General features: G+C 39.6%; 5 protein-coding genes and 1 long non-coding RNA gene across 14 annotated transcripts; 4 read left to right on the top strand and 2 right to left on the bottom strand.

Moving 5' to 3' along the window:
* Positions 1–12,368: 12,368 nt before the first annotated feature.
* Positions 12,369–20,498, bottom strand: DYDC1 (DPY30 domain containing 1). Its single transcript, XM_021526655.3, has 6 exons — positions 20,424–20,498; positions 17,592–17,744; positions 17,349–17,459; positions 15,939–16,019; positions 14,986–15,072; positions 12,369–14,005 (listed from the first exon to the last, which is right to left on the bottom strand). Exons 2-6 carry the CDS (start codon positions 17,736–17,738, stop codon positions 13,934–13,936), a joined length of 498 nt encoding a protein of 165 aa, XP_021382330.1. The 5' UTR covers positions 17,739–17,744; positions 20,424–20,498; the 3' UTR covers positions 12,369–13,933.
* EXOSC3 (exosome component 3) lies at positions 19,951–22,875 on the top strand. The gene is made up of 4 exons (XM_021526653.2): positions 19,951–20,231; positions 20,319–20,468; positions 21,012–21,163; positions 22,578–22,875. Exons 1-4 carry the CDS (start codon positions 19,965–19,967, stop codon positions 22,777–22,779), a joined length of 771 nt encoding a protein of 256 aa, XP_021382328.1. The 5' UTR covers positions 19,951–19,964; the 3' UTR covers positions 22,780–22,875.
* Positions 22,876–30,510: 7,635 nt separating this feature from the next.
* Positions 30,511–40,794, top strand: PRXL2A (peroxiredoxin like 2A). 8 transcript variants are annotated; one of them, XM_021526649.3, is made up of 7 exons: positions 30,527–30,575; positions 31,906–31,955; positions 36,700–36,879; positions 37,249–37,340; positions 39,195–39,335; positions 40,023–40,187; positions 40,320–40,794. In XM_021526649.3, the coding sequence occupies exons 3-7, from the start codon at positions 36,702–36,704 to the stop codon at positions 40,416–40,418; spliced, it is 675 nt and encodes a 224-aa protein (XP_021382324.1). In that variant the 5' UTR covers positions 30,527–30,575; positions 31,906–31,955; positions 36,700–36,701; the 3' UTR covers positions 40,419–40,794. The 8 variants fall into 8 exon arrangements, with proteins under 8 accessions (XP_021382321.1, XP_021382324.1, XP_021382326.1 ...); XM_021526648.2 differs by having other exon boundaries at positions 30,549–30,575; positions 31,906–31,985; XM_021526650.3 differs by having other exon boundaries at positions 30,575–30,626.
* Positions 40,795–45,926: 5,132 nt separating this feature from the next.
* Positions 45,927–80,727, top strand: TSPAN14 (tetraspanin 14). 2 transcript variants are annotated; one of them, XM_077784556.1, is made up of 9 exons: positions 45,927–45,949; positions 59,852–59,949; positions 66,734–66,784; positions 71,189–71,335; positions 72,081–72,251; positions 72,788–72,913; positions 74,114–74,158; positions 74,662–74,781; positions 76,523–80,727. In XM_077784556.1, the coding sequence occupies exons 2-9, from the start codon at positions 59,869–59,871 to the stop codon at positions 76,592–76,594; spliced, it is 813 nt and encodes a 270-aa protein (XP_077640682.1). In that variant the 5' UTR covers positions 45,927–45,949; positions 59,852–59,868; the 3' UTR covers positions 76,595–80,727. The 2 variants fall into 2 exon arrangements, with proteins under 2 accessions (XP_077640682.1, XP_021382320.1); XM_021526645.3 differs by lacking the exon at positions 45,927–45,949 and adding an exon at positions 46,212–46,374.
* Positions 80,728–81,806: 1,079 nt separating this feature from the next.
* Positions 81,807–98,158, bottom strand: LOC110474086 (rap1 GTPase-GDP dissociation stimulator 1). The gene is made up of 10 exons (XM_077784557.1): positions 98,034–98,158; positions 96,375–96,499; positions 95,100–95,225; positions 94,222–94,365; positions 89,925–90,059; positions 88,301–88,426; positions 85,267–85,406; positions 84,305–84,431; positions 83,188–83,316; positions 81,807–81,981 (listed from the first exon to the last, which is right to left on the bottom strand). Exons 1-10 carry the CDS (start codon positions 98,156–98,158, stop codon positions 81,848–81,850), a joined length of 1,311 nt encoding a protein of 436 aa, XP_077640683.1. The 3' UTR covers positions 81,807–81,847.
* A 14,426-nt stretch (positions 98,159–112,584) lies between these two features.
* LOC144246567 (uncharacterized) lies at positions 112,585–117,523 on the top strand. The gene is made up of 3 exons (XR_013340225.1): positions 112,585–112,723; positions 117,251–117,301; positions 117,383–117,523. It is a non-coding gene; the product is annotated as an uncharacterized LOC144246567 (long non-coding RNA).
* Positions 117,524–124,312: the final 6,789 nt, after the last annotated feature.

Genomic DNA, 124,312 nt, shown 5'->3' with positions numbered 1-124,312 from the left:
GGTTGCTCTGCATCATATAACTGTATTTTCCTTTTACTTTTTCACCTCTAGAAAACTAGAGTTCCCTCAGGAGTTGGGTTTTTTATTTTCATTCATTTTTTGTGCATGTTTGAGTGACAAAACATCTGATAAGATCTAGCACCACAGCTGCTTCAGTCTGCTACACGGAGCTTGCCCTTCAGCCTTTGCTTTTCTTTCTCCCTGTCCTTTCTTCTGTTAATCCAGGTCCATTTTAATTATATTTTTGTATCATATTCCCATACTATTTTCCATAAGCCTCATAAATACAATAACTGCCACATCTCAGACCTCAGTGATCAGTTCTGCTGCAGAGAATTTCTTCTAGTCAAATGGCTCATGTCTGGAAAATGCTGATGGTATGTCAGGTATGAAGGCAGAGGGCATTTAGTGGATATTTGTGTCTTTAAGTGAGTATATAAAAAACAAGTAAACATACCCATGGGACAGATCCAGAAAATGCCTAGCACTACTGCAACATTGTAAGTAGGTGTAATTTTCCTTATTTCCTTTACAGAAACCATTATAGTCTCAATCTCTGATCAAAGCACTGGTCTATGAAAAAAATAATTTCCATATCACTCTTCAGTTTAAAAACTTACTTTACTTCAAATCCTTAGCGATTATTATTACTATTGTTTTTAATAATATAATTACTAAAAAATCCCCAAGATGGTCCCTTGAATCCAAATTTCTCACTGCTACATATTTATGTAAGAACTCATTAGAATTTTAACTTTCTGCCTACATTCCTGAAAACAATAACCAATGCCTGTGAATGTTCACCAGTAATCTTCTGCAGCATTGGCCCCTCTCTAATAATCATCAACATGAAATCGTTCATTTCAAATACTCTTCCTCGGTTTTCTATTGTACAGAATTCATCTCATGGAATGACGAGCACTAGTTGCCTTTGAAAAATTCCACAAATTCACACATCAGATACACATTATGAGGCACAGATTTCTCTGGAGTAAACTGTGGTCACCCCACTGACATGAAGATACTATCCCACCCTGAATAAATTACACATTAACACCACCCAGAAAAACAGAATTTGTAAAAAAAACAAAAAACAACAACAAAACAACCCCACCAAATAGTAACCAAATAGCAACTAACCATATTAAACCTAGTTAATCTGTAACATTCAAAAATTATATTAACTTTTAAAGTAAAATAACATAATTGTCAAGCACTCATTCTTAAATACAAATGTCTTCTTCCTTATGGAGATACCAAAAGACACAATGGGAATGGATGAAGCAAAAAATGATTGTGTGTGTATTTGTATATTAAGAGGTTTTTTTCTGATTCTACAAACAATTATCCAACAAAAGCAGACAAGACTGATTATCATTAGCCTGTGAATTCCACTCTCTCTTGCTTCTGGTTTTTCTTTCCCTTGGTTTTCAATGCCTCTTACAGAGAGAAAGTGTAGTTTGGGAATCAGCATTCATGGTTTTAAGGTAACACTTCAGGACAATGCAAGGCATTCACACAATTCTCTAATCATGTGTAAAAATAAAAAAAACACAAGCCCTCAAAATGCTGAAGATCACAAGTATTGGCATACATGAGAAATGAGTTTGCAGGACCATTGCTTATTTTGCTTTCACAGTTCTTTTTGTACTTGCTTCTGTCTAGTTAAATGCATTGGTCCCTTGTGACCTTTGGAGGCTCACCCTTCATTAAAAAGCCTCTCTGCTACCAGAAATGTTGCCCAGCTGCATTTCACATTAATTTGTATAAAACCTCCAATCTGAGCTTCTTCCAGCTGTGCTTTTACTATCAAAAGCAATACATTTGCTTTATGGCCATGAAGCACCTCAGCATGTTCTCTTCTAGGACATCTATGGCAAATGCTAAAGCATTGTAGGATTATGTAATGTTTAATTTGGCTTCTCTTTCCAGACAATTTGATTTTTTAAATGTTTGTAAAAAGGTAAGATAGTGCTTTACCATCATGTCTTTTTGGCCTAGGACTCCTGTCTATGAAAAAAAACCAGCAAAACATGACACTAAGAGAATGATATCAGCATTTTTCCTTATTCCATTTTATTAATAATGACTCATCACTCAATGTAACAGGATTCCAAATTTTCTATTAACTTCATTGCCATACTCACCTTGACTGAGCCCGAATAAAGTTTCTCTGTAAATCTCTTTATAATTCATGTATTGCCCATCATTGTATTTTCTTTTGACCATGTTCTATGATCTTTACTCAGAAGATACCTACTGATAAAATCTTCCAAATCAGTATGACTACTGTGCTTTGAAATGAGACTAAAGAGAGGAAAAAAACTGATGTAAAAACAACACAGCTCCTCTGTATTTCTCTATGTCTCTATTTCTCATTATAGACATTGTCTATAATGTCAATTAAAACCACTGTTTCAACTGGACTAACAATGTAAGTCATTTTACTGACTTTAAGAGTCTTCATATTTGGCACCATCCTATAGTTTTGCTGCTTTTACTCACAGCAGTTCTGCAAGACCACGCCTCTTCTAGCTCATATAACAAAGTCTGACAAGAAGGCAGAGATTTATCACAGCCTTGGGAAAGCCCTGGAAATCAGTGAACAAGATTTAACAGACAGAAACTTTTATGGTGCTGATTCTCTAGAAAGATGACTGATAAATTGTCTTCACCCTAGACCTCTCATGCTCATCAGATTATTTTACTTGCTCATTTTCTCCTCTTCTACATTTATTTGCCTTTCTCCTGTTCCCTCATTTTGTCTTGCTTATATCCATTTAGTTAAAACACATTTTCCCTTTCTTCTTTTTTTCTCCTTTAACTTGTGCATTTCCATCGCCCTTCTTGTCACTACTGATATCCCATTCAAGTTATAAACCACTGAAAATGGAGCCTACATGGGTGAATGATATCTGTAGAAGTGAGAAACAAGTTTGAGCTAATAAATTACAGATAAACACTAGGACAGCAGAGGCAAAGAAGAAAGCTTAGGCATCCTTACTTCAGCTGCAGAAGAATCAAATTTTCCTGGCAAGCAGTGCAGGCTCCTTCACTCCTGTGGTTTCACCACCATAGTAACTTTTTGGTGACTTCTTTTGAGTGAGGACTGTATCAAGAACTTGGAAGAACTCTGCATTACTAGAATCATTTATGGGAAGACCATTTCTTAGGCTGTGCAATTTCTCTTATCACAGCTTTCAAATGTTAAGGATACTTGATATGTAGACATCACATACTTTTTACTACAGTAACTTAAAATTACAATTCCACTACATTAAAGAACCAAAACATGTTTAGGTGTAGCAATATACAGGAATACTTCATGGATACAAATAACATGTAGGAAAGTGTTTTCCTAAATGCTTCTGTTTTGTTGTCTTACCTTTATCTTTAAATATGACTTTACCAAGTTAACTGTTTAACATGCTAATACTTTAGACTTCTTACTTGGCTATTTTATTCTCACTTCATGCAAGGAATTTACTCCTAATTAATGCCCGTGGAAACAGTTTTTCAGGTGCTTATAAAAACAATTTTAATACTAGTTTCATTTTTGTTGTTTACTATTAGTAGTTTATATTATACAAGTAATGTGTTTTCAAGGAGTTACTGCGGTCCATCTTTTTTTTTTTTTTTTTTTTTTTTTTTTTTTTTTTTTTCCTATTAGAAATGAGCAATAAATTTTTCAAGCCTGATGAGAATATCCTCTAGGGCTCTGGCTGGTTGGTGAAAAGCCTTGACTTAGCCTATACATTTTGGTAAGGGGGAGGTAGTGTTTTGGTTTACTTTTAGAGTTAACGTAAGGAAAGTTTTTTAAGATGTATTTATTTCCTTTGCATGAGGAATGACAAACCTGCTCAAAGCAATAGAGTTTGAACATGGGGAATTCAAAACTCACTTCCCACCTGCTTCAAAACTCTTGCCTCTATCTAGTATTATCTGAAAATGAGAGTGGCTCAAGGCCTCTCAAATGTGCAGGTGTACATTTCACTGGCCTGTAAACATTCAGGGTAAAAGAAATACAGCAGAGCAGAAAAAAAAAGGTTGCGATTGTAGAAGAAAAGAAGCTATTGTGTGCCCTGAGATGGGTGTCTGTCACCCAGCATTTATTCTTTCATCTCACCTTTCACCTTCTCCAGACTGGCCTATGGGACCTCCTGCACATGACCATGAGCAATTCAGCTCTTCATTCTGGAGGGCTTTTATGACTTTTTGAATAAATACCAATTCCAGTCAGAGCAATTTCTTGGTGTGCATTCTGTGTAACTCACTCCACAGTAACTTCAGGTTCAGAGAGGCCCTCCATTGCATCTCCCAACTGCCATGCCTGCCATTTCCTAAGAAGTGTTTCCAGGTTCTTCCATTACCAATATGAGAGAAAATAATTAATTTTGCTTCCCTCCCCTATGCTTCTCCTTTTTGCATCTGTTTAACCTCAAATTCTCTATTCTAATGCCTCACTGAATCACAATGTTTAAAGCTGGACAGTCTTCTCCAGCCTTCTGCTCAAAGCAGGACCAATTTGAACAGGTTGTTCATAGCCATGTTAAAAAGTAGTATGTGCCAAGCCTTTATACATTAAGTGGCAACTTTTAGTCTCTTAGGAAATAATTAAAGTTACACTGGGGCTAAATTGGACTTTCATTAAAATATATCTTGGTGTTAATTTCACTGGGAGCATTATTTGCTTAATATTAGCAGAAATGAAAACAAATTATTTTCTATTTATTCACCTAATAAAAGTACTAGCAGTTTATGTCTCAATCCCAAGATGAAAATAAATTTAAAAGTTTTTCCTAATCATTTTTCATAAATAACCCTTGATGTACCAGAAATGGTACAAAAATAGCTAGATTAGTTAAAGTTTTCCATTTGCTGATTGGTTACTATTGCCAGCATTAAACCATACTGGTATATAATTAATTCTGCCTTTAGTCATTGGCAGTTTTCCTGTTTAAGTTATAAGCTCTGTAGAGCAATGCACAAGCTTTTGTTTGTGCTACATGCTTATGTGAAGGCCTATTACAACAGAATCACAAGTTCTTTGTATCCTTCACAAACAATGAGACGGTGGAAGGGAAAAAATAGAGCCCTGTTCCATACCTACCTCACACAATTAAAAGTTTCAGTTTGCAAATGTAGCAGTGTACAACATACATATTTAGCATTTTACTCATAATCCACCATAGTAAATTTAGTAAATTAACCCATTCATTGTTAAAATTATGCCTTAGGTATGGAAAAAGCCTTAGTTAGAAATAATCTCCCTTAAACCTGACAAAAAGCTATCTATATATTTTACTGGATATATTTTCCAGCTGCAAGGATCAGTTGGTTTGTCTAGGAATGACTGTCATGTGACATGTAACAAAGCACAACCCATAACTTCAATTGCACGGGGTGTGACCACACATGAGATCCACAGGCAGCCACAGTTTCTTTCTGTGGGAGTAGTTAGAGCTCTTTGCTGTGAATGACAGGTCTGATCACCTGTCCAGACTAAACCCCATTACAGCCATAGATCTGTATCTCAATTTGGCTTCCAGCAGCTTGGGCTCTGTACGATCTTCTGCTTTCCTGTGTCTTGTGACATTATCAGTGCAAACCATTAGGATTTCCTCAGCACCTTAGGAAAGAGACTGATGCATTTAAACAGCTATTACCCAAGAGTTTTTGCCGCAGTGTTTTCATAGATGTTTACAGTACAGGTGGTCTTTGGACTTTGAAACAAATATTGACTTTAGTACATGAAGTCAGGTTTCAGAAAGCTATCTGTAAGAACAGTTGTGGAATTTGTTAATTCTGGCTTCCTGACAAGGATCATTGGGTTAAATTCAGACACATTTAACTTTTTTGAGATACAATGCCGGAACATGCTTCTCCTTCATCTGGTAAAAAACTGTAGTTACTTCTCTGGACCAAAATCCTCTACAAGTCTTCCCTATGTGTACTCTATGTGAAACATACACTACACATAGGGAAGTAGTTTATGTTTCCTACAGTACTACTGTATGTTTTCCTATTCTTCAATGCTTACAACAAAAATATTTACATACTTGAACTGCTTGATACAGGCAAACATCTATTCAAACTCAGTACTAATCTAGTAAATTATGTATAGCATAATTTTAAATGCATTTTGCATAACTGAAAATAACTACACAATGCTGTGAGCTCAAGAATTAGGCTTGTATGGCTATCAGGAGAAAAAGATACTGCACCCATCCAACATGCATTTTAGCCATGATTCCTATCTGTGGTTATTCACAGCCTTTTAGAAATCCTCCCACTGTCACTGCCACAGAGCTCAAATGCTCTACTAGTGCTGTGAGGTCTGCAGGAAACTCTTAACTAAATCAACTGATTGGTGATATCTTTCAGAAATCCTCCAACCTAACCTTGTTACTACAGCTGATCCAGACTGGGAAGGTTGCCACTTAAGTAGCAATTTCACATATTTCACCTGGGCAAATATATTAGCAACCAGAAAAGATTATTATCTTTTTATCTGTGTCTGAAAGATTTCACTGCAGTTAGTCATTCAGCAGCTTCAGATAAGCAGGTCTGAACTAAAACACAGCCAAAAAATATTATTAGATATCTGTCTAAACTGGGGATATTAAGTAATGCATGAAGGGTATGTAGGATCACCTTACAAAAGTATATAAACAGTACTATACAAAAAATTCATACAGTAACATCAATATTTCTAGATTCCTGTTAACAGAATATGGAATGGAAAATGGATGTCACCAAGGGAACATAGTTGCCTTCTCAGAGATTCATTATGATACTCTTCTTTTTTTTTTCCTTCCAAGTCCTTTACCCTGAAACAAATTTTAAAAAGCTCAAGAATTATGTGTTACAATCTTGCTTTGATCCTTAGCAACAAGAACACTTGTAGCAATAAGAAATATCAGTACCTAGAATGTTATGTCTTACCTGTTGTACTAAAATATAAAAAATTATTCAAATGAACAACAAAAAAAAAGCCCCAAAAAACCTCCTGAATATTATCAGTGTTTGCAATGTGAATTAAGACTATAAACTTCAGAATTTTATTCTTCAAGTTTAAGATCAATAACCTTTTCATTTTTGCAGTGGAAAATATTCAAGTTATGCACAAATCTCAGTACTCTAGAAAATAAACCAGCAAAACTAGATCATCTCAAGGAAGAAGACAGTTTTAGTACTTTAAGTTGAAACTGAAGACTGCAGCTCTACTAGGCAGGGAAAGAGAAGGACAAACCTATTCTCATTACCATCTTAAACCCTACCCTGCATAGGTATACAAGCTACTCACATTGGTAACAGCTCATAGCTAAACATGTGGAAGAGTTGATCTTAGGGTGTATCTCTATCTTTTTCTCCTTCAATATTTTCTTACCCCTTGATTCTTCTTTTTTTCACTCTTCCAGGTTTTCCTACTAATAAATTTAAGAAGCACCTAAACTTCCTACATTCATACCAATCACTGATTCAATTTCTATGCAGAAGATTCTTTCCTGTTTCTTGACAGGAGGTTGACAGCTTATAGGTTTCCTGCTGCTGTTTCTTTTTCATGTCCACAATCTGTGTTACTTGTAATTAAACACCAGTGTTGCCTTTGGCCTCTCAACAGTTTGGTAAGTCAGCCAGAAAACAGAGATCAGAGCAGACCTGCCACAATCAAAACCTATCAACTACTCCTATTGACTCTGAGAAGAAAAACATTTGACTCACACAAATTAGAAGGTTTAGCCAGTAAAGTAAAGACTCTCATTTTCTGCTTTTGAAAACTGGTATTGGAAATCAGCACCTAGCATAAGCCAACTCCTGTTAGGCATCCTCTTTTCTGTGTTTTTAGAAATCTTGGCTAATGAGAAAACTAATGGCAATTTTTTAGGGCAGCTTATTGTTAAATTCTTCCCAATTGCTACCAATGGCTGAGAATCCCAAGAACAACAGTCAGAAGTTTTGGGTAATCAGTTCTAGTTTGTTCCTTCTCCCCCTCTGCAGTACCATAAAAAATGTCACTGGGATTTGTAAGTCTTTAGAGGCAAGGTCAGCAAGGTTATTCAATGTGTATTTATTTTTAAGACACATACAGATATTCCCACGCAGTTGGCATGGGTGTTTTACTAGGACTCGAGTTGGATTCCTGCCAGCAAATTCAGTAAGCACAGAACTGATCTCCTTAGAAACTAAAATCTGAAATTCATTTCCAGATTTTGAGCTCACAAATATGTGAACCTATTCAAAGCTGCAGATTTCATTTTTATGGTGCTTATAACAATGAACTACTGTAAGCAACATTTTTTTTTTAGTTAAAACTAGGAATTTACTTATCCTACTAAACAAAGCAAAATTTAGAGAAGTCAATGGCCCTTCCTCTAAAGGTTAGATGGTCCTTTGATTTAAAGAAGTATGGAAAAGAATATTCATGTATTGATGCCAGCTGCATGAGCTCACCACACACAAAAGTGGTAACTTTCTTGTAGTTATAGAGTAGTAAAAGAGTTGTAGCTGCTGGAGAGACTTTTGAAGAAACTGCACTAAAATAAAGAAGCCTGTCTTTACTCTGTCAAGACACAAGCCAATACAATACAAATATATAGGTCTGGCTGTATTTCCTGATTTTTTTGTGCCTACACAGCTTGGGCAAATTCATAGACAGATTCAAACACTAACCATGCTGAGTTTCCAAGTGATAGCTAAAAAAAAAAAAACCTAGAAAAGTCACATAAGAAGGTTAAGGGGAAAACATGCCACAGTTAACAGCAACCTACATGTGAGCAGTGGCAAAACCATTTATCCTAAAGATACTAAGAGGCAGATGCCTATAAACACAAACTTTTGAGATAAGAGAATAGTGTTTCAGTATACTGCTTTAGTATAACATCAGTGGTAGCTTTTATAGAGTTAATACTTCCTACCAATAAATCCTACTCAATAGTTTTAAAATACAAGCAAATACAATAACAACCCAAGTTCAAGTGAGAAACAAAATATTGGTGCATTTTTTTCTATAGGCTCCACTTCAATACATATGCCCACAGAAAAAATGTTGCAGAACAGCTGTCTCAGAACTCCACCACAGTCCCAGCCCCAGACATTTTCAGCTGTCAGAGCCTAAGGGTAACTTTTCAGTGCAGCCTGGCTTACAATGAAACAAACAGATCCTGTTTCCAGGGTTACAATTATCAGCTAAATAAATAGAATTTTTTAAACTTATCTACTAAACACATCAGTGGCAAAACCGCAATTGCTTACGATAATGAACCAAATACAGGCGTGTCTGTGTGCAGCCAGTCATTTCTGCAAGAAAGTACATCCAAGAGGTGGAGTAGAAATTAGGCAGAGTGATTGGAGAAGCCTAGCACACTCCCAGGAATGTGACTTGAAACAGAGCAAAAGAGAGCTGAAGTGCCCCTCTGCTCTCCAACCCTCCCCACAATTAGCTCTTTTTATTTCTGTGGTATATGCCTTGCATACAGTTTGAGGCAATAAAATCTCTCCTGTTTTAATATTAAGTACAGTAAAAGTTTAATAGCTAGGAGATGGCTTCTCAGGGGCACAACTCCGTATTAGTTGAGAGCTCAATCCTCTTATGATTTCAACCACAACTTTTTCAGCAATTTCAATGAGACCAAGACTGAGATCCTTGGAATGCATCTTCACTGCGCCAAAAAAGGGTTTGCCTTGATTTTTTTTGAAACAAAATAACAACAATCAGCTCTATAAAGGAGCTGAAAATATGACTCATCAGTTCATTAAGAAAAACAGACTAACCAAAATACTGATCAAGTTCAAACGTACATCTACCTCCTACACCAGGAGCAGCCAATTTCTTTATCTGGCATCTTCTAATCTTCTAGACAACATCTGAACTATGGAGGAACCGCTGAATAAAATAATTTGCTGAACTCAAACACCGGTTGGTTCTTGCATGAAACCAAATTCTGATCTAAGTTAATGCTGACTTTGGTTAATGATAATGATTCTGTGATATACAAATTATCAGGGAAGACCTGAAGTTGCATAATATATCTGAGAACTCTCAAATTCTGAGAATGAGTCTTCTATTTTAACTTCTTAAAAATCTGCTACACTGTGACAGCTCAAAAAAACAGGGCACCTTCCCCTACCTGGCCCTTCTTCCATTACTATTAGCCCAATACCTGTACAAATGCTTGTAATAGTGAAGCTTCTTCCATTGTATGAATTATAACAAATACACAAGTATAAAACACAATGACTGCATGAAGGTTTATAATGGCAGTGCCAGAAAAAATAAACAAAAGTAATAAAACCAAGCAAACAAACTCCTCCACAAGAAAACCCAAACAAAAACTCCAAAAATTCAACAACTCAAAAATAAAACTTTAAAAGCAAACAAGTATACTGGTAAGATATTTTTAAAAGCACATAAGTTCTTATCAGCAAGTAACAGGCTTAGACTCTCATTTCTAGCTGTAGTCAATAGACAACACTGCTCTTTTTCTAACCTAAGTACAGGAAATTCTTCAAAGAAGTTAAGCAATTAATAGCTGACTTCAAATATAAGTAAGCTGTATTAGCAAAGTTCACAGAAATTCAACATTTAATCCAGACTAAATCATATGGCTCCCATTACCATTAGCAAATTACTGTATAAAACTTTTGCTTACAAAAAGATAAGTTAGCTCCTTTAGATTATGAAGGAAAACCATTCAGCATGAAAGGGACTGCAAGCTTAATAAAACCTATTCTATTAAAAGGTAAAATGTGCTTGCTGCATAACATATTTCTCCATGCAAGAGAAGGTTCTCACACTGCAGAGCTGTTTTCACCTCTTTGAGCAGACTGATAGTTAATCTGAATAATTTTGTCCTATTCTGGGCTTCATATCTGTTTTCATCCTTGTGCTTCAGTATTGCTGGAATGAGAACAGCTGTGAATGGGCATGTTACTATCAGCATGTTTTCTGGAGGATCTGGACATGGTCTGGTCACAGCCTAAACAAGACTGGTCTTACTCTGAAGAAAGGAAAAATGACAATTTCATACATCTTCTGTCAGTATTTAGAACCTTATTTTCAGTAACATTTTTCATAATCTGTCTTATGAATTCTATCTTCTTTCCATAAAAATTTATTCAAAGGGCGTCTAAGCTGCAGATGAAGTTGCATTTTGCAATTGTTTTTTTCTCTTTCCAATGTACAATTTTACATTTTATGCAGAGGTTAAATTGTGTTAACACTTCTGAAATCACATCATGTGTAGCAGCTAAGAGTCATCTGTCCTCCTCCAGGCTCTAGCTTGCTATACTCCAAAGAAGGTGAAAATTCAGAAAGAGAAAGCAAAACTTATTTTAAGCTGCTTTAATTTCCCTCCAGGTTTAGACACCCAAGGAAAAGTCATCTTTGTTGTGAACTGCATTTTTAAGTAACTTACAGGCAGGTTTGCACCTCAAGAATGCACTGAGCCAATAACTGTTTACCTCTTGTCCTGTATCAAAGATAAGAATTCCTATAAAGCTTTAGAAGGGGAATAATGCACCAGGTCTGTGCACAGCAGATCCTGAAAAAAATGGGTATCCCTATAAAAAACATTTTAACAACAAACATTTTCTGTAGCTAACAAAGAAACAGGTAAATTGGAATCTATTTTATTTTGACCCTTGCTTAGTAATTTTCTGATAAAAGTTTCCATCCAAAACTTCCTGCCTTGAAATAAAGTGAGGAATATGGACTGCAGCATCACAAAGAAAAAGTCATAGTTAAAAATAAGCTGAAACAGAATGACCAACAGGAGTTTAGTTTTCATGGGCTGCAATTGACAGAGCTCCCAGTGTGCTTATTTAGGATGCACTCTAGTGGACACACATATAATGAAATCAAAGAAAGATACAAACAGTATGAAACAGTAAAAAAAATGAAAGCAACATGTCATTAGAATTAATTTTTAGCATGTTTTAAAATAGTGTCTTACATTCTGAAGGCTGTATGAAGGTTGAAATTTGCATGGTCAACGTGACTGGACATTAAAGGTAAATGGACATGAGTTACCAATTTTTGAAAGTGTTAATTTAAGTATTAAGAATCAGTTATACATATTGATTTAAAAGACAAACTCCATCTGTTTATCCATTTACTCTATCCCTTTGAGATTAGCACAAGAGGTTGCTGTGCATGAAGTGTGAACAGGTGTAATTAGAACTGTGATATCACAGTGTGTCCTTAAATTACTCTACTGTAACTGTTACTAACAAATATAATTGTAAACTGTGTCAAAATCTGTTCACTGGAACATTAACCACAAGGGTGTATTCATACCACAGGAAAGGTTTTGACTATCACAGAAACTGCAAACCAATCAGAATTGTAGACAGCAAAGCCTGACCACTTAGACACAAAAAATAGTTCCACTTTTCATTACTCCAACAGTTACATAAACATTTCTAAGTATTTATATCTGGTAAATGACATTTTCCTCTGTTGACTTTAAGGATGCTCATGTAAGACATCGCTATTAACAGTATTCAAAAAGCAGTGTAGCAATAAGATGGGCACAAGATTTTTTAATAGAGATATTTTATCTTTAAGGGAAAAATAATACATTAATATATAAAAATCAATAGTGCTCATGTTTTTAAAATTTTCTAAGATTATTCTTAGTCTGATCTACGTGATCAAAACAAGTTATTCAGAGCAGGCAAACAGTTATTATGTGATTGACCTTTGTCTGTTATAGGTGTATAGTTATTTTTAATAGTTTGCCAATGATAGCAAAACCCTTAGACTCAGCAATACTATTAAAAAACGAAATGAAATTATCAGAAAAATCTTTCATACCAACACTGAAGAATGCAGTGAATGCATTAACTATGCACAGATTTTGTAATGAAAGATATTTTCATTGCACAGCATTGGCCACAATCAGCTAACCTGTAGTAGAAGACAGGGATGCAAAGGCACATTTTATTGAAGAACAGCAGGATTTCTTAATGCTGATGTTTTTTCCATTTATAATGAAGGGACAGAACATTCTGGACAACCTACACCAAGATACCAGTAAGTACAAAAATCTGTTCTTGTAAAAATGCTATCTTTAAGGATTAGAAAACTTATTTTTATAGATAACCATGGATCAAGCTAAATATTTTTCTGAATTTTTAGAAGGGAAGTTTTGGAAATAATAATGGTATTTAGTAGAGAACACATTTAATTTATTGATTTATAAATTCAAGAAAAATGCAGAAAAGTCTTAAGAACTTGACTAATCAAGTTCTTTTTCAGCTTACCTAGCACTATGCAACACCAAGAAAAGGTTCTAATAATAAATATATTTATCCAATAATAAAGCCTAGAGCAAACATATCATGTTACAAAGATCATCTAATGACTTCTATGAGACAAGATCTTCTAGTATATACTGAGTCAGAGTTAAATTTACCTCTTTCAAATATATTTCGGAAATCTGATTGGATTTTTGCATCAAGTTTGATGTCCAGAATACTCTCTCCATCTTTTAATCTGCAGAGCATTCCCTTTTTCTGTCAGAAACCATTCAAATTATTGGAAAATAATTTTCAGTAATATTTTATTATTTGAATACTGATTCAGATTATCATATTGCAGTATCTATCTTCAAATTATATTGACATTTTAGTTATATATTTATTTATTATAGTTACTTCAGTATGCAATAAGCAGAAAATATATTTACTGCTTTCACTTCAGCTGCAGTTTTCTTCCTGCAAGTCAGCCATGCTAGCTACTTTATGCTTTAAGAATAAAAATTAAGAAGCAGTGTCAGAAATAACAGACTTTATACAAACACCTCAAAAACATACACCAGAGAAACAGTTACATATATCAGTTATATTTATAAAATACATAAATCAAGATACTACACTTCAGGATACCAAGTAAGGAGTAGAAAATATATTTACTGCTCTCAGGTCAGTTCTAACTTTCTTCTTCTTCTTCTTCTTCTTCTTCTTCTTCTTCTTCTACTACTGTTGGAAGATCTGTTTGACTCTGGAAAACAACAACAAAAATATTCTACCACTTACCAGCATTCACTGAACTTTGTAAAAAGGAAAATAGAAAAAAAACTGCCCATGACAGACAAGTTGGTACTTTTTAGTATAATCATGTATTCTTCCATTCAATACAGTGAATACAATGAATGCCATCACCAGACTTCTACTATAAAATCCAGCAAATTTGGATGATGCATTGTGATTTTGAGGGCAGAATCAATAGCACATACCTATATGTCTTATTTTATCAATCTGTTCTTAATTTGTAGCAAACATGTCACTGTAAAACCTGAAATAACATCCCCAAAAGCCACTGTAATCTAACACATTCAGACATGAAGACTTGGCACATGTAGGAAGCAGCAGGTACTTAAGACTCATTTTCACTTCGAGTTTTGCACTTTTCTTATTAAAGAGCCCATAAAATAATGCCCAAAGCCTCAAGAATTTTTTAAAATATGTAATTATTGAAAATTATAAAAACTGGGGCTATATGAGATCTTGCATACACACCTGATTTACCTCAGTGGAAAAAACAACTGAGAAAAGTTGACCCCGAGAACAGCCGTAAGTATTTTCATAAATCTATTGAGAGAACACTTGTAAACAGGCTGCTATTAAAACAACTCTAAGTATGAAGCATATTAATATAACAAAATAAATTCTGAGCAAGAATTACACTACTGATACCAGAAATTAAGTGATTTCATACATAACTGTTCACACAGCAAAGAAAGGCTGCTTCCTCTAAGTATATTCATGCTTTAGTCAGTAACATATCTGAATACAAAATGTTGTTTTAAATCTTGAGGATTTAGTCAGCTAACACCACAGATTCTTCTAGAATGGCCTAACTCCTACCAGAAAGCAGCTATGGGCTGTTTAGCAGCTTTGGACAAAATACTACCCCTTAAACAGTTTTAACCTTTTGATCTGTGAGAATCAATCATTTATAATCTCTTTCTACACACTTACGGGTTCACTCTCATCTGGCTCCTCAGCTTTGGGTGAAGTAGGTGTTCCAGATCTATCTGTTCCTTCAGCTATTGTGTCTTCATTTTCCTGTGGTAATGAAAACCAGTTTTCAATTAAAATGTCCCATGTCATGAAATCACATTTCAGGTGTGTTAAAATGACATTATGTATTAATGTAAAGAGAACACTTTAGATAAGTTCTATACAAATTTAGTAGTACAGGAACATGGTCTTGGTATGCTTAACCCTGTTTTTTGGTTTTTTTTAATTAAAAGCAATTTAAGATTTTCACATATTCATCTTTTCTGTCACTTTCATATACTCATCTTCCTACAGTTGTGTTTTGCCAGTATTTTAACAGCTTTCTAAAAACTTAGGTTCCTAAAATACTCTGTGCTCTGCAGAGTTTTTAAAGCTTTATGGAGATAAGCATGCCAATTATCCATGTATGTTTTTACTGAAGCAGCATTAAAAGACCATAAACACGGATAAGTGTATACACACTCTTCTGTTGGTACAAATTCCCATACACCACTAAGAAATCAGAATCCAGATGCATTGCAATTTCAAACCACAGCTCTTTTTCCAGGTATAGTAAATGGATTTTGTGCTAACCCCCTGTAAAATATTACTGTGTTGGTACTTAAATTAGACATTCTTATTTTAAAAAACTTTCAATACCATCAAGAAATGTGGAAGCATCAGGTAAGCTGACCTTATACTGGATTTTTGCAGTAAATTTATGTTCTGTTGTGACCAAAATTCAAGTATAAAACTCAGACTGCTGAAGCCACGTTAAGACATTTCCCCCATCTACCTACACTCCTGTTTCTTTATTTATGTGTTAGTTCAACACCCATGGGTTCTGCTTTGTGTTTTGTATTTGATGTCTGCTTCTGGAAAAATGACTGATAAATGGTATTTTCAAACCACCAAGTAAGCATTGGTCAAACCTCTTGATCTTCCTGCTGCAACTGCATTTCAGCTTCTTTTTTCTGTGCTTCCAACTCTGCAAGTTCTTTCTCCAATTGAGCCTGCAATCAGTTTAAGAAAGGACAAATTATAAAGGAAACAAGCCCCACATTTATCTTTTTCACCTCATTGTTTACAAAGTATTTAATATTGAAATAAAAAAGTAAACATAAAACATAACTGCTATGTTATGCAAATAATAAAGTCCTTTCAGTATCATCTGGTTTGACATTTTCAAAGGTTTGAGACTCTTATGGATAAAGAGGCTTTACTACCAAGAGGAAGATAAAGCAGTTAAGTGAAGTTAGTGTACACACTTCAGATCCTGTCTCATTACACAAGCTCTTTATCAATCTGTATTAGTTATCTCCTATCCTTTGGATTAAGCTCTTTGATACTTTGTGTAGCACCTAGCACAGATGGATGAATCAATATAGAATCAAATCTATAGAAAAATTTGGCAAGCAATGTCATTAGCATTAATCATGTCCATCAGCAACCTTTAGTACTTACAACTGGAAATATCTAACGGGAAGTGTTTATTAATTGTGAACATAAGTCCTATCACATCCAAACTTCAGAAACTGCATAATCTAAGTATTTACATTCAACAACCTTAGCAAATACTATTTGCTCTTGCATTCTGTGAGTAGTTACAATTATGGTCATAATTTTCTATTCCTTTATGGTACATAAAAGCAAAATTTACCTCAATATTTGACTACAGCCAAAACTGAGTTAGGTTAAAAAAAAAATGTATCTAATGTGAGTATAATTCTCAGTGAATTATCTCTGGACACAATCTCTTTATTTTCATTTACTATTTTATATCACTCATGAAACCCTTAAGCACATTACTCTTAGTTTGTAAATTACTAAAGGCCAAATTTTAAAACTGCAAACGAAATAAAATGAATGCATCTTACACTAGAGCTGGGCATAATGTGATCAGCATAAATTTAAAATTAAGCTTTTGATTTTAACTTTATGAAAGTCATCCATACAAGAAAACCAGTCAGGTCACACCAACATCACTATGTCAACACTGAGTTCATATGATTCCTTTACAAAGAATGGCTAAAAACACAGATATTGTATTTACTTCTGATACTGTAAGCCCAAACAGTATTTTCAGTTACTTCTCACGTAACTCCTAAATTGGCTGCCTTTTAACTTAACAGCCATCATTTTTTAATAACATTTTACTCCATAGTATGTAACTTTTCCTACCCATGTGCTGACTAATAATTTTAGTTACTCAGAAAAGTGAGATTGAAATACTTGCTTTATGCCACCTTTATCAAAATCATTATATAGCTATTAGAAGTATACAAAGAGCTCCAAGATGCCACAGCACCATATGCTGCTTGGAGTTATCTATTATTAATAACCTGACGTTGTTCTTCAAGTTTCCGCTGCTCTTCTTCCTGGATTTTTAACCTTTCAAGTTCTGCTAGGGCTGCCTCCCGTTCTTGCTCTATCTCAGCTCTCTCCAGCATTCTCTATTTCAGATGTAACACAGAATCAATTAAACATAAAAATGAAAGATATATTAAATAGCATCAACTATATTGTAGCAATCTTTTTTTTTTTCTTTTTTTTTTTTTTTTTTTTTTTGCCTAAGTTAGATCTACCTTTTTTTCTTCATCTAAGTTTCTTCTGTAATTGTAAATCCAGTGTGCAAGATACTCTATTGGATCTGCTGGCCGATGCTCTACAACCTCTGCCAGTCCCTTCTTCAAACAATTTCCCAGGCATTGCTTCAGATACTGAGACTCCATCCAAATCTACTGACAATAAACAGACAGACATTAGACATCAATGTTAGAATTAAGTTAGGGGCTCTAAGAACTCTTGCTTCAGGTGCCAAACACTGATTATGACAATACTTTTTACTAAGCCTTCAATTTATACAAGAAAGTTATTTAGCAGTAATTTAGCTCTTAAAGGCGCCAGTGACAGCTCAGTTATAACAATCACTGCAGAAAAAAAAAATGCTTAAACCCCACCTTATTGTTTGGACATGTATAATTCATAAAGTACTTGGAAACACACTGCTAATTCTAGGGCTGCATGATAACAAAAAACAAAAAAAAACAAAACAAAACAAAAAAACCAAACCAAACCAAAACAAAACAAAAAAAACAACATTGAAAAGCACAACAGGACATTAAAAACTTCTATGCAGAGAACAGGCAACTAACTCTGAGGACAATTAAGGGTAATTTTAGTTTGAACTGTCAAAGCTATCTTTAAGAGATGTGTGCAAGGCGAGGGTCTGAACGCTCTACAGTTACGAAAGGCACAGATCTCTGCACACACTCCACCAGCCCAGTCTAAGTACACAGGAGCCGTCCTTTGCTGCCAAGGGGGCTGAAAACGTGCCAGGGCAGAGAGCCCAGGCAATGAATTGACACAGTGACTACAGCCCATCCTCCGCGTTCACGGGGGCTCCAGGTGGCCTTAGTGTGCCCACCCTCGTAACCCGGAGCCGCCGCCCACGCCCCCCTGCCCGGGCTCCTCAGCCCTGCCCCGGGGCGCGGAGCCCGTTACCCGCCTCCCTCACACTCCGCCAGTCCCCGGCAGCCGGTGCTGCCTGCTCCGCTCTGCTGTAGCCGCCCGCCTTCCCTCGGACAGCAGCTCCCGGAGCGCCGGGGCTGCAGCCCCCGGCCCGGCCCGGCCCCGCTCCGCTCCTACCAGCGCGCGGGGTTGCTCCGCAACAGCGGCGGCAGCGCAGCGGCCCCAGCGCCGCCCGCAGGAGCGGACGGAGGGGTGAAGGGCCTGGCCGGAAAGGTCCCCGAGGGCACAAAACCGGGAGGAGAGGCCGAGACCTCAGAGGGTTTTGTGGCCCTTGAGAGAGACTTGAAAAAAATGGAGTTGAATGAGCAGAGAAGAAACTGAAATTCAGCTATGGCAAATGCAGGGTATTGCACGTGGGGAGGAATAATCCCAAGTGCTGGGGGTAATCTGCTGGGGAGCAGCTCTGTGGAGGAGGATCTGATGGACAACAAGGTCTTGCAGCAGTGCCCTTGTTGCCAAGAAGGCCAATGGTACCCCCGGGTGCATTAGGAAAAGCACTGCTAGCATGTCAAGGGAAGTGAATCTGCCCGTCTGCTGAGGTTCTGCCTGGAGTGCTGTGTCCAGTTCTGGGCTCCGCAGGGACAGAGAGACATGAAGATCTGGAGTGGGTCCAGCAGAGAGCTATGAAGATCATTAAGAGACTTGGGCATCTCTTATAAGGAAAGAGAGAGCTGAGCCTGCTCAGCCTTGAGAAGAGATGCTTGATAGAGGACCTTATTAATATGTATAAATATCTAAAGGGGAGGTGCCAAGCTCTGCTTCGTGGTGCCAACCACTAGGACACCAAGGAATGGGCAGAAACTGATGCATAGGAAGCTCCATTTAAACAGGAGGCAGAACTTTACTTTGTGCAGGTGACCACACACTGGAACGGATTGCCCAGAGAGGTTGTGGACTCTATCTAGAGATACTGAAAACTGTCTAGATGCAGTTCTGTGCAACGTGCTCTAGGATGACCCTGCTTAAAGCAGGGAGGATGGGCCAGATGACCCATTGTGATCCTTTCCAACTGTTTTAATACCATCTGTCTGTGAGCAGTTTCCCTTCACAACTGATGTGATCTTTTTTGCTCCCTGCCAAACTCATCGGCTGACGGTCACCTCATATTTACCAGCTGTTTGTTTTGCTGTCAACTTCTAATCGGGTATTCAAAACCCTTGTAACTGCAGCTGGAAGAATTAGCTCCGTGTGTTTATTAATTCCGACGCGTAAGTGCGAAATGAACATCACCTTGGCCGCCCCCCGGCAGAACTGGAAGGCGGGCTGCTTCCCGCAGGAAAGGCAGGCGGCTGGCGGAGGCGCCGTGAGCGGCGCGGGGCCGGCTGCAGCTCGGGGACCGGCCGGGCGGTGTCGCTGGCGCGCCGCGGCCGCTCCGCGCAGGGCGCGGGGCGCAGGGCGCAGCCGCCGCCCCGGCCCGAGGCGCGGCCATGGCGGCGGAGCGCGGCGCGCCGGCCGAGGCGCTGGTGGGGCAGGTGGTGCTGCCCGGGGACCTGCTGCTGCTGCCCGCGCACTACGACGAGGACGCGGAGGGCGAGCGGCTGCGGCTGAGCGCGGGCACGGCGCCGCAGGGGCGGCTGCTGTGCGGGCCGGGGCTGCGGCGCAGCGGGGCCGGGCTGCTGGTGACCAAGTGCGGGCTGCTGCGGCACCGGCCCGCGGGCGGCGGCGCCTTCTGGGTGGACTCGCAGCAGAAGCGGGTAGGGTCCGTGTGTCTGTGTGTGTGTCTGTGTGTCTGTGTGTTAGCCCGCGCTCCCCTGACCCTCTGTCCCCCTCGCCCGCTGCAGTACGTGCCGGTGAAGGGCGACCACGTCATCGGGATCGTGACGGCCAAAGCGGGGGACGTGTTCCGGCTGGACGTGGGCGGCAGCGAGCCCGCGTCCCTGTCCTACCTGGCCTTCGAAGGTGCCACGAAGAGGAACAGGCCGAACGTGCAGGTGGGTGCCCTGCTTCGCTGCCGGTGACGCTTCAGCTGCGTCCTTTGGTGGCGCCCGTGTCGCGTTCCAGTGGCTTTTCTTAGGGGAAGTTAGGGGAGGTCTGGTTCTAATGGTTTCGCCTTGGTCCTCCTCAGAGCGTTTTGCACCACTGGCCGCGGCCTCTCTGGGGTTTTTTAGGACCGTAACTAGCGTGGTTTGTTCTCTCTCAGCTGGCTGGGTGCTTCACTCTCATGTGTTGGTTTGCCAGGAGCAGATGCAGTTCATAAGGTGCCTCCGAAAGGGCGCTCCGATGTTAGGGTTTTAAAACGTGATGCTGGTAGAAAATATTAGTTGTGTGGGTTCTTTTAACAGCGCTGTTATGAATGGTTGTGTTGCACATGCATGCCATAGTTTCTGCACTCCCATGAAATGCCATTACCAGAATGTAAAAGGTAAAACTGTAAAGAAAAACAAAATCGGTGTGATATTTTTTATTGTTGTCCTGCTAAATGATTATAAGAGATAAAATCCTGTACTTTTGTTCTTTGACACTGTTTTGTTTAGGTGGGAGATCTTATTTATGGTCAGTTTGTTGTAGCAAATAAAGACATGGAACCAGAGATGGTGTGTATAGACAGCAGTGGAAAATCAAGTGGCATGGGAATAATTGGACAAGACGGCTTCCTCTTTAAAGTTTCCTTAGGTCTAATAAGAAAGTAAGTACTAAAAATGTAATTAGTCACTCTCACGTATAAATTACCACAGCTGTTTCTTCTGAGTAGTGTGGGCAGTTTGGTAAATCAGACTGTGTGATTCTTGTAGTGCGTTGAAACCAGATTTACTGAATAGAGTATGGATTGATCTAGAAGAAAAGTTTATTTTTTCTTTTAAGAGACTTAGAAGCTCTTTTGTATGGTGTTACATCACCTGTTTAAAAATAGTGATGTGGATGCCAAGGCAGTATGGAAAATAAAAGTAGTGTCTTGGGGTAGTCAAACATTCAGGATAGTGTTTCAGCTATGTACATATTACCTTGGAGTTTAAAACTTGGCAATGCTTATTGTCCTTGTTCTGTTTCGTGGGGGTAATAGAGGGTGTATGTTTGGCTGACAGCTGATTAAAGGGATCTTTGCACATCAGTACACATTATTTTCTGACTTCCAAATAAAAATAAATAACATTGAAATACAGATTTTAAAAATGTTGGATTTTAGTTTAAGGCTGACACATAAATCCAGGAACTGTTTCATAAGCTTTTAAATGTATTGTGAACTTTGGAGTTGCTTATGCTGATGTAAATACATGACTTTTTTTTTTGTGACTGTTAAAGTATACCAGATTACATGGATAAACAATAGTCAAAATTTGTTTTTGCTTTTTGGGTGGAGTTTTTTGTTTGTTTTGTCATTCTTTGGATAAGCAATCTGGCACTGCAGAGCAGCTTTTTCATACCTGGCATTGTCTGATTTATATGTCCTATTAGAAGTCAGCATGAACTGATACAAAAGCTTCTTGCAGCCATTCTGTTTTCCAAGTTTTGTCTGTATACAAGTAAAAAAAATAACAGCATATTACAAGTAAACTGCTAAATACTGGTATGCTTTTATTTTTTGTGAATACTTGTCTAATCTTGATTTAATTCTAGACGCATTACAGGATTTAGTATGTTGTCATCTAATAAAAATGAAGTAGGCTATTTATTGCTGTTAATACTGTTTCCTGAAATAGAAGGGAAGTCCTGTTTTGAAAGACACCTCTGGGGTGTCAAATAAATAGCACATCAAAAATGTCATTTGGTCAAATTGTGTACTTTTAGATTTATTTGCTCATAGAATTGTGTGTAAAAGTATCAATTAACTTTAAACTTATCAGGGATTGCTTCTGAATCTAATGACAAAAGTAAATTTATAATGGCTTTATTTTTTTAGGTGCATGCATTTTATATGCCAGGAGCCTTGAAAATCTGATACTGTATTGCTATGTTGGATGTATATAGAACTTTATAATCTTTCAGTGTTTCTTAAATGGCTCCCATAATAGCAGTACTGCTGGAGCTACTGGTCAATAATAATGTGGTCTCTGTAAGCATGATCACTCCTTCCTCTGACTTTTTTTTTGTCTTGTTCACAGGCTCTTGGCTCCCAAATGTGAAATAATTCAAGAGTTGTCACAATTGTACCCATTTGAGCTGGTGCTGGGAATGAATGGAAGAATATGGGTAAAAGCTAAAACAGTGCAACAGACTTTAATTATAGTAAATATTTTGGAAGCCTGTGAGTATATGACTGCACAACAGAGAAAACAAGCGCTTGCCAAACTGTCAGGGAACTGATAAGAGAAAACCTTGAGGATTGTTTGTGATGACTGTAGGGTGTTTTGGTTATTTTTGTATTCAGATTTATATATTAAAAGCCTTTTTTTAAATGAAGTACTCGATTTTGGTTGGTCTTCATTTCCCTTCTTTATCCACTCAGCTTGATTCTGTGTTGTTTAAGGAGTTTGTTTTGACTCGCTTTTGTGGTTATCAAGCCCTGTTTATGTTCATGAATTTTCTGACTAATGGGTCTTTGGAAGCTTTCATTAGCTTTCATTAGCTCTGAATTTTGAAGCTTAACTACCTAGATCTTCTGGTCATTTTGTGAGCAGCATGTAATTGTTTTTATGGTTATTAAAATTTCAAACCATCCATGTTTACTTTGGATAGCAAAAAGTATCCCATGGGTCATTAATTTTGGTTGGGTGCTATATTTATACAGTGACATTTAGTAATTATTTAATATATTATTACGTTTGGGATTAGAAATGCAGGTAGAGAATACTAGAAAATAATTGCAGGGTGTAGCATAAAGCAGTCACAGGGTGGTTAAGGCAAATGATCAGATAAGACCAAAAATATGTTCACAGGGACACTGTCACTTTCCCTAAGTGATGACCTGCCTGTTATTATTAAAGACATAGTGATAAGGATGTCACAATAGTAATCATGTGTTTTTTGATTTAAGACATTGTTTTCTTATACCATAAAGATGCCTTAGAGCTTTGGTAATATTTAACAAAACCAGCATTTCTGAAAAAAAACTATGTTTGGCTTCTTTGTGTAACAATCCCTTGATGCATATAGAGGAGATGCTGTCTTGGAAGGGTAAGCTCTCAGAATTTTAGTGTATGAGTAATTTGCTACTGTTTCGAGAGAGGAAGAGAACCCTGGATTAATGGAAGGGGGTGGAGTTGTGTTATTGCGTGTTTTATTATCATTTCACAATGTAATGGTTCGTTCCCGTGTACCCCCACATTCAGCTTGGTTTGTCCCTGTTTTCCTGCCTTGCCCTGGGTGTCAATCCTCCCCCGAGTGTCAGTCATTCCCTTGGCCCCTCCCAGGCTCCCTGTCTGTCACTCGGTGTCCCCGCCCATACATCCAGAACCTTCCATCCTGGCTGCCTGGTGATTGGACAGGGGCCTGGGGCCCCGCCCATATCCATCCCTCATTGGTTCCCATATGTGTCTGTCTATACAAGAGCCACTCCCCTTGTGCTCCCATTGGCTGAACAATTCCCTCCTCTCAGTATATAAGGTGTTGCAAGCGCCCTGCTGGGGCTCTTGTTAGCTGGCGTTGTTCAGGTGTTGTTGGGCCCTGCTGGGCTACAATAACCTTTGGATTCAGCCCCTAACAAGAGACTCTCTTCTTTGCCACGCCGTGGGATTCAGCTGCGCCTGTCAGACCCACAGAGCACTCTCCAAAGCCCTGCTGGGCTCAGCGGAGGGTGCTTCCATTTGCCCTTCTCGCCCCATCGGGAGCTAGCCGGGGCAGAAAGGGACTGAGAACTGAGACTGGGGTGAGAGCGCAGCAGAAGGGTGGTTACTGATGCCTTCTTCCTGTGGGAGAAAAGTTTGATTGTAGGTCCCGAATGAACTTCTTGCAGCTGTTAGGCAGTCATTTAGATCTGTGATATTCTGTGGTTCTTAATAAGCTGGATGGTTAATAGCAATAGTTAAAGGAAATTACTAAAAATGAATTAATTAGGGTGAGCCTAAATACCATCTTAATCAAAGTGGAAACATAATTTTTCCTGTTTATTCTGCATTTCATTAATCCAAAGCTCAACCTGGTTGATGATAGGGTTGTCTTTGGCATCTCTGTCATTTAGAAATTGCTTCAGTTCAGAGCCAGCTCCTCTGAGTCATCTGTAACGTGCTTACCTAGGGCTTCCCCTGGTTCAACAAGAGCACAACTCTAATGGTTTCCATGTGAGTCAAATGGCTACAATTCAGAATTCTTAGTGAATTTCACTGATCTCCTTATTTAGCATCTAGGGCATTGCTCATCTGGCTTGGTAGGTCTTTAGTCATCTTTTTTCACCTGTCATCTCCCAGGTGAAGTGGCTTTCATTCATATCCCATAAACTTTTTGGGTCTGTAGTCTTATCTCTTACTTCTCTTACACATGAGAAGCTGTAAATTAATCAGGTTTTCAATAACTGTTCTTCTCTAGAGCTTTTTTAATTTCAGCTAACCAGAGCCTCTGCAGGTTGTCTGTTGTTAGAACAATAGCTGGCATAGGCAGAAAAGCATTTGCCAAATTATCTCAGGGTGCTGACTTTTTTTTGTGATTTGTTCTTGGATCGTAATAGTAAAACCAAAGGAATAGGCAATGACAGGTAATTTCCTGAATAATTGTGGCTTGAAATGGAATTAGCTGCACCACTACACTTTACCTAAGCAAACTTCTTTCCCTTCCAAAAGCCTGTGCTCCAAGTTTAACCTGCAAGATGCAAATGAGCAATCCCAGTAAAAATGCTGGCTTGGTAGTGTAGCACAGCAAATGGCAACCTTGAAAGGTCTCAACACAACCAGCACACTATTTCATACCACACATCATGCTGTCCCATTGTCACTCACTTATCACCCAAATACAAATTTAGTTAAATCAAGAACTGAAAGCAAAATGCATTAAAATTTTGCAGATAAGTAATTTAGCAAAATTAACCAAAAAGTTCTTGGGTTTTACCCCCTACATAATCATTTTAAGTATATGCTACACTTAAGTTTGTTTGAAAGTTCATACAGTAGAAAAAATTTATAGTGGATGTGAACAAAATGGGTGTGGGAAAAAATGCTTGAAAGAAAGTACGCTTAAACACATTACTAACAGAAGCCTATATTCATGTTTTTGTTTTTTTTTAACTTGGGCAGAAAAACCTTATCAACATTCCTCAAACCAATTACAATTTGACAGGCTTTATCTAACAAAGCAACCATTCAGGCAAAATCTAAACAATAGCTTTGCAAACTTCTATGTTGGTGACTAAATCAGTCACGAGGAAGGGTTATGGAGTGTAATTTTGTTCTAGGATGAAAGGCTGATCATGATTTAGTTATGTATTCTGCTGGAAGTCTTCCACAGTCCCACTAAAGTCACATAAAACAAAATGTTTTCAGAAATAGGACTTGCAGAAGGGATGCTGTGGACTTGAAATGTACCTTGCTAAGTAAGTAAAACATCTTTTCTGTTGCATTTCTCCATAATGTTCACCCTTTAAGTCATTATTTAGAGTTGTTCATTTCAGATACCCTATGATTGTGCATTGGATACTTTATATTGCTTTTCTTGCAAGTTGTGATCAAGTTATGTAAAAGTGATAGATGTCAATGTGAGTTGTTCATATGCCCATGAGAGATGAGTATAATCTCTCAAAAAGAAAGTTCATCAAGAATTAAACAGAAACCATGCACTGAAAATATGAAATACATAGTCTGTGGCCCTTCCTAGCTAGATGTGTAAAGAACAAATACTATCACAAAATACAGAAATGCAGTGTTGAAATTCAGTTTGATAGTAACACGTTTGTGTTTTGCTCTAGCAGAAGAAAGTTACACAAATAGCTCAGTGTAGTACGAGGATTAAGAGCTCAGCTCTTAAGGCTGTGGTTAGAGTGTGGCTGTAGCTCTGCTAGATTAGAAGTTTACTGTGCCTAACTACTCATAACAACCTTGCCACCAGGAGTTGGAACTGAGACTTGCTGGCATATGTATTTGATTCCTAGCCAAGTTCTATTAAAATGACCCACATTGACATCAACACTTCTAATACCAGGGTTATTTTGATTTTATCACATGGATGTTCTTTAGCAAAAAAAAGTAATTAAATTTTTCTCCCAGATTTTAAATATTAAGAGCATCTCGTCATCTACTGTAGAAGGTCAAATTTGTTAGAGAGAGGCCAGTTTTCTGCCTTAGATCTTGGACTTTTGAGTAGCAGCTAAATCAGTCTGGTTGTTTTAAACCTTAAAAATTGATCACCTCCAATGCTTACATGAAAAGTATTTACATCAGATTTTCTAGCTACATACAACCACCTCGGTGATTCACGGTATTTATTACTTTAGTCACATTATTTGACTGAAAGCTGTCTTAAAGACAATGTAGGGCACTTCAGCTGTATTAATAACAGAAGCAATCTTGTCCTTACTCATTACTTCTATAGATTGTAAGATGCTTAGATACTCTTGAAGTCCATAGTAAGAAATATTTTCATCACAATAACTTGAAAGAGAAATAGCCTAGAAACATGTTGAGTGCCTGGATTTTAATAGAAACTACACAGTAGTTGCAGGTGATTAACCAGGGTCACTGCAAAATGACTGTTTTCCTCTGATGTCCTGATTTTGCAGAAGTGCAGTTTTTACTGCCTTTTCAGTGATATTTTTGTGGCTAATTTGAGATGTTCCAGAGCCTGGTTTTGCTTGTAGAGCCTGAGGCTTGATGACTATACTAGTGATCTATCTGGCTTGCATAGTCATTAAAAATTACTTCTTTTTACTGGTCTTTAGTGTCCTACCTAATATGAGTATACTAAAAAATCAGAGTAACTTTATTTGTAACATTGCAGTAAACAGGAGACAAACTATAGACCACAGATTCTATTTTGCTTACACTTAGTAATTACACTTACCTGACACAAGGATATTTAAAGACTAAAGGACAGTGGGAGGACTAATGACCTCATCTGCACTTTCCAAATGCCTTGGTTATCTTTTGTCTTGTAAATGGTAGGCTTTTCCATGATTCAGTGTTTATTAGGCTATTGCAAAAGAGATTTCTTGTGAGAATCTGTGTACCCACTGAAAAGACTTACTAATTCTCTCTTCCTGTTCTTGTCCAGATGGAGGATATTGCACCAATCACTTCTTCGTGTCCCACTGTGAACTGCTTATGTGAATGAACTAATTTCAAAAGACCTGTATTTCCTTTGATTTCTTCTGTGACTACTGCCCCCTGATCTTAGCTAAGAGAAATCGGAGATTCTGTGTCTAGGCTGACTGGTGTTTTTATTTCTTGAGAATCAGGATGTGGTTGAGAGCACCCCTACACAGGTACATGTCACTGGACAGCCTCCAAACAAGAGACAGCTTCTGCCTGGCCATGTGGACAGCATCAATCTGAATCTGTGTGGCTTTGCCTTTAGTAGCACATAGGTGAAAAGTTCACACTGTTTTTTTTTTTTGTGGTTTTTTTTTTTTTTTTTTTTTTTTTTTTTTTAATATCTACATCTAATTTTACTGGCTTGGTATTGAAAGTCTGGAAGTCCTTTTACAGACCTAGGGCCTAGATCCCACCACTGTCTTTTCCTTGTTGCTTCAGGGAGCTCCTGTTTCCTCATAGAAAAGACAGTTTCTCTAATATAAGCTATTTGTCTAACAATGCCCTTGGTCTAAGGCTGATCTATAGAAGCATGATCCAACAAGAAAAAGAAAAAACTTGTGAAATAACACACAGCTTTGTCATTCTGTACATTAATTGAAAGTTTCGTAATACTAGATCATGTTTTAGCATAGCTAGTGATACACTGCATTCTGACTTACAGGCATGCCAGGGAAATTTAATTAACTGATGTACAAGCCGTTTACAGACTGCTTCTTCTCACTCACTGCTATAAAACTGAATTATGAATGCAGGAAGTGAAAGGCTGAAGGTGTCTTTTAAGAACACTATTCAAAACCTGGGAACTTGAAGATTAAGTATTGGTGTCTCTTGCTTTGTGAAGTGTGTATGTGTTAGAAAGTCTCTTTTTTTAAGAGTAAAAATATATGAATAACATGTGAATAGGTGCATGGAAAAACTTAACTAGAATAGATCAATCTTAATATGATTTTATCAAGAGCGAAAACCAGAAAACAAAAGAAAAATTTCCATTTTCCTGCCAAAATTTCACTACTTTTCTGAAGCAATGAAGGCAAAGATATTCTAATAAAGACAAAGTCATTTTTTGCTGCAACTCCACTTAATGCAATACAGTAGCTTTTCAATGAAAGCAAGGTTTTCTGGAGGTGTGGGTAGGCAAGGTTCAATTCTGGTAGATTTTCATGACACCATATTCTTTGGATTCTGTGTCTATTAGATGTATGCATGCATTCAAAGGATTTTGCTGCTTTGTAAAGTAGGAGGCTATTCCTGGATGGAATCCAGTTTTGTGGGCTCAGATTTTGCTGCATTTTTTTGCAACATTTTTATAATAGGGACAAATGAAATCAGAGTGACTTCTGAGATTAACTGCTTGATACTCTCGCCTGGTGCTTTGTCACAAACTCCTGCCCAGAGCAAAGAATAGATAGATATTTTCATTTTCTGATAATTGGCTACTTTAGAATTGTGATAGACCAGCTGCCAGGCTGTTAAGAGGTGTAATGTGCAGAAATAGCATTAAGAAAAAACTTCATTTTGTGTACTTAGCATGGAAACAAAAATAATGGAGCTGCCATTCTGCCATTGCCAAATGTTGTCAGCTCGGTCCACAACCATAGTAAAATTCAGAAGAAAGGAATCTTGACAGCTTGCAGAAATGAGGGTTTTAATTATACAATGATGGCTGACAAAATTTGCCAATAATTTTTTTTTCTCACAGTGTTTTTCTAAAGATTGCTGTGTCAGCATGGCAGATACATATATTCTCAAGCTGATTTAATTAAAAAAAAAAACAAAAACAGTCACTTCAGCATATTATGTTTGGTGTTGACAGCGAACCAACCCACACTGATTAAGGAGAAAAAGAGATATTATTTCATGTATTCCCCAAGAAAAAAGCAGCCACAAATTCTTAATCCTTCCAAATTCCCCATCTCTCTCAGGCAGTCTGGTAATGCTGTTTCTGCCATGAGGTCTGCTTAGGTTATTTTTTTAATTGCTGTTAAGACTTTAGTGCTTTTTATAATCCATTTGATTTCTAAAGTAACGTGTGCAGATAAAACCATAACTACCACAATTTTGGGCAAAAGGACTCAATCTTTTCCTTGCAATTGCCTGAGCCCATGCCATTCTGCCACGTGCAGTGCAACATGGTGCAATAGGCTCTGTCTTGCAGAACTTGCTGTTCCATGTGGCTTTCTGGCAGCACATGGCTGCTGCTGTGCTCTGCTGGAGGAGCAGAGTGATAAGAAAAGGCCATTTTGTCTAGTTAAGTTTGGAACCGTGGTGAAAAACAGTGAAAGAGTGTTTGGTGGAATGTAGACATGCCAGTACCATCAAAAGGGTTATGTTCATTCTCCTGAGCCACTGTTGTGTTACAGACCAGACTGTTCTGTCATTGCTACTACCTTCTTTGTTATTTTTTTTTTAAACCGTTTTTTGGGATTTTAGCTGCGAAGCCAAGTCCTCTGAGTTTGTGGTTGGAGTGCTGCCCAATGACCACAAGCGTCTGAAGAGTGTGTTTGTTAAACGATGTTGTGACATGTTATTGGCTGGCTTATCTGAGCAAGTATATTCTTGAATGCAATATATATGCAAACATTTTAAGTGCCCCATTAATCAGATTAGTTGAATGATAAGCTCACTACATTCTTGGACTCGGGTCGTTATGGGTTGGGTACTTTTTTTGCCTTGCATATTTAAGCACTGTATCGCATAATGTATTTCGTTTCTTTCTTTGCTTAGCCAGAAGCTACAGTAGCCCCGAGAGGGGACAATGGGTTCCGAGAGGGAACAGAAGGCTTTCATCTGTTCCAGCCGCTAACGGCGGGGCTGATCCCGCTGGCGTAGAGCCGCCGGGCCGAAGGGCACCGAGCGCGGCTGGCGGCAGTGCGTGCGCGGAGCGCGCTGGGGGCGGCGCCGGCGGCCGCGGGCCGGAGCGGCGGCGCTGTGAGTGCGGGGCCGGTGCGGGGTGAGCGGGGGCACCGGAGCGAGTGTGGGGTGAGGGCGAACAGCGGAGCGAGTGCGGGTGCGGGCTGAGCGCGGGCACCGGAGCGGGTGCGGGTGCCGGGGCCAAGGGGCCGGTGCGGGTGCGCGGTGAGCGCGGGCACCGGAGCGGGTGCGGGTGCCGGAGCGGGTGCGGGTGCGCGGTGAGCGCGGGCACCGGAGCGGGTGCGCGGTGAGCGCGGGCACCGGAGCGGGTGCGGGTGCCGGGGCCGGTGCGGGTGCGCGGTGAGCGCGGGCACCGGAGCGGGTGCGGGTGCCGGGGCCGGTGCGGGTGCGCGGTGAGCGCGGGCACCGGAGCGGGTGCGGGTGCCGGGGCCGCGTGTGCGCGCGGCGCGTCGGGCTGGGCGGGACGGCGGCGCCGTGAGCGCGGGCCCGCAGAGCGGGCGTCCGGCGGGCTGGAGGGCACGGGTCCGCGTTGTGCCGCCCGGGCCGGGGTGTCCCCACCATGGCTGTCCCCCCACGGGGGTCTCTCTCCTCCCCGCCGGCCCCGGGTCGCAGCCGCAGCGCGCTGACATGGGGGAGGCGGCGACCGCCGGCTGCTGAGCACAGAGGGGCGGCCGGGGAGCCCCGCAGCTCTCGGCAGCCCGAGCTGTCGAGGTTTGAAATCCTACTTATGCCTGCCCTCGTGGTCTGGCGTTCTGAGAGATCCCTGCTTGCTAGGCCATCTTATCCCGTGCACGAGTAGGCACAGCAGGACCCGTGACTCCGTGCTCCGTTTCTCGTTCCGTTCCTGATGCGCTGGTTGGGTCCTGGGTGCAATCGCTCTGCTCGGGAAATCCACCTTTGAGCTGCTCGAAGGACCAGCCTGGAGGTCTCCCAGCCTTTTCTTTTATAACCATAAGGGCACTGTTCCCATCCGACCTGGTTCATAGCAGACGATGGGAGGGGAAGCAAGGCTGTGTGTAAACTATTCTGCACTGATTGGGTATATGGTGGTCTTACAGCCTCCTTCATGCATAGGGCCCCTCTGCCTTATGGCATGGAGTTGAAATGTGTTCATTTTCTTGCGTCTTTGCTTTTAGTAACAATTTTGCTGTTATGAATTGCATAGTGTGAGAAATGCTGAAATTAAAATATAAGCAAGCCCTAAGAAACCAAAAAGACGGGGAAATCTTTATTTAAGCTTGAATCTGCAGGGCTTATAATTCTTGAATCTGCTGTGTGGCAACAGGAAGAATCACTTGCTGCCTAGCACCTGCTGTTCTTTCAGTAAATGCTGCCTTGTATTTTTAATGGGTCTGTTGGTATTCCCTTTCCTCCACCACCTCTTCAGACTGACACAGAGTGCAGCTTTCCTGCTCTGGATCACCAGCAGACCAAGCTGTGAGTTCATCCTGTATTATCTTCAAATAGGTACTTTTTGCAGTTCTGTGCTCCATGAAATATCTCACATCTCCATGTTATCCATTCACTGACTCATCAGAAATCTGAAGTTTTCCATACATAGTGTCTAGCTCCCTGTTCCCTCTCAGCACACCAAGAGACCTGGAAGATTTCCGAAGTGGTTTGCTAGAGCTCTTTGCTCTCCCTTGCTCTAAAGAAAAGACTTGTTGAGCTGTTGAGATGTTTCTTTAAAACAGTCTTTAAAAGAAGCTTTAAATGGGGGTAACAACTAACTTCCTTTCAAAGGAAGGAGTATGGTTTGTTTGCTTGACACAGCAACGTTTTTTACAGTTACAGCCATGGAATTCAGTAGTGAACCATGCACGAACTGGGAAGAAACCCAAAAAGATGATGGTTATTCTTGACATAATGTGTGGTTTGTTAGGTCTTAACAATGCTAAAAAGAAAGGAAAATAATCCTTTGTGTTCTGAAGATTACATTTATGCCAAAAGAAATGCTAGGAGGCTTCTCTGTGCATTGATTTTGGGGTTTATAGGCCAATTTAAGTTGGAAGAGTACTCCTAGGTTTCTCCAGTCAGAACCCTGCTTCAAGCAGGGCTAAGTTTGAAGGTCTGTCAGGATGCTGTATTTTGCAATCCTTAATGGTATTTAAAAGCTCATGAAATTTTGATGAGCGTGTTACCAGGTTATTGTGAATTGTAAATTTTCTTTATAGGAGATAGCTTACAAAGGTATTTGTAATCATGACTCATTTTGAGGGAGGGGGGAGGTGGGAAATGTCTCATAAAATCCGCTCAACTTGTTTGGGATATGCAAGTTCTGACAAAGCTCTGAAACATTTTTAGACTTGATATGGAATGTCCTGGGGAAGCTGGAGTGGGAGAGGAAGGAAGAACAAGCAATGGTCAAAACCGCTTTAGGCTAGAGAGTATTTGCTGGTGCAGTCCAACTTGCAAGACAGTTTTCTTTTTAGGAAAAGTATGTGAGGAAATCTGTTTGCTAGTCTGAGTCTTACTGGCATCTTGAAAACAGAGGGACACAGCTGCAATGGGTCCTGTTTACACTGTTAAAATAAATGTTTAAGGATAGCTGTCCTCTGAATGACAATTTTTTCTTCGGTTGTGGGTGGGAGGGAAATGAGACATCTAGAAAACAACATTTTAACTGGTCTTGACGAAAGTGAAGACCATCCGCTGGCACTTAAAACAGGATTAAGGTTAAGCTTGTTTAAATTCTGGTTAACTGGTTAACAGGCCATAAAATAACTCACTGTTATTTTGTAGCTCTCTTGTGGTCAGCACAAAAACATACACACAAATAGATGTTTTTCGTTTTTTGTTTGGCCTGTACTGTTTAAGGAGGATTGTTCATTCTTTTCTGGAAGTTCTAACAGAGGTTAAGAGAGGTTGAAGATCTGATAGTCCCAGAGAAAATGATGCTTTTTAGCAAATGCTTTTTTGCCATTAAAGCGGGTAACTGACTATAGAAACACTGGGTTAATTCTCTATAGAGGTACAGCCTCTATACTAATAATTTTTTCCTAATATTGTGCGTTGTGATGACTTTTTAATTTTTTCCAGGGTTGTTTGTATTGTTTTGGCATACGGTGTGCATGTGTGAAGGGGTTAGATGTAGAATAGGCTGAAACACAGGGAAAACTGTACTTGTAAAAATGTCCAGCTTACAGAAGAGCATGGCTTTGCATGCAGATCTAAAAGTTTTGTGCTGTGTTCCCAGCTTCAGAAAGGCTTTCTGCAATTCCTGGTCCCTGTACCTACCCGCCCCATAGAAAGGGTTTAGTTAAAAAAGAAACCAGAAGGTTGAGCGATGAAGATACTTTTAAATGAGGCTTGCCCTGGGTTTGTCACTGCGGGGCGGCTGGGGCAGGGCTTGGCAGGGCAGGGTTTGGCAGGGGCAGGGCTTGCGGCTCCTCCCAGCCCAGCCCGGCCCGGCCCGGCCCGGCTCGGCCCCGCCGTGCCCCGCAGCCGGGCTCCGCTGCTGCCTCCGCTCGCTGCCCAGCTCCGCAGCCTGCCCGGCTCCTGGTGAGTGCCGCGGGCTTGCGGGATGCTCTCCTGTCTCCTCTCGCGATTATCGCTTTTAGGATGCTTTCTTCTGTCTTCTTATTGCTGCTCGGTGTTTAAAAACCTGATCGCAAGGCAGTTGTGTTTATGTTTTAATGCTGGGGAGGGGGAGAGTTGTGAAGTCCTTTTGAGCTTCAGATTTCCTTAACCACCAGCAGCTAACCAGAAATGGAGCTGCTAGTGGCAAACGCTCAGCTGTTTTCCAGTCAGTCTCGGCACTTGGGGTTCAATGACATGAAGCGTCAGGGCTCAGCCTATCTCGTTAGACGATGTTTTAATAATCCTGCCTGCTGCTTCTCATGCATATTTTTCAAAGTGGCTCATTATGGTGTTTGCTTAGCAGGGAAGGAATTTAGGTATCACACGGCAAAGCTGCATTTTCCTTTTTCCTATTTATATAAATAGCAAAAAATTCCCATATTTGAATAAGGTTGGGTTTTTTGTCACTGTGTGAAGAGTGACAAAGAGTCCAACTACACTTAATGATCTCCTGGATCAATAACTACTGATTGGAAGCCGATTTTTAGAGATGCTCTTTATGCTAATAAAAATTTCATTTTTATTAGCATAAAAAGTGAAATGTGAAAACTACTAGAACATAAATGTGAGAACTACTCATTAATAGCCACAAATTTGTAACATTTTTGTACACAAATGATGTGCACAAGGATTAAATAGTTGGGTCCCCCTCCACTGCCTGTAACTATAAATTAAGGAAAAAAAAAAAAAATCTCACCTTTTGACCTGATGAGATTGAAATCCAAATAACTGGGTAATCAAGCTCTGGGAGGGAGCAGGGCTTTAGCCAATTGGGTATGTTACAGAGATTTTAAGTATTAACACAAGGATATTGCTGCATTACATACATTTGGGGCTACATTTGCATCATTCCAAAGGCTGGGGTCAGGATGGTCTCTCACAGGTGTCAGAGGTAGATAGAAAAAAATGTCATTACAACATGACTTCATGTTTGAAAGAAGTATATAAAGAAAGCAGATACAGTCAAGGAAGTTTTGCCTTGGTTAGAAATAAGTGGTGAAATAGTGTAGGATCTGTTCTTTTATCTGCATGATGTTTGTGTAAACTGGCCTTGTTTCTTGCTCAGGATCATGGGTTACTTACGTTTTTAGATACCATGATACTGCCTCCCTTGAAACCAAGTATGCTGTTAAAAGAACAATGTGATCTTTTTTATTTTTTGTTTCCCAATGTTGCATTTGCTTATCAGTAGTATTCTGGACCTGGGTTTAAGGATAGAAAGGGGTTTTCTCACAGAAAATTCTGGGCACAAAATTGAGGAGCTACTCCTAATTGTTTCTGAATTCTGGCAACAGCTAGCTATGGAGATAAAGATGATGTGTATGTCTGGCTTATTAGCAGTCACAGTTCAAACGACTAATATTTTCTTATATTTATTGGGGTGGGAACTTCACCCATACAAAAGTATATACAGACAACAGTATTTACCAAAATATTCTATCAGGAAATAGGCGTTTTGTGAAAAAAATTGATTCTCCATAATGTGTAATGCTGCAGTTATGTGAGTGCAAATATACAGCCCTGTGATGTAAGTTTACAGTGACTTCTTGTGCTGCCAAAACTCCAGTGACTTCTGTACCAGTTATTACCCAGAGCTGGATCTTGAACTTTGTCTGGGAGGCAGGGCTGTTGTGATTTCCAGCATCCTCATTAAGTGATACTGCCTCACTGGAAGCCCTTTCCAGGCTTGTGAAACACTTGCAAGGGTCAGGATTGGGCTGTGGGGGCTTGTGGAAGATGGTTAAACAAAATTGCCTCCTAACCTGAGCCACCAGTAACCAGAAGCAGGGTTTGTACTTTGAGGCTGGAATGTTTGTATGTGATGGTTCCCATTGCAATGCACAGTTCCAAGTGGTGGTGTGAGTGCAGGCTCTTTGTTCCTGCTGTCCTTTCTGCTTTAGCAAGAGTGGCAGCGAGTTAGCATAGAGGAAAAAGGTGCTGACCCAGGAATATTTGCAATGTCAGATCACTGGGTAATAAAATGGTTGCAGGTCTACATTTTTCTGTCTGCAGGCATGAGCTCTAAGTTTGGCTTTGTGCCTGCTTTTCCTTTTCTCAGTGGGGAACTCAGTGGTTCTCAGTGGGGAACTGTAAGGAATGTGAAAGGTTATCAGTTATGATGAACCAGATACAGCAGGTTTCAATTTTTTTTGCCCCAAGTCTTCTATAGTATATTTGTAAAGTTCACTGTTTAATATAGATTAGTGTGTGTAAAACATTTAATTTACAAATACTTCTCTTTTTTTTGAAGAAACTGCTGTCTTACTGTAATAGTTTAAGTTACTGACTAATGTACAGGTCATATTGTTGGAGGCTCTTTATTACACACATTGCATTTGAGCACTTAATTATTGATGTTTTTGTCTGGTGGCAGGGAAGGATAAAAACATCTTGTCAATGTCTAGTTTTGATGTGGGTCAGGCACAGAACTGGAATGTAATTGCTATCTTTTAAAACCCCTTTCAGTACATTAATAAATATACAGATCATCTCCATTAAACCAAAAATACCTGCATGAGCTTTTAGTTGTTTTAATCCAATTCCTCGTCCTCTTACATCATTGATGTTCAGTGTCTGAGCTGTTCTTTCTTTCTGTTTCCAGGAATGTCCTTCCTGCCTGACTTGGGGGCCTTCACCATGGGCATGTGGTCTGTTGGCCTGGGAGCCATTGGTGCAGCTGTGACGGGGATCGTCCTTGCTAACACTGACTTATTTTTGTCCAAGCCAGAAAAGGCTACGTTGGAGTTTTTAGAGGAGATAGAGCTAAAAACTTTGGGATCAGGTAAGATTCTGGCTATTTCAGACCACATTCTTCAAGAGAATTGGACTTCTATAAGAACATTTCTAAGGCCAGGGTTGGAAGCACTTTTCTGTCTTTCCTAGTCATGACATGTAGTTGAGTGTCCTTGATATCCAATACTTGTGGTGAAGGAAAAACAACCAAAACTGTTATTTATTTCTGGATGAAACAAGACACACTTCCAAAAATCAATAATGCAGTAATCTCCTCTTATACATAGAGATTTTTTTTCTGTTAGAACTATATCTGAATGTGGAATTCTCTGCAGTGCTTTGTGTTGGTCCATAAAGTATGAATCATTATAAACAAGACTGGCTGATATTGTTGGTGTTTTTTCTCCTGTACAAACAGAAAAAAGGACATTCAAAGCAGGTGAACTGTGGAAGGAGAATGGGGCAGTGATCATGGCTGTACGAAGACCTGGATGATTTTTGTGCAGAGAGGTACTTGCTGGGCTTGGAGATTAATTAAATAGAGTTGAGATCTGCTTGCATAAATAGTCTGTAAATAAAGGGAGGGGATGAATAGCACAGTCATCAAATGCATCTAAAATGTCTGCAAGGTTTTGTTTCATCGTTCAAACTGGTCATCAGCTACCAGCCTACTTAGTTTCTTGTGCAGCTGATTTGTATGGTCTGGGTTCTGAGACTTTTACTTCTGAAAGTGATGGTTACATGATTTTTATATCTGCGAGGGACCTAGCCCATGGTAATTAGAAAGGGAGGTTGCACAAGATTCAGTTGGTAATGAGTCTTATGAGCTATTTTTATATATATAGTCCAAAATAAGTCTCTGTGAGCCAGGTAGTGTCTGGTCAAATACAGCCCAAGACTGGATTGGCTGAAAGCCATCTGATAAAGCTCATGTGCAAAAAGAGGTGTGCATGGAGGGAGTACCTCTTGGTTCTGGGTGTTAAATGTGAGGCACAAGGTACAGACTGAAGATAAGGAGATCCTGTTCCATAACAGGCTGGGTTGGAAAACAAATTTTGATCCTTAAGTTGACATTAGGCTCCTTGGGTGGAGCTCCTTGGAAGCAGACACCTAAAACACAATTTGAATGTACCAAGTGCCTGGGAACAGCCATAGCTTGTACCTTGGACATTATATTTCTCATAGCTATAAGGGGAAAATAGTTATTATGTTGTTACTCACTGCTCTATAACATGGAGTAATTAATATTGTAACCTCTTCCTTAAGGCATCTGTTCCCATCAGTAGCAACTGCTTAAGTAAGTGTAGAATTTGTGGAAGGTTCCAGTGCTCTGCTCTCTGAACATGTTTAGCATAGGTGGGAGGAGAATGCACTTAGGTGCCTGACTCTGTAACACACAGTCAGTCAGGAATCCCAGAGTGATTTTTATTATTAGCAGCAGTATTACTGAAAGTTTCAGATTTGCCTGTCTGTTCATCCCTATCTGTTTGCTCCTTGGTACTCAGTAAATTCTAGATGTCCTGCTAGCCTTTCAGTTAAGATATTTCAGTTAGGTGACTGAGAGTGATCATGTAAACTGTGTCCATGTTTTTAAAGTGTGGAGTTGATTTTTTATGTGGGAATTCTGTCCAGAAAAAATTACCTTTCTCCATGGGAGATAAGAAACATATTTTCAGTGCACACTCTGATCTGTTCAAAACCTTAGGGATCTTTGTATAAACTGTGCTAATTGGGATTCCTTTAGGAGAACAAAAACCCAGCAGATGAGGGTGACACCTTGCACTCTTACACACCAGAAAAAGCAGTTTTGCTTCTGGGATACTGAAAGTCTATGAAGAAATTCCCTGGTTTTTTTTTTTTTTTTTTTTTTTTTTTTTTTTTTTTTTTTTTTACTGGGGGAATTAGGAAGGAAAGTGTATCTTCATTACTTACTGTAAACTTGTATAGCCTGCTTCAGCACAGAACCCTCAAAATACTTTGCAGAAGGACTGATAATGATGGATGTCAACTTGGAAAAAAGGATTGAAAATTCTGAAAAAGTTAGGTGATGTGCAGGCATTATATTTCTAGAATTCTCAAATACTTCAGGAGATAATTGAAGTTCTATTACAGGCAAAGTATCTCTACAGCTTTAAATTAAATATATGTTTTATCCAGCTCAGAAGAATCTGTTTCCTCCATGTTTAACAAAGAAAATTATAGTAAATCTTATGAAAAGCTGCCTAAGAGTACAGCTAGCTTAAATGTTACAGCTTGTGCCTCAAGCTAGAAGTTGTGTGTTTCTTATGGTCTTGAAATTCAAGGTGAAGCTTTGCAACCTCCATTTATTGACTGAAATGTTTGGGGTTTTGTTCCTTTGCTTAGGAGGCTTCTGAGCTCTCCTCTCTGAAACCCCAGCTGTCCAAGCTGGGTGTCCCTCTCTATGCTGTTGTGAAAGAGAACATAGGAACTGAAGTGGAGGATTTTCAGCATTACTTCAAAGGAGAAATCTTTCTGGATGAAAAGGTATAGTGAAGTTGTTCTCCTTTTGTTTAAAAACAAATCTATGAATGCCCTCTTTGAGGAGCTTGTATAAACAAGTAGAATGTAGTCTGATTGAAAAAGGATTTAGTAGCACCGTAGTTTAAGAAGTTAATTGGCTTTGTTTTTCTATATTTACACATCCTGTTGAGTTTACAAACTGCGTTGTAGCAGTGCATTGATATCCTGCTGTTGCAGGATTATTTCTCCCCTTTAGCAGGTAAACAATATGGCCTGTTAATAGTTATTCATTTCTTCACTGGCTGTGTGAATTGTGGATGTTTGTGGTGTGTGAATCAAGGTTTGAAGGTGACACATATAATTAATTTGTGATGTACAAGCCAGATTGCAGTGATATGGCTTGTTCCAGGACACTGGCACGTGCTGGATTGCCAATCTCATGTCCTGCAGAACCACTGCCCTGTAATACTGAACAATCTAATAGATGATCCTTTTATTTTCTCTTTCCCCCCTGCCTGTGTGTGTCAGACTGAATTTAAAAAAATACCACCAACCAACTAAAAAAATACATTTATCACAAAGCACTCCTGTTGTCAGCAGTAGGGATGTAGGTGTACATGGGGCTCAAATACTTGTGGCTGAACTTAAAATCCACATGAATGAAAAGTCCTTTTCCCTTTGTTTGTTGACATATTTTCTGTTCCCCTGCAGAAAGGCTTTTATGGTCCACGCAGACGAAAAATGATGTTGTCAGGCTTCTTCCGCTTGGGAGTTTGGCAAAATTTCGTCCGTGCTTGGAGAAGTGGATATAGTGGAAATCTGGAAGGAGAAGGATTCACCCTGGGAGGTGTATATGTGATTGGGGCAGGAAAACAGGTACTGCAGGTCATCTAGGAGGCTTTTTTCTCTTGTATAAGATCAGAACTTTGTTTCTTGGAATTGTTTGGTTGGGCTGTGGATCTTTTGCTGGGAGACGTGTCTAAATTTCTCTCTTGTGTCTTTGACTAGGGTGTTTTACTGGAACATCGTGAGAAAGAATTTGGAGACAAAGTCAGCCTTCCATCTGTCCTTGAAGCTGCTGAGAAGATAAAACCACAAGCTTCATAAGTGGAAAACATTTATGTTTCTGATTAGAGCTTGAAATGTAGAATGTATCCATGTCCTGAATGTGCAGTGTAATTGCTTAACTATTTAGTGATCAAAGCACAGGAAAGGTTCTCTATTCAAACATAGAAAAGTATGAAAATCCTCTTGGGTTGTTTTTGGTTCCTTTGCAGCCTTCCAGGTGGACAGGATTTCGACTGGTCCTTTGTACCTGACTATTAATGAAAGGCTGGGTCTAAAATCTGACCTAGCCTAGATGTTTTCAGTCAGAAACAGTTGGTTGGAAACCTGTCTGTCTAGGGAAACAAAACTCTTCCAAGGGTGTAGTAATGGAGTACCAGCTGGGAGGAAAAGATAATAAAACTTTATATAAATGAAATGCCTTTGGTTTTTGCTTTTTTCATTAACATGTAAATACATCTATGTTTCTAGAGGACTACACCTTGTCAGGCTAACACTTGAGATTTTGCAATCAAGACATGCCACTATGTCTGCACAGTGAATTTCTTGTTAGTTTACTACTGGTTCTAGATCTTCTAAGTCCATGTGATTCCCTGCAAGGAAAATAGTTGTGGCTCAAGGGCAGGTTCCTTTTTGTATTTAATATTCTTTAAAAAAATTTGCATCCTTATGGATAAAATTCTGACCTTTTTTCCTGAGTATTTATGTCCAGGTAAAACTGATTTTAGAAAGATATATTTAGATGCTCTTCAGTGTCTGTTCTTCACAGTTCCCAGAAACAGCACTAGCAGTGAGAATTTTGATTGATTCATATGTTTCATTTGGAAACTAAATAGAAATTTGAGTCATTTATGCTACTATCAGCTGAAATTTGTGTTTGTTTTGGGGGATGAAGGACAGAACAGGATTTGGAGAGTACAGAAGCAAATATACTCTGATATGGACTTTCTCTATAAAGGCTCTTCTCAGAGCCATGGACTGGTGCAGGGAACCGTGAAATAAATAATTTTGCCTGAGGGCTTATTTTCCTGGGTTTTAGCACTGAGAGGCAGTACTGGTATCCTATCGTGTGCTGACACAAGCTCCTAAAAAGTTCAAAGCATTGTGTAAGGGTCCACTTGTTTGCAGTCAGCATATGGATACTTGGGGGTGCAAGTGGTAGGGAACCAAGAGATGCTAAAAGCAATGGGTGTGAGCTGCCATTTCCTATGGTTGTAAGAGGCTATGAATAACAAAGATCTTATAGCAGTATATCGTGGCTTCTGTAGAGTTCTGAGTTTTCTTGCTCATGGGAAATAGAAAGCTTTGCCATTTGCAGAGAATTGATCTTGCACAAAGACCAGCAAAGGAGATACTGATCTTAGACCTGCATTTCAGGCCTTGTCCCAGGGGCTGTTTGTGCATTTCACATAAACGTGAAACGTGAAAGGCATAAACAGTCCTTGGAGAATGGAATGGAAGCCAGATAAATTCCTATAAATTGCAGATGAAGTGCCTGTAGAACCTGCTGAATCTGGAAAGTATCTCTTTACAATTTTGTGTGCAGGCAACTGAATTCCACCCCTCTGTCAGAGCTGGCTGCCCAGCCAGGCTGCCTTGGGTGATGCCAGGCTGCCATGGGGCTGCAGCCCTGCTCTCAGCCTACCCACGGGGAGTGGCAACACAAGCAGGGAGTTCTGGTGCCCAGCATTAGGAATGTTCACTGGCTGTATAATGGCTGTCAAACGTATAAATCATTAACACTACAACATGCTGAAGTGTTCCTGTAGTGTAAAAACATTTTTAGAAAGAGCCATGAAGTCTTTTTAAGTTTATTAAAGTTCTCTGCTTTGGAAGATTCCCCAGAGGAATGTATACAGAAACCACATCAGGCAGGTCTTTTCCTGCTTTAAACAGCATTATTTCCCATAAACAGTTAGTGCACTTATTGATTTGAAAGTTATATAAGCTTATGTGTGTTTTAAAGTTTTCTAACCATGTCTTTCAAAAATCAAGTAAAAATCTGGAGCCCTAGAATGTCAAAATGACATTTGAAATAGTTCTGAAAAATTGTAATTGATAAATATGATTATTTTTTTCAAGCCAATCTTGGGATTACTTGGAGTTGACTTATCTCTTCTGAACACCATATTGCCAAAATAAAAATGGGAAGGATAGAAAATAGGTGGTACATAGCAGATAGGAACAGATAATTACCTCTGGAAATGGGCTGACCCAAATTACTAAAATTAGAGCAAAATAGTAAAGGAGGAACAAATTAAATCTAAAAAAATTTCCAATACTGCAGACTGAATTTAGAATGCCGACTGAAAAAAAAAAATTACAGTTCTTAATTTTGTTGTGCTAACAGCTACCTCTGCTGTCCCAGTTCCTTGTATGCATTGAATGTTTTGATTTTTTTAAACATAGCATGTACCCAAAATCTAAATTTTCTCAGCACATGAAATATCACACCATGCTTTAACACTCAGCTAGTTATTGGAAACTAATAATTAAAAGTTTGTTATTCTGAATGTGCATTTTGCACCCACACAGTATGATATTCTATTTATCTTCATCTTTAAGGTTGAAAATGGATCAGGTCAGTAGGAAAGTGCACAAAGTGCAAGGGTAGGGCTTGAGAAACACAGCTTTGCTGTAGTAATTCCTCTTCCATCAACTTTTCCATGTTTTTCAGCCCATTTATTTTTTCTTCAGCACATAACTGGGGTTAATGAAAATATTTCAAGAATGAAAATGCTGTGAAGTCATTGTTGTAGGTGTAATACCGGGAAGTGCTTTTTATTTGACCTTTAGGGATCCCCAATTGCATTTCCTCTTTGCAGTGTCCTTTTAGAGCCATTAGAAAGATTATCTGCCCCAGAGGGTGGTTTAGGTTCTGCATCTTTGTTTCCCCGAGCGCGTTCTCTGTTCCCGCGCTGCCAAATTCCCTGCCCTTGGTGCCATTCGCGAATTTCCTCCACGAGACGGGAATGCCAAGGGATCCCTGCCATTTTCTGATGCGTTTCCTGTGATGCACTGTGATAGGAAAAAAAAAAAAAAAAAAAAAAAAAGCAAGTTTCTCTTTCTCTCCGCACCGCTGGATGTCACTGCTACCCAGGCAAAGTGCAGGTCAGCCGTGAACCCGATCTGCAGCAGATTTGGGTAACAGGTTCCAGGAGCAGACCGCTGTAGGGTCCGATTCGACTGGAAGAAAGCTGTCGGAACAGACATCTATTCCTGCGATCTTTTCACTTGTATGGACGTTTTCCTTTCAAGAATAAGAAACTCGGAGGAAGGATATACTGTATTGACGGACACGGTCTGTGGTATATGGATATTTCTAAGCGGAGGGAATAAATTATTAACAGTCTCACTGCGATACTTACAAATGTAATCTATTGCTCGTTTGTGGTACTAATTTCCGCTCCTGCCTTTGTCTCACGGACTGTCCGGGCTCGATCGAGGGGGCCGGAGCAGAGAGGTGCGACAGCCGCTGCTAACAGCAGAGGGAGGTGGGGAAATGCTGTGGGGCTGAGGATAAACTTAAATCACTGATTCAGCCTGATCTCCTCGAATTTGATTGGGTGTCTGTCAGCTTCACCCTAATTTATTATTCTTCTAATCGATCTCGAACGTGTTATAAAGGCTTTCCCTGAAATTATTTCTGCTTTCTCTTTTAGATCCAGCTGCTGATTTCTTTGTATTTGAAGTTGCTTAAGATCTCTCTCTCGCTTCTGTGGGCTTTGTTTCCTTGCACACCCCTCTCTCTTAACCTCATAATTATCAAAACCACATGACAATTCCAACTGTAACTCCGATTTCTGGATGCCTCCCTCCATAAATAGAATTTTTTTTTACACTGAAAAATGGTATTTGGTGATAATGTTGAACATATACAGTGGTGAACAGCTCTGGTCAGGCCATTTTCCACCAGCTGCTCCTCATGAAGATTTCATTTATTTTAGAAAACGTTTTGTAGTAGTCAGAAGAAAACAACATTAAGAAACCATACATGAATATCGGCCTGCACATGTTCACTTAAAAAATCAGATATCCTATTTTCATTCCTGTGGGATTATTACACCTCTTACTGCTGAAGTGAATGTCGTTTAAAAGTGTTCCAATTTGCTCTAGCACTTAGTTAATGGTTTCTGTGATGGATGAGACTTTTACTCCAACTTTCTTGACAACACAGTGAAGCACTGTGTGGAGATAATGTCAAAGGCAAATAAATAGGACACAGAGCTGTTCGAACCAGCTCCATGCTGACAGTGAACACACTCAATTCAACTATGCTGTGAACTGCTAACATTAACCATTTTACAAACAGTAAATTGCAAGAGAAACTTATTTTATCGACAGATGCCCTTACTAATTCCACAGTCCTTGCATCCTAAAGCTGCTGAATTTCCCTGAAATTTCCCATTTTCCTTATTGAATCTTAGAAGTTACTATTGCACCATCTTCCTATCTCCTAAGGAATACTAGAGCTTTCTGCCTTGGCTCTGGACTTTCTGAAGACACAACTCAGCACTCTGAGATTACTTCAGTACTTCTGAGATGGAGAAAGGATCTCTTCTAGTTCTTCTTAACATCGGATAATGCAGTGACCTTTCTGAGCTCCCGTTCCCCTCTTAGATTCTGCTCAACATTCAGGTAGTTTTTCTGGCATCTTCTGTCAGCTTTAACACTCAGTTCAATTTTGCTTTGGTTTGTAAGAAGGCTTGAGCAAGCTTGGGGGAGGCTGGTAAATGGTCCCCCTCTTAAAAAAAAAAAAAAAAAAAAAAAAAAAACAAACACCAGCAACAAACAAAAACCCAAAACAAACCAAACCCTTCATTTATTTAAACAACTGCGCGTGGGAAATGTGAAGGAATCTTGATCATGTGAGCGGTGAGTGGGTGACACACTGGTGTGTATCGGCTTTGTCAGACCTCAGAAGGGGCTGGGTGAGGGGTGCTGTGCATTCGCCATTAATTCTAGCAGGCTTTTGGTAGTCAGCTTTGACGAGTGGAGAATTAGCACACTAGAGAAGTGCTAAGCTCACACCTTTGATTGCTCAACAGTTCCTTTCAGTTCAGTGCGATTGCTGCTGTCTTTGTGAGCGGGCTCGTTCCTGATCTGGGGGAATAAAGGATTCCTCAAAGTCCAAGAGCTGGAGCGGGTGAAGAAACTGCAGACAATGAGGCAGCCGTGTGGTGCTGCACTACCTCCCTTGGCCTTACCTTCCTGCCACAAATGTATTTTCATAGTTAGCGAGACATTAGTTTCGCTCTATGTATGAGCAAGGGAATGAAGGTGACAGAAGCGTTTCCCTGTGTCAAGAGAGATCAGAAGGTGTGGAAAGGGAACAGAAGGGGAGCGTGGATGCCGGGAGCCGAGCGAGTCGGCAGGGGAGCATTTCCCACCTGCCAGGCGGCGGCTGCCTCAGGTGGGAGCTATCACCCGCTAACTACACGGCTTTTAACGCTCAGCCCTCCCTGCCCAGCGTCTTTCTCGGGAGGTGTAAAAGCCCTGGGACGCCTGAAGACTCAAAAGACTCTTCAGGGTCATTGTGTTTTATGTCTTTCCTTCGCCTTCCGGCTCTCCAGGTAGGTCGGGCCGTGCCTTCAGCGTGGCTCAGCATGCGCTGTGTCTGACGCGCCGGTTCGTGCCGCGGAGCCCCGCGGGTGAGCGGCGCGGCCGCGGCGGGCCGGGCGGAGCCCCAGCGAGCCCGAGCCGGCGAAGGCGCGGGGCCGGCCGGGGCGGGGGGAGCGCCGGGCGGGGTGCGGAGCAGAGCCGCGCTTCCTGCACGCCCCTTTGTGCGGAGCGCGGCGGGCGGGCGTGGCCGGGGCTCATTTCCGCGCTGCCTGGGCCCGGCGGGCCGGCTCGGCGCAAGGGCACGCCCGGCGGGCACGCCTGGCGCTCCGGCCGAGCGGACGCGGGGAGCAGGCTCCGGCTCCATGGACTAGCCGCGGCAGCGGAGGGACCTTCGACCGCCCGCTCGGCGAAACTTAGCGAGCAGGCTGCTGCCCCGGTGAGTCCCTGCCCGCCCGGCCGCCCCGGGGGTCCGCCGTGCCCCTTTGCTCTCCCTGCCTTGGAAGGCCGGCATTTGTACCCCTCTCCCCGGAGCGGCTCCCCGCAGCATCCCCGGGGCCGGCGAGCCGGGCGGGGAGCAGCCCCGGCTGCCCGCGGTTCCCGGCAGCGCGGGGCCGCGGCGAGCCCCTGCCATTGTCCTTGTCCATTCAAGGAAGCCGGGGAGGCCGGGTGAGGCTTCCTCTGGGAGCTCAGGCTAGCCTGTCTCGTTGAGGTGCCACGAGGGAGAAAAATAGTAATAATAACAAAAATTAAAATAGTAGAAGAAGGCCTTTCGGAGTGCTGCAGGCAGTCCGCCCGCTCCGTTCTCCGCCGCCGCCCCGCTGCTGCCGGACCCTGCCCTGAGCCCAGGCTGTTCAGAGGGGGCAGCGGCGCAGCGAGTGTAAGGATTGAGGCCCGTAACTTAATTTTTAAAATATTTTAACTTTAATGGCCTGTCGGCTGTCGTAATGAGCGACCTCTCTGGCACCCTTTCAGCCTCCTGCCGTAACAGGCCCGGCCGTGGAGCGTGGGAGTACCAGAGGTGATGCTCCATGGTCAGTTTTGTTTTGGCTCTTGCTTTATCTTCTGTGCTCTGTGTAGATTTAGCGATTTCATTCTGAGGCACTCTGAATAAAAAAAAGAAAGGAATAAAACCCCACAAAGAATCCTAACCCATGCTGTAAAATAAGGTAGTTGTTGGGTGTTTTTTCCTCTTTTTGATGGATCTTCCAAGGAAGTGGTGGTGGAGGTATGAAGGATATTTTAAAATAACTGGCAGGACAAAATTCTTCCAGCACTGCTTTTTAGTTTCGTTGGGTTTTTGTTTGTTACAGTGACATAAGCCTTGTGACCTAGAACTCTGGATAAAATGGAAGGACACGGTGTTAATAAGTGCTCTCTGGTGAGATGATCCATCTCGTTTCTGGCTATCTCCAACAGGGAGTAAGACATCAGTACTGAGACACTTTATGCTCACAATAAATGTGTGATACTTGACATGCTTTTGGTGTGGAAGGTTGAGGTGCTAGCACTATCTGTTTGACAGAAGAATTGTGTGCAGAGAGAAGAGATCTGGTGGGAATTCAAGTCTAGTCATTAGTGTGAAGTAGGAACGAGCTATGGTGGAAACTGCTTTTGCAGGTTTTGATTTGGTTTGTGTGTCTTGGTTTTTTTTGGAGGAATTCAGGATACTTTTGTTCGTAGAGTGGTGTTCTTTATCCTTTGGTTAATGATAATGGATAAAATACTTTAAGTGTGTGATCTATATCCTTTTAGCTCTGTTCTTGGAGGATGGAATATAGTGTTGTTGCCTGTCCTTAGAAGGTTGTCTTGTTCAAAACTATAATGCCACTGAAACAGGATTTTTTAGAAATAGCTTTCCAGAAGTTTGTAAGTTTATTTATATTGAAAAAACAATGTGCAAGTAAGTTACACAGTTGGCATTTTGGTTTATGTTTGTTGATTTTGTTCATAGGTGGACTTGCTGAAGGTGCAGTCTGTGTCTAAATCACAGTAATGGAAAGCTGGTTTTCTGGGTGGTGTGTGCTCTGTGTGTTGTTTTTTTTGTAAGTCGATCCAGTTATCTTCCTTTGTAGCTTCCTTTTTGTTGTTTCGTTATCTCCAGTCCCCAAATCAGAAGAAAACTCACTTCAGTCTTGTTGTTGTTTCTGGGCACAGATTTTGTCCGACATTTAGTGCATTGTAGACACACTAATCTTATTGTTTCCAAAGCCTCTTTCCTGTCCTTCCTGCCTCCTTGTAGGAAGCAGGAGGGTGGCAGAAAAGAAGGAAAATGTGTGATCTTTTGCTAGGAGCGGTGTCTGTGCAGAGCATTCCCATGGGTGACATACCTGACAGCACTGCAAGGGAGTGTGCTCTGGGCTGCCTTTTACTGGCGTTAGGCCTTGTAATACTTAATGAAAGGACGATAAAAAGCCCTTGCTCTAAGCCCTAAGATGCTGTTTAACTGGGGTACTTTCTTTGGTATTGAAGGTATCACTTTTTGCTCTTGGGTGTAGCAAGAAAATTGTGTCTTATGAATTTGGTTATATCTGGATGATGAATGAGTTTATTGTATGTTTCTAATGAATAGCTGAAGAATATTGGATTGTTGTGAGACTGACTTCTGATTTTCTTAAAAAGTATTTTTATTTAGTTTATGAATCTTTAGTGGGTCGTTACTAATGTGCCATTACCTGTAAACATGTGTTTGGAAAAAAGAGGAATTTTTCTGCTGACAAACTACTACAATGGATTCTCATAGTCTGTCAAGTTTCTCATTGTGGATTAGGTGTGGTACAGTTTGAGCACTGATAAGTGTGAATAAATTAAACTCTTGCTTTGATCTCCCTGTGTTCAGAATTCTCATTGGGGTGTATGTGAGGTGAAGTGGAGTTCACAGAGTGATTGTCAAAACTGTTCCACAGATCCTCCCTTTATTTTTTTGATTTTACAAAATATTTCATCTGGCTGGGGTATGGAAAAATCTGTGGATTTTGGACACACTTTATTTGTGAGCCCTCTGTGCCATGTTGCTTTGCATTGTGGCTTCCTGTGTCATAACTTCCTGTTTTTTGGTAGAACAGACTTTCATGCTTTGCCACCTGTGGTGCATTTCTAAGGGTAAGAGGGCTGCAGTTCACAAAATCCATGAACGTGCTGTGGTTTACATTTTGCTTCAAGCTGAAGTAGCTCAGATAAAGTCAGACTAAAGCTTATCAAGGTTAGCTATGTGTGGGTTTTAAAGAGTAACAGTTTAGATCAAATTCTTCTATTTTGAAGATTGTTACAGGTGAGGATAATAGCAAAGTGCAGGTGTTGAGGATCACCTGCAAAAGTGGTGATCCTTAAAAATTGACTGCATAAGAGATTGTGATGTTTGCAGTTGAAACAACTGCCTTGAATGGCCAGGGTTTTGCTAAACTTTTTGATCAATCTGACATAAATCTTAACACTGAAGCCCTCAGATAGAGGAACCACTCTGCTTGATTATTCACGTGTGAATTCTGTTATCACTTGTGCAGAAAACCTTTAACAAATGAAAATAAAATATGCTGGCCACAATAGGAACTATATCCAAACCCAGAGCTCTTAACTGGGTTTAAAAATAGGTTTATTTTCTTTTCTGGTCCAAAGTGTGCCTCAGCCTCTGTTTGGCAGCTGGGAGGGATCAGCACTTGTTTTGCTTCAGAGTTTCCTGTCTTTTTTGAACTCTTTCGGAGCCAAGCAACAGTGTTTTGTCCTTTTCATTGTACCACTATGTATGATACATGTGAGTGGAGGAATTTCTGCTCTTATCTAAGGTGAATACTTTATCTGTGTTTCTTCGGAGAACTCTTTCTGTGCCGTTGTCTTTAGAAGCTGTGCAAAAGCTGAAAATCTTAGGCCTGACTTCATCCTTAATCTGAACCTGAGTGGGAAAGGTGAGGGTGTAATAAACAGGGCTCTGCTTCCCCTTGATCTCTGTAGTAAGCACTGTTGAATGTTGTCTTGGTATTGTAAAAGAGCTTCTGTGGTATTAGAAAAGAACTTCTGCCTGTTTTATGTTCCTGGGCTAGAGAACAGGAATTTATACCAAACTGATAAAGGTCTTCCATGGGAAGAGCTGTCCTGAAACCCCCTGATGGGCCTGGGGCTCTTTGGTACTAATTTGCTCTGGCACTTGATGAGCTTGTGCGTGCATGTGAGCTTTTGGCTTTAGGGGCTGTTTTATTTTGGCATTATTGTTCTGTTTCAGGCAGGTTGGTTGTGTACAAGCCCAAATATGTTCATGTGGCCCAACAGCCCTTTCCAGAAATCTCTTTTCCTCTTTTAACAGTTTTTGTTTCCTGCTCAAAGACTAAATGATTGATGCTTGAGTCTCTCTGGAAAGGAGCTTTCTCTAAATAATTGATGGACCTGAAGGTAACAAAGTCAGGTGTTTGCGTTGCTGCCCTTGCAGCTACAGGATGAAGCAGAGTATTTGGAGGCAGCAGAATTTTGTGAATTTTAGTATTTTTTAAAACCTCATTTGTTCAGCTTGGCAAGTTATGTAGTCTTTCTTGGGCATAAAATGGGTGCTGAAATATGTTCACTGACGTCTAGAAACTTCTGGAGTAGAAAACAAAGGGAATAGTCTCAAGTGACTTGGATCTGAAGGAAGGCATCTGAGAGGTTGGGCTTCGGTGACAGCAGCCTTCTGACTGCCAGGGAATGGAGCTGATTCTTTGGATGCATATTGCTTTTCCCTCAACAGCTGGGCTCAGGGGACTCCATGGGAGGTGAAATATGACAGCAGTGGTGTGGCTGTATCGAATAAAGGGTAAAAACAGCAAAGCTTTCTACCCTGCCCTGAGTACTAAGTTACTTCAGTTTGGCTGCATGGCAAGCCTGTGGAGGAGGAAGGTTCATCAAAAGAGTTGTCTGACTTGAAACTAATGGAAAGCAATTAGTGAGATGACTCTTGGAAAGCAATTGGTGAGATGACTCCTGGAAGACTGCAGGGCAGCTTTCTTTGCCAAGTGTCCATCATGCTGAGCTTGCAAAGGATATTTTGATTAGGTCATATCAGTGGTCTGCTCCTGCAAAACAGGGGAGTGTTCAGCTGAAGGAGCCTGTCCAGCTGGGGCAGGTGGGAAGGGAAGGTGTAGTTCAGCTGTGTGGTGCTGTTTAATCTGAGCTGTGCTGCATGTGCAGCCAGTCATGCTGTACTGTCAGCCCGTTCAGGTGGCAGTTTCCTGTGTTGTCATGTTGTTTCCATCAGGAGCTATGTTTCTCATTTTACTGAAGGCACAGGTTAGGAAGTGTTTGCGTCTAAGCTTTGCACCTTCTAATTCTGCTGGCATGTTTTAATTAGCTGTTGCAGAGACTGAGGTCTGTGTTGGAAGGAGCACTGACTGCGTCCCTTCACAGCCTTTGTTGCCCTGATCTCTTAATGGCACAGTGTTGTTCTTGGCATCATCTTGAGAGGTGGAAAGCCTGTTTTTCCTCCTTCCCCAGGGGCAGACACAGAGATTTGGGCGAGACAGTGGAGGCTTTCTCACGACCTGCCAGAGCACTGGCTTTGGGGGGAAGGGCTGGAGCTGTTCAAGCGTGGGCTTGTCCTGAAGCAGCATTGGTTTTTGTCTTTTAGTCTTTTCCCTGTGGTGTGGTAGCATGTGCAGGGTGCTCTACAAACCTACTTGCTCTAACTCCTGAAGCATTAATTGTTCCTGTGTATTTGGGTGAGACACTGACTGCTGAAGTGGCTGGGATTGTGAGCCATTGGCGAAGGCTGTTTTGTCACATCTGTAAGATTTGCCAGTGCTGCCTTAGAGGTTTATCGTCTAGATGGGTTTTGCAAGTTTCACGAGTGTGTTTCTTTACCAGAAAGGAGGTAAAGAGATAAATTACATGGTGATTGAGCTGTCTACGTGGCCACAAAGAGCCATCTTGTCCTGTGGCTTGGAAGCTGGTGATTGTCCTTGGCAAGTAAAATGAGGCTGTCCTGCTTGTTGTGAATGCAGCTGCTGGAGGTGGAGGGCAGCAAAGGAAAGCTTTGAGGGTGTTGTCCCCAAACCCCCCATGCCTTTCCCCAAAAAGTAGCCTTCCCTGGTGCCTCACTTGAAATGAGTGTTGCTCTGGTGTTGAAAGCATAGGCCCTGGTAAATGGGGTGGGAGGGGAGGAAAAAAAGAGGTTTTGTAGATTGAACTCCACATTTGGTTTCCGTGATATGGAGTCAACATTGCTTAAACAGCAAGTGGTGAATGTAGCAAATATTATCCAGATATTGCAGTCATTACTTAGCGTCCTCTTTACTGGAGATCAGAGTTCAACCCTGGAATTTTAATTTCTTTTTTTTAACTAAGAAATACCTTGATCTGATTTAAACTTTTAAAATAAATATCTATTTTATTATATGTAGTAGATATGTTTAGCTATACAAATTCACATGTAGGAGTATTCAGTGTGAAGGCTAAGAAATATGGTGTGGATGTAGACAGGCTGCACATTGTATCCAGAGCAAGGAACATTTTTAAGGAAACAAACCACAAAACCCAAAGCAAATTATATGCTCATCACTTCTTTGTTGTATATTGCTATAATCAGTCTCTCAGGGTTTTTTCTTATGAAAAAAGAAAATGAAGATATTTTCTTTTAGACTGAAATGTAACTGGAGACTGAAAACAAGTGCCATTCCTGGAAGTGGAGAAAAGTCACAATATGTATAAAAGTTTAAGATGTTCCCTGAATAAAGAGTATATTTGTCACCAAAGAAAGATGGTGGTGGCTTCCTCTCTTTTTTTTTATGCTATGAAGTGGTGTAGCAAATGGAGGGGCCCATTCAGTTCCTGAAACTTGGTCTGTGTGGAGGTATGGGAGGGAGCAGACAAAGTGTATTAAATAGGTTCTATTACTCTTGGATTACTAAATAGAAGTAAAAATATTCCCCAAACTGCAAGTTCTGTCTCCTCAGATAAGATATTTGTTTTGTAAGGCTTCCAAAATCTTCTGTTAGAAGGGGGGGGGGGATCAAATTACATGTTTCTTTTGCATTAAGACTTTGAGTTTTGCCTTGCATCTGTTGATGTTACAGAGAGTTGTGTGTATCTGTTTTTTTGAGAGGTAGTAGAAAGCAACTGGGAAGTTTGGGTCAGCTAAGATTATTCTGATTACTTGTTCTGACAGGTTTTGCACCCTGGGGTGGATAAATTCCTGCTCGGAATGACTAATGGGCTTCCCAATACTTGAACGTGCTGTGAAGTAACAGGAAAGCATGACTTGTGGCTTATTGTGTATAGTGAATAAACTGCAGCACAGGCAAGGTCCTGTTCAGATGAAACTGATCAGTAGCTTTATTAAAGAAAGTTTGCATAGTCACTAAATATTTTTATAAACTTAGTTTTAAGATGTTAATGAGGGATCTGTTGAACTGTAGTGGTAGTGTCTAGTGTTGTTTTCACTTACTTTGGTGTAATCCAACTGAGCTTTAACTTGAGGTTTAACCAATAATGCTTTTGAGGATAAGATCAGTGAAGACCCTGCATCCTGTCCTCATGCTCTTCTCTGCATTTCTTAAATATTAGTAAAGAGATGGATATCTTAGAAAAGGATCTGTCTCTCTTCCACTGCATTCTCCTTATGTTTGGAAAATTGATGGCTTTTAGATGAAGCTTACTTGTAACATTTCCTTTGCCCTCTGTTTCCTGTCCTATCTTTAAAGCTATTGCTTTAAGTCAGAATGTGGAGTTCATGCTTTGTTTGCAGTCAGCTGCTTCAAGCAGATTTTCCTTGAACTAGGTAAGAGATCCTTGCCTTTCAGTTGGTACCTTTTGTCAAGCACCTGTGTATGTTGAAGCAGAAACTACCTCATCTGTTCAGTTGCTACTTCAATCAGCCTGAGGTCAGTGGGGCAGAACTAGCATAAATGTATTGAAATTCTCTGAATAATTGAGTTGTGTTTCTCCTCAGTGCCAGTAACTAAAAATATTTGTAGTTTGAGTTTGCATTGTCAAGACTTCTGTTGTACAGTGTCATTGACTGGCATTCTGACTGGTTTGTATAAATGAAAATATGGACTCTTTGGAACTTCTGTTTTGCTGATTTTGTTTTATTATTAGTAGCTTTTTTTTTTTTTTTTCTGAGTAGAAATAAATACTTCACATGGAAGCAAGGCCAGGCAAATGTATCCTTTGTAGCTTCTACATGAAGAAAATGAAATTGGTAGAACTTCTGTCATCCTCTGTTACAGCTTTTGAATTGCTGTGGGAGCAGTACTGAATTCTGCTTGCCTTTTACAAGTCTTTAGTGTAGTTCTGTTGGTTTAGGAAATCCAGTGGAGCTGAAAATATTCCATGAATCATAGCTTGAATAGCTCCTTAAATTACAGTTGTGCGGTGTAGAGCTTTTATGCCAAAGGATTGGTGATGTTAGTCAAGTGGGGAGTTCAGAAGAGGTTCTTGATGACCATGTAGCTTATTCCCAAAAATGTGGATTGTCCACTTTGAGAATGTTACTCTTGAGTTCTGAGCACTTACATGGTGTTTTGGATGCAACTCATCCACACAGAAGTAGTGGCTTGGCCAAAAGTGTGGCATGAGTGTGAGGTATAGAGACCTGGAGTGGAGCTCTTCTGAATTGCTGTGTCCTTGTTTGGGCTTTGGAAATGCCTGTGTGTGTTTCTGACGAGTCTTCCTAAGTTGTAGTTTGTGATGCAGTAATAGACTAAACCCTGGTCACTGAAACATGAAACCCTTCCCAACAGGCTGGGGATTTGTTCTTCTCTGAGGGGTTGTTTTTTAGTGCTTACAGTGGAGCAGCTTCTGCTTGAAATATTCTTTGAGGTCTTTGAGTCTTCGGCACGGTATAAAATAAGGGTCCCAAAAGAAGATGTCTTAAGAATTCTGTCTGGCTTTGGCCATGTTTTCCATTGAGTTCTGAGATTTGTTACTTGCCATTATTTTTCTGGTGAAACAGGGATACCTTTTAATGATATTTGTCTTTCATCACAAACTCTTTCAGTTAAAAGAAATACCCTTTTGTTGATTAATCCTCAGGTTTCTTCAAAGAATGAGCAAATGTTTCTCTGCTCATCTGAACTGCAGCAGAATTAAATAAACGATACTAGTGTTCCTTAAGAGAAGCTTGTCTGTTCTTTTTGAGGCAAAATTGCGAAATGCCACATGCTTGCATGGAGTTCCTGAGTCACCAGCAGGACCACTGTGTTTCCAGGAGCAGATTAGCCTGTAAGAGCATCACATTGTCAGTTTCTCTTGTTTTTTGCTGTACCAGCTCAGCCTCTTCACCTGAAGATTTGATGGATGGCACCCAGATACTCTTCTGAGCATTAGGACCCCTTTGGTGGTCACTGTTTTCTCTGGGATGTGGAAAGAGCAATCTGTAGTTGCCTCTTAATTGTTCCATTTTTAGAAGGTCCTAAGAATATCTCTGAATTTTTCCTGGTCAGCGATTAGAGTGCCTTTTACCTTCACAAAAACACATAATGATTGAGCATCCTCAAAGAATGACAGTTGTTTTTAATGGCACCATGTATTGAATGATGCTTTTTGATATATCTTTGGTCTTGATGGAATAGAATTGAGTCTTATCAAAACAAGTCATAGACCAAAGTACATCTCTTGCTGTATTTTAAAATTTCATGCTCCTCAGCAAATTCTTTGTCCATTTGCTTCACCAGCTTCATATAGATGTAATACTTTGTATTGAAGAACAGCGGTGGAGAAGCCAACAGCATGGCAAGTGACTTTCTTTTCCTCTTGCCTCAGTTGTGCCCCTGTTCCCCAGCTTCATCTTTCAGTGTGTAAAGCAGCTTCAGGTGTGCTGCTGGTGTAGGCTGGCACTAGAGGGGTGCTGTGTTTCCATGGGCACATTCATTGGAAAGCTTTTGCTTGTTCTCCTGCCACCTCCTGACTGCCCCCACGCTGGCATTTGTAAATGCTCTGGCAAGGCAGATTGAAGGTTTAAACCTATTTACTTCTTGGTGTGTGGTACAAGATTACAGGATTGAGCTGAAGATTTGCTGGTGGTTTGCTGTGTGGCTATTTGCTCCACTGAGTAGGTTGAGTAATGGTTGTGGATTTTGGGAGGGGCAGGGAATCAGGATTTTATATGGTGGCAGTATTGGCTGAACTTGGAATTTTAGTGTGGCTTAGGTTTGCCTTGTAAAGTAAACATCTCTGGAGGTTTAAAATAATTTTTGGATCTAAATCTAACAAATTACTTTGTTGCAGTTGTTCTAGACTTAACATTTTATCTGTGAGGATTGCTCTTCGTATCTAGATTAGTCAGCAGATCACATTATGTGTTTTATGAGAGAAAGGAATATACATTGGGAATATCACTGCTGTAGCATTTTGGAGGCGTTATATGTAATGAATGTAATTCGTGCCAGTATAGTATGATATGTGTAATATTTGATGTTGTTGGAAGCACACACGCCAGCACTGGGAGCTGACCCCACATATTCGAAAACCGGTTTCTGACAAAACCTCATTTGCAATCCATGTGGCTGGCCCGGAGATGGGTCGTTTCTCTCGGGGTGATACAGGCGCTGATCATCCCGGCAAGGACTCGAGATTGGGATCTCTGCGATCAGCCGCGTTCCCCTAACTCCATCAAGAAGATGCATCACCACCCCACTGGACCCCGAATTGTTCTACCCCAGCACAGAGAAAAGAGGCTTGATGAGTATGTGGGACTTTGAATGGGAAGAAAAGACTGCTGAAATCCCGGCCTCGGGCAGAATATTTCCTGTAAGAACTGCTTGTACCAGGGGTGGTGTGTGCCTGGGGGAACCCCTGCCGAGGCTGCCCGCTCTGTGCCGCACCCAGCGCCGATCCCTGGCTCGGACTGTCCTTTTCCTTGTGGCTGGCTCAGAGACAATTTGATCTTAAATAAATTTTTTTTTTTTCGTTTTTAATTTGGCTGGACCAATTTTTATCTATAACAAAGTTAAGAGTGCAATTGTGTGTATTGAAAAGCTTTGGAAAAGGCTTGATGAATGATTATATTTTTCCCCCTCTCGCTAAAGCTGTAAACAACAAGACAAAATTATATTCTACCAAAGCAGCAGGGCTCTGTATTTGATTTTTAGAAATTCCTGTTGCTGTGAGTGGGTGATAACTGTCAGCTGACACAGTGTGACTTGCTTTGTCTGAAACACAGCAGAGAACGTTATTAGTCTGTGCTGCCCACATACTGCTTTAATCTTCCAAGTGTTTTTAGTATTGCCTAACCATAGCCACGCAGCCTGTGCTGTGAGCAAAGTGAATTACTGACAAGCAGATTTCTCGACTGGTAACAGATGCCTTCTGTGTTAGGAAACATGACTGCTTTTAGTATAAACACAGGGAAGGTGGCTGTGTTGTCTTGAGCGGACTGCTTCATTTGTTTGTAGTGTTAGGGGGGAAAAAAAAAAATCACATATCAGATTTATTATGCTACTCCCATACCATCCATACTGTGTTCAGTGGTCTGTCAAGAACCACCAAAAGAATTGTGATGAAGGTAAGCACAGAGCAAGCCAAATCAGTTCTTAAGATAGGCAGGTGTTTTGGGAGCTAATATCTGTCAGAGGAGCTGTGTGCTGTTACAGGACAGCTTCTTGCTAGTACTGGTAATAAATACCTCTTCATTCCTGAGCGTTTAGAGGTGTGTATGTTTTTTAAAAAAGTATTTTACTTTTTCATTCTTCTAAAATACTGTGATTGGTATTGACTGGGTCATCTTAGCAGTTGTTTGAAGCACGGAGAAATGTTTTGCAAGCTGGTGGTCTGAATAGTGAGGTTTGGGGAGTAGTGCTTATGCGTAAGGATACTTTTAATCCTCCTATTCCTGTGAATTGTTTCAGTGAAGCTGAGGCTGAACTGTTGAATATAAATCCAATGCCAGGGAGGGTAAACTAACAAAAAGTAAGTCTTCAGATGATATTTGTACTTTAGGTCGTGGAATTATGTGCTTGCCTTTTTGCCTCAGGTTACGTTTTAAGCTTCTTTGTCTAGCAGAACCTCATTTTTGTGAAATTGGTTTATGTGCTAGCTAAATGCAGCCTGTTGCCTTCTCTTTTGCAGATGTAGCAGCACCAAAAGCAATGTTCCTTTATGTGCATTTTGCAGTTGCTGCTCCTGTCTTTTACCGTGTTGCTGAGTTTCCTGTCTTTTACCATGTTCTCCTTCTGAGGGAGGAGGCAGAACAGTGATGGAGGCCTCAGTGTGTCTGCATCTGGAGAATATATTTGCACTGGCAGCCAGTGTATTGCTGTAAAATGGATTACATTCATGCAAATGAATCTTGCACCCTGCTGAGATTAGTGGAATTCTGTGCTTGTGCCTCTTTCCTCTCTTGCCCAGGCACATCAGACTGACTGACTTGGACATGTGTGTGCATGTTGATTGTTGGCATATGAATTGCTGTTTGGAGGTAGAAACTGAAATTAAATTGGGAAAACAAGACTTTGTTCCTTTTCTTCTATTCACTCAGTTGTGGACTTAGATAAACAAGAGAATGATGCTTAAGAGTTCTTTGCTATGATTCATAACAGTTGCAAAGGTTCCTAAATTTTTTCTGTAACATTGGATGGGTTGCAAAGGTCAGTAACTAAATTACAAAACTCATTTTTTGTGGTGCAACTGGCTACATGTAGCAAGGTCTTTTCTAGTCACTGCCTATACTGCCAATAAAGTACAATTTCCTTTGCTTTAATGAAAGTTAAATGATTTTTGCTATAAATGGGCCATGCACATTAGAAGTTATAAGGTGAAGGAAGAAGACTTGTTTTTAGTGTTTGGTTAAAATTATGTGGAAATCAGCATCTGAACTCTAGAAATACCAAGCTCAATTATTAATTCACACTCTAGCAATGGGATGAGATTCTCAAAGCCAACTTCTGTTTCTTCTGTAAGTGGGAGTGTTTTTTATCCTCTGGTGCAGATTGCTTTTTAGGGGAAAAAAACTCCAAAAACAAACAACCCCCAAAAACCTAGTTTACCTTCTCATAGCTGTGGATGGGGTGCAATCCCCTTGTCCATTCCATGGTCTGGGTTTCAGATTTACTGGGTAGGCTTGTTTTTTTGCATGCTGTCTGCGCATGACCAGGGTGGCACAGTGCATTTTCTTAGTTAGGAGGTATTTGAAAGTTGTGTTCTTGTTTCCTTGCCTTTGCAAACCTTCCACTGACATTTACCTCAAGCAAGTGGGGGATTGAAATGCTGCTCAGCTGTCCAGAATGTGAGGGCTGTGCAAGTGCTCACTCCTGCTCTGAGTTTACAGCTTGTTCTGTCTTTCTTATGCGTGGCATTTCTGCAGAGGTGCTTTATTTATGATTGTCTGAAATACTTGAGCAAGAGATGTGAACCTTATCTCCCTAGTGTGTGTGAGGAAGCAAACCAAATCCACAGAGCAGGTGGGTATTAAATGGTGGGACTTTGGTTCTTGAGAATTAAACCTCTTGCAGGAGATGATCTTGTAAAGAAACACAGAAATAGGGAAGAGCTGGGTATAACTACCTTTTGTATTTAGAAATCCAGAGACACAGAGATTCCAGGTAACCACTTTGGTATCCTGCTAGCTGGATTGCTGGATGTACAATCCACAGGGTTTGAGGATAAGCCCAAGCAGCCATTTGCTGAAGTAAAACAGTTTTGAAAGAATGAGAAGGCAGATGAGTGTCATCTTGTTGATGTAGATCTTCCTAGGCTAACTGTATAGTGAGTTTCCTTTGTGGGTGTGCCTGCCCTGTTATAACATTAGGATGCTTAAAGATAAGATTATTAAGCAACAGATACTGAAAGGAAGTGTAGGGTGAGTGGAAGTTTGAGCTGACTTCAAAAATGCCTTTGAATGGCATATGGTACAGATTACTGTCCTCTCTTAAGAGAGCAAGAGGGGCCTTTATTAACGGGGAGAAACCTTTATGAATGAAATCTTTACTTAATCCTGTCATTCTTTCTCTTCTGTGCAGACGCTGTGCCATAGAAGATGCACTATTACCGATATTCTAATGCAGAAGTCAGCTGTTGGTACAAATACTTGCTCTTCAGCTACAACATTGTCTTTTGGGTGAGTACAAAATGTAGAGGTTGAAATAGTTTATGCACAGTTAAGTTATATTACTTAGCTTCATTACTCTGTTCAAGGGAACAGACTGGAAGAGTTGTGTGAAAGCAGGAAACTGATGTATTGTTTACAAAACACCCCAGGTGTTTTGTAATTGAAGCTTATCCCTTATGAGAAATTATTATTGAAAGTTATAGGACTCGGTGTCCATATTATCCATGTTAAGTTGCTTCCCTATTAAAAGAATCCTTTAATAATGTTTCCTTTCAGATCATCTTTAAGCTTTGTTGGGTGGTGTAGCTGTAAATGCACTGTGCAGAAGAGAAAAAAGGAGCTTCCTCAGAGAGTGTCAACAGCTGGCAGCACATGTTGTGCTCTGTGGGCAGCTGAACTGTGATACAGTCTTGAAATATTTAGCTATGGACTACCTGCCTCTAATGTTTGGAATTGAGTGTGAAAAAGTACAATAATAGATGTGTGGTTTTAGATGTGTGATTCAATGAAGCACCTGCCTTGGAAGAGAAGGCCCTTTAAAGGGTGGTGCTTAGTGTTACACTAGAAAGAGTTAAGATGTCTGTGAAGGGAAGGTGAGGAAGCAATTCAGACAAACTCAATAATTCCTTTTTGGAATTTTCAGGTCAAGTGTTAACAAGTTTGAAGTTCTAGGAACTGCAGTCATGGAAAGGCATGAGTAATCCTGGAAAAGTGCAGATACAGTGACTTGTCCAGTGCTAGCAGTAAAGTTGCTAAAAACCACAGAACTTTTTGTTACTGTCACCACCTTTTGTTGACTAGTGCAATGCTCCAACATGATACTGTAGCATTAAGCCTCGGGGGGGAGTTACCCTTGTGTGGATACCAGAGCAGAAAACATTTGTAGAAACTTTTGTTCCCTTAAGGGGTAATTTGCTACAATATTGCATAGTGCAAGTGTTCATTAGGCATGATATTTTCTGTGTAGCAATGGAGGATGCTTGAAACAGGTCAAGAATTGTGCTTACAAGCCACCAGCTCTGCAGTTCCTTTTCCTCTGTATTGTACAATTCCCATGTACCTGTGGTGGAGTGTGCCACAATGAGAAGAGATGCTTGCCAAACTGTCCTGGCTTTCAGAGAAATCACTTCATAACAACGTGGATGCTCTTTCATGGTGGGATATGTGAGAAATTAACACTCTTGTTCATGAACATAATAGGATTCTTCTAGACCTCTGCTTTTTTTTCTATTGTCTCATGAATTGGGGTCTATGACTGTTTCTGACAACCTTTTAAAAACTGAATTTTTTTGCCTTCACTATAAGGGGAAGAAGACTGTCAAGAATTTGCCTCTTTTTTCACAAGAATAAATTTGGTGTCTTTTTTGTTCTTTGCAGTCATTACATTTTTTTCATTTTTAAGAAACTGTATTCTTTTGAGATGAATGATGAAGATCTAAAGATTTTTCTCTTCTTTAAGGAAAAGCTTTTAAAGATATGCCAAAGTATTGAGGAGAGTTGATAATACAACCTGTGTATTTCAGCTGATCTGTTGGCTGGAGGAATTAGCTTTCTGAACAGGTACTTGTAGTCCTGGTAGCTTCCTCAACAAAAGGGCCTGATGCTTCTGTTGACCTTATCAGGCTGGCCTAGTAAATGATGTGCAGCTACAGCTCTTTTGATAAGATTTTTGGCACCATTAATTGTAGAACAAGCTATGTAGATGTAGAAGGTAGACACCCCTATAGGCAATCCATGAATCATTCAGCTGACACAAGGATTCAGGAGCCTGTGAAATCCTGCTGGCTGGTGTGACTACAAATTCACCATTTGTGAAACTGAGTGAATTTTATGTGTGCCTTAAAAGAGCTGAAGGACTACAAAACCAGAAGGAGAAACATAACCGTAACTCACAAGGAGCATTTAAGGAGGGAATGTTAGTTTTGATTCACTTTCCTTGGGCTGCAGGACAGGTGCTTCTGGGAACTTGTTTGTGAGCATTTGTTAGTGAGCCTGGCTGCTCTAGAGGTGGATGAAGGATGGATTTAGCTGGATGCCAGAGGGCCTTTTGCCCATATAAGCTGTTAGAGCTCTCCTGTGTTTATGCACAGTTTATACACAAACCAGGTAATAGTAAGTAGTTGCATGAAAATAGTTGCATTTGTTCTTCTGTCATACTTACTAAACTTAATAGTAATTCCCAGAATTTTTAAACTTTTCACTGGGTGGTTACTGCAATTTGTGTCATGCTTCAAACACAGTTCGCATTGGGATTAAACAAAATATTGAACTCAAAGAGGGAAAATATGACTAATAATGGCAAACTCGGTGTAATCGCCCTTTAGAAATCTGTAAATCTTCATTCTCTGGAAGCATCTTTTTTTCAGTTGGGTGACTTGGGAATACAAAGTTCTGGCTTTTGGTTGTGCACTGCTGGCTTGTAATACCACTTCTCTGCTCTTTTAAGAAAGGGAATGGAGGCCATAGGGAGGGCTCTGCCTAGGCATGATTTGGATGTGTGATTGCTTTGTTTCCATCTTGCTTTTTAAGCATGCTCACAAGACTTAGCTTGTCCAACTACACTCTTGTTAATGAGCAGTGATAAGGCAGTACTAGAGCCATTAAGATAGCCCTGCAGAGAGCAAGATAAGAAGGCTGGACCTTTTTGTATTCGAAAGTTTTTTTTTTTTTTTGTTCAAATCACTTTATTTGTCATGGTGCAATTTAACTGCAACAATGCCAAGTGAAGAGCTTGGTTTTGACACTTTTCTGTTCTGAGTCATTCTGCAATTGAGTGAGCTCTTCTGTGAGAGCTCTGGTGCTTGCTGCTTTGCCTCCAAACAGTTGAAAGGGTGTTTTTTTGGGGTAGGCTGAGAATTGCACCTCAGCTGGGCCATGGCTGTTTCAGTGAAGTGTAGGATTGTGCGTGTGCTCTGCCAAAGCCTTTTATGTTGCACATGATCTCACTGTCTCTCATGAATTGAGAGGACAGGGTAAAATAACTTTTAGCTGCTGTCATCTGGGTTTGTCTTCTAAAGGTCTGTAGTTGTGGGTGACTCTTAAGTGTTATTGGAGACAAAACCAGAACTTTTCACTCCTCTTATAGGAGATTTGGCATTTTGTCCTGCACATGGTAGTGAAGGTCAAAAATTCTCTTCAGTTCTGGAAAAGAATTCCGAGTTCATCCCTTTGAAAAATGAGAGAAGACCCAGGTTAGCATAAGATTTTCTTGGCTTCTGCTAGCTGTTGTTTTCCAGGAACTTGTGAAACAGCCTTGCTGTGCCAGGAAGAGGAGAGAAAGTACCACCAGGTGATTTCCTGACACTGAGAGGAAGAGTCTCTGAAGAGACAAGGATAGGAAGGAAGGCTGCAGGCTGCTGATTACTCTAGCATGGGTGGAGCTGCAGTGTAAAGTAGGATTTTCCAGGGAGTGGGAAATGTATTCTCTGTAAGAATATACAAAAGCTGCAAGCAATTCCTATTGCTGCTGCTCAGACCTAGGGACAGAGTGACCTACAATCAGTTTGTGTTGCAAGAGCTGCCTACATCTGAGACACAAATGAGCCTTGTTTTCTCAGTTGGTAGTGTCATAGGAATTGTAGGAATTCAAAGTGTGCTTGGGAATGGATAAATAGGTGATGCTTAGAAGTGGGCACAGTGTCACTGAATTGGCATCAGTATTGTACATCTGAGCAGAGCCTACGGTTTGATGGAATATGTTTAAAAAATGGATTTATCAGTTCCAAAGCAAGAAATAAGCAAATGCTGGTAAATAGTGTTTCAGTTTCCTGTTCAAAGGGGCACAATTGACCTGCTTTGTGTATGTTTCCATCTAAGTGGCTTCAAGGACTCTGCAGCACAGTAGTGAATTGGGAAGTCCAATTTGTTCTTGTTTACATGTCATTCAGATTCTATTGAAAGGAAAATTTCAAAATGCTGTGCTTTTTAGAAATAGCTGACTAGCTTACTCTCACCCTGGGAGCACTTTTCGCTGTTCTTGCTTCTTCTCAGCTGCCTGTTGTCCCATTCACCCAGCTGTTTAGTTCAGTGAGCTGAAAAAGGTTAAAACTTGGCTTTCAGTTTAGGCAGATGAGCTCCCTGGTCTGCTTCAGACTCACCACTTGGATGCCTGTGTAAGTGTGTTAGAGAGGGTATTTTCCTGGGGCTGATTCTCTGTAGAACTCTGGGCATGCTCAATCACACCAACTCCTGAGCTAGTTTGATCACCATGCTGTGTTTTTACAATGGTTTTCAGAGAGATACTTTAATATATCTTGCATGTAGTCTTTGAAGAAAAAGGGTTTAATTTCATTTCTCATTTCATTACTATTTTATGTTGTTGCAAATTGGTTGTTTTGCTAATTGCACCTGCCAATGCTTTGTTTCTTCTGCAAGTAGGTACTTGCATACTTTGCTGGATTTTTGCTAAAGAATTTTTAATGTATCTGGTTTGGTTGCTTCTAGTGAAAATGCCGAATTTCTTTTCTTAGCTGAATTAACTTTTAGATTTATCCGCATTGTTTTAACAAGACTGATAAACTCTGTTTTACTTGTAGCTAGTTTGCACAGGTGCATATGGAAATTTTCAAAAGTAGTATATCTTGAAACTGAATGTTTTATAAAAATGAGGGCAAAGTTCATGTTCAAAGGTGAGACTAATGCATGCTAGTGAAAAATCTACTTAATCAAAAATCCGTTGCAATTTAATTAAGAAGGTAATTATAATGGAAGGCAGACAGTCTGAAGAGGTCACTCTATTTACAAATTCTATAGCATGATGCTAGTAGTATTCTAGTACCCTTAATTTGTATACAGAGAGTGGACTATGTCTTCCCAATTATTTTTTTCTGCCTTGTTTTCTGTAGAAAAATTTCCAAATATCCAGCTCTCTGTGTAATTTACCTTGATTACTCGAAATTATACCGTCTTCATCTGTCTGCCAGCATTCCTGGAGCATTTGGCGTGAAAAGGATGAAGGATTCATCAATTACATGCACTGTGCAACTTAACGACATACAAGTTTGATTACTGACGATTTTCCCTGCTTTTTTTGATCTGAAGATCACTGGGTTAAGATCTAGGGTTAATGTGGGTCAATGTTTATATTGGTGTGGTTTTTAATAGTCTTTTCCAAGTTATGTTTTGATCCAAATGATCACTGTAGATGTTCTTAGCTGATTCAGTGTCCAAGGTGAGTAGTCATTGTGCTATTGCTTCTGGCAATTTATTTTGTACTGTTTTGTCCAGTTCTAGCTCCATATGTCAGTGGTGGTTTTGGTTGCTTAATCTTTAAGACCCAGAATATGTCCTTTCTAGACAGAAATGTGTAATATAATTTGACTAATTTTTACAGAATAACATGGATGATGTTTGCCCTTTTTGGCTTTGCTCTCCCCCACTCTCTCCAGAACAATTTCACTTGCCCTGAGTGTTCTTACAGCAAGCAGCCCATGGGCCCAGCAGTGTTTTGCATTTGCACATCTTTTTCTTGTGTAAGAGGGTTCAATTCTTGCTTCTTATTTGTGCTGTAGAAACTTGCCTGGCATGCCCATTTATTTAGTGGGAGGTGCTGCATTTCCTAGAGAAAAGGATTTCTTTTTCAAAGGGTTTTTTCAGTTGTTGGGATTTACTTTTCAGTGTGTGTAAAGCTTGGCACTGGGGAGGTAACTTCAGTCCTTTCTACAGGATAATTGAATAATTTAGGCTGGAAGAGATTTCTTAAGGTGGAATTCAGCTGTTGACCAAACTGCCAGGTGGTCCATGTTCCTAAGTGCCATATCTGTACATCTCTTAAATATGTCTAGGAATGGTGACTAAGCCACTTGCTCCAATGCTTTATAACTCTTTCAGGGAATAAGTATTTCCTAATATCCAGTTTAAACTTCCCCTGGAGCAGGTTGAAGCCATTTCCTTTTGTGCTGTTACTTGTTCTATGGGAGGAAGGACTGATGCCCATCCTTACTACAACCTCTGTTCATATAGTTGTAGAGAGCTGTAAGTCCTCTTACAGGGTTGAATTTTTAAGTAGTGAGGAAGAGCTGCCCTTGGGTTATGGAGAGGTCATTTTAGTTTGATTATTGAAATTGGATGTTAAGAACAAGTTGCCTGAACACTGAAGAAAGGGAATAAGATGTTAGAGCAAGGAGCTCTTGCTTTGAGTGACTGTAATTCAGAAGTATTATTATACAAACATGAATTAGTGGAGGCTTTGTTGTAAGTTAGATTTGGTGCTTATGGAAAGTAAGCAAACAGACCATTAATCTAGCTTGATTCAAATGGGCTTAAGGCAAGTAAAGATTTGGAAGACAAACTATATCTAATCAGAGAAGAGGCAAATATAGAGGACCTTGGCACTGAGTAGTTACAAGGAGCAAGCATGGCTACTGTCATAGCCATAATATTGGTACTATTAAGTGACTAAGTAGGGAATAACTTCAAAATGCATTAAATGTTCTGATGTCTTCATTAGTGGGCAGGCAGACACTTTGTAGACAGTCATTGGGCAAGGATAACTCCCACTTGGAGCTGCTCTGAGATATTGTCTGTTAAGTACCATGTACTTCTTGAGTAATCATGAAGAATCATATTAAAATACTTATTAAAAAGTAATTTATAAAATGCATAAATGTTGTGGAATAAATGCCCTTCAAATAATTATTGTGGGAGATGGACTCATGGGGAGTAAGGTCCCATTACTGTTGTCTCAAATTACAGGCAATATTAGTTTTATTTGAGCAATAGTGCTTCTAGCCAAGTTTGAGCATATGGGTGATAAGTACATCTAATTTTTTTATTTTTATTTTTTTTTTTTTAGCTAGCTGGAGTGGCCTTCCTTGCAGCTGGTCTGTGGGCATGGAGTGAAAAGGTAAGGATAGAAATAACTGGTCTTACTTCAGTGGCTGTTCCCTCCTGCTCCAGTAAAACTACTTCTTCAGGAAGCAGCAAAAGTTAAATGTAGCATCTGAGCTCAGGAGCATGCTCAAATAATCTAACCTGAGTTTAGCTGGAATTTGCTGCTCGTCCCTGATCAGGAGTTAAGCTGTGACCCTTGATAATCAGAGTTTTTCTATGAACTTGTAAGAGCAGGATGCTGGGCAGTATTTAGCTGTTATGAATAGGCTCTCTTTCAAAAGCATGTTTCTAAATTCTATATTTCTCTATGCACCTCCTTTTATTATAAACAAATATTTGTGAGGGTATGAGCTGTCTTTATATTTTAAAAAAGCGCCACTAAATCTAAATGTGCATCTTTGGAATACTTCAGAAAGATGCTCCCAGTCTGTTGGCCATCTGTTGTCCACTCTATTCCCCATGGAGTGCTTAAGTGATTGTGTTTCCATGTAGAGGAACAAAACTGGGAAACATGATGTAGCTGTATAACTTTATTTTTAGCAAAGGTTTCTTGCAGCTAAGAAACTTCCTCAACTGGAGGAAGTTATATATGCACATCTACTCGGAGTTCTCCTGTTACAAGAGAACAGAATGATACAGGTATGGAAATGAATGGTTCCCCCCCCCACTGAATGGCTGTAAAAGTGTGGGTTTAATGAATTCAAGCACTAGGAGAATGTGACCATTACTAGATTCACTGATCTGCATCTCAGGAGTGGAGGGCAGGTGCCCTGGCTGTTCAGTTGTGCCATGAGCTAGTAAGACTTCAATTACCATCATGTTCACTTTTCCTCAATTGAAGTGGTTAAGTACAGCAGCAATCCAGAAGCAGAGAGGTTCTGAGATTCCTCTGCTTTTTGGAAATGAGTTTTATGGTGATTTTAATTCTGAGGTATTTCTTCTCCTCCTCCCTGCTCCCCATCTCCTTGCATATATTCTTACAACTAGATTGGTGCTGTCATTGCTATATGACAACCTATCTTGACACAGAAATGCTTTTGCCTCCTATTTTGTTGTTACAAAAGAATTTTCTTTCCAACCCTTTAAGGAGGATGCTAAACTTGTCTTGGATTTGTGCTCTCTTATGTTCATTCTTCTGTTTTGTATACAAGCTCATAGGATCTCTGTGCTTGAAGACTAATATCTCCATTTGCCAAACTGGCTTTATGCTACACTGAAGTTGCTAAAAGACAAAGGCAGACTCTTTGTCTTTATTTTTTTAACTTTGCCTGAGCTCTTTCTCCTGTCTGTGCTATCTTGCAAATAAATGCTTCAAAGCCTTTCCTGTGCTTTTGAACTTCTGAATGGTTCATGAAGTCTGTTTGTTATTTTTATGTCAGTTCTGTGCTATGTTTTCAGTCTTTCAGAGTTGTACCATTCTTCAGCCAATAGGGCCTGTATTCTACAGATAAACATCTGTGTGAACAATAGATGGGAAGTAAGAGAAAAACTTTGCAGAAACTGAGCTGCAGTGGTGTACCCAAAGATAAACTAGAGGTGGTGGAAGAGTTCTGAACATCCTGTCTCTTACCACAACATGAAATACATTAGATCCATTTCATTTCTCTGATTTTGTCTCTTTTATTTGTGCATTAGGACTACAGATTAACTCCTCAGCAGTCTTTTTCTCTGGCTATAAATCCTGTGCTTCCTTTTGGCTGATAATATATTGAAATGAGACTCTTGGTTTGTGAGAAGTGTTGAAAATACTACATGGAAAAATGTTGATTGCGGTCCAGTCTCTCTAACTGGTGTATCTAGTTGGCCTATCCTTGTGATTTTGTAACTGGCTTTAGTTACTCTGACAGTCACACAAAAATTAATTTGCATAAAATTTGAAGAAAAGGAAGATCTTCAAAAGAGGAAGATCTGGGAAACTAGAGGCTGGTCAGCCTGACTTCATTCCTGCAAGTTCATGGAGAGGGTACAGTCAGTTTTCAGATCAAGACTGTTGTTAGAGGGACTTCAAGAGCATGGAGAAATAAGTCCCTGTTCTGTGTGACTGAAAAAAAGGCTTAAAGTGTGAGTTTTCTTACAGCAAGTAAGAAAGATACCCGAGTACAGGTATCAGGCTGCACTCCTGTGTACCTGAGGAAATCTCTTGTAAAGGGCAGCCTGTTTGTGCCAGGTGCAGATGGCACAGGCAGGAGTGTCTTTAGCATAATAGGTATGGTGGGATGAGAGTTTCCTGAATTAATTCCATTGTTTCCTTCCTTCAGGATTTTTGACTTAACATTATTTCTTGGGCAAAATACCCATAACCTTTTTAAAAAGAGCATGTATAAACATTGTGTGAATGTGAAGAAAGTGTTGTGGACCAGTGACATCTGAGATTGAATAACAAAGCCCAGTTCCTGCCTACTTCTATTTATAACATGCTTTGATCAGAGAAAATTGTCTTCCAAAAAATGTTGCTTGAGCAATTGAGATCATGTGAAAACAAAAAGCTTGAGTTTGGGTGTGGGAAGGAGATGGCTGGCAGTGGTTATGGATGTTATATCAATAGTTATGACCAGCATCCTGGTCACACAGTGCTTTGTTCCACAGCATGTTGATTCTACAAGGATGCTGCATCAGCCCCTCTGATCCTCACAGGTGTTTCTTGACTGTGGGGTCTGAGCCAAGGTTTGATTAGGTGGGCCTCCCATAATTAACCAGGTAGACCAAGTTTGTTAGCTGTTAGGTGTAACAGTTTTTAAGAATGAAAATGTGTGACTGGTAAAACATTATCAACAAACTAGGACCATTTTCTAAAAACCTGTTTCAGCTGTTAGTTATCAGCTGTTGCAAGGCAATTCTGAGTGCTACAGTTTAATTATTTTTTTTCCTTTTCACCCCACCAGCCAGTTTTGATATAAACAATTCTGTCTTGCTGTTGCCAAATTAACAGCTCTGACAGAAGCTGTTATGGAGCATGCTATGAAAGAAGATGGAGTCTTGTGGAACACTGCAGTACTGTTCATCAATGTCTTCAGCTGATGCAGTTTCTCCAAGGGCACATTTGCTTCTAATGCTGTAGATTTTAATTTTAAGTAAGCAGTTGACTAAGAAATTATAGGGATTTTTCCAAGGTGTTATCTTAGGTGTATATCCTTTGCACTTTACTCTAGAACAGGTACCTGGTAATTTGCATTTTATTGAAAAAAATTGGGCAGCTTATTGCAAGTCTCTCTGATAGTCTTCTCTTGCACTAAACATGGTTAGTTTGAGAATATACTTTATAAAGAAAAAAATAGTGAACATGTGATGATGGGATATTGTGTTGATTTTTGTTTTTTCTGTGTTTCAGAAGTGAAAATATTTCCCTATTAAAATGTTTTGTGCATTGTTGATGGTTGTATGATGAACACTACTGCAAGGCTGCCTGGGTGTCCCTACAAGTCATTCTCATGAAGAGTTTCTGTTGTTTGTCCCTTCGGTCTTCTGCATGTTCCATCTTGTTCTTGCACATCACAAGAGAATCCTGTTATGTATATTTGGTGGAATTGTAATGGTAGCTGGTGTACTTCTTAAAACATAATCTAGAAAGTATAAGGAAGGTTTTCACTCTCTTAGCATTGCATTCACATAGATTTAGCAATCCAAGCACACAGGCTTCATAGCAAGGATTGTCAAGATAAGTGGTTTCTGGATAGTTACCAAAAAGAAAATATTGCTTCTATCTTAGACAAATTGCAAATATAGAGAATAGATAACTGCTTTTGGTGTAAGAATTTTTATCAGGGGTGAAAGGGGAGTGTTTAGACTCTACTTGTGTATTTCTGAAAGAGCTGGGAGGAGCACTGCTAAAACTCTTTGGCACTAGAAGGGTTGTAACTAAAAAGAGAGGAATATTTGCTTGCCTTGAAAACAACAAAAAAAATTCTTTCCCTCTTTAAAATGTCATCCATAAAGTGCTTTGTCCTTAGAATGTTTTTCTCTTTCTCCCACTTAAACTTTATGATTGGAAAAGTCGTCTTAATTTATTTTTCAGACCATGATATTGGAGTGCCCTTCTGATGGATGCATTTCAAGTTAATCTAAAACATTAATTCTTCTACCTTGAAACTAAATGAACATTGAGTGATAGAACTGAGCTTTTGGCACCATCTTGTGGAATTCTGTTTGGCAAATAAACTTAGGAGGATGTAGTCTGAGAAAGGGACTTATTAAAAGAATTGCTAGCTGTAACTTTCATACTTCCTCGCTGGGGTGATGAAAACTGGTGCTGTCAATGACCATTCTACAGCAAGACTTTTTTTTTTGTTGGTGTCACTGTTGGCAAGTTCAAGGGTTTGGAGCCAGTTCATTTGGAATCATGTGGAAATCGCCCAGAAGGAATGCTGGGTGAATAACATGCTTACAGTTGGTCACATTCTGTTCTGGTTTTTTCTTTCAGGGTGTGTTGTCTGATCTGACAAAGGTGACTGGTCTTCACGGTCTGGACCCAGTGGTGCTTGTCTTAGTGGTGGGAATAGTGATGTTTACTTTGGGATTTGCTGGTTGTGTGGGAGCACTGAGAGAAAACATCTGCCTGCTGAAGTTTGTAAGTAACATCATTATTTGAGAGAATTATTATGTGTGTGAATGCTGCAAATGATGAACTGGGAGCAAGCCCAGATAATTAATGATAAAATTTGGTTTATGGCAAAGTATATGGCAAGCTTGCTGCCTTGACAAACCTCTGAGTAATTGTATTGAAAGCAGGGTGGTTCCAGCTTATCTTTTTTTCTCTCTGTGGAACATGCTCTTCCTTGCCTTTTTAAATTTGTTCTGCTCTGCAATGATGTTATAGTAGGTATACCAGAATCTAACATTGTGATGTTATAGAACATGCTTAGTCAGTTAGGAATCACTGAGAGTATGTAATATAGTGGAACAAAATACCTGAAAAACTTTAAAGTTTCTTGTACATGTTGGCAAAATTTTGGGACTTCAGTGACTGATGTAAAATTTCTTAAACAGCTCTTTTTATAAGAAACTACTTCTTTGCTTTAGATCTGAAAACAATTAGGCTGGGTAAAAAGTCTAAAAAAGAATCCTAAAATTAGGAACAATCCAAGAGGTAATAAAGACTTCTTTAGCCCTGTGTTTTACAGATTCTCCTTTATTGTTTTCACTGCTGTAAATAATGACATTGTCAGGTTTGACATTTTACTGTCAAGTTCAGGTGACAAAAACTCTGCCTCTTGGGGTTTCTTTACCTCGTATTCTCACTGCACTCAGTGTCTGTGCTGAATCAGAATTTGAACCCAATTCTGTGTCCGATTTAGAACTTTTGTTTTTTACAGTTCTGTGGAACAATTGTGTTTATATTCCTGTTGGAGCTGGCAGTAGCAGTTATGGCTTTCCTGTTCCAGGACTGGGTGAGGGACAGGGTAAAAGAATTCTTTGAGAATAACATTAAATCCTACCGAGATGACATTGACCTCCAGAACATCATTGATTCACTACAGAGAATTGTAAGTTCATATCCTGTCACTTCTTTGATACCTTCTAGGAGAATATTGATTTTAAAGTTTTCATTTTTTTATAGAATTATAGTAATTTGTAGCTAAGAGTACTGTGTTACAGATGTGCTGGTTTTCTCCCTTCTGTGTTGAAAGCAGCAGGGATAGAAGACACCCTGATATCCAGACTTGTTGTGATGTCTATTGTGGAAGATCTCAGGACCTTTCTCATTTGTTCCCCTTTCCCTTGCTCCTTAAGAAAAAGCTTTCTCTTAAAAAAATTTGCAATGGAACAGATTGTATGACAATTATATCCAAAATTATAAGTTTTGTAATTTGTTTGACATGCTGACACCTGTTTCCAGGAGCAGTAATCCAGATGTATTGCTTTCATTTCATGTCTATTAGTTTTTTACTCTGCTGTTGCTATTGATTCTGCACCGACTTAGGGATGGTGAAGATTTGTAAGCAAACACTAACTGTTTGGAGGTATTTTAGAGAAAATTTATCCACTGAACAAACTTCTGGAATGTATTTATCTGCTGCAGAACCATTGCTGTGGTGCCCAAGGTCCAGAAGACTGGGACTTCAACATATACTTTGACTGCAAGAGTGAAAGCAAAAGTCGCGAGAAGTGCGGAGTTCCTTTTTCCTGTTGTATACCTGATCCTGCTGTAAGTTGTTTCCTGGCTTTGTTTTTGCCCCGAGATTGTAAAGTTATGACAGGAAGTACTTCCTGAATAAGGTGTTGAAAGGCTTTGAGGTGTGCCAACCAAAAATTACTCTTGTGCAGACAGACTTCTTTGTGTTTATGTTGCATTCTTTTAGAGTCCAAATGTGTCAACATGTTAACTGAAAATGTATTGTCACCAGGAATTCAAGCCATTTTAGTATGGTTTGGATCTGAAGCACTCGTGTCTGGCTTTTTTTATTATTCCCAATATGTTGCTTCCTTGGATCCCTGGCCTTTTCCTGGCTTGTAGGGAGCTGAGAGCTCTAAGCGTGTGCCTGCCCCAGTTGGAATTAATATTTCACCACCCCTCTGCCAGATAGGCAGGAGTAACTCCATTTGCTGCTTGTTGGTCGGTGATTAGTAAAGTACTCATGTATGAAGTTGAAAGCTTCTGAGTCAGCCTTGGCTTTGGCAAGGTTTAGGTGCTTATTGGTTTTGCTAAACTTTGTGCAACTTTTGAGCCTTACAGCAGATGCCAAAATGTAGAGGTAGGGGCTAACTTATAGTGCTTTATGGTACTGCTGGGAATACAGCTTAAAATCCATCCAGGAATCCTGAGAGAGCCATTGGTAAGTCATATTTAATACCTGGTAGGCTTCTGGTTGTATTGGAAATCAGCCAAGAAAGGCCTTTGTCAGGGACATATTCCATGTTCAGATAAACCCAGTAATTATTTTCTAGCTCAGTTTGGAGCAGTACTGCTCAAATGCACATTTTTCTGTTGCTGGTGCTATATTTAAGGAGGAAAAAGGATACTTAAATCTGTTTAATGTGAGATTCTATTATTAATATTTCAATAAAACTTAGTATAAATTTTGTAAATGCAGGTGTCTCACCTGTGTGCTGGCAGTGCAGTTTTCATGTTAAAGAGTTGCTAGTTAAATGCCAAGTGATAGAAGCAGCTGAGATTTTGGGTGCAGGATATCATCTGATATCATCATTTATAGTACACACTTTTGCTTTGTCATTAATTTTCTTGTGTTCTGATAGGGCTTTGCTTGTTTTTACTAAAATGCTTTTAAAAATGGTTTGCTCTGACAATTGATTTGTTTATGGTTATAAAAGGTAGAAAAACTTGCTGTGAACAGAAGTAAGCACAAGTCAATTGATTTGTTTATTTAAAATCTCTTTTGCTTTGCAGCAAAAGGTTGTGAATACTCAGTGTGGCTATGATATCAGAAAGAAGGTAAGGTGCTGTCTGTCATGTTCTGTGCTTGCATAGACAAAACTAAAACTGGTGGGATTGCTGATAGATGTGTCAGCTCAAAATTCTAGCAACTAATAACTGTGCTACATCATAATACAGGTGTAGAGCAAGGTAGACATTGTCCTTTGTTTAAAGTAACCTTCTGCTGTGGCAGGGCACAGAAACAAGTGGGAACAGGCAAGGGGAAAGGTGGGTTTCAAAAAGGGGTAGGACTTGGATTTCAAGTATGCATTTCAGTTACCAGTTGTAATAGTCTAAATCTGCTGATCTATTGTTTGCTAATTTGACCATCTATTATCTGCTAAGTCTTTCAGAACGGCACACATAATGTCTGACATTCCTTGATTCAGATGTGTATTTTTGAAGTGTGATTAAAAACTTTACTGCAAAAGTGACAAAACATTAGCTTAGCTGGATCATGTGCTAGATCTTACAGTGAACTTGAGCAGAAGAGTAATCGTATTCTTTCTTTCTAAAATCAGAGCAAAAGTCAATGGGATGATCAGATTTTTGTCAAAGGATGTATTCATGCGCTTGAAGCTTGGTTACCCCGAAATATCTACATTGTGGCAGGTGTCTTCATAGCTATCTCACTGCTCCAGGTTAGTTGTTATTATGATTCTTGGAAAAAGTAATGTTTGCAAATAAAGACCTGCTGAAGGTAAAGGTAGTTAAGGACAGAGGTAAAATAAATATTTTGAATGTGGGTTTTTAAGGTATGATACATGGGTGGCAGAAACACTAATTATAGTAAAGGGGAGTTAGTGTGAAAACAGTGGTTGCACAAAGCAGTGAAGGTCAGAATAAAAATACAGTGCAATAATAATAGTGTGTGATAATTGGGATATATATATTGTAATATTAATATGGTCATATGTAATACATGATTATTATATAAAATATTCTGTGTTTCAATGTCATTAAGGAAGGAGGATCTGCTGTCTGCTTCTGTAGATATGAGCTCCAGTCTTCTATACAAACCTGAAATGACCAAGATACAGCCTTGTCCTTCATGCTAAGGTTACCTCAGCCAGCTGTAGGTAACCCACAGTGGCTAACCTGAAGTGCTTGTAGCATGCTGCTCAAAAAGGTTGGGAATGTAAGAGCAGGGAATTAGGAGAGCAGGTTGCAAATGTGATATTAGCAGGACCAGATGGAAGACAGTGACTTCTACTACCTCTATTACCTTCTATCAGTGCTTGGTACATCAGAGAGGGAGCTGAAATTCTCAGTAAAGCATGTTAGGTTGCTGCTTTCAAGGTGGACCCCACTTCGATTGTGGCAGTTGTTTGCACTGCGTTAATTTCTGTGCCAGGAAATTCCTTCACTTCAATGGGAAACAATAAACTTTTAAGTTCTGCTACAGAAAGTATTTTCCATGTAATTGACAATACTTGACTATAGAGTGCTAGCAAAAGACCTTCCTGCACCCCTGGTAATACTGCCCTCTGTAGCTTGAGGTTTGATATATTTTTATCACCATCTGCTGGTAATGCTTCTATGGGATTGAGAAATGCTATGCTGAGAGCAGCACTTCTTGCTAGGAAGATGGTCAAGACATAAAGTTTAATCTTTGGCAGTGTGTTGATTGACAATAACTTGGCAATGTTGTTCTCTATTTGTATCCCAAGGCTCTCTGAAACCACTTTCAGTTATTTGTATTTTCCAATTGAGTCTTTCTTGTGCATTAAACTATTTCATTGTGGGACTGAGTATTAGACATAACTTGACTATATTTAAATGAAATCTTTTGGCTTTCCAAAACTTCACTCCATTTTTATATTATTGCTAAGAATGTTTTAGGAAATTTGCTGAGTTACAAGTTTATCCTCAGGTTGTAAAGGAAAATTTCCTTGGGAACTGACATTAATGTTAAAATTTCAAATTTAAAAATGTCTCTGAATAATCTGGGGCTACTCGGTTGTCTGTGACAAGAATTTCATTTTAATACATTCTGTCTGTATTTAAAAAAAATGATCTGAAAACTGACTGGGTTGATATTCAAAGTTGTGGAACAAATGCAAATGTTTGCTTTGTAGCTCTAGCAGTAGGTAAACATGGGTGTTTATGACTCTCAAATATGGTTAAGTGGATTTGTTCTAGCTCTAAGACATCTGAAAGCTTATTATTTTGAAGGCTGCTGAAGTTTTACATGAAAGCATTTTTCTCATGGGTTTTATTACCTGCAGGATTCTGTTACCTTTATTACCTTTTAGTAATAGCTATACTTTGATGGATAATCTTGGCTATGAAATGATATCTGAATCTGCCAACAAACATCTTGCAGACTGGTGCATTACAAGTGTTTTATCTCACAAAATGGTATATTTTTTATCTTTTTAGATTTTTGGGATTTTCCTAGCCAGAACACTGATTTCTGATATTGAAGCTGTAAAGGCAAGTAATGCCTTCTGAATATGAAAACAGACCCATGTTGCAAGGCAAGTATATGTTCAGATTATTGATTGGACACCAAGGCAGAAGAAATGCACGGACCACGAAATACTCCCATTGTTAAAAGCCTTATATGGATCTTTTTTCCCTGCTCAAGGTTTTTGTTAGAAGCTATTAAAAAAAAAAAAATCACTGAACATATGCTGTCTACCTTTTTTCTGGCAAGGCAAGTCAGCGCACCAGCGTTGATCTCTGAGGAAGAAATGGAATTTCCCAAGACATTGGCAGAACAGATTTTAAAGACTGTAGCAGGGAGCCATGAAACTGCTGTAAACTCTTTCCTTGAAGGATTGCTAAGAAGATTGTTCTGTCTTCACTCCTGTCTTCTGTCTTAAAATGTAATAGTTTCAAATGTCACATGCTGATTTCTCCAGAATCTTGCAATCATATTAATCTCTCCAGCAGACTTATCCAGTCGTTTTTGGCAACATATCCAGCTACCATAATTGGAAATTGGGGAAAAAAAAAATCACAAAATATTTAGATCTTTAGTTGATTTCAGGTTGTGCAAACCCCATGCTGTTTTGAAAAATGTAAGCCAGTTCCCAGTATAGGAAAAATCTGACAATCTGTAGCATTAAGTTTTACAAATCTCTGTTTTGGGCAAGAGGGTGTAAAGCCCTGATGCTGTTCTCTGTCTGAGAAAAATGTAAATATTCTTTATTTATAGAAGAAAAACCTCTTTAAAAATGCTTATCCTTTCAATGATCAGTAATATCTTTAAAAAGTGCTGTCTGCATACACTTGAGAAGCTTGTTTTCAGTAGGTAGCAAGCATGCTGTGCTAGCTGTTGATGGCTTTTGTTATTTCTCTAGTTTCTCTCACAACTACTATGTTGATCTTCACAAGTCTTAACTGCCACTGTCAGGACTGATGAAAGACTTAGAAATTCAGTGTTAATCCTTACTGAAATATGTTTTTAAATAAGGAAGTACATATTTAGCAAAATATTAAAGTAGTTGAATTTTAAAGTCTTGTGTAAAGCTGTTGAGCCATCAGTTTCATCTGGTTCATGGTTCAAATGTGAATCAAAATATACAGTGAAGCAGAATGATTTCTTCAGTAATTTTCTACATGAAGCTGAAATAGTCCTTCTTATTGTCAGGGTTTTTATTTTAATCAAGAGAAAAGTAAACTCTTCTTCCAGTCCTCCCTTTGTGGGGGCTTAGTAGATGGATCTGTAGCTCAGTAGGAGGTGCAGTCTCTTCTGTAAGACTTTGGTGTTGTATCCTTAGCTGTAAGATTACAGTATGTGGCTGAAAAGTTTTTGGAAGTAGCTGTGGCTGTCAGTTTTACTGTGGGCCATCTAACTAACATGGTTTACTGCTTCCAATGACACCAGGTTTTTCAGGGAGAGCAGGTTCATTTGCAGTGCCTAACATAGTGTAAATTTTAGAAAAGTATCTATTTTTATAATATTTTACTATAGTGTGCCTGAAGGGTTTAATACTTGTATTTCTAAAGTATATGGTTTTCTTTGGAAGCCAAAATTTTAAATATATTATGTCCTTTTTTCTATTATGCATGTATTAACAAACATTTCACTGGCAAAAGTTGATCAACAGTAAGAATCTTTGTGTCTGGTGAATTGTCCAGACATCCTTCTAGCTTGTAATCTGTGAAGCACTTCAGGCGTGCTCATGTGTACTTCAGCTTTCATAGTTCTTTTTCTGGCCAGTGATTGAGACACAACAGGAAAAGGAAGTTTGTCTAAGGATGGCTGATTTCCTTACAGTAGCAGAGAATAGTCTGCTATTAACTCATCTGAAAACCTGAAAGTAAAATGGCTAGAAGTACACTGTGACTTTTTAAAATTGGAATACAATAAGAAAACAGTACCAGTAGATCACTGAGGGGAGAGCAAGAGGCATTTCTTCTGTAAAGCTGTGAATTTGATGTCTGTTTTACATCAGACATCAAATCTGATTAATTGGTTGTATCTGATCCAGGAGCAGCCAGAAATGTGTGATTGTGCTATGACTTGGCAAGGAACAGAGCAGTGGCCAGCAAACTTTGCTTTAAATTCTGGTGCTTGAAACTTTGCAACACCTCATCAGCCAAGTTACTTGGTTAAGGTTAATTGTGATAATCTGATACATCTAAAATCGGAGAAAGATGATTCCTATTTGGAATTTCTTAGTCATAAAACATTGCATTGAAAACACCAGCTGGGGGGTACATTTCCCTTTGCCAGTTTTTGCCACAGCCAGTTCCTAATGCTAGGAAGGAATTCCAGTGATTTGGTGAAAATCATTCTGGTGTCAAAGATGGCTGTGGAGTTCATGCACTGAAATTAGCTGCTGACAAGAGCCAGCATTACAGATTAGGATTCCAGGGTCTGCAAATCTTGCCAAGTTTCCTGAAGACTAATTAATACTTGGGGTTTTTTTTAAGTACTGTTTGTATGCAAACCAGAATTTAACTAAATACTGTCTTTCCACAGTTTGTTCTCGATGGCTTTGGCCATATTAACACCAGCCTTTGTTTCAGTTATTTGGAACTGAATTTGAGATAAGTTCAACTTATTTGAGGACCTTTAAATTCATGGGGTGAATGTCTTTTTTGCCACTCTGGATAAACTTCTCTGTCCTTATTCAGTGTAATTTTTAAAATCCTGGGGCTCTAGGTTGTTTTGCCCCTGTATATTCTGAAGTATGCCTATATGTGGCTAGTGTAATTTCAGACTTCTAATAGGAAGACTTTCTACTTAGTTTTATTTAGCACCTTCTCTGTGGACCTGCAGTGATGTCATGGCTAAAGATTTAGGTTATGGTCTAAAAAAAGTTGTCAGCAAAAGCAGCTGGGTGTGAGCCTGCCTCTGAAGCCTCAAAGGAAAAGTAATTCAGTGATCTCACAGAGAGGTTTGATATATTGTCGATGGTGAGATTTCAGCGGTTGCATTTGGAACAAGTTCACAAACACTACCAAGGTTTTTGAAAAAACAAGGTTTTTCATGAAGATGTCAAAAGAGGTCAGACTTGAAGAACTGGACTGAGAGAAGCAAACGTCAATGTGATCACATTTATTTCTCAGAAATGAGCACAACTTGTTTCCGTTAAGTTATGTATGTATGTGTCAGTCTGTTTGACAGTGCAACTGCCTCTGTTTTTATTGATATAACTGCTTTTGGACACAGTTTCCCTGTACATGAAGAGGAGAATGTGTATAAGCACTGAAAAGAGTGTAGTGACCCAAGGACCTTGGGTTGCCTTGTGAAAATCTGAATGTTTCTTCCCAAGAGATCTTTAGCTTTGGTGAGCTCGTGCAGTGCCATGTGGACAGACTTGTGCTTCCAGTCTTGGAGCTTGATGTGGCCATTGATTTGTGTGTAGAATTGCCTTGGGTTTTGTATCCCCATTCCATCCTTCCCTCTTTCTTCCCCTTACTGCCTGTGCATTGTCATGCAGCTTGAACATTGTTCAGCCACTGGAAGGGGAGTTTCTCTCTCCTCTTCTGAGCTGGCTTTTATGAGTGACTTTCAATATATTTTTTTTCTTAAGCCTTAAATTTGATTAAATAAAATTCAATATTTTTTACTCCTGGAGTTTGATTCCTGAGATGTGTTGCTTGCAGTCGCTAATATTTCACTCTTGAAGGTTTAGATTGGCTACTCAGATTGGGGGTGCTTGTTTTTGTATTTTGCTGAAACTAATTCATGATATTTTTTTCTTTTCAGTTTATGTTGTTGAATAATAGATAAGACTGATGCTTTTCTCTGCATTTTTAATGGAAAGCCATGAGCAAGTGAAGAGCTGCAGAATTTTCGTGTAGAGTAACTATTAAATCTCTGGTCATGAAAAAAAGGTTAAAAGTGCTGTATTTCTTTTCTCCTATAATGTCATCAAAACTTGTTTGTGTGTTGCTCAACAAGTGTCACTTACATGGGTTGGTTTTGTGGAATTCCCTTTCTCAAGGCTACTCCTGAGAGTGATATTTGGTGATGAATGTCAGGGGTCAAGTAGTGTTACTGGGTTTTGCAAGTGGGAAAGCTTTTGCAGGAACAAAGTTGTCATGTTTGTCATAAGCCAGTTGTTCTCTAATTGAGAACATATGAAGCCTTGTTGACTTCTAAATACAGTCTGCTTTATAATAGGTTTCTGAAGATCGCTGTTCATTTTTTTTGCAATAGCTTTTCTGCTGGCTAAAAAAAAAAAAAAAAAAAAAAAAAAAAAAAAAAAAAAAAATATTGCTCCCAAGCTTTTCAGTCTCTACCACTGCATTGTTTTGAATTTAATCTTCTAGGTCTGGACAACAGGGCTCTGCAATGTAGCTGCAACTGCTTAAAAAATTTCCCATAAGAACAAGTTGTGGAATATAATCTGCTACCTTCTCATCTAGTGACCTTTTTAAATACAAAAGGATTCCACAGAAATGTTCAGAGGCATCTGTTTTACTCAATTTTTTCCCCCATTATCTAAAGTTAAACCCAGGTTCTCTTATGGGTGATAATGAAATGCTGGCTGCCTCCACATCCTTATCCCTGCCCACTTGTAATTTCTGTGTCTTGTCCAAGCACTCTGTTCACTGATTGTGGTTTCTTGTAAACTTTGCTTCTGCAGAGTCTCATTCCAGTAGGTGCAACTCTGAAATCAGGACAAGACTGTAGCCTCAAGCGTTTAGGAATATTACTTGTGACAGGAGCAGGTACAGGTTCAGAGATGGGCTTTAAAATTGGAGATTGAAGGGAGAGTTAGCTTAAAGATAGCTTTGGTTTTGACATGTTCACCTAACAGTTGGGCTCACAGTGTCATTCACAATGTGCAGGTGTTCAGTTTGTGTCAGCCCTTTGCATTGTTTAAGCTACACCTTTAATCTAACTTGGTTCCATGATAAAAGCTTGTCTTTTATATAATTATTTAAAAATCCCATTGATACAAGAAAAATTGCAAGTGTGTATCCTAATCTCACAAAACCAAGCCCCTGAAAAATATATAATGAGTGGTAATTGTCTGATGTTTCTCCTGTGATGTTTCTTAACACCATTTGCTTGCCAGGGCTTTTTCCTGCTGTGTTGGTGGCTCAGTGAGGAGCAGCAGTAGTGCAAGTATCAGCCAAAGAGATGTGCTAATGAGGAGATTTTATACACAGCTCTCAAAGCAGCAGCTGCACCTGGGCTTCAGCAGTGTTGGTTGTGCAGCAGCATGACAAATGAAGGGTTGCAAAGCTGGTGGTGTGTGCCTGAGCAGCAGTGCTGGCTCCCTGGGAGCAGGGAGGTTAGCGGGGTGTCTCTCCTCTCAGGATCTGGAGTGTTGTGGTGGCTCCCCTGACCACGTCTGCATTGCTGTGACTGCAGAGTTGCTCGAGGGTGTCTTTGATCTTGTCCTCTTCTATTTCTTGTCTCAGATCACCTGAATGGGAGATGAAATGATGACTTCTAGTTACCTGCTGTGGCATAGCGGTTCCCAACAATTGTGAGATAAAAGTTTGGAGTACTTGCTGTTCATAATAAGCTGCTTCAATTAAAAATTTTTTTTTCAATATATACCTTTCAGCCATTGGAAGTATTGGTCATATTAAGGCTTTTTCCTCCTGCTTGACTTCCAAGAGCTGATTGAAAAAAACCTAAATTTTGAAATTCTAATACAGGGTAATTTCTGGCACTTTTTTGCCTGTATGTTTTTTGCTACCATTCCATATTAGTAAGACTCAACTCTTAGCCTCACAGTTAGGCTATAAAATACTATGTGTATACATATCTGGAAAAAAAGTCTTATAGATCGTATCTGTTATGTCAATACTTCATAGTAGCACTGAAAGCTACAAGTTTTTTATCCCTATTGCAATATCTGTGTGGCTACAGGGATAAAGTAGAGTATACTGCAAAATCCAGCTTGTCTGTCAATACAGGGTGGCTCAAGGATTTCAAAGGTAGCTCACATTGTGTTCCATCCTTGCCCAAATACAATTATTATTTTCAATTTATATAATTTTTGTGTTAAGATGTGAAAAACTGCCACAAGATTTTTGGACTTCTGGTTTCAAGGTGCTCATTTTCATTTAGTGCTACACATCCAGCAGAGTCCCAGCCTGCTGGAAGCGTTTGAACTCTTCCCTGACCATGGAGTGAAACCAAAATCATGCCCTTCACATGCTTTACACTCTGTGTGAAGACAGCATTGCTAAAATGGCTGCTTTATCTCAGCTTCTGGTTTGCTCACAGCACAGGCAGAAAACATGTATGCCTGCCTTGTGAGCATGGTACAGACTTTCTGTGGATACAGAAATACTCTGGGACTGCCAGGCGTTAGTGCATGGTGAAGTTCAACAAAGATGCTTTTGCTCCAAGACTAATTTTGCTATTTTGGGACTTAGTTATGCCACAGACTGACTGCAATGAAGCCTTCCTCTCTTTTTTATTTTATTCAACTAATGGTTTAATCAGCTTTTCCTAGAGAAGGAAACTACTTGAATGTGATTTTTGGTGATCAATACGGAGTGAACCGCTAATATTCATTCACTGGAGCACTGCAGGCAGCATATTTTGGTAACAGAAACCATTTGTCTTCTTCACAAATATTCATCCTTCCATCACAGACAACTTAAAATGAAATTACCTGAATTAAGAAGTCTGCACAAAAGGCCCATTGAGTTGTATTTCACCTCAGGACTAGTGTTATCATCTTGTAGAAGTTTGTGTAAGCTTTGAACTAGCTGTGATTCTTTAAAAGATTCTTCAAGAGTTTCTGAAAAATAAACAAAGAAATGATAACCCGGAGCTGTTATCTAGAAAGAAATTATAAACTGAATATTCCTTTTTTAAAGAGTTCTGGACTGGCTTCATTTTGAACTGGCTATACAGGAAGGTCTTGAGCATCTGTCTTCTGCACTCAAGAATTTCTGTATTTTTTTCTGTACAGAATTTCTTTATTTGCCTCATTCTTGAAGATGGGACTAGTTATATATTGACTGTATATAGTTAACCTTGTAGTAATTAAAACCTGTGATGTTCAGTGCTAGAAATGTTGTTTCCCATTAATTGCCTAAATGAGTTTGAGAGTTTTAATGGTAGACAAACAGTAAAATGGGCTCTTCAGTCTTATGTGTTGGTAAAGAAAATGAAAAATGTCAAGTTTTTATTTTCAATTTACCTTTTGATGTACATAGATTTGTGGCATCTCTTTATTGTAAGAAGTTCAGACCTATTTTCAAGTTATACAGGAAAAATCTGAAGAAATTTGTATGTAACTCTGAAAATAAGCTCAGGAAAATTAGTTTGAATCTTTACCTGTTTTATTTGCAGCTTCTACAATACCTTTTTATTTATGGTTCTGGTTTATTCTGTCCTCATAGTCTGAAGATTATTTCTGCTATTTACAGTCTTCATCTGTTTGTCCCTCATCTAGCCTTTATCATCTTTTTTTTATCTCCATCACCTCCACTTTTCTACTTTTTTTTTGTGTAGGTTTCTAGCATCATATTATGCTGCTCAAGTAGTGGCTGTCCACACAGTATGATAATTTGATTAGATCCTAAATAAAAAAAGCCTTCAGGCCATTCCTAAAGCCTGTTGATTTTATGATCTGAATGGTGACAACCTTTATTTCATGCTGAAGAGCTAAATCTAGACAAGAAACATGCTTTTTCATACATGTTACCTAGAATTAACAGCATGACAGTGTTTATTAATAATTGAGGATCTTGCACAGGTAAATGCTTTTAGGAGGAAAATACCTAAATCAATGGCAGAAGCTATTGCCAAGGCATTCAGAGCCTCATTCTGCATGGCAGCATGTTCACTTGTTGTCATGGAAACCAGATGCTTCACTCCTTGTGCTGCCTGGATGGCTTTGACCACTTCCTGTGAAAGCAAAGGTAAAACAGATGGAAATCTAATGTAGGAATACAGTAGAATGAAGAGGGAAATGAGATTGCACCCTTCAACTTCTGAATAGAGGGAAATGATTTGTTTGCTGCAGTGTAAACTGACTATATTCAAAGACTAGGGATAACATTTCTTTTGGCACTGATCATACAAATACTTAGAATTAACTATAGATGCATATCTGTCAGATAAATATATATTTGTCTTGTTTCAATTTGTCCTTATTCCATTCTTTCATTTCAATCCATCAAGCTAGCAAGGATTAATCTTGCTTTATCAATGCCTGTGCAGAGAGTATCTACTTTTTTAGTCACTACTTCATAGTAAAGCATGGCTTGGATGCTTGTGTGTAATAGTACAACTTAAAAAAAACAAGCCAATTTGAAAATGCCAGCATGTAAAGATCATGCCAGATTTGTCCATCATGGATAAGTGGGCTCTTTGGAGCTTCCAGAGGACAGACATTTAGGACAACTCTGGGTTGCTTTTACCATTTTAATTTGAAATTTGAAACATACTTCTGACCATAGAAAAGCTTGACCTGCTAGTTGCCATTTGTCAGGCCTTAGTGAGGCAGGGTCAGTGTTGACAAGTGACCGTAAGTGACCGTGGTGCTCGTTTTTGTGAGGTGTCTGTGCTTATGGGGTGCACAGGTTTCCCCCAGGTATTGAGGCACACCAGAGAGGTTGTCACTGAACCTTCATGGTTTTCATTATAAAGCTACATGTGCTGTTTAATCCCTAGCTCTGTCTGCAACCTTTAAACATATTTGAGCGGGGTGTAGTAGAAATCAGAGCAGGGGTGGTGGTACCTGGGACCTGTTGTGGTGCAGGATGGAAGCCAGCAGCCGGTTTGCCTCTCCGCAGATGCCGCTGTGGTCGCTCACGCTGCACCACTGCACCAGCCTGCTGAGCAGCTGGGGGTCTTGGCCCAGGATTTCGGCTGCATCAGCTGGAGAGAAAAGCATCACCCAGAGGCTTTCAAAATCAGACCCCTCCGTCAGTCTGCCACAGGAATGCCAATGTAGAAATAACTGGGGTGGTGGACTTGTGCTCAGCAACCTTCAAGAGCTCTAATTGAAGCACTGAACTTTTAAATATCTAGGAAATATTTTCCGATGGAGTCATGCAGGTGAAGGACAAAATAAGCTGTGTCAATAGACTATAATTTTAAAAGGGCTGCTGAAGTCAGGCTTAAAATAAGCAGCTTTCTGTCTTTGAAAACAAATATTCTGTTGTGATACTTCAGGGAGCCTGCCCTTTCCCGCTTGGCTTTTGGCCCTTGCATTTTGAGCCCTGCACAAATGTAATTGTGGGCTCTTGGGAGCCTGTTTGTGCTGTTTTGGTGATAATTCATTACTGTTGGTGGTGTGGGAACTCAAGTCTTAGTACAGAATTGGCAGCATGTCAGTAATTGGATGACCTGAGTCCTAAGAATGTGTTGAACTCTGTATAAGGCATTATCAGAAATTCCCCTTACTGTGGAAGAGCCTTTTAATTTGCATTTCAGGAATCCTATCTCAAGACTCGCTAGAAGTATTGGTGTTTGTGGTTGACATTTGAAATAAACCTCACTAGATAACTTGTCCTGGGAAGTGGAACTCTATGTGAACATCTGTAACAAAATGATAGAGGCATCATCCTGCTCCTTTACCTGTCCCTGTCAGTGTCAATAAGCCACGTGATTGCTCTGGACATTTTCTAGAAGCTGTAAGCCAGCCTATGCTCTGTCTGTTTTGGGGGAGGGAGATGGGGAAGTACACACACTTGGTTTTTAATTAGTCCAGTACACTAAGGAACAATCCACAGGTCAAAATCCCACAAGGAATCTGGGAGCTTACAGCCTAGCTGGCATACTTTGTTCTGAGACAAGAGTTACTGGGCATTGCAAGCTACCTGCATGTTGTCTCCTGTAGCACAAGACTCTTGTTTCTAGTCAGGTGTTCCTTGTTAGTCTGCAGAGATCACAGTAATCCAGCTTAGTACAGGAAGTTGAGGTAAGAGGCTGGAGGATGGAACCAGTATGAGATTTGTGGTGAAGGCAGCTTCTTTACTCAGTTTGACAGGCAGTAGATCTCTTTAGGATAAACCCCAGTTAGTAATTCTTTACAGGAATAACTTTTCTTAACTTATTTACAATTTATTCAAATTTTATAAGATTGAACTTTCAGTTTTGGTGAAAGTCCTTTGGCTACTGAAGTGCACAAATTATTCTGCTCTTCTAAAGGCAAGTAATGGAAGAATCAGGAGTTAAGGTCTCTAAATGTAGAGTAATGAAGCTGACAGATCTGCCTGAAGTTTTCTGTGTTTAGGAAGAAACCTGCTTCTTCTAGTCTGTAAGCCTCAGCATACCTGCTGATAGAGTAATGATAAGACAATTGACTAATTTAGTGTGGACTTCTTAGTAGATGTGTGTTCATAAGAGTTTCAGGCTGAGTTAATTAAAGGCAATGTTACGGGTAAACAGAATAGAAGATAATTAAAAGTGGGGGAATTGTGTGTTCAAAGGTGGGAATAGATAAACATTGAGTCTCCTACATATTTTATTCTACTTTGCATTTTGATAATTTGTTTCAGATTCAGAAGTTGTACCTTGTGCCAAATTCCAAGTTTGTATTAGGACTGGTAAATAAAATTTAAAAAGATAATTTAGTGTTTGATAATTTACATTTATGTTACTGTGATGGCTCAATTTTAAATATCAAACACCTTGTCACAATTGAGATAATTTCTCCAAAGTTATTTTACAATGACTTCTTCAAAGCCTCAGAACAAGAAGATGCAATATTCATTTCCTACCACAGAGAAATGTAAGTGAGAGCAGCTTTTCACTGGACTGGAAGTGGTGCAAATTAAGAGAAGGACTAGACCTAAATTTTTGATCATGAATGCTAGTTTGATAAAAGATGCAAATAGTTCTTATATTAAGTGGTGTCTGTAGTAGTGCAATGGAGTGCAGCATGGAATGTAGCAGAGTGAGCTTTTTATCCTCTTCTATATAGCTAATGAAGTGATGTCTTAATTGGCCCATGTCAGTTATCACTTCCCATCACAAAATGGTCATAACTATTCTAGTTTTAACTTGTTATTCCTGCATATCAATGAACCTGTACTGATTAGTACTCTAGAGCAGCTGCTCTGGCAATATGAAAGACATTACTAAACTGCATGACATTTGTTTTGTGTCATGGTCTGCTAAGAGCTAAGTAAGCCTAAGGATAAATTAAGATATTGAAGTATATCTTAATGTAATTCTTACATGGTGAACGTTTCTCAAAATGCAACAGTATCCACAGAAAGATTATTGTTGCTTTTGCATACTTCCTCTGTGTTAAACTGAATGAAATACAAGTAAATAATCTAAAACATTGACATGAAAAGTAAATTCAACATTTGAGCCACATGAGCAAGATAAAACTGGCAACACGTATAGAAGGACTGGTAGAAATTAATTTCTCCTGCCTTGCTAACTCCCTTTATTCCTTTTATGTTCTCTAGTTCTTTATTGATTTGCTGTCCTGTGATTTGACACTAAAACCTGTCTCTTTTTCATCATACTCATGCCTTGCTGCTGTATCTCTGCTGAAAAACATCTTTTTGGGCCTTTGCCTGCTCTCACTGACTGCTACAGATTGGTTCCATGTGGTTTGTTTCTCAACTGCCTCTGAGGCTGACTGGGGCAGTCTGGAAAGAGCGCAGCCTCTGGCAATAATCTCTGCTGGAAGCTCTCCAGATGGAGTGGAATTGGGTCAGCAGGACACTGAGCCCATCCTGCAGAGCCTTGTTTTGCAGGGTAAGGTGGGGGGGAGCTGGGGCTGGGCTCAGTGGGCACTGGCGGGTTCCTACCTCGTCCATCCGCCAGTGTCCGCAGTGTTCCCAGGAGCTTGAACTGCGCGGGGCGGCTCTGTGCCCGTAGGAGCGCCTCGATCCGCTCTGCGACGCCTTCCTCCAGCACCTGAACCTTGCTGACAACTAGAACAGGGGAAAGAGTGTTGATGTCAGGCTCAGTAAGGGCACAAACACTTGAAAATGTAGATATCACATAGCTGCTGTGAATTGTGTGCTGTGTTAGGCTTCTAGTGAAAAGTCCAACTTGTTAGCGAGCTCAGAAATCAAGTCAGGACTACCTGATTGCTTAGACTTCTCTTTTGGGCTAAAACTTTCATAGGAGCTGCTCTTGGGTAGTTTTAGTTACTTTTTATCTTAGTCCTGCCCAGAAAAAAAATATAAAACACAGCATTGTTGTTCCTCTTCTTTTTCTAGTTGTAATTGATTATCCATCCACTTGCCCAGTCACATGAGGAAGCCTGTTCTGTGCTAGCTCATCTTAACTGAACTGGGGGGCAGAAGTGATTTATTCAGCCATATTTCTTAGAAATGGCTTTTCATTTTGTATTAGAGTTCACTGATGCCCTGTTGTTTGTGCTTTTGTTTCTGTGCTTTCCTCTGCTCCAGTGGTTGGTGCAGTAAATCCTTTGTAATAATCAGAAGCTTGTCTGCAAGAAGACTTAATACTGCTTAACTGTGCTGCCAAAAGCTGCTTCCTCCAGAGCAATCTTTTTCCCATCTTCTGCATATATTTTTGGGAGAGTGGTGAGGAAGATTGGACAGTGAAATTAGGGAGAGAACTGTTATATCCCTCATCCTTTTATTGGGCAAATTGAGAAGCACACCTTATTAAGTAACTTGCTCTTGATGTCCCTGTTTTTCAGTGGCAAAGACTGACTCCTTTTACTAGATCATAATGACTTTTAAATGTTTTATAAGCATCTGTTACCTTTTCAAATCAATGCTTGAATTGAAGAGTTCTATGTCTATTTCCAGGTGTTCACCAATATTTAATTCATGTTTATGGATTTCCACTCAGTGCTTTCATTTTTTTTTCAGGTAGCAGATTATATTGTTGAAAGTGATAGAGCTTGTGTTTCTAGAAGTGTTTCTGTTAGAGACTACCTAACAGATATTACAGATATTTTTATGAATTGAGGTGGAAAAGTATATTGTAGTGTCCACACACTTGGAAACATCTAAAATTATTTGTAACAGACTTGAACAGAACAGATAATTAAAATGCTGTATGTTGATATTTTATAATTGAATTGAGCTTTCTAAAATGCAGCTTCAAAAAACATTAAGATTTACTGTTTCTGTAAAATATGAATGAATATTAGCTTTATAGAAGAGAAAGTTGGACATCCCTACCAGGATGTCACCACTCCATTCTCTGTGTTTTAAGTCATGAACCCTGTTCTGATTTTTTTTTTTGTCTTGAGCTGTTGTGTGCTATTAATACGAAACTACTTCAGCAGCTAGTAATGAGATTACACTTTATGGTATTTCAACTCTTTGTGTAGATGAGGAATTCCTGATGAATTATTCAAATATGGGGGAGGGGGAAAAGGTCAATTCCCCCCAAAACAGGTGCTGGTGTTTGGGCAGAGCTGCAGGGTGACCTGTGCTGGGGCTGCACCTGGAACGGCGAGGCTCTGCAGGGCGCTGAGAGCAGCCTGCTGCACAGACGTGTCCCCGCTCTGCACCTGCTTCTCCAGCACATCCAGGAGCTGGTGCACGACTCCCAGCTGGAACATGCGCAGGCAGTTGCCATCTGGAGAGAGAGGCAGAACCGAGCAGGTGAGAGAGGTAAGAAACACGGTGATGCAAATTCAGAACTCAGGGAGCCTTTGCCTTGACTATTTTCATTTGTTGCTAAGATCAAGACTGTAGCTTTTGCATTGTTTTTTGTTACCTTCAGCTCTTTAGAGGCAAGCATCAGCTACCTGTAAACTGATGCTGAGACAGACTCCAATGGAGCTTAGCTCGAGAGAGCTATCAAGGGACAATCACTGTCAAAATCAAAACCATAGGTTCCCCAGTCCTTTTCTTTTCCCTCAGTGTTGCTGCATTTTCCACTACACATGTTGTAGAATACCAATGGCATTTTTCATTTCTCACCAGCTCCTTTAACTTTGCTATTCTACTGATTTAAGGCGGTATTGTGAAACCAGGGATCTTACCCACCAATGGTAAATCTGATTACTAGTTCTGTACTCCTGTTATTCTTTATTTTCTATGAAATAGTCATTAACAACTCCTTGAAAGAATCAGAGCCAGGTTTTTCTTACCTCTCTTGAAAAACCCATTTTCTGAAATGAGAAGTCTTTTTGTGTTACACTCACATGAAGCTCAGAAAATATGAGTTGACCTGGAGAGATCTCATTTATTAAATCCCAATGAAAGTGCAGATTTGTACATTCAAAAAAACTACCACTTTGCCCAGCAATGCTCTGCAAGTATTTTGTCAGTGCATGTCTGGATCTCACCTCCTGTCTTTGGGAATTTGCTCCATATAGGTGTGGCAGCTTTGTTTTCAGAAGCTGCTTAGCTCACCTAGGAAATGGGAGTTCTGCTAAAGAGCCAAAGGAAGCCCTCTATGCTACAGATGGGATCCTTTCTGAAGGAAGTGTTTTGAAGATGCCATTTGGAAAATAATTTTCTGTATTTTGCTTTATGCAGTTTGTTATGCCTCACTTCCTTATTGTGTGCTTTTACCTTGTGAAAGCTGCTTATTAAAAATGGCAAAACAGTGTGAACACGAAATACAAAGATGTATTCACCTGGAATAAAGGGTTATCCATGGAACTGTACACACCTGATGCAAATACATGGTCTGGCCAACAGTAGCTCCAGTACTTTGTTGCAGTAATAAGCAGATGGGACTCAGTTTCTTCATGCAGAAAAGCCAAATGTTAAAGCCCATTTTTTATAGTTTTCAAGACCTCGTGTATAACTCTAGTTGGTTCATAACTTTATTTCCACTCAATTAATTAGTTAGAAAATGCTTGTGTGTTTATGTGTTAAGACTCTCTCTCTTTACCCAGGTGTTTACATATTTTCTTTGTGGATTCTCATGGGACAGACTTCTTTTTTGCAGGTGCAAATGGTTCTCTTACCAGAAGAGAACCTTTCTCATTCCTTTGATTCTTTCTTATGGGAACTTAGAGGCTTAGCTGGTAATTCAGCAGTAAGGTATTTAAAAAAAAAAAAAAAAAAAAAATCTCTGTGTGCAACAATACTTCTCATGGTTTGGATGTTATTTCCACCTCAAAGTCGTAGACACTTCTGTTATCTTTCGCCTATTATTCTCTTAATCTCTTAACATTTCACTTAGTAACCTGTTTTTCCTCTGTATTCTTACATATGTTAGATCAGAATTTGTCAAATGCTTGTAAAATGTAGTTGGATATTTTCATGAGAGAACTCTGTGAAGTAGTTAGGATTCTACTCACACAGAAATCTTTTGATACCATTTTATGCATATATTCTCTAAAGCTGATGGTTTTGCTTGTCAATCTTCAAGTGCTCTCTTGCCTAGTCCTAATCTTTGGAGATCAGAGTATATGAGGAAAATTGCCTAGTCCTCTTTAAAAACAGGTTCCATAGAAACAGGTCACCTCTTTTGGTCTGATAAAATTCTACAGGGAAAAGATTTTGATCTTCATATAGACCAACCTTAATTGAACTTAATTTCTCTCCTTCCCCCACCTCTCAAACTGAAGAATGTCAGAACATTTTTTTTTCCCCTCATGTAGTAAAGTGCAAATAGGCAGAGCCCATTAGTGGTTGCCTTGCTTTGATTGTCACAGAGCTCCAAATTGCTTTTCTCTCCAATGGAGTTTTTGCTTGGATAGCAGCAGAACATTCAATTTAATGGCTCATAGTTAAAGTCTGATAGGAACAGCCACTTTTCATAGCTGCAAAAGCTGTCTGTCATCTTTTCACTGCCTAGAAGTCATTTGCTGCTCAGAACAGATTTCCATAGGATTTTTTTTCTCTCAGATTAAAAGCTGTGCATACATCAGTGGCACACACTGAGGCATGAGAGGGATTATTCACTTCTTCCACATGAAACATCTAGTGCTGTTGTGGGGAGGATGGGGGGAGAAGAATGAGTGACAAAGCAAGCCATTCAGCTGAGTAAATTGAAATAGCCAGTTAAAGGCACTGGGGGCACTTCTGTGGCCTTTGTAGAGCCATGATGCACAATGGCTGATTCAGAGCAAGGTATAGGGCAAGGAAGAAAGGGAGTCTAGAAAGGTTGTGAGGTGGAGGTGAAGAGATGTGTGGATGATAGCTTGCTTTAAAAAAAACCCCAAAACCAACATTAAGACAGATGTGAGGGATTTTTTTCTAATAATTAAGCACCTATTAATGCAGAATGTAGCTGGTAAGGCAGGGACAGGAATGAAGAGATTCTGTCTTCAGAAGGCAAAGAATGATTTTATTCAAAAGCTCTTCTCTCTTTTATAGAGAACATTGTGAACATTAATTCTATTGGTTTTAAAGTAAATCATATCACTTGATTGGTACATTTGGACTTAGGTCACTGTGGTAGAACATATCTAAAAACAATATGAATGGAAAACAAGATAATAGATTGTTTAAATTCTTCCTGGACTTTTTCCCAGGCTTAGCCTGGTGCAAATCTTTCACTTTTTCTCTCTGACTGAACTGAGAATATGCACACAAAGTTGAGCAATTTTGTTAATTGAGTTTGAAGCCAATACAGTGGTGATCAGTGAGACAGGACAGGAAGTGTGGGGAGGATCTTTTGCTGATTGACTGAGCACAGCATGCTTTCCAGGAGCCTGCTCATAAGAATATCTCTTTCTCTCTGCAGAGTATAAAGGCTCATTGCTTTCTATAATAGGAATTGAAAGATCAAATGCCTTATGTTGAGATTTCTTCCTATCTCAATGTCTGAGCAAACCTCCCTTCCTAAAAGTGATTTAAAACATAAACCAGCAGTAACTATGTTGAATTTTTTTTGTTTGTTTGTTTTTTCCTCTGTGTTTTTGGTGGTTTTTTTGGTGTGTGGGGTTTTGTTTTTTATTTCTAACAAACGTATTTGGCATTAAGTATTTCCAGAGTCTCCACTCTAATAAAGTGTGGTTCAGCAAAAAAAGAAAAAGTGCAAAGGCTTGCATATATGATCACCCCTTTTTTATGATTATGCCCCCCAAATTATTTTAGTATCAGTAGCATCTGTAACTTAAAAGCATGCAAGTCTCTAGTCTGCAGAACGGAAATTAACTATTTCAGAACTAGGGAGTAGTGAAATCTGATAGTGTTGGTTTTCTCTGCACTCACAAACAGTGGCTTTCCATCTTTGAAGGGTAGAGAACGACCAACTTTACAATTTCTTTTGTAAAATTAGCAATAAGCCTTGCCCCTGTCTTGGTACCTGCAAGTGTCTAGATGTGTTGCAAATATCTCTGTTCTAAGAGGTGATGGAGCCCTTAGGAAAAATCTTCTCTAAGTACTTATTTGTGTTATGAGAAATAGAGACTATTTCATATCTGATTATAATTAGCCCCCAAACTGAGCTGTTCTGTCAGTTAGTGATGACTTAGTTTGTTGTTAAGGTTAATTATTGAAGACCTTTATGTTGTTGATTGCTTTGGAGTTGAGAGTGGTGGGATGCAGTGTAAGTGGCCAGTTCCTGGTATTTTATTTTTTAATCTGTATTGCCCAGAGTGCAGCATAGCAGTAATATAAACTAAGTTACTGTTAGGCACAAGCACTGGGCTATAGGTTATAGAAATGAAAAGTGTCATGCCTGAGAAGAATTCCTGCAAAGATGATAAAAGAGATTGTGAATAGGTCCCTGTTTAAGTAAAAGAAGCCAACAGAAATGGAAACTCTTTTGCTAAAGAGACTTTTGGATGTTGGTTCTTCATGTACCTGGCTTGTAATATTCCCCTTTTTACCTCCAAGAAGCAGAGAGACAATGAGATCTGATGCAGCCTTCATAATGCATGTATCTTCAGCCTGGGAACTGCCTTGGAGCCTCAGCAGGATCTCAGACAGCACCTCTGGCACACCTGCATCCACCAACTGCACTTTCAGAGCATCTGTAGAGATCACAGTAAAAGCACACTAAAAGATTCTTGGCTCTTTTTGGAAGCATTTCAAACTAGAAAGCTAAATCCTTGAAATTTAGCCAGTTGTTTTTCAGGTGTAGTCACTGTTTTGGTTTTGCTTGTAACAGCTTTCTGGAGCTAGGATGACACAAGGCAGAATGAGCAAAGCTTTCTGCATTGGTCTTTGACATTTCTTGTGTTGCCAGTCATGAACTTTCGTGTCTTTAAAATCTGTGCCAGATATTGAGATATTTTTAGTGGAGCAGTGTCAGTGCTTGTTGTACTGCTGCTTAGAGTGTGCATCTTCACAGAGTCACAGAATATTCTGAGCTGGAAGAGATCCACAAGGAGCAGCGAGTCCAACTCTTAGGTAAATGGCCCAGACAGGGATTGAACCGGTACCCAGTTGTTCTGATTTTTAAAATTAAAAAAAAAAAATAGCTGTGTTGCTGCTTTCCTCTTAATCAACCATGGAGAATAAGTTTGAATCTGCTGACTTTTGGATCGACTGAAATGGTGGAATGGTACTCTCTCCTTCCTTTCTTTCATGTCTCACCTGTTCATGTGTTGTTTGGGCCAGGATCTCACATGGTCTTGGGGCTTATTTCTCCCAAAAGGATTGCTGGTACTGTTAGCAGGATCCCATGGCAAACTCGGAACCCAGGCCTTAAGCCAGTACAATACCCAGTCTCCCCTTGCTCCACCCAGACCAAAAGGAGCCTTACCATTTTCTGCAAGTGCTTGCAGGACCTCAAAGACAATTTCTAGCTTCTCATGGCTCTCTGCTCTCCTCAGTTGTTTCACCAGTTGTTCAGCAACTTTTGTCATGCTTAGAGCTTTCTTGGCTGAATCTGTGTATGTGATAAAGTCAGGATTTCGATTTTTTAAAATTTGATTAAACATTTTAAAATATCTCCCTATGATCTGAAGTGATTAGGCACTGTTTTTGAAGGCTTTTTCTGTTCTTGTAAACTCTTCTGTTTCTTTGGACAGCACTGAGACAGCAGAACTCTATCCCTTCTCCCCCCAAAGTTCTTTAGCTGTTTTTTCTGTAACTTCTGTAGACCTCATAGGTAGCAAATTGATCCTGGCTTAAATCTCACTGATGTGTACAAGTCTGTCTGTAGTATGATTATTTAATATAACAATTGGCTATTAATATAACATGTCAGTTTGCTGTAGCAGTATATTTTTTGCCTTGATTAGGTGCTTCTAGTCTTGCTGGCATCCTAAACATTTGCAGGATGGGTGTTAGCAAAGCTTGCCACTGTTTGACATAGAATACATTTCAATTGAATATGGTATTAAATAATGGAACTGATATAACAAGGACAGACCTCCTTAGATGATAATGTGACAGTGTGATATCATGTCCCTTCCCTGCATAGCCCCCTAAATGCAGGAAGCAGTAGATCAAATTTTAGCCAGACCATATATAGTGATCATAATTTTGTACTTGATCTTTTTCTTCCATTACTACTCACAACTTGTGTAAAGTAGGGCAAATATGTTTTAAATTAGTAGAGAGATGCTCTTTCTTGGAAAATTGTGGAAATTGAAATGGTAACTGTTTCAGTAAGGTTTAGAAACTTAATTATTAAATAGAAATTAAGTTTTAATAAACAAGCTTTTAATGTACCAAATCTGAAGTAGTTTGAAATGTCAATTTATCATATAAAGTTATGCCATCTCTTCATTTGGGGTCAAAAGCTGGCTGTTAAAAATTAATTTTTATAATGCAGTATAAGTAATTGCTGGCACTCCATAAAAGAGTAGTTATTTCTCCAATCCATATCAGACACTGTGGCCAGTTCCTGATTAGATATCATTAATGTTTTAAAACAAAGCCCAAATACCAGCCCTACCCCACCCCAAAAACAAAGGAGAAAACAAAGTCCCCAAATGTGTGGGCATGGAAAGGCAGTGACAGTGTGGACTTGATGATGATTTTCTCTAAGATGCAGAAACGAAAAACCAACTTTAAAAAAGACCTTACTTACCAAGGTCTGCCAGATTGTATAAGGCCAATAGAGCAACGTGGACAAGAGGTTCACTGTCTGCATAGTCAGTTAATATTCGGACCAGTGAGGGGATCACTCCAACCTTCACCAGCTCTTCCTGAAGGCTGCCTGGTCAGAGAAGCAGAGGTGTTGAAGGTGGTTAAATCAGGTACTGATTAAACCTGTGGAAAGGGTCCAGCTGGGATGCTTAGCAGCAAGGTAGTCTGGTTCTTTCTCACAATGTTAGAATTTGTAAAGCTTTTGGTGGTGGCTCCATGCTAATATGTGTGTGGAGGAAATGCAGCTTTGGGACAGATTTTTGCTAAACCTCCTGGTTTGTCTTTGACTTAAGGTATTAAGCCACTGTCTCCATCCATGTGTGCTTCCTGAGGAAAACCCTGATAACTGTTTTCTTACTTTTTGTAGTTTCTTTTGTAATGAATGAAAGCTTAATATCTGAAATTATTTTAACGGTACCAAGAACTGTAAGATACGAAGTTGGACGGTGATGGTTGCTTAAAAGCACAATGGCATTGCTTTTGCAGCAGTGTCTTGCTGAGAGCTGGGCTGCTGCTCGTGTGACAGAGTGCATGGCAGACACCAGGAAGGGTCTGGTGCTATTGTAGCACAGCAATTGAAATTCAGACAGGGAATTGGTGAAGTTAATTTTTTTCTTCTCTTTGATGCATTTATTGCTGTGTTGGTGATAGGATTTATTAAAGCATGTCACAGTTGTCTTGGCAAATCTGTGCTGGGCCTGTGCTCTGCCAGAAGGAGAGCAGATGTGCAGGATGGCCATATGCTGCAGCACTGCTGTGTACAGCAGTTACATGAGCTGGGAAGGAAATTACAGGGAAAAGTTTTTTTAGACTATTGTGTCATTCCCTGACCAATACATGTAACTCACAGGGAGCTTAGTCACAAGAATAGTGAAGGAGGCAAACCCACAAATTTCTAAGTAAAGTTGTGCAGATCCACACTAGAAGGATTAGAGAAAAGAGACTGAAGGCAGAGAGTTATGGATACAAGATACTGGGTGAAAGTTTCCATATTACTTTCAGTATAGAATAGATCTTTTGGGCAGTCTGGGAGTTAAAGGTAAAAAAAAAACTTAAACTGTTCTGGGCAAGTAAATGAAAATTTTTTAACTTGTGAGACCATCTGGTAAGCTGGTGTCCAGGGAAGTTTGAGCACAAAGATCTCCTGCATGCAAGCAGTGGTTCTTAGAGAAATCCATTCCTTGCAGAGATAAATATCTCAGTATTTTTATCTCTTTTTTTCCTAACGCACTTTTTGAATAAGTGCTTTGCTTTATAGATGTTCTTATTACTTTGTAGGGTGTCCAAGCCATTCAGGATTTGGACCCAAGGCAAGTCTGCACAATTGGTTAAGATACGTGTGAGGCTCTGCTCCTCTTGTGATTTCAAAGCAGTTCTGACAGATTTGTGCCACTTGAAGTCAGAAATGTAGGGGGGAAGCCCAGAGTTCAGGCAGTGCTTGGGGTGCATTCAGCCAGGTGTCTGTGAGCTCTGTGAATTGCATACCTAACTGGAGGCTGAGGTGCATATGTGCTCAGGTCTCATAAAGTTATTATGAGTTACAATGCCTTTTAAAGAATGCCTTAGAGCCAGGGAAAAGCAGATTCTCTTCAGTAGATACTTACGGTTATCGTAACAGATACGGCCAATGGCCCTCCCAGCATGGAGCAGCATTTCTTGGTCTGTGCTCTCTAGCAAAGGTATCAGTGTTAGAACCAAATCTGCTTCAATACATGGTTTCTTCATTTCCTCTGTGTAGAAAAAAGAGAGGGAATTCCAGGCTTTTGCCACGTAGGAATAAAACAATTGCCATAGGAGTAGCTGGTAGCCGTGAAACAAAATTCAAGAGTGAAAACATGAAGCTAATGTGCTGTAAAATGCCTTGTAGTAGTATTTGAGCACGACTCACCATTTTTGGCTATCTCTGAGAGCACATGGGCTGCCTTCACTGCACATCGTGGATTGCCCTTCAGGATTTTTGCCAAAGTTGGGAAGATCTTACTCCCTCTGAGTAGGTGGAAGGATCTCTGCTCTGCAGTGATAAGAGTGTTAGCAGTACCTGCAGTAGGTTTGCAGCTGTTTTATTCACATGTGCCTTTGTTTCCTAGAGTTCTGAGTGGCTATCTGTGGGATCCAAGCCCCGATTTAACAAGGTTCTTAAAGGCTGTCTGAGTCTGATTATATGGGCACAGTCATCTGCTTGAATTGCAGCAAGTGTGGCTCCAGCTGATTACTCTGCTTTGTGCTGAATTGAAGCAGGGGTGGCAAGGCAAAGAGGAAAACAGTTTCATCTTCTCTGACTATAAAAGGATGCCTGCATAAGGCATGGGAAGTCAGGGATTAAGATGCTATTCCTGAGGTATGGCCTAACAATTAATTCTGTAGGTAGGCACAGCATCTTTTATTAGACTAGCAATTAGAACAGACAATTCCCTTAGCCTTTTTTCATCAAAAATACGGCCAGCTGTCCTGAAGATAGTAAATCACCATCTGCCAGGAGACTCACATAAATGCAGGTTTATGTCATTTTAGGAGAATGTGCAAAGGCTTTAGGGACTTTTGTATAAGTAGCCTAGAAACTACTTTTAAAATGCCTGACCTGATAGGGTCATCCTAAATTAATCCTAGGAGTTTGTAATAAACAGAATATTAAACCTGGAATTTCCCTGGAGTGTTTGGTATTTTAGTGACCAGGAACTTTATCTGGTGACAGGTAATTTTGTGAGTTTTATACAGAGAGAAAGAAAGAAACACAGCTTGAGGACAGCTATAGTTCAGCAGCAATCACTTCTTGAAATATATTATCACAATAAACAAAACCTGCCATGAATTCTTTTGAGTTGTGCAAATGGTTAATTCATGACCCAGAGTGATACTTAACTATCTTCAGTAATAGCCAGGAGAATCCCATTCAAACTTTCAAGGATCTGATCTTCAGCTTCTGTGCCATCACCACAAAGCCCAAGGTGTTCCAGGTGATTATTCAGGGTTTCTAAACAGAATGGGATAGAAAACTTTGGTGAGCCAGCAGGGAAAATATTGAGTTCCTTGTGGTAGTGCTTTTCAGTGCTAATATCTTATTATAAAATAATTTCCTGAGGGATGAAGATCTAAATATGCTCATTTATTCCAAGAGCATGAGGTCAAAGGCATGGTCACTTCTCAGACAGCACATAGCTCTGGAGAAGGTGTAAACATGCAGGGATAAATTCTATGTGGAAACAGAAATTTACATATTGCAGCAGAGTTTGAGGTGGGGAGGAGAGAGGAGTAATTGCAGGACCCAAATCAAGCCTGTAATTTCTAAATAAGTTTATGATAAATACAATACTTGCAGCTCAACTATCTATCTACTGTGGCAGTGGCCAGTAGCAGGCCCTGAAACTATGCAAGAATTAAATGAGGTAAAATACTTCTCCTTTTGTTTCTGGCAACTTTGGCCTTTAGAAACATTCCTAGTATTTACATCAATATACATCTACTACGTGTTGATCAACTTTTATTTAGATTTTTTTTACCTGTATAAGCTAATTCATAATTTTTATCTCTGTCACACAGTTCCATGGTTTCACTGTTGTAAGAGGAAGATAGTTCCCTTTGTTTTAAAACATTTACCAAAAAGGTCAAAGTTGATGGCCTTTGAGTTGCTGTTGTAAGAGAAAGGGATTATCCTTCACAATATATTAGCTCTTCCATGTCTGTCATAATCAGATGGAGTTTTCTTATAGTCCTCCTTTGTAATTCCTCTGCCAATTTGCTTAGTATTTATAGAAAATTTGATAACTTGACTGAATATTTTTCCAGCTCACTTTTATTCTTCATGAGGATCTAGAATTTGAAAGTGTTCTCAAGACTCAGATGGACTGGGATTCAGACAAAGATTGTCATGTTTTGTTTTCTACTCTGTTAATTCTATGTCTATTTGAGAATGGCTTCTGTGCAGTTAATCAAAATGATCTCTTATCTTCCAGGCAGTGGGAGGTAACTTAAACCCCACCATCATTTATAATTTGGCCATCTTTTCCCCATGTAGGTTGTTTTGCATTTGCAGACACTGAACTGGATATGCCTCTTTATCCCAGGTCACACAGGATGATATGATTTTCCTGCAATTTTCTACAGTAAAATTTGAGCACTCCAAATAATAAAACAACTCCTTACCATTCTGCTATTTCTAGGTCATTTATGAATATATTGAATTACACAGGTTACAGCAAAGGTAATCTCTAATAATTTTGGCTTTCTATTGTAAAAGCAGCCTTTATTCACCTCTCCAGACTTCACCAGATAATCACCTCTCATATCCCAAGATAACTTAGATAAAGGTTATTGAAAGGTTTGTAGACATTGAAATGCATTAACAGTATCTCCTTTATTGACCTTCTTACCAGCTTCTTAAAAATATGTTCAGAGAGAGGTTGTGGAGGTTCACCTCCACAAAAGTCAGACTGTCCTTTCTCATCATGTCCGTGTTTAGTATCTCCGTGCTTTACTATAATCCTACAATTTACCTGTGCAGAGATCAGATTTCTGCATTTTAATTTCCCATATTCCTTGCAACTGTTTTTGTAAACTCATCCCACTCCTATTGCTTCCAACTTTATTAATGCCGTTGTTGATCTCAATGATATTCTGCATGTCACAGTTAATGATGTGAATTGTCTTTTAATCTCTTATAAACTCTGTAGTATAGCATCCAATTCTGACAGCAAGTTACCATTTATTTTCTTGCTTTGTTAGAATTTTTCTGTCCTTTTAATATGAAGATTCCTCCATCTGCTTTCTGAAAACAAAAAGACCTAAAGTGGCTGAAATTGATGTAAGATTTAAAAAAAAAAACCCTGATGTCTGAAGTAGTTAATGTATAACAGGGTATGATGTGGGATGTTATCAAAACTGTAGTAAAATTGCATTTCTGCTTTACAAACAGTTTCATTGAAAATGCTGACTCATGAGTCATGCCTCAGAAATTATTTCATGAGGATTAATAATTGAACTCTTATTTTTATTTGCTGAACTCACTATATTTTCTGTCCCTAATGTATCAATTAATTAATGTGAGCTTTTTTAAAAATGAAAACACACGAAATCAGTGCATACAGGAACTTCTGAGGAACAGAAGTGTCCTGATCTGTTTTGAAAAGAGGATGAAGTAAAGGAGTTTAAGTAGAACATAATTGAAAGCTGTTACTGCCTATTGAAAAGAAAAATTATTTGGCTTAAAAAATTAAAAGCAGTTATTTAAAAACAGTTTTGCTTTTGTGCTTTACAGAAGCTAGCATCTGCAGAAAAAAGGCTGAATTCACCAGGTCAAGTTCTCCTGCGGAATTAATCATTTTTGTGTAATTGAAGTCCAGTAAAATGCAGCTTTTTAACACAAAAAAACCCAGAAAAAACCCAAAGCACCTGAGCAATCTGACAGTTGAATCAGCTTTGATCTTAAACAAAGATCTGGTGGGAGTGGGCAGAAGGCTACAGCTGCTGATTGAGCAACATGAAGTAAATTAGAAGCCTGTGAGATTGACTCCTAGTCCTGTGTTCTCTATTAGAGCAATAGTGATGTTTGCAAATACATTTCTAGAATATGTCTAATTAGGATCTTTAAAGCTGTGGAAAGACAATTGGAGTTCTTAAGATGGAGGAGGTTGTTTTACAAATAACAGGGGACAGTCTATACTGGTGTCTCATTGGGTCAGTACGGTGGTAACTAGAAATCTGGATGCTTTGTCATTTCTCCAGGGAACGGAGAGTAGAATAGCACCATCTGCATGATGACAAAGTCCTTGTAAAAGTCCTCTGTTTTCAGGCTGTAGTATTTTGAAATGAGAAGTATGAGTGGTAGCTGAGTGAAGAGTTACTTACAAAAGCCTCACAGAAAGCAGCGTTTAACTATAACAGTGTTAAAATACTGAACCCTTTTCTCAGGAGCTCAGAATTTTATCATGCTTGTTATTCATAAAAACTTGATTAATGTAACCAGCTTGGGACTGATTCCTCAGTACTCCTTGTGTTTAAATCCATGCTTGTGCAGGGGCAGCGAAGCAGACACTAGAACATACACAGATTGAGACTAAAACTGTCCTTTGTGGAGAATTCTGGGGTGCTGGCACTTTGTTTCATCCCAAGCTGGACTAGATGGTTGGCAGGGTGGAGCAGAGGCACAGCAGAAGGGTTTGTTTCAGCCACTGTGCAGAAGTGGCTCCTGGCCAGCCAGGGCTGCGTGTGCTGCCCGGCGGGAGCCAGGCTGAAGGGTGCCAGCCAGCTGCTCACACAGCAGGGACTGCCTGCCCCCCTGGCCTCTGAGCAGGCTTTTAGCAGAATAAACATGCTCTGAAGGAATACTAGTCGTTCTCTTGAATCAGCATTTTTGCTAGAATATCACTCTTCAGCTTTAGTAATTCACTGTAGAAGAGAGGGAAATGGGCACATAATGTCTGCAGGGCCTGAGTTTAGAAATCTCTTGAGACTGAGGTACAAAAGGCTTTTTTCTTGAGCTGAAGGCATAGGTTATTAATTCACACATAAATCTGTACATAAGATACTGAGTAAGAGGCATAAGAACCAGACTTTTGCTGTGGGAGTTGGTTTTTGATCATCCTAATGAGAGCAGAGACAATAGTGCAGAACATGTGCTGCAGCACAGCAACTTCATCTGACTTCTGCAGTGGGGAAAGAGCCACGAGGAGTGAGCTTTGGGATCCCTTGGACCACTGCTGTATCAATTCTCAGTGCTAGTTTTGACCTATAAAGTCCTCAGGGAGTGAGAGAATCCCATTAATCTTCTTTCAGCAACTGATTTTGTCCTTCTAAAACAGCAATGGCTTCTGATTTTTTCCTTTTTATAGCCACTCACATGTGTAGAAATGATTTTTTTTTTTTTTTTTTAGAAGAAGTATAGATTCTATACTTCAATGTAAATGCTGCTCTTGGTATTACTTGTTCTTGTTTGGGTCCTGAGCTGTGTGAGGTCTGCATGAGCCAATTTGAGGGCTTGAAGCAACTTCATCTAGTCAAATGCCTTGTGTTTTGCTGCCTCATCCTTCAGTAATTTCACATACTAAAACTATTCTTTTGTCACTTACTTTTAGTACACTTTAGAAGGTTCTTCCATGGCTTATTATCAGCATGATTCAAAACAGAAAAATAAGATAATGCATTTTTCATACTCATTTCAGACTATAAAATTGGGGTAGTTATTCACAATAGAGGTCTATTTAGCTTTGTCTAATGTCTTTAGTAACAGATGATTAAAGAGCAGCAAAAGAAAACATTATATAGCCTTTCCTAGGTATGCTTTCATAACTTATAGTAATCAACTCCACAGGGATTTTCTTTGGTGGAAGTTTCCTCTTATTTAATTGCACTTAAAGTCATTAAAATATTTATGTTGAATTTGTAATTTAGCTTGTAGAACATGGACTAGAGTTGAGTGCCTCAAAGTAACTTTGGATTGAGAGAGAAAATAACTCATTCCTTTTTTTTTTTTTCTTGTTGAAATTGTCATCTGGACTTCTCTTGACTGTGGTTTTCTGAAATTGTATTGTATCACCAGGGCAGGAAACATAAGTGTCTATTTTGACGTATCCTGTGTTAACAACAGTCAACATCCCTCAACAGCTGAGGGATGAGGGTTGGGGTTGAGAAACTCCAAGAGTTCTGCACATCAAGAGTAGCTGAAAAGCACATGATGTAGCCTGAAGAAAGTAAAATTTCCACTAAAAATTCTGCAAAACAGCTGTTGTGTCTGTTTAGCAATGTAATTAAAAACGAAGTGAAAAGTTGACCTGCATTCATGGTAGTGTGGCAGCCTGCAAAATCATGTAGCTGTAAGTCTCCATTTTCTCACAGTATTTTTTAATGCGCTTCCCTAAAATAGATAAAATAATTCCTGGTTTGTTGTGGCACATCCTAAATGAACCTATGGTAATAAATGTGCCTCTATGCTGAGTAGAAGTATGACTATATAGTAGCTGAAATAAAGGTCCAGGTCTCCTTGTCTGGGAATGTGATATTAAATTTGTTTCATATGAAACATAAAGGTGTAAACTGGGGATGGAGAACTCCAGGAGGGCTGGTGAGTGTATGTGTGTTAAGAGCAAATAAAACCTGTAAGGTCAAATACATTCCTGCCAGCTGTGAGTGGTGCAGCTACATGATTATAGCATTTTGCTGTAACCAAGGGTAGCAAAAGCTGCTGCTTTTGATTTTGTTACCAGGGAAGGGAGAAGAAAGGTACAATTCAATCCAAGGCAAGATTTTTTTTTTTTTAATTTCTCCAGTGGTGAATTATTTTATTTCATCTCTAGAAAGTCATGCAACTGTTTTGGGACCGGGCTGTCTTATATTCTTTCCAATAGAACTATCTTATCTTGGTACATGAAATAGAGTATTGGAGGAACAGATCCTCCATCTCTTCAGACTTTCAAACCCATGGCAAGGAAATTGTCCTATAAATCAGATAAGCTATTATCAGTGTCTCCATGGAAAGTCACTTATGGCCATGTTAAAAGATACATTTTGTGTCTTTGTCACTGCACTCAGGGGTGATGAGATGTAGGACAAAAATCATGAGATTAAAAAGGACCTGGGGAGAGAATTTAAAACTAATATCCTGAGGATGAAAGGGATATAATTATGAACAACTCCAGTCCTGGCTGGTTTTCAACTCTTGTTCCCCTCTACATTCTTCAGCAACTCTCTTCAATGGGGAAAGGAGCAGGAATGTATGAGCATAGTTTTTCCTAGAAAGCTGGAGCCCTGTCATTACCTGGGCATTGAAGTATCTCCTTCCATGCACTTTCAGAATTGGAAGAGGCCCATATTTTCCCCAATATTCTTTTCTTCTGGTCTAGACTATGGGTAATTTTTCTCAATGTTAATGGAGAAGTACATAAGTGGGCACTAAAAATACCTATTGCCTAGAACTGGAAAACAGGGGAAAGCCCACTGTGTTGTCCCCACAGTTTGCTCATTGCTTTTGCAGCTTTCCTGGACTGCATCGGCCCATCCTGAGCTCCTGAAAGTATTCAGTGTCCATGATCCTGTGGGCTGGACCTTTGAATATTTTACTATTCAAAGAATATGAGAAAGCAGCAGGATTTAAAGGAGATTTTCACTGTCTAGCTTGAGCCATAGGTGGAAGGGCTGATGAAAACAGGAATTTAAGCCTGACTGGCTAGTACTTACATTAATGTTCTCTATTAATCACAAGGATTTAAAAAACTTTCTGTAATCCATGTCTAAAATTCTCTTAATTGTCATAAATCAGGTAGGACAGCCACAAATGCTCTCTTTGATGTGGTGTCATGCATGGCTTTTTTTTTTTTTTTTTTTTTAATGAGGTAAAGAAATCACTTAGCAGTAAAGTAGAAAAAGAAACTGAGATGGACAGAAGAAGTCTTCAAAAAACTAGTAGAGAAATGCAGGCTCAGAAGAGGCCCTGGTAAAGGGAGATACTGATATTCTGGTGGTAACCCAAATTGATACATTTTTATGGTGAGAAAAAAAGGGCAATTGACTGTGAAATGGGGGCTGTTTAGGAGGGAGAAAGCAATTCTGTATTTTTGTAATTTTTGGATTTATCCTTGGGTAATTAAAGTCTACCAAGGAGGGAATACAGGAAAAAGTGTGTTTGGAGAAAGCTGTGGGTAGAAAGCAGATCCTATTGGCTTGTGGTTGATGTTATGCCCTGTGGAATCAACAAGAAAAATGGCTGAAGAACCCTGACTGAAAACAGATAAGAGGAAAAATATGATAACCTAAAACAGGTCAGTGAGATTAAGTCAAAATAAAGCCAGCCAAGTGCAGTCAGGGAGAACAAATGTGCTGAAGAGCACGAAAAGCTGCTTAATTGTGTTCTATTAAACTTGCTCCTTTCTGAGGGATGGAGAATAGGGATAAAATTCACTTTAGTGTAAAGGTATCACAATGTTGTGAAATTGTGTACCAGTATGTGTTTTTTTACATGCCTGATAATTTAACTGACTTAGTGCTTAGGGAATGAGTCTGATGGAAATAGACCAGCTTCACAGGCTAATGCTGAGCCTGAGCTCCCAAATACTCCAGTTTATTAAGCAAGGTAAGGAAATTCTAGCTCCAAAGGCTGGAAGTCATGCTTGCAGGAATAGCCACAAATATGCTGTGCTCAAAGCAATGAGTAAAGCACCATCAGCAAAATTTCTGTTTGCGTAATATTTTCTGGTAGATTTTTTTTTTTTTATAAACAAGGGGTCAGGAAACTTGATGGTTTTAATCAAAGTCCAACTTTTTTCAAGTTGTTTGGTTCCAGGAGGTGTTGATTTCATCATGTGTTGTGAAAGAGGAGTAAATTGTCAGTGCAGCAAAGCTACATGTGAGTAGATAAGCAATGAGACAAATTGTGACAGCTGGGGATAAACTGGCTTCATTTATGGAAATGAATGAAATTTCTATCTTGCTCACTAGAGATCTAGTTTTCTGCATTCGTTGCGTGATGTTGGTCTCTAAAGATATCTTTGATCATGCAGCTAATATATGTCTTAAATCTTGCAACATAAAGTGGATTAAAGGAGCCCTTCCCTATGGTTATCATGTGTGTATGGGAAGTGGGCCATAGTTTCAGCCAAATAGCATTCAGCCTAATTTTTGTGGCTCCCTAAATTTAGCTTGAAGAGCTGTCAGTAGAGAAAAAGCCAATTAGACTCCATGGCAGAGAAAACACTAATTTCCTTTGGCTGACAACTCCTACAAGGGGCTTTTTGGCCAAGGAAAAGAGCAGCTGTGAAAAGGCAGAAGCTTTTTTGCTGCTATGAAAGCATCAGCCCAGCCCTCAGCTCTCCCTGCTAAACAAAAAAATCTGTTGAGAGTGTAGGTGGATGCTGGGCACAGCTGGCAGAGCAAGGAGGCCCCACCAGGAGCCCAGTGGGAGGAGACCTATGTAGAGAGATGACAAATAACAAAACAAATGCAATTATTGGTCTTTTGTGCTTTGACTCCACCTAAACAGGCACAGCACAAAGGTTCCACTGTCCAGATTAAAATTCCTGAACTTCTAGGGTTTAATTAACGATGGCTTCTATGCAAGTAAACTCATAGCCCTGAGCATTTGCTTGTTCTGCTTGTGTGTGACAAATGCTTTTTGAAGAGCTATAGTACAAAGACATATTGTAGGCCTGGAAAGGGCATTAATTTCTCTTTTGCTTCTCTGGTACAATGCCAAAAGAGTATATTTTGTCTGCAGCTTGTCCTCTACCTGCACCTATCTTGTTCTTGCTAATTGCTTGTATGACTCTACTCAAGATCTGGAAAAAGCCATTGAGAGAGGAAGATTTTGTTCCTGCACTGTTGAAGATAAGGGTATTGCATGACCTATGGAGTGAGGTACCTTATTAATTGAAGAGATCTCTGGACAGTAGTGGGAATTTGCCTAAATTCTGTTAAATGTAAAATTATTTTGTGGCACTGTCTGAAATTTTGTAACACTGAATATTATGATTTTTATCCTGACATGTGTGTTTGACCCATTTTATAACGAGAGAGATGAGAAGATCCTTGGAAGACAGTATTGAAGTTGGTTGCATAATGGATGTATCAGGAGTATTTTTTTCTTGCTTAGTGGGTGTGTGTGTTTGGATATTTTTATGCATATAGGAGACTTTGTACTGTAAGAAAAGATCATTCTCAATTATGACACACATTTTAAAAGCTATGGCCTTATAAGCTCTCTCAGTGCTTAATGCAAGTACCACGCTGCTGTAAGATATGACCTACAATTTACAGCTCTGTTCCAAACCCAAGTTGCTCAGCAGAATCTGCTTACTGGTGCATCACTTTTTCAATATCTATAAAGTGTTACTTTTATGCTTGTTCCCAGCAGAGCAAGAAGGATCAGATTTTAATTGTATGCAGGTAGACAAAGGGGTTTTAGCAATTTTGAAAATCTGATATTTCTTTTTGCTGGGTAATTTCTTGTTTGTTTTAACTCAATTAGGTTGACCTGGTTACCTGTGCTGTGTGAGTAGGTTTGAGCTCTGCTGCACAAGTGGGTTGGTGTTACCTGGGCATTGAAGGTTGCAATAAGATTTTCCTGGACAAATTCATGTTTGCGTAATGCTGCTGAGCAAGCTTTTTTTATGTTACCTAGAACTCTCTGGTTCAAAATTCTTGGCAGGTTTCTCTCACTTTTATTTATCTGGAAGAAATGCTTACCATCATTAGAAACTACCTAAATAATTTTGTTAATATCAAAATTATCTAAGTGGGTGGGAGGGGCTTTTCAGAAAAAGAAACATTTACTAAAGGGAGGGGAGGGACTGTCTCTGAGCAAGTCCTAAGATTCCTTTGCTGTTTTGAATTTGTCCTGGCTGAAATACTTTGTGGCTAGATTTCTTCCTATTGTTCTACTTTTTTATTTTTTTTTTCCACAAATAAGTTAAAGAATGATAAAATTATTTGGATAAAATAGTTTTGGGATGCTAGATTCAACATCTGCATTGAACAGTGCTGATTCCAAATACTTCTGATATTTCTAATAATCTTAAAATAGTCTCTAATTTGTACCATGGGGTAATTTCTTTTAAAGGGGTATTTGTATTTCCCATCTGGAATTGGTGTTTTTGAAGGACTTTCTACAGATCTTCCAGTAAAGCTGAGCTGCTTTTATTCCCAAATGTTTTAGACTTGGCAGAATATAGTTTTGTACTCTTAAATACAAAGGACCATAACAAAGTCCCCATTCCAGTTTATAAACAACAATATTCTGTCACTATCCTGCACTGGACTAGGCCCTGAATGAAGTACTTTTTCTGTATAGATTTAATCTAAATTGTATCTCCATTGGAAAACAGCTCCCCCTGAAAACTTGATTTTGATATTAGAATAGTGAAAAGATAAATTAGATCTTTCCAAGCAGTACTGTGTTTTATTTACTTAATTTAGGTTTTTTTAATGCATGTGGAGGGATCCCAAAGCACAAGAATGATAAGTTTAGGCAAATGGATATTAAAAGTTACTTGGATTGGATTGCAACAGAACAAGAGGGGAATTTTTTTCTTTTTTTTTTTTTTTTCAGATTGTCGGTGACCCTGTGATACAAACACATCTTTAGAAAAAATGGGAACACATAACCAGGTATCAGCCTTCAGACATAATCTCATCCTTAAGTGTAAGAGCTTTGTTTCACAAAACACCTCAGAAATGAGGCTGAGAGCCTTTGAGGAGTTGGTTCAAAACAGCTTTTGGGACCCTGTCTCCCCTCCTGCAGTCTGTGCAGGTCAGAATGGCTTTATTGACTTTGGTGCAGTCTCTTACTAGCTCTAAAGAATAAGAGCAGCTGAATTTTCATTGTGTTCTAGGCAGCAATGTTTGCTGACTCTGATTTATGTAAGTGCATCTGATACAATGCTTTAAAATCAAGAAGGAAAACAACTTGTATTAAAAGCAGCAGCTGTGGGATTTCCCTGTGGTATTGCTGTATTATGGGTTTATAATGCTGTTGAAGCAAATGCCAAGGTGCTGGGGAATGCTGAAAACTGCACACACAAGGAATATGTAATATTTTCCAGGGTGGCTTTAGCATTTTTAGTTGTAAGGAAGGTAACACAGCCTACACGTAAAAATTGTCTGAATTGTAATATGATTTTACATGAATTTTTTTTTTTTTTTTTTTTTTTTAGATGAGTTTGATGAACCTGTACTTAGAAGTGTGTGGATTTGTTTGTCATTTCTTATTATCCTGTCCAGAGTCTTGTACTTGTGCAGCAGAAACAGTGCTGTGTGAGTAAAATCAGGCTGGAAAGAGCAGGAACAAAAGGGGGAATAAAAACTTTGAGCCACAACCATCAAATATATCAAAAGGATAAGCCTTCTGAGCAGAACATTCAGAAAGTAGGACAGGTACACATAAATGATGTAGGAGTAGAAGAAACAATCCACCAAGTTCAGCTGTCTTCACCTGAATTGAAATTGAGTCCTATAGAAATGAACTGTACAGTAGAGGTAGTTTAGCCAGAAGCAATACCTGTCTAATACTAGTTTAGTCCACTTATGTTTTGTGCCCATCTCTCTGTTTAAAGTGCTTTTAAGTTCAATTTTGACCTGCTTTTTTATCAGTGTCCCAAAATTACTGAAATGTTTAACTTTACTTGAATAATCATTTAATTGATGAGGAAGGTAATTACTCTAAATGGCAGCTCTGTTGTCATACTGCTCTTAAAGAGAGATTATTTCACCCTTAAACATATTGAGTATTACTAAGATTAGTTCTGCTGATGTCACGAGGTCTGTGACGTGAGTTGCCATCACATGAATGAAGGTGGAAGGTTGAACCCTTTGATCCAGTTAACCAATACCTTGGAATGATCTGGAGACTAATGGAAATTAAAGTCTCAAAGGTATATTTAAAATCCAGTATAAAAGGCATTCCTTTCATGTGGAAAGGTCAGAGCTAAGGGCTTGTACTCCAGCTTTCCCTGTGCTGAGGGTTATGTCATAAAGAAGCATATTCCAAGGCTGGACCACCTAAATGCAGCTCCAGTCCTCCCAGTAGTGCTTGGCAAAGTGCAGCATGTATGCAGAGGCACATGTGAGCATATTGGCTTTGATGGATGTTGTACTGTCAATAGAGAAAAATGCATTTCAGTTCACTTTCAAATACTTAAATTTCATAAGAACTCATAATTTTCCAGTGCTTTAAGTTCCCTTTCCATTGCCATTCTTATAATTTACTAGTTTCTTTAAACCAGCCTTAATTTTCATGTGACTTTAAGTGACAAGTATTGTTTGAAATAGAAGAGAGGAGAATTTTAGGTCATCTATAGTATTGCATTTGTCATAGAACTACACTTGTATATTTAAACAAGACTAAATTAGTTTTCTATTTTGGTCACATACATCTGCAATTTGTAGATGAGAGAAAATTAAGCACAGACTAGAGATTGTATCTATCTATAGTTAACAAGAGCTTTACTTACCCATAAAAGCTGTAGCTTTCCAGAATGGGAGCAATAAAGAACAGCTGATCTGTACTGTGAGTCTGTGTCCTTTACAGCTACCACACTGTAAGAGGGAATGTGTTGTAGCTTTCAAGCTGATGAGCAGCCCACAGCATGCTCACTCTTTCCTCCTCCTGCCTTTTTCTGTGACCCTGCTCTCCAAATGCATCTAATACTCCATAATTACTTAATCCTCCAACACTACTTTTGTTTCCAGTTCTTAGATGTCATTAACAGAAATAGAAACATAGTAATTATCACACTGGGAGAGATCCTTTCAGATCTCCAAAACAATTTTTAGTGAATTGCTCTTTACTGTCATTCAGAAGAGTGATTATTGAATCTAATAAGGGACAGAGTTCCAAGAGAGACTAGATTATGATTGGCATATACTTACAGCCAGATTTAAGAGTTCCTAGAGCTGATTCTAAAGTCTAGCCAAATTTTATCCATACCTGGACCTCACCTGGCAGGTGCTAAGCGCTTGAGAAATGGTCCAAGCCCTTTACACTCATCCTTCAAGTCTGTGGCTAAAATATCAAAGAGATTTTTTTTTTTTTCCTGTAAAGGAAAGTTTAGAACCTGAAGGTGCCATGTCTGGCTTATTGTTTTTGATCAAGTAGAATACTTTCTGAAATATTCTCAATGATTATTTTGTAATGGTTATTTTAAAAAGCATGGCTTTTCAAATAGATGGTTATAAAAAAAATGCTGGCTTTGAAGCAATAGTTTGAAAATAATAGTTTGAAAATAATATAGATTTTTTTCCCTGTTGCCTTTCTAAGCTCACTTTATGGGAGAGTTGAATTTCTAATAAATAAGAGCCAGCTATAGGACAGCTTACGAAGCATGTGCTGTGTTCTATTTGGGATGCATTACAACCCCCTAGTGTTGCTGCAGCCTGAGCTAGAGGAAATGCTGTCTGCCAGTTAATACTATTTAAAGATTGTTCCAGTAAGCAGATTGAGCTTTCCAGTGTGGTGCTGCTTGGTGGGGGCTGTGTTGCAGTCTGTGGTTGTAACACTGGCTCCAAGTCTGTAGCTTCCTAAAACTTCGCTGCACCATGGAATTATAATCACTGTGGTGATTATAACGCTGGAGGGAGTTTAATTTGCTGACTCTTAAAAAGCAATCTGATAATGAGTTTGGAGCCTGAGGATCCTGTAAAGCAGGTGGAGATGTTTTACTGTCTCTCTTTCTCGATAATTAAAAAGCCAGTCCCTTTGGCTGGGCTTGTGGAGAGGGAGGATGAGCTGAATTCTTTCTGGCATAATTTGTTTTTTCCAATTGAAATGACATGTCCCGCAAAGTTGCATATGAATTGGAGAATAAAAGTCCTAAGGTAAAGATTGCTACTTATATCCTGTAATGGGGAAAATTGTGTATTGCATTATGTTTGCATTGTCACATCCAGAAAAAAATGCTTTTTACAGGTGATGGGCAAGATGTAGAGCATGTGTGCTTGACTGCTTAAAAGGGACCAAGATCAGTCATGGATTAAGTTGCATGTCATAAAATGATGAGACCTTCCTGCTGGTTCAGAGTTGACAAGATGAGCTGGTTCTTCTTGGCTTTTGGGTATCAAAGGTATCACTGTTTATTGAGGTCAGAGTGCAGACTGAAGCTTAGGCAGGATTGTCACATGGTGCCAGCATGGCCAGAGGTTGGGATATTTCTGGAATGCAAGCAGGGTGGGGTAAATGTTAACTATTTATTGGCAGAGCTGGTAAAGTGTGAAGCCCCAAAAGAGACAAGAACCAGAGAGGATGAGTAGGTGGTGGTACTGCAACATTAGGCATGCCAGACACATTCATCCTCCATAGAGGCCAGTTCCAGTGTGTTCTGAAGTCAATAGGAATTTTTTCTAAGAAGCTGGATCAGGTTCATGGATATGCAGAAAATGGTAATCATGAAAAAAAAATTAACAGTTTTCCTTGGTAAAAGACTGAAGACAACAAAGGAAACAAAATGAAGTATATAGTAAATGGGTGAAGACAAGTAAGAAATCACATCAGATAAACACATCTTCAATGTCATTCATCATCTTGCTGTAGTGAATACTAATGGAGGAACAGAGGTTCATAACACTGCACAAAGCACTGACAAGCAGCCAGCTATGGAAATCCTGTGCCAAATGAACTGTGATTTTATATGCAAACTAATCAGTTTCAAAGGCTGACAAAATAAGATAGTTTGGGAATCCAAATTTATAGGACAGCACTGTCAAGCTAAAATGCTCTTTCTGTTTGCATGTAAGCCTGGACATTTGTTGTAAGAGACACTGCACAAGGTTCCTACAAGCATCAGGTGCTGATGGTGTTGTACAAATGCACAGGGAGCAATTTTTGCACTGGAAAAGTTTTACACCAAACTGAAAAATCAAAAGATATCCCATCAGTAACCTGGTAGAGGGTTAGTGGCAGAGGCAGTGAGAGGAGCCAGCAGTGTCCCTGCTCCTCAGGTGAGGAACAAGCTCAGCTCTGGTGAAGCATTAAGTGGTCAGCACTGCTGAGAGGTACAATGTGCTTGGGTCTCAGGCACACCTGTGCCTCTGCAGTGTCTGAAGTAAAGCTGGGCCTCCACTTGGGGGAGCAGAGCTGTGTTTATGCCTCCTCGTGTAGGCACATCCTAGGATAGACAGAGAGAAACTATTTTCTCTGCAGATACCAGTGACAAAACTTACTTTCAGCAAAAGAAATTATCTAGAATAAATGGATGAGTCTTTCTTCCTTTCTTAGTTGATGGATTGCTTTGAGTTAAGTTAATCTAATATTCTGCAGTGTGATGTATCTCTCATCTGAGACTTAATTTGCTGCTTTAATTTTTTACAAGGTGGAAATATGATTCATTTGATTGTGGCTTCAAGTAAACTGTCCTGTTCCCAGAAGAAAAAAAAAAAAATAGAGGACAGTGTGTATCTGTGTTGATCTGAGCAGTAAAATACCAGAAAAAGTCTTATTGGAAAGGAATTTCTGCACTGGAGAACATAATCTGATTTATATAGCACTGTTTATTTTCTCTGCCTTTGAATACTAGTGAAAAGGGTATTTTGGTCTGGTTCACAGGTCTGGTAGATGCAGTTATTTTGGGAAACATCAAAAGATTTTTAGAAAAGGAACTATCATTTTACTAGCTCAGCATGAAACTTCTGTAACTGTGATGAAAATAAACCTAACAGAACAGAAGGGAGAGTGGAGGAGTTAGAGCAGAGGGTGAGCATAGCTGAGAGGAGAAGCAAGCTGGAGACTGTGTCGTGCTTCAGTAAACTGCTTTGGGAAAGAATTGGGAATAGGCTGATCTACAGCAGCACATTAAGATGCACAGCAAGTGCCATCCTTTTCGTGGGGACACATCAGCACACAGGGAGCAGTGCCCAATGTCCCAGTCACATCTCTCGGACTCCCTTGACTTACATTTCAACAAAGCTTATTTGGAGATCCCTGTGATGGTCAGAGACTTGATGGAATTGAGGTCTGTGATTTTTAGGAACCAGAAAGAAACTACCCTTTCTAAGAAAAGGGGGAAGGTAGAAAATATCTGTCATTTCAGTCCACATTACTAAGAGATGCTTCTGGAAAGCAAAGAAATGACTAACAGGCATAGATGTGATAGTTAGTGATGCTGGCAGAATTTAGCTTTAGTCTAGAAGCTTGCATGTGAGGATTGAAGTTGTCGGTAAGGCTGCAATGCTCTGGTTTCTATTTTGTGTGAGTCACTTATTTATGAGTCTCACATGGTAATGTTTCTCAGAGTTTTCAAAACACTGTTCCTAATCTTGTTTGGTGCTGGAACAGTGTCATGGAAGGTCAGGTTAGCCCCAAGGCATGAGGCACCATTAGTCTCAGGAGGATAACCAAATCACTCCATGCTGAGGAGTAAGAGTTCTGTGGGCATTGAATTTGGGTTTAATATCCTTTATTTCTGCAACATTTTAACGAGTTGGAACAAATGGTTTCTGTGAGCTCAGTCCAGGAGGTCGCTCACACTCTTGAGTTTCACTTCTGCTTTGCCAGTCTTGCTCTTCAGTCCTAGTGGATCAGCACACACCTCAGCTGCTGCTGCTGCTGTGTGTTTGTGGCAGTTTGGTGGGTTTGTGCAGATGCTGCTGCCCATGGGAATCCTCAGGCTGCTTGAGAGGCCATGGCACAGACCTGCACAGATGCAGCTGTGTCTGAACAGCTGTGGGTGAAGATTTTTGTCTTTGCAGGTTTTTGTTAAAGGGGTTAAAGCAGGGCTAATACTTCCCTTTCTCCCTGGAGCACTGAGGTCTCAGTAATTAGGTAGTGAGTCCTCGTGGTGAATTGGAAATCTCTGAATTGCATTAAGGCAGTAAAGCCTAAGCAATCTCGGTGTGTATTCCTGAGCTCTGCTCTGGGGGCAGGAGCTGGGGGGGATCTGTGTGATCAAGGGACAGTATAATTACAAACCATTTTACCTGGGAATCCTTTATTATCATCAGTACAGGCCAGTTATCCATACCTTGTTTCTCTGGCTGTAATGTTTAACATAATAAAAATCCTAACATGTCAGAGGTTAACTCTAAGAGTTTATTTATGTGAAAAAAGAAAGGGAAAAAAAAAAGAGAACTTTTCTATAGGTTCCCTAGTTGTGTTGAGGTGGAGATGTCATGTCCTTTCATGTAACTTAGTTTCAAATCCCTTTTTTCTTCCTCAGGACCTTGATAAGAAACTTTCTGAAAGATAATTAATGAACTTTTTTAGAGACTAAAGCAACAGTTAAGGGAGTATCAATGATGATGTGGAGGGTAAATGAGCAAATCCCTTGTTTAGGAGAACTGTTCTGTCACTATGCATTTGGAAAATATTTTAGATATTGTGTGTAGCAGGCAGATTTTAAATTAGCTATAGATTTTTCGTTCTTCCCATCTGGTTCAGTAAAAAGATAATTTGCTTCATAGCATGTGTCACAATAGAGGCTGGCTACACAACAGAAGCTTGGTTTCAGAAAAGTTTTTTGATGTTTTGACATTTCATTTTCTTCTACATTGCGAGATTTCAGCTTCATTTTCATGCTTCTAGAACCAGAGCTGTCCTGGGGTGTCATATCTGGAATTGAAACTTTGGTATTTCAGTTAGAGGGCTGCAGAGATGCCCAGCTAGGCTCATAAAGCTGGTTTGGAATGGGCTACAATGCACACATCTCTATTCTGTTGACTGTCTGCTGAGTGTGGGTTTAGATGGGAGTTCATTCAGGTACATCCAGGATTTTAGTATTAGGGCCAGAGCAATAAGAATGTCTCACTGGCATAGCTAGACCTAGCCCCGACCAGCCTTTCTTAATGAAATCATTATTGATATGTCTCCAAAATAGATTTTCACTTAACTTTTTTGAGCCAAACCCTTCTGATAAATGTTAATTATTTCCATCCATGTGTGACAACATGTAGAGTACAAAAGGAAAGCTAGATCCTGCTTTCTGCAATTAGTACATTTATTGCTCGGGGAAAAGGCTTAGAAACAGGTATTAGATTCAGTTATTTGTGCTTTATCTCTGTCAGGCTCAGGGAACTCATGTATTTGGCTGCAAAATTCAAACAGCACTGTAAGAACTAACATTAGTGAAATATTCACTATCTTCTATGACACTTTTTAATTACCTATTGTTATATAAATCCTGCTGCTCTTTTTCAGTTTAAAATGGAGATCAGAGGAACTTCACTGCTGAGATTAATTTTTGGTGTCAATTCTTTCTAAGGCCCTCTGAGTATTTGAAGGTTTGCTTCCAATAGTTTTCATTAATAGCTAGAGGTTTTTTTAGGCTGGTTCTCCTTTAGTTGCACATGCTGAGGCTCAAGAGACACATTCAAAGCCCAGTGAATGAATTCTGACTTGAGTTGCTCTATTTCCAGCTCTCTGTCTCCGGAGGCACTGAAAATTGTAATATCAAGAGAAAGAAGCAGGTAGGTCCTACAGCTCAGCTGTATAAAAAATGACCAGACCTAAAAAATCCTTCACTTAGGGATATTGGAATATCGTTCCAGCTGACCTTTGGAGAGACTCTAGAAGATACAGAAAAACCCAACCATGCTTGTTCCTTGTGATGGATTTCTGAAATTAAATACTCTTCTCCAACATTTGAGTGGAGAATTCCCTGTTCTGAAGAGTAGTAAAGCAGTCCAGCACCTTCTTTGTTCAGAGAAAAGGGTATGTGCATTTTGCTCATGGTATTATAAAATTACTTGGAAGGTAAAAAAAATTGCTTCCTTTTATTTTTTTTTAAGAAAACGAGAAGTGATTGAAACTACCTGATTTTATAGGGCATAAAAGAGCCTGTAAAATCCACAAAAAAGACTTGTTTTTGATAGACATGAACTTAAAAAGAAAAATGACAAGGGAAGTATATGTGCAAGTATTTCTGATGCTCAGAAGTGTGTGCTTCTGAAATTGTTGTGGATTTTCTTCATCTCTTTCCACTTTGGTGATGACAATATATAATTAGACATTAAAAGTTATGAAATTAGGATTGTTCTTTGAAGTGGAGTTGCAGATATGATTTTTTATAATCCTTGTGTGATAAAGGAATGTGTACAAACAGAACCATATCCTTATATATTATTTTGTTTATTGAATATTTAGAAAAAAATCACAAAATACCTTTGCTCACTAGGAGATCACATCTGGTACATATGGTACAAACTATTTTGTTGATATATAGGAGCTGCAAGATACAGTGATATACTAGTAGCAGAGAAAGAAGTTTGTGTTCAACCTGCTACTGAATTAAAAAAAAGGGAATTTGTTCACAATGTAAAATGGATCATAGTAAGTCTGGAAGCTAATGAATTTCTGGGAGGCAAACATCATGGAAATCTAGACTTGGTTGCAATTTCAGAATTTCTACCTGTCCAGCATAGTTTCTGGTTGAAGATCTAGATTACAATGACATACTAGTGGTTACTATATGGTCTCTTGCTTTATTGAAACTATATAGTCTGTTTATTTTATTTTTAGTTTGTAACAGTTTTCCTTTCTTCTTCTTTTTCTTTAAATTCATCTCTCACCTTAAATTGAGCTGTGACCTTAAACTGACTTCCTGTATCAACCATCTGCATCCTCCTGCAGCTTGTTTTTTTGTCTATGAATTTAGTCCCTGTTCTACATATTGAATGTCTGCAGTATCCCTACTAAAGAATGCAAATATTGATCATCTTGCTCTACAATGGATTTTATTTTCAGAAAATAAGTTTTCATGCAGTATTTTTGTAATGGAACAATAACAACTAAAGGAATACAGTCTCTGAGTATTTATGTAGGACTCTAGGAAGATAGGCTAATTGGAAAGGGAGAAAATGCAGTAAAATGCAATCATCAGAACCGGTTTTGTGTTTAGCTGAGTTAAACTCTTTGCATAGCCTTGGAGTGTGTGGGAAGGGCCTGGAGTGGAGTTGGGGCAGTTCAAACTCTTGCCTAGAGAATCCTCAAGGTTGTTACAGAGCTCTACCTACTTTTCCTTGGCCCAAAAGGACCTGCACATGTGCATCTTTTCTCTAAACCATCCTCCTATTCTAGAGGGCCTTTGTAGCTTTTTGGCCTTCAGCTGTTTGCTTGGTTTTGTGAGCTTCCCTGTGGCTTTCAAAAGGTTATTTCTGGGATAAGAATTTGGCCTGTATTATCCTACTCCCACACATATCACATAATAGTCCTGGGTAGTTACTGTGCTTTTTCAGGGAAAATGCAACGTCTGATCCCATTTCTTCAGTGACCTACAAAGCTCTTTAATATTGCACAGTCTAAGTAATCCCATTGATTTTACTAAAGCTGACTATACAGCCTAAAGTTAAATGCTGGCTTCAGTCTATATTTTCTTTAACAGCTGGGCCGACAAAGTAGGGTCTCTGCTGGTGACAAATCTGTGTCAATTCCAATGAAATTTAGAGAGGGATATAAAACTTTCTTGGTTTTTTTTTTTTTTTTTTTTTTAATAATAATTATGCTTATAAGGATTGTTACTTTAACAGAATAAATTAAATACTAAACATAAAATTTTCAGTACAAGTCCAACATCGCTCCAGTGCATTCTGGCATTTATACTTTTTAAGTGCTGAATTCTTTAATCTGCTTGATGACAGCTCCGCTTAGGAGCAGTCTGTTTCACTCTTGGGTGAGTTTATAGATTCATAGTAAATAAGCCAGCAGGGACTATTGGATCATTTTGATCATCACAAGCCATTATACCTTCACCCAGTTATCCCTGTAGCATTTGTTCTTGAGGCTGAATGTAACAGATTCATGACCTTTCTGAATTTCATAGGAGAAAATGGAGTGGCTTCATGTGGTTCACTGGAGCACTCTAGGGCTCGGAACTGATGGTTAATTTAGTTTACAAAGAACTGTTTGTGGTACCAGTAGTGAAAATTAAAAAGTTCTTACTAACTTGTTTCATGTCAATGTATGACTCATCTCACTGAGAGACTGATGATTATCAGTATAATTTAATCAAAGGAACTGCTTGTATCCATAAGATGTAACCTACTGGATGAGTAAGTTGAAGCTCCTGAGAGTATTAATGTAAAAACTCCCACCTCTACTAAATAAATCACATTTTACCAGTCAAATCAGAGGGACCAGATCTTCCTCCTCCATTGTTCGCACTCGGAGCCACAGTGCAGTTTATGGTGATGGTGAGATGAATCCCCTGAGCCTCACCTTTCCTTTCAGAAGCTGACTCACTTGTTCTCATGAGGAATAAATGATCTCTGCCTGCAGGGGTAGCAGGGAGGTAGCAGCAGCCTCAGGGCAGCAGCAGCCCAGCTTCCCTGGAAGGTTTGTGACAGCACGGAGAGCTGGGCAGCCAGCGGCCATGGCATGGTGTGCCAGCCTGGCCTTTGGCCTGTGAGGAGAGGGCTGGGACAGGGCTGAGGGTGAAGGGTTTGGAGCAGAACAGGGCTCGAGGCTTCTGCAGACTGTGGAGGTGTGAGAGGAGCAGAGCTCGGAGCTCTGGGGTTGTGCAGCCGGGCCAGGGCTCTGCGGAACAGAAGGCAGAGCCTCTCGGGAAGGCGGCTGCCGGTGTGGCGTGCGGTGAGTAAAGCTTGGTAAGAGACATCAGAACCCTGAAAATTCAGGAGCTGAATCAGTGCTGACAAACTGCAAGGGTATTCCAGCTGTGGTGGAAATGGGCCCATGGGCAGCAGCAGCCACTTGTGAGTGGCTTTCAGCTGGAAGCTCGAACCACTGCAGGCCTGAGACTGGAGCGCACTTTGGCTGAATCTGAACCCCACTGCAGATTTCTGAGGGCTGTCAGCAGGTTCTGTCTTCCAATGCTTTGTAGGGAATGGAAGAGATCCCCACTTATGATCCATATGGGTAGCAGTGAGAGAGTAGAAAAACACCCAAAACAGTGGTAGTGGTACATCACCTGCCCCCGGGCAGCTCACTCATTGCACCATGGTGAAATAATGAGGTACTTCTAGAATTCTAAGATGAACACATTAACATGATGCTTGTTTGGCTATTAGAAATAATACTTTTTTTTTAAACTGAAGGCATGGAGGTGGCTTAAGATGACTTACTAAAAGGATAGAAAGATCTGGAGCAGTAGCCATAACCTGCTTGAATCCATTGTTACTCAGGAGTGGCTAGAGTATTTACCCAATTCATGTAATGTCCCTTTGCATGAACTCGCTTGTATGGTACAGTGGCAGTCACAGCAAAGCAAGAGTTTCTGTGGGAAGAAGTTCCTCAATCAGCTCTGAGTATTTAGTCATTTTGTGGTCATACTGTAGAATATATTTAATATAATGGAGTTCATTTCCTCTGCATGTTTGGGTTATGAGGATTGTAGAGGGGCTCATCTTCCTGTTGGGAGAGGGGAAAGATAGAATGCCATGAAAATGCTGCAGTCCTCTGTTGGAGTGAGAGGAGCAGGGATAAAATTGCTTGAGCTGGTCACCCTTCTCAGGCAGGAGCTGCTGACAGTGGGCAGAGACTTAGTGCAGGAAACAACAGTAGAAATATAAAAAGAAGAAACTTGGGAGAAGATAAAACCTGGAGAAATGCAGTGCATGGTACTGTTGGAAAAGAATGAGGAGGGTGACTCTTGTGACTGAGGATATGACAAGGCCAGAGAGAATGAAGTAGAGTTGCTCTTACTTCATAAGTCTGACATAAGGGATTGATAGGGACACATTCCTATTGTGAAACTTGGATTTGTCATAATTTTGCAAATAGTTTTGAAAATGGTATTTTCTGTCAGGTGAATGGAGCACAGACATGAATGCCAAAGATCTGTAGGCTTGTATTGTGAAAATGAGCCAGTAGGCTTAATCCAGGTTTTGTAGTTTGAAACTCTGAAGATGATTAGAGTTTTTTTTTTTTTTTTTTTTTTTTTTTTTTTTTTTTAATGAAGTAAGTTTCAGGAATGTTCTGAGCTACTCTTTGTTCTGTGGTATGTGACAGCAATGTTGAAGGTCTTAATAAGACTTCAAGTAAAAGGGGAGGATTTTCAAAATCCTTTAGGTACTGCTTTTTAAACTTTTGAACAGCACCTCAGTGTCAAGACATGGAAAGTGCTGAATGCAATCTGCAGCAGCAAGTTAGGCACTTTTTTGTAGCAGAGGTTTTTCTATCTGAGGAGGTGGGCAGCAAGTGAAGCTGAAAATAAAAGAACAATATAATAGAAAAATATAAAATATTTGTGGATTTATCCGTCTGACCCTTGAAAACAAAAGGCTAGCTTCTTACAGTGAGTGAAATATTAAAATTTAAAAAAAGAACAACAGAACAAAAAACAGACCCACAAAAACTCCCATCAGGAAGAAAGCTACTTTTGTCTAGCTGGAGTTTTATTAGGTCTTGCAAACAGGAGTCTGATAGACAAAAGAAATCCATTATAGTCAACATTCAAGTTTATGCTCTGCCTTTTGTAAATCTGTATGCTTGTATTGGAAACAAAGATGACAAGAATAAGAAGTGGCTTAAAATGCTACGGTCTGAAAGTATGTCACTTGCATGATGCCACTAAAGCAAGACATTTTGTATATAAAGCTGATGAGTCACTTAAATGATTAAAAATTTTCCTGTTGGTGCCCTTCAATTACACAAGTAATCAATTCAGCTGCCATAATGCAGTGTCTGATATGATGTGAAGTTGATATGCTATGACTGCTGCATTATGTATAATGCAGCTGAATGGTACCAGGGAGTATATTAAAGAAAATTAGCTCTTATGTGATATGTTCTGATGCACTTATGGTGAGATGGAAAAAAGTGAATTTACTGAGCATTTTCATAAGTTAATATATATCTGAGAGAAGAAACTAGCATAATGTAGAGCATGATATCTCTTGGGTAACTTATTGTAATGAACTTCACTGAAAACATACCAAATGCTGGAATAATTTCATGTAGCAATTAGGTCATGGAATTCAAAGGTCTCCTTGGGCTTTGTGGATACATGAAGCAAGTAATTCATATGAAGGAGAATACTGAATTCCTGCTTGAAGTGTGCTGTTGCTATGCAGACAGCTGAGTCTGGAAAGGTGTGTGCTGAAGGGCAGGGAAAGAAGAGCAATATCCTTTACACAGCTTTCCTCCTTGGTTAACAGATCTTTATAAAAATCAGATAGAGGTAAATCAATAAGAAGAAAAGGTGTATAGACCCTTAAGAAAATCCTATCACTCTGGAGCTGAAAAGAACTACTTCTGCTTTGAAGGGTCATGGATGGCCTCCTTTAGCCTCCATTGGAGACTTCTGCTGAGAACAGATGGACTGATGTATTTAGTACTTAGCCAGCACAAAGCTGGCCTGCAGTGTGAGCACAGGCTGTGCCCTGTACAGTGCACTACAGCTTCCTCATGTGAGCAAGGAAGTGCACACAGGAGAGCAGGAGAGGAGGCAGTGCATTCTGCATATCTTTTTGAGCAAAGTCCTTGGAGGCTGTTACCCGTGTGCCTTTTAATCTGATAAGGTCAGATCCCTACAGACACTTAGTGAGCTGTAATTGCTTCCCAAGTAGAGCCTGCTGCCTGTCAACCAAGTAAACCCCATTTGTAGCTGAGGGCTCAACCTGAAGAACTTGATTACTGTTTTGTCAATAAGATATACACCAATTAAATTAGACAGCACAATCCCAGTGAGAGGTTGGTGAAGAGCTCTGTTCTAGTTAGCTGCAGTGTATGGGGGTGTTCTGCCATCATCTTCTGCCCTTCCTCTGCAAAGTCTCTTTCTTCAGTGGCTGGCTTAGGGAGCATTGGTTGTAGCCTTTTTACCATATTTTCTCAGATGAACTCAGTCATGAGTTGACTTTTTTTCTGTTTGGTTTACTTTACTGGCTTTCACTCTGAATTATTTTAGTAGTGGCTCCTTTATTCTCCATTTGAAAAATTATGATGGAACTTGCCAGCTCTTTGTATCTCGCTATTGTTAGTGTATTGCTAACAATAAACATCAAATATATATTGTTCTACATCTCAGCCCTTTGTAATGCAGGTCAGAATTTGGAATACCTTTTATCAACTTGAAGAAAAATCGAAGGGCTGTCCTTTCCACTCAGGTCCCCAAATCTCTAATAAATTGTGCTGAACCTTGAAGGCATCACAGGCTCCAGTGTAATTGTGTGTGTGACAGCTGTGGCACAGAACACAAAGGGATAGCCCTAAAGTAATCTTTCTGGCTAGGATATCCACAGTGCCAGGCAAAAATAATCACTGATGGGACTTCTTCTGTAGGGCAGGTAGTGTTGCAGAGTACAAAACTAACCTTGGGAGACTGGAGTAATGACAGAAAGCTCTACTCTCTGCAGCCCTGGACTGCAAATACTGCTTTCCCTGGGTTAGTGCCCATCCCTTTGCTTTCCCTACCATCAGTGCTCTCTATAATTGTGATTGTTTGATTTCTGTGGGACTGAGGAATAACAGATTTGAATTAAAATAAAACCAAGCAAAACACAGCTATCTGATAAGACTCCTGCCAC

Source organism: Lonchura striata, chromosome 7 (assembly GCF_046129695.1).
Source record: "Lonchura striata isolate bLonStr1 chromosome 7, bLonStr1.mat, whole genome shotgun sequence".
Classification (NCBI taxonomy): domain Eukaryota; kingdom Metazoa; phylum Chordata; class Aves; order Passeriformes; family Estrildidae; genus Lonchura; species Lonchura striata.
Note: the sequence above shows the minus strand (reverse complement) of the source record. Positions and strands in the feature narration are given on the sequence as shown.

Bases quoted from the DNA above. Each gene is read 5' to 3' on its own strand.
- EXOSC3 (XM_021526653.2), top strand. From the start codon at position 19,965: ATGGCGGCGGAGCGCGGCGCGCCGGCCGAGGCGCTGGTGGGGCAGGTG. The intron at 20,232-20,318 runs GTAGGGTCCGTG...CGCCCGCTGCAG, and splicing joins TGGACTCGCAGCAGAAGCGG to TACGTGCCGGTGAAGGGCGA. The intron at 20,469-21,011 runs GTGGGTGCCCTG...TGTTTTGTTTAG, and splicing joins GGAACAGGCCGAACGTGCAG to GTGGGAGATCTTATTTATGG.
- DYDC1 (XM_021526655.3), bottom strand. From the start codon at position 17,738: ATGGAGTCTCAGTATCTGAAGCAATGCCTGGGAAATTGTTTGAAGAAG. The intron at 16,020-17,348 runs GTTATTAATAAT...AACTGATTGCAG, and splicing joins AACTTGAAGAACAACGTCAG to GCTCAATTGGAGAAAGAACT. The intron at 14,006-14,985 runs GTAAGTGTGTAG...GTTGTTTTCCAG, and splicing joins AGCCAGATGAGAGTGAACCC to AGTCAAACAGATCTTCCAAC.
- TSPAN14 (XM_077784556.1), top strand. From the start codon at position 59,869: ATGCACTATTACCGATATTCTAATGCAGAAGTCAGCTGTTGGTACAAA. The intron at 66,785-71,188 runs GTAAGGATAGAA...TTTTTCTTTCAG, and splicing joins TGTGGGCATGGAGTGAAAAG to GGTGTGTTGTCTGATCTGAC. The intron at 74,159-74,661 runs GTAAGGTGCTGT...TTCTAAAATCAG, and splicing joins GCTATGATATCAGAAAGAAG to AGCAAAAGTCAATGGGATGA.
- LOC110474086 (XM_077784557.1), bottom strand. From the start codon at position 98,158: ATGAAGAAACCATGTATTGAAGCAGATTTGGTTCTAACACTGATACCT. The intron at 96,500-98,033 runs GTATCTACTGAA...CTGACCAGGCAG, and splicing joins ATCTGTTACGATAACCGTAA to CCTTCAGGAAGAGCTGGTGA. The intron at 95,226-96,374 runs GTAAGTAAGGTC...TCACATACACAG, and splicing joins ATACAATCTGGCAGACCTTG to ATTCAGCCAAGAAAGCTCTA.